The sequence below is a fragment of the Phocoena phocoena genome, chromosome 21 (assembly GCF_963924675.1).
Source record: "Phocoena phocoena chromosome 21, mPhoPho1.1, whole genome shotgun sequence".
In the NCBI taxonomy this organism is placed as follows: domain Eukaryota; kingdom Metazoa; phylum Chordata; class Mammalia; order Artiodactyla; family Phocoenidae; genus Phocoena; species Phocoena phocoena.
In genome coordinates this window covers 19102325-19246503 of record NC_089239.1, presented here as the reverse complement: position 1 = coordinate 19246503, position 144179 = coordinate 19102325, and the positions used below count along the sequence as shown (strand labels likewise).

The window sequence follows — 144179 nt, the reverse complement described above, 5'->3', positions numbered from 1 at the left end:
TTGTTTTTATTTCCATTACTCTAGGAAGTGGATCAAAAAAGGTCTTGCTGCAATTTGTATCAGAGAGTGTTCTGCCTATGTTTTCCTTTAAGAGTTTTATAGTATCCGGTCTTACATTTAGGTCTTTAATCCATTTTGAGTTTATTTTTGTGTATGGTGTTAAAGAATGTTCTAATTTCATTTTTTTTTTTTTACATGTAGCTGCATAAGTAGAGCAGGTTTGATGTCCATGAGATCAGACAAATATGGTAGTGGGCGTAGTCAGCATTCAGGTTTTCAGTTGAGTAGGAAGGATTAGTTGGAAAGTGGATTGTAGAACAAGAACCAGGAAAAACATTTTTATGTTCCAACCTGAATTAATGGATGTGTTCTGGAATACACAGTGCTGTTTATTAGCCATGTGATCTGTGAAAAAAAATTTTTTTAATTGAAGTAAAATTAAGTAACCTGAAATATGCTTAGCTTAAGTACACCATTATGAGTTTGGACAAATATGCACCTGTGTAACCAACACAGTAATCGAGGTAGAGAACGTGTCCATCACTCCCAGAAAGTTCTTTCAACCATGCGAGCAAGTTGCTAGGCTTCGGTCATCAGTAAAGTGAGGATTATAATAACGCTTGCTTTACAAGGTTGTTGCCATTATAACAGTAGCAGCTAACAATCGTGTGTGGGTCAGAAAGTCTCCAAAAATTTCACGTAACTCTTAATCCTATGGGATGGAATGTTACTGTTATATCAGTTTTTACAGATGAGGAAAATGAGGCCAAGATTATTTTTGGCTTGATCAAGGTGGGTACCCCAGTTACCGAGTAAATGTGGGAACTCTCCGTGAGTAATGCCTGCCCTCCGTGTCTAGGCAGCTATGGGTCTGTAGCTGTATAGAGCTACCAAATGTTAGTTGATTTTATTTCTGTGAAAAGGCGAGTTTGGAAAGAGATCAAGAGTACACATTTGAACTGAGTTTAATATCCATTGCTATTTATTAACTGTTTCTTGGGCAAGGTACTGAATGTCTGGAAACATCAGGTTTAACGTCCAGAAGGGGTGGAGGGATGGGAAGGAGGTGATTGTCATGGGACCTGTGTGTCCCACTGGGCTGTCAGCTGAGAGGGTGACTGTGAGAACACTTGGAGGACTTTCATGTGCTACACGCTCCTGCCGTTGTCCTTATCCGTGGAAGAGGTAGCTGCCTGCTCCCCCATACTGGCCCCACACACTGGCTGACTGTGGGCGGACAAGTAGGACTTGACAATGTGTCAGGGAGAGGCAGTTCCCACTTGTCAGTTTCTCGGTGCCATGAATACTGTGTTTACACAGCATTTTCTGTCTCAGGCCTTTCTGACATTCAAAAGCCTCAGACAGTTTTTCAGCTATTAGGTCAGCCTCACTCCACAATACTTGTCATTTTATTTGGAAAGCGTCTTTAAAGAGAATTCTATTTTGATTTTCTTTCTGAAAAGTATACCCTCGGTACAAAACAGTACGCGTTGGTTTGACGTGGGTGAATCCCTAAGTAATCCGAAGAACTGCAGGATGTGTTCTGGCCTGAACAGATTCTCTGGTGCGTGCTTCCATATTCCTGAAGATGAGCCTTTCCCATCCTGTGTTTAAATGCCAGTGATTAAACATAGCCCTTAACTTCAGGATTTAAATTTGGTCAGTTCAAACATCCTCTTCAAGGCTGTTCTCTTGAGGATTGTTTTCCTCCCTCCCCAGTACACCCACTCCTGGGATGGTTCTTAATCCTGGAGGAGCGTTATAGCATCATAACATCACAGCAACGGGTGAGGGTCGTCTGGTCCAGGTGCTTCCTTTCAAGCTCTTGGCCTCTGCAGACGCAGCTCATCATGGTTGGTCTTTAGATGCCTCTGTCCGTGTGTATCCCATGGGGCTTTTTTGTGTGCTGGCTTCTTGGTCTGTGTTTTGGCTTCCAGTGGAGGGGTAGAGCATACACTCACCCTTCCGTGAGCTGTCCGAGGCCTTTCTGATCCATTGGCCGTCTCAGCACTTCCTTTTGTGTGGGTCTTTCTGGTCCTCCCCTTCGATCTTCCTGGAGAGGGGGAAGTAGCTCCCTGTAGCCCAGCCGGCATCCTCCCTACTCTGCCCACCCTCCTCTTCCTCACTGCCCTTTTCACCTGACTCAGAGGTTCCTCGTGAGATGTTATGAACCAGGTGTGCTTGGTGACAAAATGTCTACCATGATATACTGAAGTGGAAAAGAAATGCAATGTACTAAGATTTTCATCAAGCTAATTTATATAATCTAAACTGAAAGAATGTTCTTTACTCTGCAATTATGTACTCCCTTCATTTCTGTGTTAAAATGTCCTTTTATAATGTGTTGGTAGTAGTAAAAAGTTATTTGGTCTGAAGTATCTTTAGTGACAGAATTAAAAGCTGGCTTCCCCAGGTTGTCTCTCTAGGTTTTTGGAGGGGAAATTTTACTTGTCCATAAAATCGGAAAGGCTGAGACACACTCATTGGCCTGTTGCTCATCTCAGCCCAAGCTTCATCTTCTCCAGGGAGCTATGCTTAATCATGCCCTCCAGATCCGCAGCAGTGGGGTCCATCCTTTGGGTTCCCTTAGGCTGTGTCACTTCTACTTTTTAAAAAAAATATTTATTTAATTAATTTATTTTTTTGGTTGCGCCCGGTTTTAATTGTGGCTTGAAGGCTCCTTAGTTGCGGCACGCAACTCTTAGTTGCGGCATGCATGTGGGATCTAGTTCTCTGACCAGGGACCGAACCTGAGCCCTCTGCATTGGGAGCACGAGTCTTAACCATTGTGCCACTAGGGAAGTCCCTGTCACTTCTACTTTTGCAGTTTTTGTAATTATTTATTTGTACTTTCTTGCCTTAACTGAACTACAGGCTCTTTGAAAACAGGGACTGTCTTCACCATTGTGTCCCTAGCAGAGCTGCTGGCACATGGTAGGTGAATAATGAATTTTGTTGAATGAATGACAGCTCTTTTAGTAAAAGGGCGCTTTATAGCAGGGATGAGGAAACAGGCAGGGTGGTGTGTGAAGTAACTGACCCTCACTTAGCTTCTTGGGACTGTTCTAGTGCTCTTGTATGGGTTTTTTTTTTTTAGCTAATTGGAAGCTTTGAATATAATAAAAATCACATAAGGATTATTTCCTGCCTTGAAAGTCTCTAGAATTAGGAGAATAGTTCTAAGGAAATTGGTAAGGTTTAGATGGCTAACTAAAACATCTTACATTTATATGTTGGTGGGGAACAGAGTTATTCTCAGCTGTAAGTATGGATTAAGTGAAACCACACTGCCCTCTTGCTTGTAACAGCTAAGCTAGGAAGTTAGTATCCCAAAAGAATGGTGTTATTTTATATATTCTGATTAAAATATTTTGTACAGGGGTTACAGCCATGCGGAGAAAGGCATGAGTGGATACTGGAATTCTTCACTTAAAAAAATAAAACTGGGCTATTGAATTTCACAGATTATTTTGTGAAGCAGTCCTTTCCTGTTTTTAAGTACAGATCTTCATTGCATCCATCTCTGCTTTTAAACTCCAAGCCGGCCTGTCTTTGCCATCAGGGCCACAAGTCTGTGTAAAGGGAAGCAGTGGTCCTGGCCTCAGTCAGTTTGGAATTTGTTGACCACAACTGGGCTGCAGGTTGGCGTTGGGGCTGGAGTCTTATTATTGAATTATTTCTGCTGAGAATTTATTGCTGAGGGTAATTATTTAGAGGTTTCTGTCTCACTTGACTTTCATGTACCAATGATTTTAAAGGCTGTCACAGTCAGGCTGTCATTCGATTGGGAGCCAGATTTGGACCATTTTCACGGAGCTAAAAACTCGGCATTAAACACGTTCACTTTAGAAATATAAAGCTAAACAGAGCCCAGCTTGTGAATTTCCAAGTTCTTCTATAGCACAGCAATCTGCATATTGAAAGTCTTTTTTTTTTTTTTCTTATTTCACTGTCCATTCCTCCAAGTCTCTGGAGGACAGAGTCTAAGATCCCATAGGCTCATTCTTCCTACACCCCTATTTGAGAAATGTAAAAAGTAGCCAGTTTTGGAGCAATGACCTTTTGTCCTGCTTATGAGGGTAAAGGAGGAGACGTGGCTGGGTTTCTCACTTCCTGAGGTCCATGTTGTATTCCTTTGTTCTCCTGGCACATTTCCATATTTAGCTGTCCTGGAACTCCGGAGTACATGGAGGGGAGGATACCTGACAGAGGGATACTCACCTTCAGGGCTGGAGACCCCAATAAGATGCTAAATGCCACAGCCAGGACCAGTGAGTGAAACTTCTTTATTCCTTGGATCTGCAGCTCTGGGTCAAGCCTACCTGTCTTTTTCTCAAATACTAGAGCCTATGTGTTGTTCTTAACGTTTTCATGAGGTCTCCATTTAATGTTGTCAGTAGAAGTCTGGAGAGCAAATATTTGACACTGTAAACTTGTGGGTTCAGAAAACATGTACAGTTCCTTATAACATCCAAGTTGGGGATGAATGAAAGAGATAAATTTTGATATGGCATGATGTCGTTGAAGGAGAGGTACAAGGTGAAATACATAAACGTATTTTCCCTATTTTTTTGGTATGTTCTCCCTTGAAATTTCAGTTGTTAAAACATTCAAACCTAATTTGAGGTTCTTATGCTTCATTTTAGCAGTGAGAATGGAAAAACTGAACGTTTAACTTGACATTCGTGTTACCATAGCTGTATTTTATAGACGTGTAGCAATAGATGGTGCAGACTTTTTTTTTTTTAACATCTTTATTGGGATATAATTGCTTTACAATGGTGTGTTAGTTTCTGCTTTATAACAAAGTGAATCAGCTATACATATACGTATGTTCCCATATCTCTTCCCGCTTGCGTCTCCCTCCCTCCCACCCTCCCTATCCCACCCCTCCAGGCGGTCACAAAGCACCGAGCTGATCTCCCTGTGCTATGCGGCTGCTTCCCACTAGCTACCCACTACCAAACGTAAGCTTCCCACTAGCTTACGTTTGGTAGTGTACATATGTCCATGCCTCTCTCTCGCTTTGTCACATGGTGCAGACTTTTAACTCCAGATATATTTAGTATTTCTGGTAGGCCTGTTCCAATTACAGAAGTTATAGTATATGGTTATTTTTATAAATAGCGCAAGGGGATATTTAACTTACTATGCCGTCTTGGTATGCTATTCCTTTTTTGAAAGGTGACTAAAATTTTCTTTGACTATTTTTATCAATACCTGCCTCTTCCCAAGGGTGTTATACAAATCTGATATCTCAGGGTTGCTGCTGGACGTGATACTTCAGGGAAAAAACCCTCATCACTGAGTTGTTTAAAATTTCCTGGTACATGGGTTAACATTCTCACAAGAGCAGGAAATCTTTCAGCCTTTCTTTTTTTTTTTTTTTTTTAACCCTGATGAAATCATGGGCACTACTGGTTGCATGTTTGGAATGGGAGCACAGCCTTGGTCAGGCCAACTGAGGGCAGTGTGTGTGTGGTGGGGGGTGGGTACGCTATAAAGGTCATGACCCTGCTATCCTTGGAGGACATTCGCCTTTGCAGCCCTTAAGAGGTTCTTGCTGTGTTAGCAGAGGAGTGTAGCCAATCCTACTGAGACTTGCCTGGCTTCTGAAGAGTTTATCTCGAAGGACGTGATGATCTAAGGCCAAGTTCAGAATCAGAGAGGGGCTGCTGGCCTAAAAATAGTCACAGTTTAGGAGAAGGGCCTGATGGCACAGAGCCACTGCTGCCTTCCTGCTGCCAGAAGATGACCCGGAAAGGAGGCAGTCAAGTGGGGAGGCTGTGTGTCTGAAGACAAGTGTGAAAAGTGTAGGGGAGAGGAGTGTTCTCTTCCTGGCTGGTGTCCGGGGAGGTAACAGTTTCAGTGATTGACTTTTTAAAAACCCCAGAAAAAATAAAAGTAAACATTGGAGGTTATTCTTTTTATGAGCCTGGGCTTGGTGAGATGTATTTCTAGATGTTTCTAATTTGCAAGAAAATATTTTGTATTTAATGTTAGTCATAGTATGTTTGAGGAATGGAAACAGTAACGTGCCTTGTTTCCTATACTGCCTGGGAACACAAAGCGAAGCATTGTTTGAAAGCTTGCAGACAACAGGTCATTTAAACAAAGACCTATACATTTAAAATTGAATTTTCTGGGAGGATTATTTAGCACACTTACTCATAACTCTTTTCGATACATATGGTACACGTTTTATGTTGAAGTCACGTGGGCTTGAAGAAAGTTCAGTCTCCAAGTGAGACACAAAAGAATCTTTTCAGAAAGGTAGCTGTTTTTGTTTGGGTATAACGTATTCAAAACTTCATATTTATTTTAGAGACTTTTTTTGTTGTTGTTATTTAAGGTGAAACCAGATCACTTTAGAACTTAATCAGTGGTCAGAGGCCAAGAACACCCTTTTCCCTCCCAGCCTTCAGGTAATTGTGGAGGTCTGAGTGGTGAAGAGGTGGAAAGTGTTCTGTTTGAACACATACCTATTGATTTAGGAATGGATGGTCGTTTATTTTCAAGGATTCTTCCATTGTATCTTAGAGTTGACTATTAGGTATAAGCAATATCATCGGATTTGGGGGCCACAGCGAGGACCCCCTTGCCTTTGAAGATATTCCTTGTCACCTTTAGCACAAAGGCTAATCTGTTGCTAATTGGTGTTCTAGATCTGTGGGTCTGTTTTTTCTCGTAAGTGTGATGAGAGACCATAGAGGGCTTTGGGAGGGGATTTGCATGAGCTCGCAAATTCAGAAGGATCATTCTGGTCGCTGTGTGGAAAATATATTGTAAGGAGACAAGAGGCTAATGATTTGCTCAATTAGTTCTTCAAGAGAGAGACAGTAGTGACTTGGACCTGGGGTAATGGTGAAGGTGAGAAATGGCCGCGTTTGGGATGTATTTTGAAGGTAGCCCCTATTTAGGAGTGGCTATTGGGGTAAGAGGGAAAGAGAGGAATGAAGGCTGACAACTGGGTTTTCGGCATGATCAACTTGGGTACCTAGTGGTATAGGTATTCTCTTTCAGGGAGAATAAGGAACACTGGGGCAAAAAGGAAGCTGGGGGTGTCTAGAAGCCCAGAGTTCTCTTTTAGATGCAGGAAGTGTGAGATACCTATTAGACAAGCAAATGTACGTGTTGACAGTTAGGCGTTAAAATCTGGAGCTTTAGGGAAAGATCAGGGCTACAGATATGCTCCTGGGAGTTGTTATTCCAACAGAATGTATTTGTAATAAAACCACGCGTTAGGAAGAGAAGAGGTTAAGCGGCTGAGCCCCGCCTTACTCCCAACGTTGGAAGGTTGGTCAGAGAAAAATCCAGCAGAGGCGTTTGCCAAGAAGCAGCCTGCGAGTTTCAGAGGATAAAGATAGAGTAGTGCCATGTGAAGCCATGTGAAGGTGTCTTGGACTTGAACCCTGTAGGGTGGGTGAAGAATTTTGTTTACCAGAGAACACTTTTGTTCACTTTTTGGTAAGTGTGTGTTCACTTTTTGGTAAGTGTGTGTGTTCACTTTTTGGTAAGAGTGTGTGTTCACTTTTTGTTAAGAGTGTGTGTGTGTGTGTGTGTGTGTGTAACTGTCATTTAGAATCTTTGATAAGCTTGAGGAAACCATGGTAGAATTCAGCCAAAGGTAGAAACAAGCACAACAGATTTCTTTAAAACACCAGAATGTGAGATTTAGTTACCCTTAGGCAACCTCATTTCAGAGAAATGTATACATTCTGTTAATCATTTTTGAAATATTGACCGTGGATGGAGGAACCGTAATGCTCTTTGAGGGCCCCTAAGGTCCAAAAACACTTCTTTATATCTGGCCACTGCCCCTGGTGCTGTTTTAAGACCTTGGTTTGTCTGGGCTCTTACTTCAGAGGCCCCATTCCACATCACATTAAAATATAACCACACTTGACATATTTAAACAGTTGAGTTGCTGTTGACTGCTGATAAAACACTACATTTAAAACCTTTCTGTTCCTCGCCTCCTTGCCTGGTACTTACAATACTTTTCAGGTCTCACCTGCACATGTGACTTGTTCAGAGACCCCCCCCCCCTCCACTCCTGTACTAGCAACCAGAATGCCCCTGCCTTTCTTCATTGACTACAATTTCTGTTTGAACAGTTGTGTTATTTATTTTTTTGTCTATTTTGTTCACCCTGTAGTAACACGTAGCAGCATGTTTGGTGTACAGCGGGCACCCAACAAATTGGACGAGTGAATGTCGTCTAGAAAACAGATCTCTTAGAGGTACCTCCATAGCTTTGGTTTCCAAGCTCAGTGTCTTCTTTATTTTAAAGTTAGACTTACAGAGGTATAATTTATATACAGCATACGTTGCCGTTTTTAGTGGGTAGTTCATTGAATTGGGATAAACATAGAGTTGTATAACCACCAACCACAATTTTAAAAAAATAGAAATTTCCATTATCCCGCAAAGTTTCCTTATACCCCTTTCAGTGCTTTCCCCTTACTCTCAGGCAAACACTGACCTCAGTCCTGTCCTCATGGTTTTGCCTTCCAGATAGTATATAAATGGATTTATATACCTTTGAGGTCTGGCATCTTTCCATTTAGCATATGTGTTTGAGATACCTTTCTATTATTTGTTATTTTTTAAATTAATTGATTAACTTATTTTTGTCTGTGTTGGGTCTTCGTTGCTGCACTCAGGCTTTCTCTAGTTGCGGCGAGCCGGGGCTGCTCTTCGTTGCGGTGCACGGGCTTCTCATTGCAGTGGCTTCCCTTGTTGCTTCGGTAGTTGTGGCTCGCAGTCTCTAGAGCGCAGGCTCAGTAGTTGTGGTGCACGGGCTTAGTTGCTCCATGGCATGTGGGATCTTCCCGGACCAGGGTTCGAACCCATGTCCCCTGCATTGGCAGGCGGATTCTTAACCACAGTGCCACCAGGGAAGTCCCCTTTCTATTGTTTGAATCAGTGGTTTACCTTTCTATTGCTGAGTGCTATTTCATTACATTGAATGTACTGCAAATTTTTTATTCATCCACTAGTGATGGACATTTGTGTTTACTTCTAGTTTTGAGAAATTATTAGATTTTTTCTTCCTGGTTTTAATTAGTAACACAGACAGGATATTAAACCAGCATCAACAGCCCATAGCCCTGTATCCCCTTTCACATCTAATGTATTCATTTTCTCATGTTCTTCTACTATATATTTTTCATGATTGTAATCATAAAACACAAACATTTTTCCTAGTTGTTTTGTACGCATAGTTTTATATGGTTGTATTTCATTGTTACTCTACTGTAATCTTCTAATCAGCCCCTTGTTGGTCACATTTAGATAGTTTTCTAAGACAGTTGTAGAAAATACGCCAAAAAGCCTCAAGTCTCTCCTGTGACAAATTCTTGGCCACAGTTTACTTAAGACTCTTAATTTAGAAGTGATAGAAATCAATCCAAGCGAACTGAGGCAAAAACCAGATAGGCCTTATAAGCGTATGGAAAATTGCTCAGAACCCAGGTGTCAAGGAAGTTGTTAGGAACCAAGTCAGGTCAGTCATTTCGCCTCATTGTTTTCACTTCTGCTTCTCTTGGGACATTGGTAGCTGCCTCTTTCTGGAGACACTTGCTGCCTCCACTTCTGGGCGCGTGGAAGAAGGGGGTTACCTCTGCAGGGCTTGGATTGATAGGATTTTCAGTTCTAGGGAATTCCATGGATACACTCTGCCAGACTGTCTCTTTCAAATCCAAGTGCTTGTTTGGAAGAGAGGATCTGACCTCGTTTAATGTAGGTGTCTACACCAGGGCTAGTTCATCTAGTGGAGCCACCTCGGGAGTAAAGGGGCTGTTGGCAGAGAAAGGGGGTTGTTGTGACCTGAGCCCACCCTCGAAGTTTTCCATTTCACATAAGATTACATACAAATCATTTTTATGACTGTTGAAGTTGTTTTCCAAAAGAGCAATAACAATTAGGTCTTAAAAGAGGAGGGGGTTAGTCGGGGGTTATTGTATGTATCTATTGTTTCATATTTGTGTTTAGATATTAAAAATAGTTGTTTACCACTTCTTAGTTTTGATCCATTACCTGTGAGAGATGTGTAATGGATAGCTAACAAAATCTGATTTACAGTCAACCTTTACTGAATGCTTACTTTATGTAAGCCTTGTGCCCGAGACATCTGTAAAATACGGGTAATTTATTGGAAGCGCTTATTCTCTGAACCGTGAAATCAAGTTGAGATTTGTTTAAACCCTGGAGAAGGAGTTTCATATTAAGTGGGCCTTGAATGGGAGTGTTCCACGTAACAGTAGTTGTGTCAGCCTCGGTCTGGAAATGATATCGACAGTGGTGCTGGGAATTCCCTGGTGGTCCAGTGGTTAAGAATCCACGCTTTCACTGCCGTGGGCTCAGGTTCCATCCCTGGTCGGGGAACTAAGATCCTGCAAGCTTCGTGGGGCTGGCAAAACAAAGCCGAAACAAAAACACCCACAAAAAACAGTGGTGCGGAATGGTTTGGAGGCTCAGTAAGAAGCTCAGTACCTCGATAGAACTCTGAAATGCCTGCCTAGAAGCCTGTTCCTAAGCTGTGTGATCAGTGTTGGGTTGTGTGTCTTGTGCTCACTTTTTTTTTTTTTTTTGCAAACAGAGCTCTTTTTTTTTGAAGATGTTGGGGGTAGGAGTTTATTAATTAATTTATTTATTTTTGCTGTGTTGGGTCTTCGTTTCTGTGCGAGGGCTTTCTCTAGTTGTGGCAAGCGGGGGCCACTCTTCATCGCGGTGCGCAGGCCTCTCACTATCGCGGCTTCTCTTGTTGCGGAGCACAGGCTCCAGACGCGCAGGCTCAGTAGTTGTGGCTCACGGGCCCAGCCGCTCCGCGGTATGTGGGATCTTCCCGGACCGGGGCACGAACCCGTTTCCCCTGCATCGGCAGGCAGACTCTCAACCACTGCGCCACCAGGGAAGCCCTTGTGCTCACTTTTTATTTTTTTGCGGTACGCGGACCTCTCACTGTTGTGGCCTCTCCTGTTGCGGAGCACAGGCTCCGGACGCGCAGGCTCAGCGTCCATGGCTGACGGGCCCAGCCGCTCCGCGGCATGTGGGATCTTCCCGGACCGGGGCACGAATCCGTGTCCCCTGCATCGGCAGGCGGACTCCCAACCACTGCGCCACCAGGGAAGCCCCCTCTTGTGCTCACTTTGAGCTTGAGGACCTGGCTGGGTCCCCTAGGCTGGCTGTGCCGCTTCTCCTGGGGTCCCCACCCAAGCTCTCCAGCGACCAGCCCCGTGTATTGGCCGCGGGTCCAGATGCTCATCCTCCTGCCTCCTCATCTCAAGTAACCTCGTCTAAAGATCTTTGTCAGCAAACGTGCCCTGGTTGCTCTCTTAATTTTACTCTTCTCTGAAATCATGTATCCCTTTTATGACTCTTATGTTGATAGAGTGAGAATTTAAATGAAGATTTTAACAACAAAACTTGCACACTTATGGGTGTCTGTTCATATGTACAAACGGATTCTTTCTGTGTGACTGTCTAGCTCAGAAGAGCATCTACCTGGTAGCTGTGTGGTGCCACAGTGGTCCGTATGGTGCTGTAGTGTAGACCCTTTCCATCGTGGATTGAACGTTTGAGATCTCAGTTGTTCATGAGACAACCCAACGTTCTAAGATACGTGGGATAGTATTTTTCTCCTGTTTTGTAGATTGGGAAAGTTGAGATAGCAGTGAAATTAAGCCATCAGTTCTAGTTCTTCTAGTCTGTGGTCTTGTCTCTTTTTTTTTTTTTAATTATTGTGGTAAAATATACGTAACAATTTACCATTTTAACCGTTCTTAAGTATACGATTCGGTGGCACAAAGTCCATTCACAATATTGTATAACCATCACGACTCTCTAGTTCCAGAATTCATTATCCCAAACAGAAACTTTGAAGTCATTAAGGAATAATTTCCCATTCAATTTTTTTCACCAGCCCCTGGTAACCTCTATTCTACCTTCTGTCTCTATGAATTTGCCTATTCTACGTGCCTCATGTAAGAGGAGTCATACATATTTGTCCTTTTCTGTCTGTTTTTTTTTTTCATATAGCATGTTTTCAAGGTCCATCTATTTGTAGCACTATTAAAATTTCATTTCTTTTTACAGCCTGATAATATTCCGTTGTATTTATCTACCACATCTAGTTTATCCATTTATCTATTGATGGATCCTTGGGTTGCTTCTACCTTTTGGTTACTATGAATAATACTGATGTGAACAAGGATGTACAAATCTCTGTTCAAGTCCCTGCTTTTGGTCCTTTTGAGTATATGCCTAGGAGTGGAACGCAAGATAATTCTGTGTTTAACTTTTTGAAGAACCACCAAACTGTTTTCCACAACCGCTGGACCATTTTACATACCCCCCCAAGCAGTACAAGGGGGTTCTAATTTCTTCACATCCTTGCCAACATTTTGATAATGGCCATGCCAGTGGGTATGATGTGATATTTCATGGTTTTGATTTGTGTTTCCCCAAAGACTAATAATGTTAACCATCTTTGCATTGGTTATTTGCATATCTTCTTTGGAGATCTGCCTCTTCCAAGTCCTTTGCTCACATGGCATTACACTTTGAATTAAATTTTCTGCTCCTTAATTAATTAATTTTTGGCTGTGTTGGGTCCTCGTTGCCGTGTGTGGGCTTTCTCTAGTTGCGGTGAGCGGGGGCTACTCTTTGTTGCGTTGCTTGGGCTTCTCGTTGAGGTGGCTTCTCTTGTTGCTGAGCACGGGCTCTAGGCACGTGGGCTTCAGTAGGTGCAGCACACGGGCTCAGTAGTTGCTACTCGCGGGCTCTAGAGCACAGGCTCAGTAGTTGTGACACATGGGGTTAGTTGCTCTGTGGCATGTGGGATCTTCCCGGACCAGGGCTCGAACCCATGTCCCCTGTGTTGGCAGGTGGATTCTTAACCACTGCGCCACCAGGGAAGTCCCACCTGCTGGCTTTTGATACTACATCAAAGTGCAGCATCTTATCCTAAGTCTCCTTTGTGCACAGAGGCCACCCTGGACTTTCTGAATGGCTTGCAGCAAGTCCAGAGCATCTCTGTCTCTACTGACCGTGTGCTGGCATGGCTCTTGCAGACTCTTCCCCACTGCCACACTTGAGTTTAGTGGTCTGAGGCATCACAAAATGTTTTAAAAGTTTGACTCAGAGACATTAATTTCCAGTGATGTTTAATTCATTATTTTTTCCCTTGGGATCTGAGTTCTAGTCTTTCTGTATAATTTGCAAGGAGGAATAAATTTTCTTCTACCCTTCTACATTCTTCTGGCTGTTCTAAGAATTAAATTGACGTGAGACAGATTAACAGGAGAAAATCACACAGAAGTTTAATAACATGTATGAATGGGAGGCACCCAGGAAAACTGAGTAACTCACCAAAATAGCTGAAATCCTCCCCTTAGACACCATCAGCTGAAGACAAAAAAGGATGTTGGGAGTAATGGTTTGGGACCTCAGAGGGGAGGAAGGCAATTGATGTGAAGATGGAAAAGTGAATGTTTGGTAAATAAATGTTTGCTGGGCCCTGCAGAGACAGTGGGACACAGAGAGGAATTTTACAAGCCGACTTTCCTAGGTTCCTCCCTCTCTACACACCTGGTTCATACTAGGTTATCTATGGTGATGCTGCCTTCCTGGAACAGGTCCTCTATCTACATTCTTTAGACAATCGGTGGGGGGGTGGGGGGAAGGTCAAAGTTTCTTCCCGAGTCTTTTGGGCTTTGATTGTTTCAGCTTGAAATAACCTGCATGCCAAAGAGATATTTTGGGGTGGCAAATTTTGTTCCCCTATAACTGCATACCTTTATTCCTCTTGGAGCCTTACTGGTGTCTCAGAAAATAAAAAGAACTAGTTCTCAGCCTAAGTAAATTTTTCAAATCAAGTAGGGGAAAGGAGGGAAAATTATGTGTGCCTGTTTGTTGCACAGGCTTGGAAACTGACAGGATGATTTAGTTCCTAGTAGGTAGTTTTCTCTTTCTTAGGAACATATCTTGGGAGGTTTGATCTCTTTTTGATTGATTCTCTTATATGGATTAAATAATCTTTTATATAATCTTCATGGAATTCCTAAGCCACTACTTTTTCATAGCCTTGTGTCCATTTCATTTCTCCCTACCTCTTATCCCTCTGTTTCTTTGTGATGCATCACAGGTAGTTGTGTAGTTTCAGAAATTGGAAGAACTACTCTGGTCATTCAGTAAATAATGATCTGAAATGTTTTTACTTAGGGCCTAGATCTTCTTTATCATTGAGTGATGCTGGATTACAAAACAGGTTGAATGTACGGTGTTTAGTTTTTGGCTTAGTTTCTCTTTGTAGAAAAATTTAATCTGTTTTGAGAGCAGTACTAAATGAACTGGTTTTCTTATCTTAATTGGCATCAGTGGTTGTAGCGGAAAGTACTTCCTTGTTATGACATCAGTCCAGATGAAGCTGGCCTCTTGTACTAGGAAGCAGGACCAGATAATTTGTTGTAGCAGATGTGCATGACAGTCATAATTAAGACTCTCTATTCATCTCTTTGTAGTCAGTGGGAGACTGAGAATGAGGGATTCAGGTTTGGAGAATACAAGTGAAATATTTACTCTTGCTTTCACCTGTAGCTTTAGGACACAGACTGTTTATTTAATATGTTACACCGGTGTAGACCATCTTTAATACTTTTTAAAAATTGGATGGTGGTGGGCCAAAGGGTCTAGAGATAAGAGTATCTAATCTTTTTTTTAAAATATTATTTATTTGGTTGCACCAGGTCTTAGTTGCAGCAGGAGGGCTCCTTAGTTGTGGCATGCGAACTCTTAGTTGCAGCAGGCATGTGGGATCTAGTTCCCTGACCAGGGATCGAACCCAGCCCCCTGCATTGGGAGCGCAGAGTCTTCACCATTGCGCCACCAGGGAAGTCCCAAGAGTATCTAATCTTGATTTTGTCTCTAAATAGTTGTATGAACTTGGAAGCAGTCAGGGCTGCCTCCTTGCATGATTCTTGCGGCTCCATTACCATCATCTTTAATGTAACTGGTACCCCTAGGGTTTCTTTTTCACAGAACATGGTGTGAATGGTGACTCCTAAAGTCATGCAGTAGAGACACCGCTAGAAGCCATAACTTATTCTCTCTAGACCACAGTCTTCTTACATATAGAATAAGTAGATTGGATTCAGTGAACTCGGATACTTGAGCCAATCATTAGTGTTAGTCAGCCCCTCTTCCGTGAATGGGCCCTGTTTACAGAAGAATAGTAAAATTATCTTTGTTAATAAGAGTAGTGCTTTATTTCAAGAGAAGTTCATCCATTGTAGTGTTTGACTTCATGTGTAGACTGCCTGCTACAGACTTCTTGGAAAGTGTTTCAGTTGTCTGAATTGGACGGTCTGTTGCTGGAATTTGAAAGACATTTATTTAGGGACTACGTTGACTGTTTTGTAAAGTACAGATGTTCCTTGACTTACACTGGTTCTACTTGATGGTGCTATAAAGTGTTATGCTTTCAGTAGAAACCGTATTTTGAATTTTGAACTTTTCCCTGGGATGCGCTCCTCTCTCATGACGCTGGGCAGTGGCAGCCACAGCTCCCATCAGCTACGTGATCACGAGGGTGAACAACCGGTACACTCACAGCCTTTCTGTACCCAGACAACCATTCTGTTTTTCACTTTCAGGACAATATTCGATCATTTACGTGAGACATCACTTTATTATAAGCTAGGTTTTGTGTTAGATGATTTTGCTCAGCTGTAGGCTAACGGAAGTGTTCTGAGCAGTTTAAGGTACACTAGGTAAACTATGATGTTTGGTAGGTTGGGTGTATTAAGTGCATTTTCAACTTATGCTGCTTTCAACTTATGATGGGTCTATTAGGACGTAACTCCATCATAAGTCAAGGAAGATCTATAACAGCTTTAATGACACTAGTTATTCATGTTGCAAAGACCAGATATGCTCTCCCAAGATTCTGAATAAGTGACCTCCAAATCTTTTAATTTAAGTTTCTGTGAAAAAAATGTTGATCAAAGAAGTAGTCTCGGGCTTCCCTGGTGACGCAGAGGTTAAGAATCCACCTGCCAATGCAGGGGACATGGGTTTAATCCCTGGTCTGGGAAGATCCCACATGCCATGGAACAGCTAAGCCCATGTGCCACAACTACTGAGTCTGTGCTCTAGAGCCCGCAGGCCACACTAGTGAGCCCACGTGCCACAATTACTGAAGCCCATGGGCCTAGAGCCCATGGTCCGCAACAAGAGAAGCGACCGCAATGGAGAAGCCCGCTCGCCGCAACTAGAGAAAGACCACGCACAGCAACGAAGACCCAACGCAGTTAAAAATAAATTAATTAATTAAAAAAAAATACAGTCTGTAAAGAATGCGTTTTATTCCATTGGAGCATAAATATGTCTTTAATATTGAATATTTTGGTATTTAAATAAGATTCCAAAAGTAATTATAAATATTTAAATAATAAAAGAAATGTATAACGCAAATGTATAATGTGCAGATCTCTCCTACACCCCCTGTCCCAGCCTAAGGGGATGGTGATGAACTATTGTAATGGTATGGTACTTATCTTTCTAGAACTTTCTCTTACACAAATGTTACTAAGTTGAGAATTTCTGAATATTCACTTTAAGTTTAAAGGATATGAAATGCCTAAGAATTTATTAGTGTAGGAAATGAGAAGTAAAATTGTAGACAGGTTAATAAGGATTATACCTTAAATCTTAGTTTTCCTATTGTGGTATAGATGCTTACTTACCATCTTTCCTTCAAAATTTTTTTTATCCAAGTCACTGGAATATTCTGGTTTCTTTAATCCAGAAGCAGTCACCCAGCAACGGTGAATGCTGATTTAATCTGACAAGTGAAAGTAACTCCTGTTTTCAGAGATGGTCTGGATAGACCAGGAAGTTTCTTACTTTACAGAACATTTCGTTTTTGTTTTGTTTTTAGTCTTACTGTTAGTGATGTACAGTATAACTAAGAAACACACAAGTTTTCCATCTGTAAGACTTAGAAAGACCCTTGATGTTTTGTTGGCAGAGAGTCCAAGGGAAATTCTTTACTTTGGAAAAATATAAAGTCATTACACTTAGCCGTATTATGGCTGCAAGGCCGAGCTGGTCTTTGAATAACCACGGTCTCTTGAGAGGATTCATTGTACGGTCTGGTGTTTGGATTTCTTTTCGTCTGGTTGTGGTTTCTGCATTGCTGTATGAAGAAGACAGTCCCTAAGGCACAACCAAGTATGTTTTTGTTTGTTTGTTTGTTTTTGACAAATAACTTGAATAAGACATCACTTGCTTATAGTGATAGCTGTTGATTTCTGAGAAATGTAGGTAAGTTACCTGGACATAGTTGATTTGGGGCATTAAGTTAAGCAAAAATGCTAGAGTTAACTATGTTTTAGAAGTGGTACTTTTAAAAAGAAGCTGCTTTTTAAGTCGTATACACATTTTCATCTTATATTTGTGATATTTATTGTATTAAAATACTCCTACTTCAGGATAAATTCTAGAATGTGTGAAAATGGAAAGATTATTATGAACAAATGTGAATATACTCTGACCACTTTTTAGAGAGGAAAAGAGATCAACGTGGTGCTGTGTTTTGCTTTTAAGTTGTTAAGTAAAAATTTCACGTGTTGCCTAGTCAGTTTTTTTATATAATGTATATAATTTTATATATTGTAAATTTTCTATATTATCACACATGGTCATTTTATGGTTTTTCTACACCTACAATAGCATAAAGTATGGTAGGAAATGATTCCATATATAAACATTATGATCTGAAGTGCCTAGCTCCTTGGTTATTTAGTCAACTTTGCATTGTGATTCTGGTTATAGCTCTGAGCCCGTGTGTGTGTGTGTGTGTGTGTGTGTGTGTGTGTGTGTGTGTGTGTGTGTGAGTCTGTGTGTGTAAACAAAGAAGGGTGGGAGGGAGGGAGGAAGCAAGGGGTGGAAGAAAGCTAGAACTACTGGAATATTTATGATTTAAAATGCTCTGAGCATGTTTAACCTGGCAATTTGACTTTCACACTATCTTAGTGACAAGATAGGAGAATTGTGGGAACACAACTTTGTTATTTATGCTGTTTTATGATATGTTTAAAGAATATATATATATATATATATAGGATGTCCTGAAACATAGTTATTTGTAAAAGGAAAACATTAAAACATTTTACTTAGTGGAATTACTGACTAAGCTTTCAGGAACGAGGCTTTAAGAGTTTGTGAGCGTGTGGGGTCTTCCACATGCTGGTTTTGAGGTTTTAGGAAACTCTTAAGCCAGAAGGTCTTGGAATAAAAGTATATTTTTGGAATAAAGTCCAGGGATCCGAATTCTTGAAGTTCAGGAGGTTGTTAACGGGCTTTGTGTCGCACCTTCTAGCAGCTTCTTCCTCAGTGGTGGTGTCCTTACTCTAATCAGCCAGGGCTTCACTCTCTCTGCCCCCCTGAAAGGCTTTTAATTGCAAGTGTGATTTTTTGCTAAAGAAGACTAACTATGCCGTGGTCCCTCCGTATCCATGGGGGATTGGTTTCAGGACCCTGCAGATATCAAAATCCATGGATGCTCAGGTCCCTTATATAAAATGGTGTAGTATTTGCATATAACCTATGCACATGCTCCCATATACTTCACATCATCGCTAGATTATGTATAATACCTAGTACAAGGTAAATGCTATGTAAATAGTTGTAAATAGAATATTAGTGCTATGTAAAAAGTTGCTGGTGTGCAGCACATTCAAGTTTTGCTTTTGTGGAACTTTCTGGAATTTTTTCCAATATTTTTTATCTGCTGTTGATTGACTGTGGATTTAGAACCCACAGATATGGAGGGCTGACTGTACTGTTATAATAATAAGTATAGACTAAGTCAGTTTTCAAATGTCAATTCTCATTAAGATGCGACCATAGGTTTAAAATTATTTAACCACGAGGCTCAAACAGAATATCAGTTAATTGTTTAGTCTTTATTTATTAGTGTAAAAATGGTTTTTTCCTTACGATGCGTCTTTTATTTTTCTGGTGTGTTTTACGTCAGTTTTGTGTACTTTGGGATGCCATCTGTTCACCACTGCTGTTACCTACTGATGGTCTTGTAACGGGTTATTTGAGGGGTCTTCTTTTAGGACACTTGGGAATTCTAGATTATTCCTATAAACATATTCTAATCAGTGAAATACAGGGTCTTAAATACAAACCTCATGTGGTTTTGGGCATGGGTGGGGAATAGAGGTGATATATTTTTGTTGAGATCATTTTAATTGTTTTATCATGGCATGAACAAAGTTTCTCTGATAGCATTTATTGTTGAGTAGTATTTTCACTTAAAAACTCTAAAGTTGGGGTGTTTTTTAAAAAAGAAGTGAATTACTTTTCCTTGGGTGATTAAACAGTATGGCTCTATGCTTAATATTATTCATTTTAACTTAGATCTTTTATTCATTCTTTGAATCTCTCCTTTATTTGTTGCTTGGAATGGTTAAAAAGCCTATTAGCACTTATTGCACCCAGAATGAGCATCCTAAACTCATATATTAGTTTATTTAAAGAAAAAAGAAAATATTATAAAACTCTTATACTTTATACTAGAAGCTTAGATCCTTTTTAATAGCTACACAGTATGTGATTATTTGTGCCGCTTTTCTATACTGTTTGCTGTAGCTTCCATCTTAAAGTGTTAATATAAATGAAGTAGCCTTTTAAAATAACGTTTATTTCTAGAGTCACATATTGGGCACTTATTGTGCGCCAAGCTCTCTGTTGCTCGGTGCAGAAAACAGAGAGATGAACTTTTTAAAGCTTCATCTGGCTTTTCATTTCCTTTCCATCTTGACACCGCTGTGTTAGTTCAGATCCATCCTGATAATTTCCTGCTGTCTATCTTTCCTCACTGGGACATCTTCCACACTCCAGCCAAACCAGTATGTTAGTATCCTCTTAACAGCTTTGGCAGACTTGCACTGTTCCCAGAATAGAATCCAAACTCTGAGCGTACCCGGAGGCTGCCCTTTACCCCGTCCGTGGCCACTTTGAGCTTCTTACTCTTTCTAGTCATTCCAGTCCCTTCACACTTTAGAGCCAGTGGGATTCCTTCTGGCTGCATTGCCTGTCTTTCCATTTCTACTTGATATTTTCTCCTGACTTTGCTAGGCAAACGAATCTCTCAACTGTGGTCTGTTCATTACTTCTGTTGTATATTGATCTTTTCTCTAGGAAAGCACTTATCTCATTGTTATGTCTCATATCCTACACAGGCTCCCCTAATCCAGTCTATAATAGAGCCCTGGAACTTAACTGTGCCCAGCACATGGTAGACAGGAAATGCATATTTCAAATAGTATCCCTAATTTTATTCATTTTGTGATTTTAGTAGTCTACAACTTTTTTTTTTTTTTTTTGTGGTACGCGGGCCTCTCACTGCTGTGGCCTCTCCCGCTGCGGAGCACAGGCTCCGGACGCGCAGGCTCAGCGGCCATGGCTCACGGGCCCAGCCGCTCCGCGGCATGTGGGATCTTCCCGGACCGGGGCACGAACCCGCGTCCCCCGCATCGGCAGGTGGACTCTCAACCACTGCGCCACCAGGGAAGCCCAGTAGACTACAACTTTTGATTGAATACAGATTTTAGTCCAAGATCCAAAAGCACAACTGCCATGAATCACAATTAAGAAGTGGACCATTCAAGGGGTTTGATTCATTGAAAAGCAAAACCAGACCGAAAGTTAACTTGATAGAAAAGAAACTAAAATTTTCAGTTATATCAGAATACTTCAAAGTGATCCACAAACTTAAGGTCTACAGGCCCACCTCCATAGTTGTCAGAACTATCACATCTATGTCATAACGGTGAAGAGACCATCTCTCTCCAAGATCTTCTCCCCTGAGTCTAGCAAGGTACTTTCAGAAAGGCCCTGAGTTTAAGGCCTCCTGGCTTCTAGAAAACATGGAGGTCTATGTACAAACCTGTTCTCTTGTTAGTGAAGGGCAGTGCTGTGTGGAGTAGAGCACTGGGTCTGTGGTTAAGTGTGGCAGAGATGGCTCTTTGTCCCTGACTCTCTACTTCTCCCCTCTTCTGTGTTTATAGGATTTTTAGTCAGGTGTGGGTAGCCTGTATTGGTGTCCATGTCCCAGCCTGCCTTGTAGGCAGGTGTGGCCGTGTGATCAGGCATCAGTGTGGTGTGTTATGGAGGTAGCTTCCATCTTTGTTGCCTCTTGACCCTTCTACCCTGTTCAAGGAAACACAGATAATGCCATTTGGGGCCATAGGTTGAGGTCATGCACAGCAAAGGAATGAGAAAGGTGGAGCCCAGGTACCTGACAGCTGGGTCCCTTAATCCTGAACAACCCAGACCTTTGCACGAGACAGAAATAAACTTGTCTTTTGCTACTTATCTGAGGTTTTCTGTCTCCTGTGGCTAGAGTTTGAGTCCCAAATACTGTCATATACTTTATGGCTCTGGACAGGGAGTTTAGAGAGGGGAGGTAGGAACTGCCAAGAACCATTGTACTTTCTCTGGAGGGGCAGGGATTTGGTTGATTACAGTCTGTGAAGATTTAAATGTCAGGTTAGTGTTAAGATTCCATAGATCTCTTTTGAGGTCTCTTCTAACCCTGAGAGTCAGTGACTTTGAAATGTTGAGCTTTGCTTTAATAAATTACGGTATTTCGTCATTTGTAAGACACACGTTTTCACATTTTAATGTTTCTGATACAAGCATGTATTTTACAAGACAGCCTCTTAGCTTTGACATGTAATTAGAGCAGAATTTGACATTTGACCTTGATGGTCCATAGGTATCCTTCACAGTGGCTGGTGTTAGCAGGAAAATGTTGAAGCATGAATACTGGCATAAAGTGAGCAGGGTCGCTACTGGGATAGAGCAGCAGCTGAATAAGTCACTAGTTTTGGGTTCAGAAAAAGGCCCCTTGCAGCTCAAGTTTGTGTTTCTTCGTGAAGCCTGTCTGTAGTCTTACTGGCTTCTCCCAAGGCTCAGCCTCAGAAGAGCTAAGCTGTTGAGGGTTTTAAAAGGAACTAAGACAACAGCCTCATTTGATAAGAGGCTTCTTAATGGAAGGAGAAAACAAGATAAATAGAAAAGTTTCAAAGTAATCCTTTTACATAATTCCTTAATTTTTATCATATGTTCAGAGTTTAAGAAGATAAGTAGCGCTAAAAGGATTATATGAAAGAACAGCCCACTCTGTTCTCAGAGGCAATCACGTTTCTTCCCTCTTCACTATTTCTTTTATTTACTTCCGTCTTTTAAATCAAAATATGACTATGAATAATATCTCTGTGATCCAAGTGGTATGTTATGATGTTTCTTTCTTGTACAACTATTTTTTCTGTTTACTTTTTTTTTTTTTTAATATCTGGCAGAAACAACTCACATCCTTCAAAAGCACTCTCAGATTTCTCTCAGTTCAGTTTTTCAATTGGTTAAAACTTCCCAATATTGATTAGCTCTGTGTGTTTTCCTGGAGACATCCTCGTTGGACTTCTGACTTCCTGCTGCCATCCAGGTGTAGGACACAGCCGTCACCCAGGCATTTCTGGGGATTCCTTTCTCTTTTCTCCTGTTGGATTCTCTGTTTCCTAGATAATAATCCTCCTTGGTTTCTTTCCTCACCTTGGCAGTGTTCATAGATTCCCAAGAAAGCATGTAGGAGAGGTTAAGTGTGACGCTTTCCGTGCGTAAGAACCCCTTTACCCCCACTCATGTTTGATTCATGGTTTGGCAGGATTGGAATTCCAGTTTGAAAATTTCTCTCAGAAGTTTGAAGATATCGCTTCACTTGTCTTCTGGCTCTCAGTATTAATAAAGTCTGTCATTCTGATACTTGATCTTTTGTAAGTCCTTTTTTTAGCGTAGGAGTGAAAAGGTGGGCACGACACCAGACTGCTTAGTGCTGCTACCTTCTAACTACATGACCACAGCAAGTTTAACTCTCTGTGCCTCAGTTTCTTCATGTGTGAAATGAGGATAATAGTACTTTTGCCTCTGAATGCTCGTTTGTGGATTGTACGAGAAGTCATGTACATCGAGACCTCTAGTGTCAGTTTCTGTAGGTCTTGTCTCTGGACTTTGTTTCTGCAAAGAAAGATCCTATCGCCGTTTGCATGGGGCCTCTAAGCCTGGTGATTATAAGCTTCTGTGGAGCTGAGCACAGGAAGTGGGCTGGTGGTCCCACCACTCAATTGGAAGAATTTCACTGTTTGCACCCGCAAGCCTCACCCGCAGCCGATTCTGGGTCTGCTAGCTCGAGATTTGGAGTGTGTCATCAGTTTCTTCTAAGATTATATGGCTGTTTCCAGAGTCGGGATGGTTGTCTGAATGGATAGGGTACAGGTAGGTACCTGGGGGAAGGAGGTGTTTAGTGGATCCTTATAGAGAATTACGAGCCCCCCCACTTCTGTTGTTTGTCTAGTTCCTGGGTCACTCTGGGCTTCTACAGCCTGTCCTGCCCTGCACCCTGCGGTATGTTCTCTGAAACCTTGTTTGACCTCTCTGTGCTCTAGTAAGTCGTTTCTGCCTCCAGGTATTGAGGTTTGTGATTAAAGTGTCACATAATAGTGAATTTTTGTTGTTGTTCTCATTTTCTTCTATGACTGTGTTAGTTCCTGTTACACAACATAGTGATTCAGTTTTCCTATACATTTCAAAATGATCACCACGGTAAGTCTAGTTACCGTGCAAACACAATAAATCCTAAGGACCCAGGTCACCTGTTGATGTTCTTAGATTCCGTGGAAAATCAGGGCCTCTATGACTGCCTTAGACCTGTCAGAATTTGCCCCTGAGCTGGGATGGCATCTTTTCCTAAGTTATGTGGGACAAGGTGGACATCAGTACAAACTGAGGGTTCTGCTGGCAGGGAAGAAGGGCAGGATGAATAGTGGGTAAGCACCTACTTTAACTAGTGGTTACAGACACAGGAGCCCAGGAAAGGCTGGAGCAGCAGGGAGAGACCCAGTGAAGGGATGGGACTAGTATGTGGCCTTTGGGATGGGTGGGATTGATACATTTTCCCATTTTTTCAGAGTCTAATCAAGGATGGTGGTGGTACTCTGTGGACATTTAATTACCAGATTTCTGATCTTGTCCTGAAAATTGCATTGATACTAATAGGATTTGTTTTGGCCAATAGAATGTGCTTTCAGATTTATTGTCTTTGACAGCTATGTCAAACTTGAACTTGTGGACAAAAATTCACTACATGGGCACCCAGTGTCAACTAGTCTTAAAATGTCCCTAAAGTCAAAATTAATTAGATTTTTAATTTTTTTCACAAAGGTAAACTAATGCTAGCATGACGATCTCTTAATTTATGCTATAGGATAACTTTATCATGTGATCATTTATGTGAAAACTGATAAGATTTGTGAAAACCAGGAGGCACTTTTTGGTGATATTTTCTTACGTCTGTCATTAGGTAATTTAGGAGCCCTGTGGTGCCTGCTTTTGTGAATGTTTTTATCAAGATAAATATTAACTGGTTGTACCCAGAGAGTTAAGACTATACTGTCCTTGTGATCGGTAACTTGCTGAGTCAAGAAATAAAAATGAAATCAAAAGCAATAGATTTTTAAATGACGGTATATGGCAAACGACAGCTAGTGCCGAGCATTTGAGAATGGACTAGTTCAGGGTCAGCACAGTGCAGCTTGAAGGCCAAATCTGACCTCTCCCTGTTTCTGTGAGGTTTTTTTATTGGGATGTGGCCACGCTTATTCACTTATATAATGTCTGTGGCTTCTTTTGTTCTACAGCAACTGAGTTGAATAAATGCACCAAAGAGTGTATGGACTGTAATGCCCAACACACTATTTGGCCCTTGACAAAAGTAGTTTGCCAACCCTTGTACTAGATTAACGTCTGAAGACTTCTTGGAAGAAGCAAACGATTTAAGGAAGAAAACAGAACAGGGACGTGCATTATTGTAAACCATTTTTTGATGGGTATAATTTCCTTCCATCAAATGCAAGTACACAGAAATTACCTTTTTTCCTGGCCATCGTTAGATGCTATTAGCTTGGATGTCTGAATATTATCAGTGGGTGAGAAGACAGGGCAAATGGAATCAGCTACCCTGTTTGTGTCCCCAACAATTTGTAGATCATATGGTCTTTTCATATTCAGCAAGTGCTGATTATAACATTTTTTTGTTTTGACAAAAGATGACTAAAACGGTACAGTTCTTCATGATTACTCCCTTCTTTCCAAGTAGTTACAGTATTATTTAAGAATGTAGGGCTTCCCTGGTGGCACAGTGGTTAAGAATCTGCCTGCCAATGCAGGGGACACGGGTTCGATCCCTGGTCTGGGAAGATCCCACATGCCGCGGAGCAACTAAGCCCATGAGCCACAACTACTGAGCCTGCGCGTCTGGAGCCTGTGCTCCATAACGGGAGAGGCCGTGACAGTGAGAGGCCCGCGCACCGTGATGAAGAGTGGCCTCCGCTTGCCGCAACTGGAGAAAGCCCTCGCACAGAAACAAAGACCCAACACAGCCAAAAATAAATAAATACATTTATTAAAAAAAAAAAAATGTAATTTGCTGCCCACACCCCCCTCCCCCAAATAAAACCTGAAAAACAGTCAGGTTCAAATACAATTCTCATTTAATTCTTGCTCTCTTGAAGTCCAGAATGGGTATTTGATTGGGTGGGCAGTGATTTAGGGGTGCAGGCTTCTTCCATCCTGTGGTCCCACCATCTTTAACACATTTCAGGATGTGGCTTCCTTTGTTCATCTGCACAAGCCATGTATGGAAGAGAGCATGAAGGACCACACAGGAGTTTTACAGTCCAGGCTTGGAAGTGGTCCATATCGTGTCTGCTCACATTCTGTTGACTAGGATACATGGCATTTCCCTGCAAGAGCGGTAGGGAAATACTGTCTGACTGTGTGCCAGAAAGAAAAGGGAAATGGGTTTCATGACCAGCCCATCTCTGCCAGTTGCTGGTTATTAAAACCACTGTATGTTTTTGTTTGTTTGTTTCTTTTTTGTGGTATGCGGGCCTCTCACCGTCGTGGCCTCTCCCGTTGCGGAGCACAGGCTCCGGACGCGCAGGCTCAGCAGCCATGGCTCACGGGCCCAGCCGCTCCGCGGCATGTGGGATCCTCCCGGACTGTGACATGAACCCACGTCCCCTGCATCGGCAGGCGGACTCTCAACCACTGCACCGCCAGGGAAGCCCCACTTTATGTTTTGAGAACCATCAGATATTGGTGACAGACAGAGGCCCTCACTTCTCATCTTTTCTTCCTTTGTCTTCCCTGAGAGCTGTGAATCACTCATCTTGGCTGAAATGGAATAATTTGGGTAGAGGAACTCATGGCTGATTTTAATGAAGGTCCTACCTTAATGCTTTGCGCAAGTGTTTCCATTTCTCCCACTCCTGGGCAAGTGGTAAGGTGGTACTTCCCAGCTGTCCTGAGGTTGAGGGTTGTCCTGTGATCTGCTTTGGTGAAATGTGAGCGGGAGGGAGGGCAGGAGCTTTAAGAGTGAGTGGCCGCTTTGTGGTGGTTCTTTCCTAGTGTCTGGTGGTTGTGGAAGTTTTTCCTGAGACGAAGCCTCAGTTAGCCTGGATCCCTGGCTGACGGTGGATATGAGCAGAGCTCCCTTCCAACACCCTGGACATTTGTGTTAAACCACTGACTGACATTCTGGGTTGTTTATTTTTATAGCAAAACTGACCCCGTCAGTTTTGGGGTATAGAGCAGGTCTTTATGCTCCATGGTCTTTACCCCTGTAGTGTTTAAGTTTTCAAGCTACCATCATATTTATAATAAAAAGGTAAATCTCTTTCCACTTTTTTTTTGTTTTTTTTGGCCATCCTACACTGCTTACGGGATCTTAGTCCCCGACCAGGGATTGAACCCTTGCCCCCTGCAGTGGGAGCGCAGAGTCCTAACCACTGGACCGCCAGGGAATTTCCTCTTTCCGTTGTTTCTAATAGTGCCAAGCACTTAACTGTTAGCCGCTACCTGGGTAGGCTTCACCTCAAGGTAAAGATACTTTTGGATTAAAACCAAGATCTTTACCTCAAATAATTGTTTTTTTCTTCACTGCTACTCATCCTTGAAATGAAGGACTGTTTAAACTTTTGCTGCCTTTACAAGTAGGGAGAGAAACCTCTGGAGGGAATCTAATCTTTCTTGTCACTGCCTGTGCGCCTGGGGCGCAGTCATGGGGGAGGACAGCAAGGACAGAGACCCTGACACCATCTGGGCAACAGAGAGCCCGAAATCACTCTCTTTGGATGGGTGAAGAGTCCTTAGCATCTCCACTGCCCGTTAAAGAGAAGAGAGAAGGTATAGTTCTTCTCTATACCCATATCCTGTGGCTATGGCAAAGGGTATGTGTTGCTCATGTTTAGGGCCCCATGTGCAATGCTGGCTGCATTTCCCATAATTCTGGGGGAAACAGCAGAACTATTGGGCAATACTCACGCTCCATTACGGGTTACAATGTCATCGATAGGCTGCCTGGGAACCTAATCATTGTTTATGTGTGTGTTTTTTCTTAATAACGGCAACTGTGTTCTGAATTCCAAACAACCAATCTGTAAAAGGACTTGAACGATGCCCTGATTTTCTAGAAGGGAGTTGTACTAGTCTGTAACAAAGCGACACAAACTGGTTGGCTTAAAACAACAGACATTTATTCTCATGGTTCTGAATGCTAGAAATCCGAATTCAGGGTGTCAGCAGGGCCGTGCTTGCTCTGAAGCTTTTGCGGGAGGAGGCTTCCTTGCCTCTTCCTAGCTCTGGGTAGCCCTGCTTGTTCATTCAGCATGACTGCAGTCTCTGCCTCTGTTTTCACATGGCCACTCACATGTCTGTCTTCTCCCTGGGTCTCCCTGTGTCTCCCAGTGTCTTTCCATGGCGTTTCTCTTTCTCTGCATGTTCCTTCTCTTATAAGGACACTAGTCATGTTGAATTAAGGCCCACCCTAATGACTTTAACCTTAACTTGATTACATTTGTGAAGACCCTATTTCCGAATAAAACCCACTCATAAGTACTGGGCGTGAGGACTTCAGCATATCTTTTTGAGACACACGGTTCATCCTGTAACAAGAGTTTAAAAATGTACCCGCTGCAGCATACTACGTCAGTCATGCTTCCCAGAGAAGTAGAAAATATTCTCCTACATCATATGATTTTAAAAAGTAGACTAACTCAACAGCAGCGATGTCAAAAATACCAATTGAAAAATGGACAAAGGACTTGAATAGACATTTCTCCAAAGAAGGTATACAAATGACCAATATGCGTGTGAAAAGGTGCTCAAAATTACGAGTCATTACGCAAATGCAGTGCAATTCAAAGCCACTACATCACTTCACACCCAACAGGATGGCTATTACATATTTTAAAAAAATGAATACAAGTAACAAGCATTGAAGATGTAAATCGGAAGTCTGTGCATTGCCGATAATGTGAAATGGTACAGATGTTGTGGAAAACGATTTTATAATTCCTCAGAAAAATGAACATAGGGTTACCGTAGGATGCAGCAATTCCACTTCGTGTATACCCAATAGAACTGCAAGCAGGGTCTCAGAGAAGAGATATCTGTACACCATGTTCACAGCAACATTGTCCACAGTAGCCAAAGTGTGGAAGCAACCCAAGTGTCCATCAGTGGATACCTGGATAAATAAAATGTGGCCTATAAGTACAGTGGAATATTATTCAGCCTTAAAAAGGAAGGGAATTTTGACACATGCTGTAACAGGGATGAATCCTGAAGACATTGTGCTAAGTGAAATAAGCCAGACACAGACAAATATCGTGTGATTCCTCTTATATGAGGTCCCCAGAGTAGCCAAATTCATAGAGACAGAGAGTAGAACCGTGGTTGCCAGGGGTGGGAGAGGAGAATGGGGAGTTAGTGTTTAATGGATACAGAGTTTCGGTTGGGAAAGATGAAAAAATTCTGGAGAGGGGTGGTGGTGATGTTTGCACAGTCCTGTGAGTACTTAATGCCGTGTAACTGTACAATTAAGAATGATAAATCTTACACATATTTTACCACAGTTCTAAAAAGTGGACTTCTAGAAGTCAGATTTAAGCTAGGAATTAAAGAAAACTAAAACTATGTAATATTCACTGAAGTGTCCAATAAGTAACACCCCTGTTCTTGATCTGGGTTTTGGACCAACGGAGAAGTATGACAGAGTAAGATAACTGGCCTTTGAGCTATCAAATCATCCCTGTTAAAGGCTCCTGGGAGGCTGCTTTCCAGGGTGGGAGACGAAGAGGGCTCCTAACAGCCCACCCCAGAATTCGCTTCTCCTAGTCATGGCCGGGCTGCTCCTGAAGTGTGGGGTCCTGTGCTCCCCGCAGGCCAACGCACTCTCGGAAGACAGTGGGCAGACGTCAGCCAAGCCTGCCCTGCCTGCTCTTCCTCATTTCCCTAGACGGATATGGTCCTGTACTTCCCCGGGGCAGGATGAAAGTAAAGGGTCAGATTGAAGCCAAGAAGCATAGACTAATGGAGCTCCCACATGAAAGGAGCCATCAGGGACGGCAAGCAGCCTCACCCCCGGCATCCCTGCTTCTGGTTCTCTTAACACATTGAACTTAGAAGTTAGCCCATGGTTAACCAGTGCCTCGCTCATACCTTCAGGGGGCTGCTCCCCAGTGAAAGCACTGTCCCTTGGGGTACTTTCCTAGCACGTCTGGGCAGGTGACAGTTTGCAGGCTCTGACGGGTGCGTTAATTATATCAACTCTGGCCACTCTGTGCCCAGGGCTTAATTTTACTTTCCTCGTTGTGATCTCAGATGATATACAGCCATGTTGTCCCACAAAGTACAGTGAGATCCGATGACAAAGTTAAGTTGCCAATGACATAGGGATGCCGAAATATGAACATAAACCTCTACCACTGTCGTGTTCCCAGGGGAAAACTGTAGGCCTGCCTAACCTGGCAAGTGAAAATCCAGATATGTTAGAGTCCAAAATCAAATTCTCTTGGCCCCTTCATACATTCACTAATTCAGCAACTGTTTATTAAAAAACCACTCTGTGTACTCTTCCAACTGTTGGTGATATTTTGGAAAATAAACCAGATCGGAGAGGGGGGGGGTGCAAAAATCCTGCCCTTCTGGAGCTGACTTTCTGCAGACTTCGAGTGCAAAGGCCAGAATTAAGTTTCAGTAGGCATCCTTACTGGTGTCTTAGTCTGGTCCTGTCAGGCTAGAGTGATCTTGAAACCTAGGCGGAGTTCGTGTGCTCTCGGCCGCTTCCCGGGAAGAGGCGTCATTACTGCAAACGTGTGCTGATTCAGCAGCCAGCGTGTGACGCGCACACCGGCAGGCACAGAACTATCTCGTTCCCTATTTTCCTCGCTCTTCCCAGTCTACCACATTTTGAAAACAGCCCAATCCCCTAACCCTGAAATAGTAATGCAGGGAATGGTATATCTGAGCAGTAGTTTCTAAAACAGTTTTTGGTGTTTCCTAAGGTCATCGAGCTACACCAGGACGCCCGGTCTAGGACACACCTTTCCCTCTCTTACAAGCAGTCATTTTCACGTTTGTGCCATGGAGCTATTTCTACTGTCTCTTTCTCTGGATTTACTTAAATCTAAGAAGCCTGAGTCTTAGGGAAGACTTACCCTTAGTATTTAATTATCCAATCAAGTGCTAATTGGAAACACTTTGTTTTGGAGGTGTGTGACTTGAGACTGTGGAAAAGCCATGTGGATTCCAGCTCACCGCATCCACTTTCCGTACCCCCCCTCCGTCTTTGAATACAGAGTGGAATTTGGGATAATTTGTATTACCTACCAGATCTGTTGTTAACAGCTGAAAGCTGGAAACATTCTAGGAACACAGGAACCCACAGGAACCTTCTGCTTTGCCATTCTAAAGCCGTGAATGTACTCCGTAGACCACCAGTGTCTGAAAGGGCCTGTCGCGACTCTTTTCCCTACGGTTGTAGTTGAGCCTCACCCGAGCTGCTGGTCGGCCCGCTGCTGCCTTGCTGTGCCCTCTGAAGCCTTTGCTTTCTGCACACGCCTGCCAGGGGTGATTCAAGGTGCAGCTGTGCGCCTTGCACAGGAAGGCGGCCTGCTAACAGCCTGCCCTGGTGCCGAGACTCAAGTGGCTTTGCTTCAGATGTGCGTCCCAGGCCTTGTTTTCCTCAGGCCGCAGACCTGGGCAGACCCCTTCCATGGAGACAGCCACTCACCCAAGGACAGTGCTGCTGTGAGCTGGAGTTTCTCACTCAGCTCAAAAGAATGTATGGTCTTAGGCTTAAAGCCTCTCGCCCAGTCTGTGTTATTTTAAAACCAACATCCCAGCTGAAAAAGTGAGCTGGATTACGGGATACAGGCTGCGAGCCACCAGTGTGATAGAACCTCTGGCCGATGGCTTGAACCTAAGCACGTCCACCTTGGCCACAGTAGAAGCCCCAGTTACCCCACGTGTGTTTTGTTCCTGCACACTTTACCCCTTGTTTGTTTCTCGTGGTCTGTTGCCTAGTGTAACATATTGACAGCTTTGAGGGGGCCCAGTAAATACTACCTTGTTGTGGCGACTGCTCTTCACAGTGGCCGAGCTGGCGGTTACAGTGTGCACGTCCTCCGGCAGTGGTGGGTGCAGAGCCGCAGCCCAAAGCCCCACGAGCTTCCTTGGGTTGCCGCAGCAACGCTAGCTCTTCCTGGGGGATTCTGTGGTCCCCCCACTCCCCGATTCAGCAACTGAAGGTAAATGTCTGGCTCTCAGGGACCTGGCCTCCTGGACTTTGTTCCAGAGTGTGGCCGACACGTGGTCAGGATGGGCTGTTGATTCTTGGGTATTATTCTTGACTTCCTCCCCTCTCTGGTTATGAACCATTTGAGAAATAAGAAACAGAGTAAGGTGGATAGATGATTATAGATGAATTATAATTATAGACTATAATTATAGAATTTCATCTGTAATTATAGATCAGTTACAGATGAAAGTGAGTTTGAGGAACAGAACTGCGTTTGAGAGACACTTCCCCATGGGTCACTATGGTGCAGATAACAGGGCAGGCCTCTCCCACCCTCCCTGTCCCCTTTCCACTGTAGGGACAGGGCCTGTTCCTGGTAGGGGTGGGGAACAGAAGAGAGCTTGTGTTCTCTGTGGGCAGCGGGGCTGGGACTAGGGTGAAGAGAGTGAGGCCAGCAAAACCTTAGTGCTTTAAATGTTATTTACCTTGATCACTGTTTTTTTTTTTTTTTTGCGTTACGCGGGCCTCTCACTGCTGTGGCCTCCCCCGTTGCGGAGCACAGGCTCCGGACGTGCAGGCTCAGCGGCCATGGCTCACGGGCCCAGCCGCTCCGCGGCAAGTGGGATCCTCCCGGACCGGGGCACAAACCCGTATACCCTGCATCGGCAGGCGGACTCTCAACCACTGCGCCACCAGGGAAGCCCCGATCACTATTTTTAAAAATCAGAATTCATGTAAAAAAATCCACGATGAATAAAATCTCAAAAATTTAAAGGAGAGACAGGGTCAGTATTACTGACTTTTCCCTTGCCTCAGGCTCTGGGGGGACTGTTACTGAGACTGTCTTATATTTAGTGCCCAAGGCAAATGGTACCCTCACCTTATCCTAGTCCTTGCCCAGCTAGTTCTTCCTGAATTTACAGAATCCATTTAAGTCACTTTCTTGCTTCTGGATGGAGTGAGTAAAAGGACAGAAAAAGGGCAGGAATGTTATACTCACTGAACTCCCTCCACATGGAAGGAATAAACTCAAGTAGGATTTAGAAGCAACATCTTCCATGACTATAAAAATTTTCAGTTATTTTCCATAGAGGGAGTATTAGCTATCTGAGAGGAAAGTGCAAAAGCATAAATTAGGGGTTCAAAAGTAAGGGACGTCTGTTTCCAGTTAGAGAACATATTCTAAAGTTGGATGTGAGGGTAACTAGCTCTGACAGTACAGTTATTGTGTTGATCTGGTTGACTAGGTGGGCAATCTTTTCTCAGAGTTCTCTGCTACATCCTTGCTACTCCAGGGATGGTCCATGGAACCAAAAGCTTCAGCTTGACCAGGGAGCTGGGTAGAAATGCAGAATCTCAGGCCCCACCCATGACCTACTGACTCAATCTGCATTTTTTCAGAAGCAGCCAGTTGATTTGTACTTGTTTTGTAAATGATTTAAAGTTCAACTTTGTTGTGGAACGTCCATAGCCTTCATTTATAAATTCATTAAACCAACTCTAGATTTCCCCCTACTTAAATGGCTTCACTGGAAATCATTATACTCTTAGGAAACCAGTGACTAGGTATGCTTGTACCAGTACTTTGTTCCTAGGTGTAAGATGTACTTTACTAAGCTCAGTGCTTTAGGAAGTTGAGTTTGTCAAAAGGTAGGTTGCAGGAGCTAATTTAGGACTTTAACCCTGAATTGTGAAAAAAGTAATATGATGAGGCTTAAGGGGTAAAATTATTAGCCACCTTGAATGGTTTTAACAGGAGGTAGAGCTTTATGAATATACTAGTAACACATGCCGGTGACTTTTTGTTCAACTGCTTTGTTTTTGACTTTAGAATAAAATTTATAGTTTAGGTATTGTGCGTGTGTCTTTTTGTTTTACAGTACATTGAAGATTAGGTAATATTTTGGGTTTTAAAGCCTCGAGAGCTGAACTACGGTTGTGATTAGTGAGTTCTTAAAAACTTAAGACGACTGACATGATTCTGTGATTTAAAGCTGTAAGTTATAATTGTATTAAAAAACTGGTATGCCATATATTGACATAAATAAGGAGTAAAATTAAAGTTGTTTATGGCTTCAGAGAAATGTGACTTGAAACAAATTCTTTTATTTCATAATTAGCATATGGGATAGCAAGTTTAGCTGTGTTAAGTTCAAATTACTGTGTTAGACATTGCATGTAATAGGAAGATGTAGAAAATACCTACTGATGGTGTAAGCCTCTACTGGGTTTACAGTTCAGTTGACAAATAAGGCACATAACTATTGTATAATCTAACAGTAAGCTGCCATTAGCAGCTAATTTGGTCCAGCCATGGAGTTTATTTCTTAGAAGTGGTTTCGTCATTTGTAAAATGAGGAAATTTGAATTGGATCTCTAAAATGTCTTTCAGTATTAATGACAATGTCAATGTATTCAATTATATGATAATGGATTTTTATCTGTGGGGAACAATCATTCTTCTTAAGCTAAGATTTAGAAACTAACCTTATTTTTGTGCAAAGGTGTTGAAATAGCTCAAATCTTGCACTAGTAGTGCTTTTCATTGACCATTTCTTTTAGTACATATCTATCAGTTTTTAACCTTACAAATCATTATAGAAATACATATTCTGCTAATCTTTTTATTCAAGAGGAGCTACCCTCTCATATTCCCACATCTTAATAAGTAGGGAAATTGTTCTCTCTCGTACAGATTGTTCTCTGAAAAAGATCTCTTTATTTTCCCAAATGGCTCTCTTAAAAAGGAAATTTAATCATTCTGCTTTGTTCTGATAGATAATGCTACTGAACGACAACTTGAGAAATTAACCCTTTGGGTGAGAATGATTTAGTCCAACCTTTTCTCTCTTTCTCTTTTTTAAACATCTTTGATTTTGCTTTAGTAAAAAACGTTCCCAAGATAGTAACTTTGAAAGCTTTACAAATTACATTGTAATCATAGAAATATAAAGACATTGCGTCATGGGTCAGGTGAGATTAAGTCAAAGAATATGAGTCCAGCAAGTGGTAGAAATTTAGGTACTATTCTTATATCAGGAAAGGAGTGAGATTGGCCATAAGACAACAAGGCTAAATTTTAATTTTTTTGACAAAATTCCTGAGGGAAGCCTGGTCATCCCTTTCCTGCCCATGGCTTTGTCTGTAGTGATGAGATGGAGACTTGAAGCTATTTTTTCTCCTTAGTGAATGTTGAGGTTGATCTTCCAACTAATCCTGGAACTGATAAGCTTAACTTCAGAATTTGTTTGGTATCCAAATCTCTGTACCTCTAATTCTTTACTCTTATCTACAGAAGTAGAAAAGACTTCAGTAAATTTATTTCATACCAAAATTCTCCTTAAGTATTTCTTCAGAATACATTTCTTTTGTGGGTTTTTTTTTTTTTTTTGATAGCTTTGCTCACCGAGTTTGGGATTTTCTTTTTCTTGGATGTGTGAATTTTAAAAAATTATAAACACAAGGCTGCTAAGCAGTCATGTGAAGGCTGATGGTTTCTTTTCTTTCCTATTACTCTTTGTAATCTACTGAATTATTTTTTAAAAATTTTTTAATATTTATTTTTATTTACTTGGCTGCATCGGGTCTTAGTTGTGGCACACGGGCTCTTTAGTTGTGGTGCGCGGGCTTAGTTTGCCCCGTGGCCTGTGGGATCTTAGTTCCCCGTCCAGGGGTCGAACCCGCATCCCCTGCATTGGAAGGCGGATTCTTAACTGGACCACCGGGGAAGTCCCAATCTACTGACTTATAAATCTAAAACATTTAACCTTAACTTTAGTGGAATTTTGCAGTTGTTAGAAATGTTTTTGTATTACAGTAGCTTGGGAAAGTTCTTGGGAGACAACGCTGAACAAAATGCACAAGCTTTAAAAGAAAACTCAGTTTATATACGTTTATTAATATATACATTGTTAATAATCCTGCCTTTTTATTCTATTAATGATTTGACAAATTATTTTCAGAGCCTTCAAAAATCATCATTTGACTCAGTAATGCTTTTATTTCCAGGAAGTTTTTCCAAAGGCAACAATCAGAGGTAGTCAAAGATTACAGAGATATTTAGTGCAGTGCTGTTTATAAATAAATAATATTTAATGATAAATCTAGAAACAACCTAAACATAGAAGGACATGGAACTGGTGGTGTAAATTATCCTATTATACATTTATTTAAAAAATAACTTGAGGTGCTTTGACATACGAACCATTTTCTTTACTTTTTTCAGTTTTTTTAAAATCATATTTTGTATACTTTGAAAGAGGGAGCTCAGGAAGTAAAGCTCCATCAATTGAATTTAATGACTCTCTTTATCCAGGCAAATAACTTCTGTGATTTATGTTAAATGCTTCTGTTTGCAGTGCTCCTATCTGTTTATACCAGGATCTCGTAAATGAATATTGGCCTTATGGAAACATAAAGGTGTAGCATATTTCATGCTTTGTGAAATTATACACCCCCCACGTAACTCTAAAAAATGAATAAATGGACTTCCTGATTTAAACATTTAGCTCTAACCTGTTTTATACCTGAGGATTAAAAATATAATTTGTGTTTCATAAAACTTTTATTAAGGTGCTAGCCAAAATCTGTTATTTCAGTGATTTCTTTATTACTTAAAGAGCTATGGTGGGGAAAAAGAGACAAATTTTCTACCAGCATACAATTCCTATAGCACTTATTTTGGGATCAGAATCTCTTGTATGCGTGTGCCTGCGTGCTGCTGACATAAACATTGCAGCCTTTCTTCTTGCCCCTGGTAAAAGCTGGTTTCGGGATGCATGGCTGGAAATCCGGAGCACTGTTAGCAAAGATACTGATCCTTTCAGTTCTTCCATCGTTCCTATTCTCCTCATTGTATTTAGGTCACTGAAGTATGTTTGGATACAGAGAAAAGATTGCAAAATAGAAAAATGAGATCTACTCTTAATTTACAAATTTCTAGGTTTACAGAATGTCATATTTTTCCTCATGGATATTTTATTTCTTCAGAACAGAACCGTGATACCTGGTTGACATTAAATACCAAGATTAGAAAGTCAGTTCAAGCGAATGTATATCTATATGAGGTATTTGCAGTCCTAGCTTGAATATGTGGGCCTTTCTTAAGCACTTCAGTATAATCAAAAGCGTAATAAGATTTTAGTTTTTTGCAAAAATCCTTGGATTTGAAAGCTTTCGTGAGTTTTTTTTTTTTAATATTGACATATGTAGTGAATTTTTAAATTTATTTATTTTTGCTGTGTTGGGTCTTCGTTTCTGTGTGAGGGCTTTCTCCAGTTGCGGCAAGCGGGGGCCACTCTTCATAGCAGTGCGCGGGTCTTTCACTATCGCGGCCTCTCTTGTTGCGGAGCACAGGCTCCAGATGCGCAGGCTCAGTAGTTGTGGCTCACGGACCCAGTTGCTCCGCGGCATGTGGGATCCTCCCAGACCAGGGATCGAACCCGTGTCCCCTGCATTGGCAGGCAGATTCTCAACCACTGCGCCACCAGGGAAGCCCCTCATGGGTTGTTTTTAATGATTTTTTAAAAGTGTACAATTCAATAGTTTTAGTATATTTACAGCTCTGTGCAACCATCACCATAATCATAACCCTTAGAGCATTTTTATTACCCTCAAAATAAACACATTCCAATCAGCAGTCACTCCTCATTCCCTTCCCTCGTGCCCCTTCTCAGCCCTAGAGAACCACCCATCTGCTTTCTATACATTTGCCTATTCTGGACATTTCATGTAAATAGTATCCCATAGTATGTAGTCTTTTGTGGCTGGCTTCTTTTACTTATATATTCTTTTACTTATAATATTCTTTTATTTATATTTTAAGTCATAACATTGTATCCATGTTGTAGCATGCATCAATACTCCATTCGTTTCTCTTGCTGAAAAATATATTCCGTTGTATGGGTACACAACATTTTGTTATCTGTTTACCAGTTAATGGACATTTGGGTTGCTTCCACTTTGGGGCTGTTATGAATAATGCTTCTATTACAAATCATGTACATTTTTTTTTCTTGGTGGCCCGTAGGGGGGACCGAACCATGTACATTGGTGTACAAATTTTTGGATGTATTCCTTTCATTTCAGTAGATACCTAAGTGGAGAATTGCTGTGTCGTACAGGAACTCTGTTCAACATTTTTAGGTACTTTCAATAGAATACCACTTTGAAGAATCAACAGCTTTTCTTTTTTTCAACTTTGAAATGGAGTGTGTTTGAGAAAGGCAGTGAAAATGGGAAAGAGAAACGCTAGGGCCCTAAATCTTTGTTGATCTTTAGCTTATGTGCTCTACCTGCTTAATCTGTCTGGAAATCATTCTTCATGGAAACAATAGGGGACTTTTCTGAAAATGAAAAGGGCATTATTTCTAATTATGTTGGGACAACAGGCATAAATTGGGACCGTCCTAGGTAAATTAGGACCAGTAGTCACTCTGTCAACCAAAAAGAAGGAAAGGCTATTGTCAGATTTAGCCTCCTTCTCTATTATGGTGAGTGAGGGCAGAGGCATCTCAGATGGGAGGGGGCAGTTTTAGCAGCCCATTCTGCCCATTTCCTCAAATGAAAAAGTATGTTTGAAAAGAGGGTGATTCTTTAGCTAATATCTTAATCACCCCTGTCCATAGTTGTAGGTTCTTTAAATGTAAAAAGAAAGCAATTGAAATTAATCGAGTGATGACTTGTTAACTTTCTAATATTCACTTGAGTGAAACATTTTATTTCTTCCAGGGAACAACAAATCATTTCAAGTTCAAGACAGCTTAGACTAAGAAACTTTCAACTGTGCTGAAAAACTTAGGAGATGGACACATTTTGCTTCCCTCTCATTTAAAAGGTTTTAAAGAAGAAGTAAAATGGCAGAGGTTTAAAGTTAATATTTCAGGATGAATGATGATAATTCAGATGACAAGACAGAAGATGAACTGCAGTCCTTATTTATCAGTGATAAAAATGGAAACACATATGCATACAACCAAAAATCACCACGTACCCAAAACTCTTCAACCAATAATGTGAGTTGGAATTCTGCCAACCCAGATGACATGGTGGTTGATTATGAAACCAACTCTGCTGTGGCCTTTGGTGAAAATATTTCTTTAAACCCTCAGTGTGTTGAAGTACTTGAACACCAAAAGTCTTCAAGTGATTTTGTTAGTAAGGAGATGTTAGATATGCACAAGGATTCCACATGTCTGTCTTTTGCACATGTTGTAAATACAGAGGAACCCAAAGATTTGCGTAACAGTTGTCATTCCCTAGAATCATTTCAGGACCAGAGCGTTGAGACATCTCTGCCTTTTGTGTGGAATCCTAACGATGATGATTTGAACTGTACAGAAAACCCTACTGCCTTGGCGCTAAACCAGACATTTGACATGAAAGTGGATAATGTTAACTGTACCTTCATAACACATGACACCACTGGAAAGAGTCAGTCTTTGCCTACCACTGCAAGCCTGCCGCCAACCAGCATGAGAAGTAGAAATACATCTTCATCCTGTTGCGTTCCTCCACCTTCCCATTCTGATAAGATATATGTGAGAGAAATGAGTTATGATAGAGACAGCTTCGAAAACCCTCAAGCTACAGCATCACAGGCCCAAGACACAACTTACACAGCATTTTCTGACATGGTGATGCAGACTGATGTGGTTCTTCCAGATACTGAAAATCACTGTCACTGTTCTTCGGGAAAGGTCACCAGTGAGTACCCAGATGGGGCACAGCAAAGACTAGGCGGAGAAAAGGAGATACAAGCTCTAACACCAGTTTCTGATGGCATGGATGTTCCCAGTGGGTCTGTATTACAAGAGTTCTTTTGTTCATCTAAAGATGAACCAAATAGTGAGAGACATTCACAGAGCTCATATGGGCAAAAGGAAATGGGCCAAAATGTAAGAGAAACAGTGTCCAATTGTCTTATAGATGATGAATGCCCTTTACTGGTGCCAGCTTTTGATAAAAGCAAAACCCAAGTGCTGGACCCAGAACATCAAGTCACTGTGGCTAAAGACACACCAGTTGCCTCTAATGAAAAGGACTTGGGAACCCGAAATCATACCATAGAATTGATACCAAATAGCCCGCCGGGACAAAAGGTGGTTTCATCATTTGAACTGACTTGGGATGCAGATGATATGGTCATTAGTACAAATAACATAGTTTGCATGTCCACGCCAGTCCTAGAACCCACGAATGCAACCTTTTCTCTCTCACCTATTGAAGCGACGGAGAAATGGAGTAAAGTGCAGAAGAGTAATCGAGAGCTTAGACGTTTACCGAACCTGAAGGGGGCACCGATGAACATGTCTAAACCTAACCTAGGAAAATCAACCACCAAAACGAATAGCCCCCTAGGCAGCAAAGTTAGAAAGACTGAAATTATAAGTTACCCAAGACCAAACTTCAAGAATGTCAAAGCAAAAGTTGTATCCAGACCAGTGCTACCGTCCAAGGACCCTGCTCTATCAAAGGCTGCACCCCGACCTCAGTTAACTGGGGCCTCATCACCCTCATCAGTGTCTTCCTCAAGACCATCGACAGCCTTGAGAAAAACACCAACATCTGACTTGAATGCAGACACAAAAGCAGAAATCCTAAATAACAAGACACACAAGCAGCACTTTAATAAGCTCATTACGAGCCAGGCTGTGCGTGTTACAACTCATTCTAAAAACGCTTCACACAGAGTTCTAAGAACAACACCTGCCGTGAAATCGAATCAGGAAGACGTTGACAAAGCAAGTTCTTCCAATTCAGCATGTGAGACTGGGTCCGTGGCTGCAGTTTTTCAGAAGATCAAAGGTGAACTCCCTATTAAAATGGAAAGCACAGAATGTTTGCAAATGTCCTATACTTCCAACATCGATAGGATTAGCCCTGAAAACAAGGGTGAAAAAGAAAATGGGACACCGATGGCAAAACAAGAGCTAAAAAAGGAAATTATGAATGAGACCTTTGACTATGGTTCTCTGTTTTTGGTAAGTGAAATTTCTGCCCGCTTCAGGAAATGGTGATGGAAATGGAGAGATGTATTAGCAATTGCTTATCCACTAATAGTCAATAACATTGCTGAACTAGGTGTGCAGATTTGCCTTCAGGTATTGCTGTGTTATTCAGCAATTCTGTGTCTCGTCAGTACATTTTAGAATGTTAATTGGTTACCTGCATATATAAAAAAAAAAACCAAAAAACCTCAAGTCCAGTATTTTGTATTGAGTATCAACATCCCTTTTAATAGTAAGCTGAAAGAACAGGTTACTTTAATATTTTAGTGTAATTAGTTATTTGAAGTTAGATATCTGATTATATTTTATATTTATGAAAAAATAAACGTTTTGTTTATGAACTTACAAATGTATTGGGCCACATTTGAGAAATGGCTAGGCAGTGCCGGTAAACAGTATCAACATAAAAATAATTCCTGGTCTCCTGTTGAGGAAGCTGCCCCAGGTAGTGGAGCCCTGTCCTGTGAACAGGAGGATTCTGGATTCTGCCTCTGATTAGCTAAGGTGACTCTGGGCAAGTAACCTTTTGAGACGCAGAGGTGGAAGGGTTGGGCTAGTAGATGTCTGAGGTCTCTTGCAGTCCTAATGTATTGATTCCCGGTACTAAAATAAAACCTATTTTATTCATGTATAGTGAAAAGGTAGTATGTTTTATACAGTACCTGGCAGATGTTTGGGGGTTCCATTTAAACAAGAATTCACATGCAGTTCAAAGATTTTTTTTTTTTCCAGCATGGATATAGTTTTGACTCTAGCATGAAGAAACGAGCTTTCTGAGTGTTGGAAGCATTTGGGAGGCTGCTCTGGGCTTTGTGTGTTCATCCTCAGTGCTGTTGCGGCAGTGGGGACTTGCATGCATCTCCAGCCCCACATAGGCTTTTCCTGGGCATCTGTCCTCTGGGCCAGGAGTGGAGGTCGGTGCCAGGGTAGGAAGGCAGATGGGAGTTATCTGTGTGGAGGGCTCATGTCTGAGCGGAACGACACGTGTAGTTTGGTGAAGTGTTAAAGGGCTGTTTTAAGTGTTTTGAGGGTGCATAGGGAATTGTTAGGTCCTTTTAGGAAGATATTCTTGAGCTAGTTCAGTTTAGAGATGCTTTGGCGTTCATAGTAAATCTTCCTTTTAGGAAGAATGGCCCACCGCAATGATGTCTAAGCCACTGAGACTGTCCATTATTTCAAAACTCAGATTTTCTTTCTTTTTTTTTAAATTGAGTATATAAATGGTCTTTCACTGTAACTTTTATTCTGCTCCCTGCTTTTCTTCTCTTTATGCTATACCACTGAGAGCTCTTTAATTAATGTATTTATTTTTGCTGTGTTGGGTCTTCGTTTCTGTGCAAGGGCTTTCTATAGTTGCGCCAAGCGGGGGCCCCTCTTCATCGTGGTGCGTGCGCCTCTCACTATTGCGGCCTCTCCCGTTGCGGAGCGCAGGCTCCAGACGCGCAGGCTCAGTAGTTGTGGCTCATGGGCCTAGTCGCTCCGCGGCATGTGGGATCCTCCCAGACCAGGGCCCGAACCCGCGTCCCCTGCATTGGCAGGCAGACTCCCAACCACTGCGCCACCAGGGAAGCCCAAAACTCAGATTTTTATTTTTAAGTCCTTTTGAAGTCAGACTTAGGAAACTCATTTTGTACAATTTTTCATTAGATACTTTGTTAAATTAAATGACAACCTCTGGTAATTCTAAGCAACATTCTTAGTTTGGTGTTTATAGATACATATACATGAAAACAATACATTTATTCCTCCTTGATTTATGGGAGACTTTTATTGTGCACTGATCTCCAACTGTCAGAAAACCTAGCATAAAGTTTCTTTAAATAACATTTTCCTTGCATATAAATTGGTTGTGTAATTTTGAAATTAAAACTTTTTCTGATATGTGCATTGAGAGTAAGTCTTAGCTTTCTATTTCCCATGCGTGGAATGAAAGCCTGTCTTTCAGGCTTATGGTGTGATGCTGAAGTAAGGTGATAGAATCATCACATTGAAGTGGATCCCAGTACTGGAGAAAGAAGCACTTTTCATCTTAGGAATCTTGCAGTTAGGATTTCCATATTTTCAGTACTGACACTTTTACTTGTTGATGAGTATTAAAAACTCATTTTTCCCCATGATAATGTTTCATGTGCAATTCCCTCTAATATCACTATTCACCTCTTAACACATTTCCGTGTATCATGGGGAAGGGGCCCAGCAAACCGTCACTGGCCACAGGCATTGTATTTATTGTAGAGAGTTGAATGAGTGAGCCTTTGCGTCGTGTTGTAGGCAAATCCCTATGTTTCTTAGTCATTTCAGCAGCACCCAGAGGCTCTGAATCTGCCCTGGTTCTGTGATGAGACAGTGCTGGAGAAATGTGCATTTTCAATGTGCTCTGTTGGTCTTGAGACAAATTAGGCCTTGAGTTCACTGAATCCTTAGATTGCCTGCAACCTCCCAGCTGTTTGGTCGGGGTTTACCTGAAACTTCAGAAAGCTTCTATTGGAAAAGGAATTTGACTTTAATTTGATGCAGGTTGAGTATAGCTCCCCGTTACAGAGGTTATACATTGGTGATAGTATGTTAGATAAAAGGGATGGTGAATTATCTAAATGGAAAGAAGTGGATATTTTTTTCGATGACTGCTCTGGGCCAAACCCTTTGCTTGGGTGCTTTATGTATATTATATCATTTAATTTTCTCAGAAATGTTCAGGTGCTTTATACACTGTCATTTACTCTTGCCAGTAACAACAGGAAATTTGTTAGCTACAGTTTAAAGCTTCCTAAGTGCTTACTTAACACACACACATAGCTGGTAAGTTGTAAAATTGAGATTCAAACTCAGGTCCCCTGACTTGAATCCTAGCCCTTTCTGCTCCACACACGGCAGGCTTTCAAAATTCTATGGAATGTTGGTTCTGAAAGGCAGAACAAATCTAATTTGTTAAAGATTCACTTTGTAAGTTGGTTAAAAGTTTGGTTTACTTTTTAAAAGGTTTTTCTGGGGCATTACCTTAGCCAGTTTTATGGTAGAGGGAGAAGATCTTTGTGTCCATCGCCTGCTTTTTTTGGCCAATTTTATGTTGCTTTCCAGTGTTCTCTTAGGATATGGCCCTATTTAATTTAGTTTTTAATCCACCTAGTGTATGTCATCAACATGGGGCTTTACGTATCTCTAAGGGAAATTATCCACTTATGACTTTTTAATAAATTTATTTATTTATTTTTGGCTACATTGGGTCTTCGTTGCTGCACGTGGGCTTTTCTCTAGTTGCGGAGAGCCGGGGCTACTCTTCGTTGCGGTGCACGGGCTTCTCCTTGCAGTGGCTTCTCTTGTAGAGCACGGGCTCTAAGCACGCGGGCCTCAGTAGTTGTGGCATGTGGGCTCAGTAGTTGTGGCTTGTGGGCTCTAGAGCACAGACTCAGTAGTTGTAGTGCACGGGCTTAGTTGCTCTGAGGCATGTGGAATCTTCCCGGACCAGGGCTGTAACCCGTGTCCCCTGCATTGGCAGGCGGATTCTTAACCACTGTGCCACCAGGGAAGTCCTGCACTTACGACTTATTAAGCAAAGAAAGAATGGTCCTGGTGGGGAATAGTCAACGTATAGGTTAGGAGCATCGATTTTGGAGTTTGATGTGGTTTCACATTGTACCTCCATCCATTCATTGGCAAAATAACCTCAGGCAAGTTACTTAGTCTCTGTGAGGCTCAATTTTTCTTTCATGGGAGAATACAAATTATAGCTTATGGTGTTGAACTTTGTTCTTTGAGCACATCTCAGGCTCTCATTTCCTACACGTAGGATGAGAACCTTTATTAGGTGCCTACTTCGTGCTCTATATGACAGTGATGGTTGGGATTTAGAGAAGGAAAGACACAGCCCCTGGCTGAACCTAGTGCCTAGTACAGTGGGTAGTATTAGGTCCTCAGTTGGGAGTGTGTATAGACTCCCTAGCCTGCTCATGGTAGAGTAGGGTGGTGGCGATGGGGACACTTGTCAAGGAAGGGAAGGCTTCTAGGGGAGAGAGCATGTTGGTCACTAGCTGAAGCTTAAAGATCAAGGATGAATGGAAGGGTATTTTGGGTGGAAGGAATAACGTGTACAAAGATGAAGAAACATTCTCAGTTAGGGGACGCAGGGTAGTGAGTATCATGGGAGCTGGGGGTGCAGAACCGTGAACAGTAAGGAGCAAGCTGAAGAGGGTGGCAGGGTGGCCACATCCAAAAGGCCTTATTTGGAAGAGTCGACTTTATCTGGGAGACGGAGGGAAGCCTCCTTGGACTTGAGAGAGATCGCCTTAGCAGGGGACTGGGAGGTGAATTGGATATGGTTCCAGGCATCCCAGAAATGATGCAACCTGTACTAAGGCTGATGGAGAAGGGTGAGAATGACATCCAGAAGGGCTTAGGAGGTAAGAAAGGAAGCCCCTAGAAATAGCTTTCATTGTGTGAGTTGGGTGCCTGGGCACATGGTGGTGAATATGAGAAGAGCTAAGTTGTGAGATGGATGAGTAAAATTCATCTGAGTTTTAGAAACTGCTTCATGTTCTTCTGCTGTGAAATGCAGTATGATGAAAGTATCAACCTTGTAGGGTTATTAGGATTAAATGAATTGTGCATTTCGAACTTCTTTTTCATTCTGTAAGGTCTGTAGGTTGATCAGTAAAAATAAAAATAATATTATTGTCAACATTGTTAAGTCGAGGTGCCTGATGGATGCTAAGTGAAGCAGAGGAAGAAAGAAACTGAATATATGGGGAACTCGGGAGAGAATGTTGGCTTGGACATGAGGACTTGGGATACAGCGGTGTTTAGGTGGCAGTGGAAAGAGTGGACAAGATCATGTGGGGAGAGTATATGGTGAGAAAGCTTACAGGGCCAAGTTGAGGACCCTTGTGATGACCAGCATTTGAAGGTATAGAAGAGCAGGACCCAGAAATGGAATAACCAGACAGATAGAAGGGAAACCAGGAGAGAGCTCTGTGAGAGAAACCAAAGAAAGATGATGGAATCATCAGCGTTGGAGACCATGTAGAGGGCCCCTACGGAAAGAACTGAAAGCTGTAGCTTGAATTTAATTTGTGGCATCAGTCACCTTGGGAACAGTTTCCCTGATGGGGACAAAAGGCAGATCATGACGAATCAAAGAGTAAACTATGAAGAGTTTAAATTTCTTCATAGTAAAAAGGAAAACTAAATGTCCATCTGGCATATCTGCTTAGACAGAAATTGTGTTTTTCTGCATACCTAACCCCACCAGGAGGTGGTGTGGGGAAGGTATGATCTGGACTGAAACCTTCATTATTTTTTCCACAGGGTTCTGCTTCAAAAACTGCAACCATCTCAGGTAGGAGTCTAGCCAAGCCCAACTGCTCCATTTTGAGGAAAACACCTGGTCCGAAAGCCAAAGTGGGACCTTCTGTTTCATGTTTGAGGCGGAATAGTGACAGTAGAAATCTCAACTCTGATCGAGCCGTATCTCCCCAGAGGATAAGGCGTGTGTCCAGTTCTGGTAAGCATAAAATAATTCAGTTGTGTTTTATAGCAGCTTATGAATGATTTGAATGTAAAATTAGTCCTATCAGGCAGCAGAGAGACTGGTTTTGGTTATAGAGCTGTAATGCATTGTGTAGTAAAGCACTTAGCCTTTTGTGGACCAGCATCTTGCACAGGGAAGACTGAAAAAGAAGTCTAAGACACAGCCCTGATCCTTGAGTAACATAAAGGCTAGTTGGGGAGAGAGAGATGTGCATAAAGCAATGTAAAAGCTATTCAGAAGCATGCGTACACACGCGCACACACACACACACACACACAATTGGGCACTGGTTATATACGAGTCATTTCACTTTTTTCTTTTTTTTTTTTAGCTATTTCTGAGATATACATTTTAAAGTAATAACTAGAATTATGACTTATAACATTATACCAGAACATATAAGATTTTTAGAAATTTCATGTAATGTCTGTCATTTCACTTTGAAATGTTTTACAAATGGTAAACTGCTTAATAATACTGGTATGATATACTAGTTTCATAATGTGCCCTCATCATGTATGAAGAGACTAGTTTTTTTTCTTGAATTTTACGGAAAGATGTATTATAAAATCTTCAGGGATGTGAGGGTGACTAAGAAGTTAAACTTTGCTAATACGAACTTTGATTTATGTTGGTTTGTATATTAGAAGTAGTAAAGTCATGTTCGATTTATAAAATTTGAGAGCTTCCAAAGTAGCTGTTAAGTGTCTTCCTAAATTGGCAGAGGTTTGCATTTCTCTGTGTTAAAATAAGAACCGGAAATGGGAAAGGCAGCCCTTTTCATAGGGACTAAAACAGAAAGCCTGCTGGCCGTTCCAGTTGACCAGAACTCTGCAGGGAATACCCCTCATTTGAGCAGGTACAACACTGAGCAAATGAAAGGCATGTCAGATAGATTTAGAAGTAAGTTCCCTTATAAAAATAGTGACTGCTGTTGAATGGTCTGGGGAAAAAAAAAGTGCCTGAAGACTTAGGTGTTCACACATGTGAGAACATTTTGCAGAAACTAACAAAACCAACTAAATCCTCAGGGGATCTCTTTACCTGTCTACACCTTAGTATTTTTAGGTTTTATTGTCCAATCCTGTTATGAAGCTGTCGTGTGAGAAGCTTATAACATGCAGACGTGTTTTAAGGATGATTTACTTAGGTTCAGGCCTAAATAAATCAGGCCTTGTGCACCAAGGTCTTTGAGGGTCCTGGGGAGCAAACCCAGGAAGAGGTATGGCTGGCGGAAGAGGGATTTGCACACATTTCCATTTCCATCCCCGGAGGAACTGAGTGGGAAGGAGGAATTTGTCAGCTCGAAGTGTTCATCCTTTGGGAGGAAAACAGAAGAGACACTGAAGACACTGGGAGAAGCAACAATCCTCATTTTGGATGTTGCCACAGTTTGGGGAGCTGGGGCATAAGTGAGATCAAAGCTTTGGTTCTTACTGTCGCTGCCATACAAGGCTTATGGATTTTCCAGATGACGGGGAGCCCCTTCCTACTCGGGTGTCAGCAGCACCTGTGGCTTGGCGGCCCAGAGGGCCCTGGCCGCTGGCATCCTGGCCTCTTGTTAGAAGCGCTGTGTTCTAGCACCGCCATGGCCACAGGGAGCTGCATGAGCTAGTCGTTTCCGCTCCCTGGGCTTCTGTGAAGTAGGAGGGTTGGAGAATGTCAGGCTCCGTCAGCTTTTGCAGTCCTTATCTTTCTAGGGACAATTTGGAGCTCACCTAATTTTCTGAGTAGTGGCTGCTACTGGTGTGATTCTCTGGACCACAAGGTGCTCGAATCCCAGAAAACCTGAAGCGCACACTTTTAAGAAATTAGGCCAGTACCCAGGATGTATTGTAAATGATGGGATTCTTTTATGTAGATGATCCCACCAAGGAGTGACACAGTTTTGAAGTCCCTTTACTGTATGCTACATAATGCCATGCCTTAAAGAGGGAAAACTAGGTCTGCTTCGTCTTAATGAAAAGACAGGAAATTTATTGAGCTTTTATTAACCTGTATAAATAAGCTTAATAACTAAGCTGTGCATTCAGAGTTTTTAATCCAAGTTAAAAATTAAATTATCTCTTACCTGGTGATTTTCCATATATAAATGGAAAAAAAAATCAGTGTAAACAGAAATTCTGTGGATTTGCATTTGAGTTTTTTTATTTTAGTGGTTGGAAGACTAACTTGATTATGCTGTGTTATGTTTTTAAAATATTAATAGCAACTAACTTGTTTGGACACTCACAGTAGATTGAGAGGTGTTTTGTCGTGGAGAACAGGAAACTTAATCGTCACAGAGTTAAAAGTAGAACAGAAAATCAAGAAGCAAAAACAATGTGCTTTTGGATCATTGAGCGCATATTGCCATTTACTGTACAATGAAGTGTTTGTGTCTTAGAAAATTGAAACCAAATGGATATCCTCTGTGCTCATACAAAGTTAGTCTCCTGAAAGGTAACCAGCAGAAGTGTTCCAGCCAACTTGGGGTTTTCAATAAATCCTTTCAGAGAACTAAGTAGAAAACCAGACCTGGAGTTGAAATTGCCATTTTCTTGAAGCTTTGAAATGAATATGAGAAAGAATTGTAATTAAACCCAATGGCACTTTTCCATTTCACTTGTTAAAGTCTGGCAGTTCTAGTGTACAGCAGTTACCTCTGCTGTATAATATATAGGAAAGTTGTTAAGAGAGTAGGTCCTAAGAGTAAATCTCATTATGAGGGGAAAAAAAGTTTTCTAATTGCATCTAAATGAGGTGATGGATGTTAACTAAACTTACTGCGGTAATCCACTTCACAATACACGTTAAGTCAAATCATTATGCTGTACACTTTAAACTTACACAGTGATGTATGTCAATCATCTCATTAAAACTGGAAATAAAAAAGTAACTTAACAAGATCTGGAAGTTTGGGGCTTCCCTGGTGGTGTACAGTGGTTGAGAGTCCACTTGCCGATGCAGGGGACACGGGTTCGTGCCCCGGTCCGGGAGGATCCCTCATGCTGCAGAGCGGCTGGGCCCGTGAGCCATGGCCGCTGAGCCTGCGCGTCCTGAGCCTGTGCTCCGCGACGGGAGAGGCCACAACAGTGAGAGGCCTGCGTACAGCAAAAAAAAAAAAAAAAAAAAAATCTGGAAGTTTATCTGAAACCAGATTATAAGTGATTATAACAAACCAGATCTAAACTATCTTTGTTTCTTTGGAGTATGTATGTGTTTCAACCACTTAATTAAATAAGATGAGATAAGTAAGGAAAACTATTTCTAGTAATAATTATAATGCCAGTGATAGAAGCTCACACTTATTAAATGCTTACCAAGTTCCAGGCTTTGTCTTTATCATTTCACCTATAAATTCATTTAATCCTCATAAGAGTTCTGTGAGGCTTATCTGCATTTTATAGAAGAGGAAGCCATCACAGTGAGGTTAAATAATTTGTCAAGGTTATGCAGCTAGAAAGTGGCAGAGGTAGTACATTCAGACCAGGTAACAGGACTCTGGAGTCCATGCTCGTAACCTTCACGGTATTAGTCTTAAGAAACACTTTCAGTCTGACCGTGAGTTTTGGAAAAATTCAAATTCTTATGCTCAGCTGGATACTTGGGAAACTGTGGCATTTCTCTTGTCGAGCTCTCGGCTTAACATTAGATATCGATTTACCATGATGTAAATGACTTTACATGGTCATTGCAGATTAATGCTGCTGAATAACTGCTTAGGAAATACTTTGAGATCCAGTCAGGCACCTTCAGAGAGCGCCTGCCACCCTCTTTCAGAGGTAAGGACAGTTCTTACCAGGTTTTAGATTATAAATATGTGTGTTCCTTCATACACACATGTAATTGACCTGCCAGTGACCAGCCTGAGCCAGGTAGGATTACAGAAATAGAACAAAATATACCCTCCCAACCCCCGCCCTGGGGCTCCTTTAAACTGCCTGGGGAGGGTGAATGCATGTTCCTGCAGCAACGAAGGAGCAGCACAAAGGGATCTGTAAGGGGTGTGGAAAAGGCCCTTAAGCGCTTTAGGATTTGGAGGAAAAGAATGTTCAGGGGCCCATCTGATCATAGCAGAGCCTGAAGAAAGGCCTCATGAAAGAGATGTTTCTCTAGCAGAAAACTGAAGACCATTTCAAAAGGGTAAATCTTCCTGTTAATTCATTTTATTGTGGATTAGTAAAATAAACATCCCAAACCTGTAATGACTTGCCTACCCTTATAGGTTTCTCTTCTTTCCAGCTCAGTTGTTTTTGTAAACTGATTTCTTGTTCATTTAGTGTTAGATTGATTTTAAAATCATTTCAATTTACTCTTGTATCATTTTGGCCTTTCTAGGCAAGAGTTTGAGAGATAGCAAGTAAAATTATGAGAAATGTATTCACGCTTGCAGAAGTTAATGGGGCTTCCCTGGTGGCACAGTGGTTTAGAGTCCGCCTGCCAATGCAGGGGACACAGGTTCGTGCCCCGGTCCGGGAGGATCCCACATGCCGCGGAGCGCCTGGGCCCGTGAGCCATGGCCACTGAGCCTGCGCGTCCGGAGCCTGTGCTCCGCAACAGGAGAGGCCGCAACAGTGAGAGGCCTGCGTACCACAAAAAAAAAAAAAAAAACCTGGAAATGATCATCTAATAACTATTTCTAAAAGCCAACTTTAATGTGTTGCTTATAGATGGTTCTGTATTTGGATGTAGTTAAACCACGTTTTAAAGAACGTATCTCAATGTTTCTTGCTATAAGAAAAGTAATACTAGTAAAGTGTTTTGCATGCTAATGAAAGCTGTTCTAAGCTTTCTGAATGGATAACTCTCACAACTCATGAAGTATACGTACTGTGATTATTCCCACTCTACAAATGAGGATTTTGGGGTTTTGAAAGTTTAAGCAACTTGCCCAAAGTTACAAAGTTAATAATTGGTGGAGACAGGGAACAGGCCCGACAGCCTGGTCCCAGGGTCTACGCTTCTGACCTCTGTCCGTTGCGTACATGCAGTAGTTCTGACACACTCACTTCATCATTTAACAAGGATCTATTGAGTGCCTGCTTGTGCTGGGAACTGTTCTAAGTGCTGGGCATGAAGAGGTGCACAAAAGAGACAAATTCTTGCCCCTGTGGAGCTTAAATTCTGGTTGGAAAATCAAACACGTGGACAAAATGTTTAGTGTGTAAGATAAGTGCTAAGGAGAAAAACAAAGCAGGGAAGGGAGTTAGATCTTTAAACAGGGTGACATTTGAGCCAACACGTGGAGGTGAAGGAGGGCAATATTTGGCTATCGTGGAGGGAACAGCAAGTGCGAAGATCAAGGTGAGGAAGTGGGGGGTGGAGCCTGAGGACCAGTGAGCTGTCGTGTGTGTGTGTGGGGGGGGGCAGCGGGCCAGGGCCTGGGCATGAGGCCAACCAGGGAGGGTCTTAGAGGCACCTGGGAGACGAGCGTCTTCTCTCTTCTTCCTCATTTACATCGTCACTGTGAATTCTTGATCATGTTGCAGGCATTCCACACAATTCTGCTCCAGTAGTTGGCAAGTAATTCTGAGAAGACTGTTCCAGATATGGAATGACTCATAAACTGTGCAGTCTGTCTTATTTGTCCATTCGAGAAATGCTTTGAGCGCCTGCTGTGTGCTGGGCAGCCTACTAGATCCTGAGAACATAAACATGATTTATAGGTCCTTTTAATGCACTCACTAGTTGGAGGGTGAGGTGAAAGGCGGTGGTTTCAGAAAACCATTTGAGGGCAACCTCTTCATTCTTCAAACCCCAGCTGAACTGTCCTGTTCTCTGTGATACTTTGCATTTATTACACTGTGCTATAATTATTTCCTTCCATATCTGGAAGATATCCATAAGGATAGAGCCCAGGTCTTAGTTATTTTTATATTTTCCATCTCTCAGCACAGTGTACCTCTTACACAACAGGTGTAAAATGTTGTCTGGCTTGATTTGAATGGAAACTTGTATGAAGTACTATGTGTCCACAGTAAAGGGAACACCACTAACTCAGCCCAAGGGAAGGCTGGAGAAGGGTGGTGACATTGAACTGGGCTTGGAATGTGCGCATAGGGGTTTGCCAGGCATGGAAGGTTGCTGGCTTTCCCTGGGGTGCAAATGTAGCCTTAGGAAAGACCTGGAGTGTTGGGGGAACATGGTGGAGGGCAGGGTCAACATGCCTTGAGTAGGCTGTGTGTTAGGGTAAGTGATGGGTGAACCCCAAGGAAGGTCGAGGCAGATTAGTTCTAATAGTTTAGGTACAAACTTGTAAGAGTTACACCAGTATTTGGTAATAGAAAGCAGAGTGAGGGACTTCCCTGGTGGCACAGTGGTTAAGACTCCGCGCTCCCAGTGCAGGGGGCCCAGGTTCGATCCCTGGTCTGGGAACTAGATCCCACATGCATGCCGCAACTAAGAGTTAGCATGCCACGACTAAAGAGCTGGCGAGCTGCAACTATGGAGCCCGCCTGCTGCAACTAAGACCCGACGCACCCAAATAAATAAATATTTTTTAAAAAGAAAAAAAGAAAGCAGAGTGAAAATATTAAAAATGTTTTGGAGGACAGGGGTCTGGTCAGCTTCGCTGGTGGTGAACAGTCCCAAGTGTCTCCTCAGCTTTCTTGTCTGGGTGGCTATGGGGTGAAACAGGGACTAGAGCAGCAAGAAGAAATTGTCAGAAAGAGAATCATGATGGGTTAGTTTGGGGCATGTTGAACTTGAAGAGACTAAAGACTTGAGAAAGCACCTCAAAGGCGTGTGTGCATGTTTGAGGCTTAAGACTGTAAAAACATGTGGAGGGTGAGGAAGCCTGTGGGAAAAGAGCTGGTAAAGAGATGAAGGACGGGGATGAGGGACAGCCAGGCGATGGCAGCATCCAGGTGTGTCCAGGGCACAGGCACGGTAGTCTTTGAAATAGAGACGGGGGTGCAGAGGGTGTAGATATAAATCCATTTGGAGATTAAATAGTGGGAGTTAAGAGTGCAGATTCAGACTAGCACCTGTGGAGAATGGACAGCTTCCTCTTTCAGATTTTCTGGCTCATTTTTATGAGGTTAGGTGATTTCTTTCAGGGGAGTTTGTGCAGATTTTATTGATTTATTTTTGTAGCCCTAGAAAGGGAAATAAACTGAAGACAGGGCTCAGTTTTGAGTCACAATGACCTCGTTGTTCAAAGTAGCTCCGCTCATGAATCTTGGCTTCTAATGAGACAGGAGGCTCCCCCAGGTGCCCACCTCGGTTCATATTAGGAGTTTTCAGTGTGAGTGCCAGGTGAGCTCACTCACGACCAGGTCAGTACATTTGCTGATGAACATGTGAAGAACCTTGCTTATCTTCGTGGTACCTGGGAAAGGATGCAACCTGTCTAAGCCTTTGACTTACTACACCCTTAGTTGCGGGACACATGTTCCCAGGCCTGTGATTCAGGAAGTTATTTTTGTTTAATCTCTACCTGAAGCAACAGACACCTTGTGAACATACTTGCAGAAACAGGTACTGACAGTATCACCATGAACGCTATGCTTCTGTGTAATTCGAGTCATCATGAGAACCTTGTTTTGTGGGATGTTCTTTTTTCTCTGTCAAATTACTGCCCTCTTAAGAGAGACTTGCTGTGTTCCTCTTGTGACTCACCTGTACTGCTATGACTTTATCTTTGGAGTTTACTCTCGAATCTAAGCAAACGGTGATGGTTATACAGAGTACAGTTTCTTGTGCCCTACTGATATAATATTGCCTTAGCTAACTCAAGAATGTGACGAAAGTCACATTTTGCAATATATAAATGTGAATACATACTACTGAAATTCTGCATTTTGGAAGGTAATTTGTTTCCTTGGCAGACTGAAAGTGTAAACTGTGCAAGCCATACTCCAGAGCCTGAGGAATCGTGGGATAAGTAAGACATGATTCGTGGCCTCAAGGTACCAGCCAAGATGGGGCAATGGCAAGTTCATCCCTCATCACATCTGTCCTTATAGTACTATAAAAAAAGAGCTGTAGGATTTCAGAAGAGGGTAAGATTACAAATATCAAATTTTGTTGAAATTCTTCCTTGGAATAATAATATAGGTAATTCTGTAATATAATAGAGGTATACCTTTATATTACAGAAGGGCCAGTCTTGGTTTAGTATTGATGCTCTCTGCTGTTTAATTTTTGACACTGAAACCCCAGAATTAAAAATAAGAAGAACACATATGGATTGAGTTGTTTTTCAGGACTTGGCTGGTACACCAGGAAGTAGAAATGAAGGCACAGTTGGGGTTCAGAGTATGGAATATAAAGATTGAAGACAGTCAGTACAGAATGTATGGACATACGGAGGAGGGCAGGTGGGCAATTAGGATGTGATGCATCGGTGTGCAGGCATTCAGCAAAAAGAAGAGGTTCCGACAGAGCCCAGGTCTGTCTGTGTCAAGAAAGGAATGTGGGAGGCATTGTCCCAAGCAAGGTGAACCTTACTCTGCCCCTCTCTTATCTTGAATTTAACCAGTTAATTTGAATGTCACATCAGGTTTCCAATGTCCCCTTCCCAGCAGGCTATTTAAAAAGTATAGCACTTTAGAAGTGGGAAGGGGTGGGCGGGGAGAGAACATCCTTAATCGCATCAATGCCCAATAGTCTCTAACTTCACAATTTATAGCTATTCAATGCCTTTTCTTTTTACATATTCTCATGCACTTATGCTTATGTATTTCTAATGGAGACAAACAGTTCCTACTGTTTTAAAAACCCCATGCCTAACAGTCAATAGGCAATTCCTTAATTGATTGAATTTTCTTTTTCATTTTAAAAGGTGTGGTGCCTATTTTCCTAGATTCTTAAATTTTTAAATATTCTTTAAAAATATGGTTTAAAAGGACTGTAGTCATCATCTCAATGTGCTGTGATTTATTTCTTCAGACTTCTTTGAACATTAGGTTGTTTCCAGTGTTTTTCAGTATGTTAAACAACTCTACCCTGAAGAACTTTGTATATCAGTACTTACGCTGTTCAGGTAAATTACTGAGATACATTCCTTTAGGTGGAATCAGAGGGTGTGAGCATTTTTAAGACTTTTGATACACGTTGCCAAGTTGCTCTTCAAAAATAGCGTGCAAGTCTGTGCTCCCACTCCCGAGTATATAAGCGTGTTTCCCAACACCCTAGCCAATGTGTATTTTTTTTAATTTCTTTTTTTTATTGAAATATAGTTGCTGTACAATATTATATAAATTACAGATGTATAACATAACGATTCACAATTTTTAAAGGTTATACTCCATTTATAGTTTTTATAAAATATTGGCTATATTCCCCGTGTTGACATTTCTAACGCCCTTGCCAAATATTCACTGTTTAGGAAAGTGCAAAATGGTATCTTATTTTAATTGGAATATGCTTGGCATTCAAATACTTGTTGGATAAATGTAGATACAAGGGTCACAGTGCTGAGGTACAGAAGTGAACGCAAGAGGAAAACGTGCCCTCTGTGAAGTTACATTCTGCTGGGAGAGACAGGCTATTCATAAGTAAATCAGGTATAAAGGATGTTTGACAGCGTACAGCACTAAAGAGAGAAAAACTACTAACGCAGAATGGGGGGTGTGAAATGTTGAGGTGTATGGGCATGGGAAAGAGAGAGAGAGAGGTAGCTTTTGAGTAAAGGCCTGCGGGGAGCCAGCTGTATGAACATCTGGAAGAAAAATCACACCAGTCAGAGGAAAGAGCCAGTGGAAAGATCCTGAGGTGGAGCTTAACTGACAGCTCTTAGGAGTAGCAAGGGATGAAGTAAGGAAAAGTGAAATAGGAGATGAGGTGTGACAGGTAGTGGAGAGCCAGATCATGTATAGTCTTGAAAATCATAAGGACTTCGGCTCTTAACCAAAGTGACTTTAATTTTAACAGAATCACTGTTACAGCTGTGTAGAGAATACACTGAGTGGGAGTGAGAGACCCAGCAGAAACATCCATGAGGAAGCATGGCTGTAATCATGGCAGGAGGCTGTGGCTCCATAGGGGTGTGGAAGGGTTGGGTGGGGGGTGAGAGGGGGCCAGGTTTAGCTATACGTGTTGAAAATAAAGACAACAGGGTTTGCTGTTGGAATGAGGGTTGAGAGTAAAGGAGAGGAATCAGAGATAACCCTCAACACTTCGGTGTGAGCTGAGATGGGGAAGGATGATGGAGACACGGATGTTGGGAGGTGGGATCTCGTTGAGAAAAATCACAGGTACATCCATGGAGGTGTAGAGTAGAAAGTTGGATTTACAAGTCTAGAGTGCACAGGAGAAGTCTGGTCGAGGGAGATCAGTTTGGGATTCATCAACAGTTAGCTGGTATGTAAAGCCACTCGACTGGATGAGATTGCCCAGAGAGGAAGTATAGAAAGAAAATAGGTCAAGGGCACGTTTGGGGAATTGCATGGAGTCTCTGAAGTACCTCTGGGGTCCTCTTCAGCTTTAAAGGGCTAGAGAGTGGAGGAGGAATCACAAAGGAGACCAAGAAGGAACAGCCAGGAAGGTAGGAGGGAAGTCAGTGGAGAGTGGTGTCCTGGAGGCCAAGGAAAGAAAGCCTTTTAAGGAGAGAGGACGAGTCAACTGCACCAAATGCTGTGGACAGGAGCATGTGTACGACACAGATCATTTTAAACCAGAAGGCTGTGCGTTTACTTAACAGGAAGCTAGAGGTGGGCAGTTCCTGGGTTGGTGGTTCAATAATGTCATCTTAGGGCTTCCCTGGTGGCGCAGTGGTTGAGGGTCCGCCTGCCGATGCAGGGGACACGGGTTCGTGCCCCGGTCCGCGAGGATCCCACGTGCCACGGAGCGGCTGGGCCCGTGCGCCATGGCCGCTGAGCCTGCGCGTCCGGAGCCTGCGCTGCGCAACGCGAGAGGCCACAACAGTGAGAGGCCCGCGTACCGCAAACAAAACAAAACAAAACAAAAAAAATAATGTCATCTTTCTGTCCTTCCACTCGTCCTGCCTCGGCACTCGTCCTGCTTTTGTCTGTGACTTTTCAGTTTAAAGTATGGTCGCTAAGAGTTCCAAGCGCTAAGTCCCCCAACTGCTATGCGCAAAGGCTGGGAGCGAAGGGCCTTTCTCCCGACATGCCTGCCTAACTTTATCAGGGAGGGCAAGTCTTAACCAGCACCTTGCCTTCTGGCACTCTTATCTTTAAGTCTTATTGGCACAAACCGGATCACACCCCTAATTTGAAGAAAGGTTAGGACCGCAAGTATTTGGCTTTTTAAACCCTTCTATAGAATGTGAGCAAAGGAAATGGAGATTAGGAGTGACAGTCAGGGAGCCAGGGAAGAAGTGAGCCACGATAAGGTTAAATTGAAAAGAAACTGTATTGACTGTTTTAATTTATTCTTGTTTAGAGCTTTTGCTTACTTACACTGTTGGGGTATATGATTCTTCATTATTGATATGATATCTGTTGTCCTTTGTCCTGTGTTTTACTGTATGACTTTTTATTTTGTATACAGTGATTTAAAGATTTTCCATTTTTATAGTCATATACATCTTTTAAGTTTTCCTATATTTTTATGCTTCCCAAAACCTCTACTAAAAGAGAAGATTGATCTGTATTTAATTATCTTAATTTGTATGGTTTTGGTTTCCTTTTTAATCCAATTTTAATATCTTCTTGATGTAGATGAGAGCTAGTAGCTAATATTTATATGTCACTTACTATGTGCCAGGTGCTGTTCTAAGCATTTAAAAATACACTCATTTAACTCTCACACGGACCTATGACATAAGTACCACTATAATCACCCCCATTCTTACATATGAGGACAAAAAAAAAAAAAAGGTCATGAAGAACCTAGGGGCAGGACGGGAATAAAGATGCGGATGTAGAGAATGGACTTGAAGATACAGGGAGGGAGAAGGGGAAGCTGGGACGAAGTGAGAGAGTGGCATGGACATATATACACTACCAAACGTAAAATAGATATCTAGTGGGAAGCAGCCACATAGCACAGGGAGATAGCTCGGTGCTTTGTGACCACCTAGAGGGGTGGGATAGGAAGGGTGGGAGGGAGGGAGACGCAAGAGGGAGGAGATATGGGGATATACGTATATGTATAGGTGATTCACTTTGTTATAAAGCAGAAACTAACACACCATTGTAAAGCAATTATACTCCAATAAAGATGTTAAAAAAAAAAAAAAGAATAGAATCCTTTCAAAAAAAAAAGAAGGCTGCCCCCAGCCTGTGTGTTGGCAGGGCTGGGTTTAAACCTAGGCAGTCTGGCTCTAGATTGTTGACTTTTAACCACTACACCGTGCTGCTTCTCACATTTTAATTTTTTAGAATATTCAAATATCTTATCACAAATAAATGTCTTCACTGATTGGAAATATCTCCACTATCTGATTCTGAATTTTTGTATTTCTGAGATTGATATACCAGTTTATTAATCTGTCAATATAATTTTTTACCATTAATAGACTGTTTTACTATTTTATAATGTACTATAATAACTAGTAGCACAAACTCCTAACTTTTTAAACTTTAAAAAGTTGTAGTAAAATATATATTACATAAAATGTACCCTTTTCACAACTTAAACGTACAGTTCAGTGGTATGAAGTACACTCCCATGGTTGTACAGCCCATACCAGCATCCCGTATCCAGAACTTTTCATCTTCTCCACCTGAAACTGTCCACTGAACACTGACTCCTTACTGCCCCCTTCCCTCAACTCCGGGCAACCACCATTCTATTCTTCTCTTTCTATGAATTTGACCACTGTAGGTAACCTATATAAGAGGAGTCATACAATGTTTGTCCTTTTGTGACCGGCTTACTTCACTTAGCATAATGTCTTTAGGTCCATCTATATTGTAGCCTGTGTCAGAATTCCTTCTTTTTTAAAGGCTGAATAAATATTTCATGGTATGTATATGCCACGTTTTGTTTATCCAGGCATCTACTAATGGGTACTTCAATTGCTTCCACCCTTTGGCTATTATAAATAATGATGCTGTGAACCTGGTATTCGGATATCTCTTGAAGATCCTGCTTTCAGGTTTTTTGGGTGAATACCCAGAAGTTGAATTGCTGGATCATAAGGTAGTTCTATTTTTAATTTTTTTTTTTTGTTATTTTTGCGGTACGCGGGCCTCTCACTGCTGTGGCCTCTCACGTTGTGGAGCAGAGGCTCCGGACGCGCAGGCTCAGCGGCCATGGCTCACAGGCCCAGCCGCTCCGCGGCATATGGGTTCTTCCCGGACCGGGACACGAACTCGTGTCCCCTGCATCGGCAGGCGGACTCTCAACCACTGCACCACCAGGGAAGCCCTATTTTTAATTTTGTGAGGAACCCAACACACCATTTTCCACAGCAGCTACACCATTTTACTATTCTCGCACCAATACACAGTGTTCTAATTTCTTCACGTTCTTGCTGACGCTTATTTTCTGTCTTGTTTTTATAATAGCCATCCTAATAGATGTGAAGTGGTATCTTATTGTGATTTTGATTTGCATTTCCCTAATGACTAATGATGTGGAGCAATTTTTCATGTGCTTCTCAGCCATTGTATATCTTCTTTTGGGGAAAGTTCTATTCAGGTCCTGTGCCCATTTTTTTTTTTAAGTCTTTATTGAATTTGTTACAATATTGCTTCTGTTTTATGTTTTGGCTTTTTGGCCCTGAGGCATGTGGGATCTTAGCTCCCTGACCAGGGATCAAACCTGCACTCCCTGCATTGGAAGGCGAAATCTTAACCACTCGACCGCCAGGGAAGCCCCTTTGCCTATTTTTAAATCATTTTTTGTTGTTGCTCTTGGTGTTGAGTTATAATCCTCATTTTTATGTTCTAAAAAATTTTTGACTCTTCTTACTCATTCTAGACTAGTTTTAATTGTTTTAAAAAAAACTCTCCCAATTTCCCCTTTAAAAATAATCACATATGATTTAAATAGGAATAGTAATCAATTAATATGGTAATTCAGGGAAGAATGAACATGTATGTCCCACTTATTCAAATCTTTTATGCCCCCATTTTTGTAATTTATCATCATACTAGCACTATTTGATACATTTATTCATAGAAATAGTGTGTGTGCAACTACTTTTTTTTTTTTGCGGTACGCGGGCCTCTCACTGCTGTGGCCTCTCCCGTTGCGGAGCACAGGCTCCGGACGCGCAGGCTCAGCGTCCATGCCTCACAGGCCCAGCCGCTCCGCGGCATGTGGGATCCTCCCGGACCGGGGCACGAACCCGTATCCCCTGCATCGGCAGGCGGACTCCCAACCACTGCGCCACCAGGGAAGCCCTGCAACTACTTTTTGTTGCTAAAGCAAAGGATCTTTTTCCTTTTATTTCCTGGTCCATCAGAAAGCTGTCGATTGTTGCACAGTACTTATTTTGTAAGCAGCTTATCAGGTCTGTTTAAATAATTTTTAAACAACAGTACTCTACCATTGAAGCAAAATTTTTAAACATCTACATTAGTGTCAACGAGAGAATTTGGTCCTCCAGGTTGAGAGGGAATCTGCAGCCATAGTTTCACATGTGTATGATTTATTTCTCCCGTAACTTATTGTTGATTTTTTTTTATCCCTTGGGGTAGCTTTACTTTTGTTTCATAATAATAATTCATAGTTACCATAGATACTTACTCCAAAGGTCACTTCCTCTATATAGTTGTATTTAAAGAGTTATAATTATATTGGGTTGGCCAAAAAGTCCCTTTTTGGCTTTTAAGTAAAAATAAAAGACACATTTTTCGTTTTCACCAAGAACTTTATTGAACGATGTATTCACCCTTTTGTTCCACTACCTTCTGCCATTTTTCAGGCAACTTCATAATTCCATCTTCCCCAAACTTTTTTATCTTTTTGGGCAAAGAACTGTCCCAGGTGCCTTTTATGGTCTTCCAGGGAATTGAAATTTTTTTCCATTAAGAGAATTTTGTAAAGACCTAAATAGATGGAAATCCAAAGATGCAATGTCTGATGAATACAGCAAATGAATCGGAACTTTCCAAGTTGTAACAGTTTTCGCCTGGTCATCAAAGAAATATGCAGTCTTGCATTATCCTGATGGAAGATTATGCATTTTCTGTTGACTAATTCTGGATGCTTTTCGTCGAGTGCTGCTTTCAGTTGGTCTAACTGGGAGCAGTAGTTGTTGGAATTAATCATTTGGTTTTCAGAAGGAGCTCATAATAGAGGACTCTCTTCCAATCCCACCGTTTACACAATATCACCTTCTTTGGATGAAGACCGGCCTTTGGTGTGGTTGATGGTGGTTTATTTCACTTGCTCCACGATCTCTTCCGTTCCACATTATTGCACAGTATCCACTTTTCATCACTTGTCACAATTTGTTTTATTTTTAAAATAAATTTATTTAGTTATTTTTAAAATTTATTTATTTATGGCTGCATTGGGTCTTCGTTGCTGTGCACCGGCTTTCTCTAGTTGCAGCGAGCAGGGGCTACTCTTCATTGCAGTGCGCGGACTTCTCATCGCAGTGGCTTCTCTTGTTGCGGAGCCCGGGCTCTAGGCACGTGGGTTTCAGTAGTTGTGGCTCACGGGCTCAGTAGTTGTGGCTCGCGGGCTCTAGAGCGCAGGCTCAGTAGTTGTGGCACACGGGCTTAGTTGTTCTGCAGCATGTGGGATCTTCCCAGACCAGGGATTGAGCCTGTGTCCCCTGCATTGGCAGGTGGATTCTTAACCACTGTGCCACCAGGGAGGCCCCACAATTTGTTTTAAAAACGGAACATTTTTTTACGTTTAAGTAGAGACTCACCTGCAGAAATATAGTCAAGAAGTTTTTTTTCACTTAACTTATGTGGAACCCAAACATCAAAGCAATTAATATAACCAAGTTGGTACAAATGATTTTCAGCACTTGATTTGGACATTTTGAGTATGTTGGCTATCTCCCACATGGTATAACGTTGATTGTTCTCAATTAATGTCTTGATTTGATCACTATCAACTTCAACTGGCCTACCTGACCGTGGAGCATTGTTCAGCGAGAAATCTCCAGCACGAAACTTTGAAAACCACTTTTGACACATTCAGTCAGTCACAGCACCTTCTCCATACACTGCACAAATCTTTTTTTTGTGTTTTGGTTGCATTTTTACCTTTGTTGAAATAATAAAGCATAATATGCTGAAAATGTTGCTTTTTTCTTCAATATTAAAATGGCTACACAAAAATTTACCAATTTTGATTTTTTAAAAATGCATGCTGATATGACAGTTGTCACATACAATCTAATGAAATAGTCTTGAATGAAGTTAAAGACAAGTAAGTGATACTAGAGCCATCTTATGGAAAAAACTGAATGAAACCTTTTGGCCAACCCAGTAGCTTTAAACGTATTCTTATTTTTTGTATTTTAACTATCTATGTCGTTTATTTGGCATTTTCTCTTCCTGGCTCTAGTAGTTAGTGGCACTTGCCTTCTTAAGAATATTTGTTACATTTTATATAATAATTTATATTTTAAATTGCATATATTAATATGTAGCTTATTTATTCAGACTGACCTCAGTAATCTCCTTTTCATTGTCTAGTTAAAAGCCTCATCGCCTCTAGCCCTGGCAGGTGCACTAGCCTCCTAAGTGTTCCCCTGATTATTTTTTTAATAAATTTATTTATTTTACTCATCTATCTTTGACTGCGTTGGGTCCTCATTGCTGCGTGTGGGCTTTCTTTAGTTGCGGCGAGCAGGGCTACTCTTCATTGTGGTGCGTGGGCTTCTCATTGCTGTGTGTTCTCCTGTTGCAGAGCATGGGCTCTAGGTTCGCGGGCTTGTAGTAGTTGTGGCACTTGGGCTCAGTAGTTGGGGCTCACAGACTCTGGAGCTCAGGCTCAGTACTTGTGGCGCACGGGCTTAGTTGCTCCGTGGCACATGGGATCTTCTCAGACCAGGGACTGAACCCATGTCCCCTGCATTGGCAGGTGGATTCTTAACCTCTGCACCACCAGGGAAGTCCTGTTCCCCTGATTTAAAACTCTTCCCTTTGGTCAGCTCTTCCTAGTGTTGCCACATGATCAAGTTCTGATGCAAGTGCTCAGGAAGCTGCAGTGCCCCTCCCTCTCCATCCTCCCACCACACCCCTCCCCCAACAATTAGGGTCTAAAGTTCTTACACTCCATTCCTAGGAAGGCTCTGGGAGCTTTCTCCTGGAGAATGTGTCATTTAATGTAAGAGTCAGAACAAAGGAGGTGCCATTCAGGAGTTCATTCTTTGGCTTTAATTTCCAGTCCAAGGAAACATACCATTATGGTATCATGAAGAATTTTGCAGCAGTAAAGTGACTTTTCATCATGGCCATATAAAAGTATCAATTTAAGGCATTGACTTCTTTTTTCTTTTTCTTAGTAAAATTAAAATCATTAAAGAATACCTAATGCTTACAGATGCATAGGAATAAGAATATTAGAATCTACTTACTTTAATTATTGATCCAGTTTATCTGTTTTTAGTTTTTTAGTCTATTTTGTCTTGAGTATCTTTTATCTGATTAAATGTTTGACCACATTGACTTTAATAATATTTTTTAGTTTTTATTATAAAAAATAGGCTTATCGTTAAAAAAAAATTCACATGGAGTGATATGTAAGTATATAAAGTAAGAAGGGAAAATTCCCCCTTTCTGTCCGTTTCCTTCTCTTTTCCCCCATGTCCCACTGTGCTCTATCCTATAAGGGGCCCATAAAAAATTTGCTGTATCCTTCTGGAATTTTTCAATATATAGATAAGTATAAACTTAAAGAGATAGGGTAATATTAACATTGTCCTTTTTTTTTCACTTAATCTTTCTTATGGATTTTCAGTTTTGTAAGGTGTTCCTTAATGATTTTTTGTTGTTGAATAACAGTGCATTTAATCGGATTTTCCAAGGTGGTTTTCCGAGTAAATTGTTGGGTGAAGGTATGCTTCAAATCCAGTAGAATCTCTGTGTTACTATATAAGGCAAAGTGAAGATGTTATTCTTGCCAGATTTTTCCCTAGACAAAAGATGGTTATAATTATAGAATCAGAACAAATGTGTTGTCTATATGTAGGGTGATGCTAACAGCATGAGCTTAAAATAAACCACTAAGGTCAATACTGTCTCTGCAGGTAGATCTTAAACGGTTATGATTCACATCTGGGATAAGTTACACGGTGTGAAGTAAACTGGTAAATGTCATCTCTTCAGAACTTGTAAGAGCAGTCCTGTATTGATTTCATTGTTGAAGGATGCTGTGTTTAGGTTTCTCAGAGGTGCTCAGTCCAGGGTTGCAATGTCTTACTTTTAATACTGCTTATGATGTGTATGTTTTACTGCTTCTTTATATAAAGTCCAGTCACAGGCACCTTAGGTCAACTCTGCTACTGAGTTAAACATTATGACCATTAGGGAAGCAGCTAAGTACCTTTGTTGTGGTCCCACAGTTTTAGCATTCACTACAGGAGCACCTTCCTAGCAAGAGGGGTTCAGGCTGGCCCCCAAGCCTGGCACGTCTGTCCACGGCACAGTCGAGGGAACAGTGGGCAGGTGGTAAGTTACCTGCATTCTAGGCCCTTCTGTCACTGGTTATAGGTGTGCGACCTAAGTAAGCCGTTTAACCACTTAAGTAGGTTGCTCATCTGTAAACTGGGGATGGTGATAGTAATGCACTGTTAGGATTCGTCTCCGTTTCAAAGGAGTAATCCTTCAGTGAAGTAGGCATCATTCTGTGTCCTCAGTGACTGCTCGTCAAGAGTGATGGAAGAACAGGGAGGACTTTGGCTGGGACACAAATTGCCACTAGATGGAAGGGGTGGGGCTGGATTGGGGTGACAGTGAGACTTGTGAAAATGGGAGGGGCCAGTTCAGGGGAGTGATGATTGGGCTTGGGGTAAGTGCCAGGCTGTGTGTTGGAATCAGAGAGGGTACAGGTGTGTAGTAATTCTGAGGCACACTGAGAAATGTCTGTAAACCTACAATGCTTTCAGAAACAAAGCCATGAGATATCCCTTTCTGAAAAAAAGTTAATTTTCCAAACGTACTGAGCCTTGGCTGCCTTGTGGCTCTGACACAGAAATTTTCATCCGTCCCTTACCCAGCCTTGCTTATTGTTTCCAATAATGATGACTCATCAGAATGTTTTTGCCAAAGGAGCAGCAATTTGGTAAATTTAAATTCTAAAAATCTGTTTATCCCTCCAAGAGCAGGTAAAACCAGTGGCCAAATATAAATTAAAAAATCAAATGGCTACTTGAATATTGGTTATTTGCTAATTATTATAAGGAATGTAAAGAACACTGTCTCCCTTTAATTGATAGACTGAAGAGTCTATTAACAAAGGACAAATAAGCTTTTGTAAAAATTGGTTAAGTGTTGAATGCTTCAATGTAGATGATGAGAGAAAACATTATCAGAATTTGTCCTTCACTCTTGGCCTTTAAAATTTTTTAAAATAGCTCTATTACTGTTATTATAATTCTGTGTATATTTTTTGATTTCATTGAGGTATAATTGACAATTGTAAGATATTTGATTTATTTACATATACATTGTGAAAGGATTTACACCATCTAGTTAATAAACACGTTATCACCTTACATATTTATTGTGTGTATGTAAGAACATTTAAGTTCTACTCTTACAGCAAATTTCAATACAGCGATAACGCTGTGTATCACCTCTAGTTACCGTGTCTTACATTATCCTCAGACCTTATGCATCTGAGGGCTGACGGTCTGTACCCTTTTCCAACCTCTTCTTATCTCCCCCATCCTACTTTTGGCCTCAAAAGAAAAATTCATTCATTCAGCAAACATTAAGTCTTACACCACGCTAGACACTTTGCTGGGTCCTCAGGGAACGGAATTGAATCAGGTTCTTTTCCTGTTCTCAGGGGCTGTGGAGACTAGTCTGAGAGGCGTATTGAAACAGATGCCATGACAGAAGGAAGTATGGGTCTGAGCATAAAAGAAGGTGTGGTCCATGGCACTTAGCAGGGAATGTCCTGGAAGGAAAGGCTTTACAAAGAGGTTGGGATTCTCAGCTGTACTTCTCAGACTTAATGTGTATTTAAATTACCAGGGGATCTTGTTAAAAGGGAGACTGGGATTCAGTAAACCTGGGCTGACGCAGCAAGGATTTAAAAGAGAATCGTCAACTCACTTTGTATTCACTGGGCAGAGTTTGAGGACTGGAGGGAAAGAAGGTCATTGCATTCACAGGGTTGGGCAGAGCAGAAGAATAGAGTAAAACATCCTGGAAAAATAAAAAGAAGGGGTGTGTGTGTGTGTGTATGTACGCACAGCGAGGTAGGGGCATGGTGAAGCATAAGGGGGAAGAATTGGGTAGGAATCAACCAACCCTAGGACTGCCTTTTATGTCTTTAAAATTAAATATTAATTAAGAGGCTTAAAAATAATGTCATCCTGCAGATAATGGGGAATCACAGATTATAGATTGGGTCATGACCTTAGTTTTCACATTCAGGAGATCAACACCATGGAGCTGGAAAGGATCGAAGGAAAGAACTTTGGGGTCTAATACAGTTATTCAGGCAAAGTGTAAGAGAGTAAATAAGGATTTGTAGCATTTGAATTGAGGGGAGGAACACCTCTTTGAAAACAAATGATGTGGGCTTCCCTGGTGGCGCAGTGGTTAGGAATCCGCCTGCCAATGCAGGGGACACGGGTTTGAGCCCTGGTCCGGGAAGATCCACATGCCACGGAGCAACTAAGCCCATGTACCACAACGACTGAGCCTGTGTTCTAGAGCCCGTGAGCCACAACTACTGAGCCCACGTGCCACAACTGCTGAACCCGGGAGCCTAGAGCCCATGCTTCGCAACAAGAGATGCCACCGCAATGAGAAGCCCGCGCACCGCAACGAAGAGTAGCCCTTGCTCACCGCAACTAGAGAAAGCCCGCGCACAGCAACCAAGACCCAATGCAGCCAAAAATAAATTAATTAAATAAATTTTTTTTAAAAAAGAAAGGAAAGGAAAGAAATGATGTGCCTTTTGAATTGGAATAGCACATCCTGGTGTCAGGGAGAAAAAGAGAAAACGGGTGATTGGAGCAGGGCTCACACTGATGTACAAGATTCAGTACAGGGTGAGGCTGCAGACAGGAGAACTTTAGATGCCAGGCCTAAGGCACTTCAGCTCTTTTTCTCTATTAAGATGAGATTTTTATAAGTGAAATAACTGGGACAAAGAAGTGAGCATTACTTTTTGGAAAACCTACTTTACTCCCTTAGGGTGCCATTAGTAATATGTGACACTATCATTTGCAGGTAAGGTCCTTTTCAACTCTTGATATTCTTCAGTTATATGATCCAGGTAGCATTGAGAAACTTAACGTTAGATTAAATGAGACTCTGATGGGGGAAGAAAGATGATTCCAATGTTTTGGGGCTGGGAAAAAGGAAAATTTAATTATGGTTAGCACAAGTAGGTAGGAGGTTGTCTAATTGTCCGAGTTGGAAAGGTTCAACAAGAAATTGAAAATGTGAGTGGCATTGGGATTCAGGAAGACAGAGCTGCAGATGGGAATTTGGGATTCATCCATATAAGGCAATGGTTAGAGTAAAGTCGATAAAATAGACTCTCCTGGAGAGACGGATATGAAGAAAGTAGGAGCAAAGGCACGGACTTGCGAAATGCCCGTGTTCAGGCGTGAGCGTCAGAATGGTGAGGTTTCAAAGATGCCGGGGAAGGGGCAGCGTCCGTACATCTTGCTGTTAAGTGGCAACACTTTTGCTGCAAGCAAGAGTTAGGAGTTTGAGTGAGGACCCTTTAAGTTTGGCAAATAAAGAGTAAAGATGAAAAGGTAAGATGAAAAAGATGCTAATAATATAGCACCACCTGCTGTTAGGCATTTATAGCACCACCTGCTGTTGTTAGGCATTAGACATTTTAAAATTGTTTTTCTCAAGTTGACTTTTTCTTCCTTCCTGTTTTGGTTGTTTTTTAATGTTCACCTATGTTTTATATGGTAGCTTAGTGTGTGAATGCACTAATGTGTTTCCTTTTTAATCAATGATATGGGGGGAAGTCATGTCAGTTTGTTTATTCCTTGATTTCAACTTTGCTAAAAGCTTCTGTCTCCAGTGGCTCTTCTGGTCTCTGTGTCACAGAAGACGTGAGTTAACTACTTCAGGATTACAGGGACCCCTCCTGCGGGATTCTGAATATTCATTTTACGTTTTGACTCACTTGTTCATGTAGGAGTTCAGGTTTACAAGATTAAAGTTTTTGGAGTGAATAGCAGTGGAAACATTTTTTTTTTTTAAACCCCCAAGGAAAACCTGCATCCTTGAAAACTGCACAGCCGTCTTGGGTGAATTCGCCTAGACCACTTCCTAAATCCAAAGCATCTCTGAAAAGTTCTGCGCTGCGGAGGACGGGAAGCACCTCCTCTGTTGCCAGCACCCACACTGATCTGAGCACTTACAGCAATAACTGTAAGTCAGTCTTATTTCAGACTTTGGGGCTTGTTGAAACTGTAGTTTTAAGAGAAATCTTATGCGCTACAAATTATCAGAATTTTTGGTTCTGTGATTTAGGGGAAAATATGCATCTTGCTTCTCCCTTGGAATTGCTCTAAAAGCTTAGCAGGAAAAACAAATTCTTTCAACGACATTCTCTTTTGATGAATGTGCTATGAAACATAGAAATATTTATCTGTTGAAGGCAACTGGTATTTTTTTGCATGAAGGATTCTAAAGTGTATAATTTGAAGAGGGTGGGGTTTTTTTGGCTTGTTTAAGGAAAGAAAGCAATCTAGAGGCTATTGGAACCCAACTGGAAATCAGAAAAAAAGATAACTTCAGTTTCATTTATTTTGTAAGTGGCTATATTTTGTAGATGTGTTTTTTCTAATCTTAAACTTTGGATGCTAGATTCAGTGTATTAAGAGTAGTATATTATAACTCCAAGCCTAGTTTTAAGTAATTTAAACAGAATATATTTTGGGGGTTTTCAGTTAGTATGAATTCAGTTTGCTGTGTATAAAATGAGTGAATTGAATTATCCCTTTCGTTCAAAAGATGTATTTGGCCTTAGTGTTTATTTGCTCATTTCCTTTTTAATTTCTTTCACAGAATTTATGGGTTAACTAATTTGAGCAATTTTGGAGTGCCTGCTGTGTACAGGCACCACTGTAGATGCTGTGAAGGATATGAGATATCAAAGAAATGGTCCCTATTCTCAAAGGTAGCTGAGAAAGAAGATATTTATGTGGATAACTAGAATATCAGATAAAACAAGATATAAGGGAGTGGTGGGGAAGAGGGAAGTTCTCTCCGCTTGAAGGGGAGGATCTGTTTCTTCTTTCCGGTGAGGGGACAGGGACAAAGCGTAGTCATGGTTATGAACCTTCTGGGTGTGGAGCAATGTGTAGGGTTACCATACATTCTTTCTTTCATTTCCTCTCAAATAACTTCTGTTACCCTTTTTCTATATGCAAGGTAATTGAGGCCCAGAGAGGTTGTCGCTGGTCCAAGGGCACTCAGCCAACATGTGACAGAATTGAGAATGTGTTTGTGGAGGGTAAGGCACTGAATTAATGACCAAATTAATGAACACATTTCCGAGAGGGCATTTAGCAGCAGGAGTCGGTCTCCTATGAGAGTCAGTAGCTGTATACTGGACCTTTAGGAACGCTGAAATTTGTTACTTGAAATTAAACGGGACAGTTATCCGCTTATGATTTGAATTTTGAAGTTGTGGCATAAGATCAGAAGGGTTCGCATGTATCCGTTGATTCTTGATGATTTGAAAAGGTAATTCACACGTGTATTCTTTTAAGGTCATTTCACTTGCAGTGCTCCCTGTTTGTAAAGGGAAGTTTTGAAAACATTCTGCCAAGATGGAAGCACCAAGGTGTTCTCGGGGGCTGGAGGGTTGTGTAGCGCTGGCACTCGTGGCCCTGGCAGGAGGCACGTCCCGTGGAGCCCCGCTGCCCAGCACCCCTGCCGACGGCCATGTTGCGGTGGCCCCATTCAGGACCGTGTCTGACACTCCTAAGGAGGGTGTCAAATGCTTTTGTCCATTCCTTTTTGTCTTTTAACAAAGGGGCTTCCCGTGTACCCACAGAGCCTGTCTAGGGGCTGTGTCTCTGTCGCAGATGAAGCATTCAAATCAATGTCTCTTTCTTAGTTGGATTTGCTAGCTGGTTTAATCTGTTCTGTGTAGTGCCTTGGAGCTTACAGATTTTTTTCCTTCTCCATTCTAATTCACTAAGAGCAAGCATGAGGGATAGGGGAGTGAACATGGCTGCAGTTTTTCCTGCCTAAGCTTGCTTTGATCCTTTTAAATGACTATACCAGGAGGATTTCGCAGTTGTACAGAAACGGATACTTCTTCGAAAATATTTATCAATTCTACACTCACCCCACCGACTGGCTCAGAGAGGCACTACGATGCTACCTTATTGACACTGCTGGTTCTGGGATCCTACAGCCTTTGTATAGTTCCTTTGTTAGCCACGTTTACTGGGAAAAGAAGTAGGTCGATGATTTCTGGTTTGATTCTTTCTTTGTAAGCATGTTTAAATTTTATTCAATAAATTGATTTAGCATCTCTTGATTGCTATTTTTATAACTTGTAATTTGTTAATTGTATTTCTTGGGCATGTTTATATTTAAGTTGTGAATGATTCTGTCTACCAGTTTATTGTGTATTTTATGTGTTTTGAGACTCGGACTAAATATAATTCAGCAGCATTGTCGAAGTTCATTGCACATGAAATTATTTTATAAGACTAGTTAATGGTCTCATTTTTGATTAAATAACTGGTTGTTTTTGTGTGTGTACCTAATCGTTGTACGAGGATAGAAGAATGCTTTCCTAGAATTAAAATGAAAACATCACATTTTATTTTACTCATATCTAAAAATATTTAAAATGTGCACTTTTTAAAGATACCTTAATATATGAAAAAAATCATTTTGAGCTGCAGTTTTCCTATTTCTGACAATGATGGGTCATATTAGGAAATAACTTAATCTTTTGATCAGTGTTTTAAATTCATATTGGGTTAAGCCTTTGAACGATTTTAAAGCTTGTTTTCTTGTTTTGTCCATTCCTTTCTTTGTGACGCGATGCTGTCAGTGCAATCACTTTTGAGACTGCAGAGTGCTGTTGTAAAATTAGCATCTGGTTCTCCGTGCTTAGGGCTGTTATAGAAATAACATGACCAAGTTTTAAAGTGACTGAATCAAGATCTATAAGACAATAAATCTTTCTTATTTGCGGGTTTCAGCAGGTTCTTTGTGTGTGTTCTCTTCAGCACAGAAAATTTTAAAGTTACAGTATTGATTTTTTTTAATATTAGCATGAAACATTGCATAGTAGTTTCTATATCAAATATGCTCATTTTTAGAGGTTAATTGTTGTAAGCTCTTCCAGACTCAGATAGCTAAGTTCCAGTTTTTAAGATCATTGGATAAAAATGTTGTATATATATATGTGTGTGTATATATGTGTGTGTGTGTGTGTGTGTGTGTGTATATATGTCTTGAAAAGAGTTGAAGGTTTGAGGACCTTTGTGTGAGTGTAGAAAAAGGTCTCAGGAGAGCTTGTAATTTTGCCGTATTAGCAAATATGAAGTTCAAGCACTTCCTACTCCTACCAGTTTAGCCACAAAATCCTAAGCACATTTATTTTTGAGAGACAGGTGGTGAGGGGAAATAAAAGGATGCACACCAAAGCTCCTTGCACTGTCTGAGAGATAGAACAGGCAGAGGTTAACTGAAGAAACGGAGCTTTCTCTTCCCTCACCTTCACGGCCAGCCCTGGAGTCAACAGTGTGATACAATAGAAAAGGGTGTTCAACTCGGACTCAGTCCTAGTCAGTCTTACTAAGTCACTGAAGTTGGACAATCTTCCACTGTCTTAGCCTCAGTGTTCTCACCTGGTGAACAGGCAGGGAGGCTTAGATCATCTTCAGAATCCAAGCAGCAGCAAAGGTTTCTGACCACCTTTATTTTCTTCGCAACAATAAGTTGGTGCCTCACAGTTTGGAAGGAGGGTGTTTTGGGTCAAAGGGATCAAGGTGATAGAAGGATTCGTCTTATTCACCTTCAGTCCCACCCTCATTGCAGGATGGCAAGTAGGTATTGTGTCGCCTGTCAACACTGGTCAGTTGGTGAGAATCACCTGGAGAACACTGTTGAAAGGTTTTCTGGCTGCTTCCAGGTTCAGAGCAAAAATGTGTGCTTGACTAGTGAGGCCCGCGGGGGTGAGGAACGGGTGAAAGACAGGCGGTACATACTCTGACCCCATATTGCAAAACATGCTCAATCCTTACGCACGTCTGAATGGACTATTTAATAAGAAAATGCTATTATCCAGACTGGTATTAATTTCGTTTTCATTCTTTTAATGCTTTTCTAGGATATATATGCGACATTCTTCTTATTACAAGGTTGGGTAATTTTGCTTTTGGAATTTGAACGCTTAGACTTAAGTAGTGATTTGATCGTAAGCCAGGTGGCAGATGATCTGGCACAGTGGGGGGTGTTAAACTGATTCACGGAAAGTTCAGGAAATGAGCAGAATGTTGGGTCTGTGTGTGTATATACATATTTGTTAAACAAAACAAAAACCAACTAGGTGCTAGAGTGTAGTGTGAAACGTTAGTTTGCAAATAAGAGTCTGGAGCAATGAGAAGCCTTTCTCTAACAGGAAAACCTTTTCTCCTGCTTGGGCTGCTCTGAGCATCTCTCTTCATTTTCTCTGTAGACTCAGTCATCTGTCATTTCACTTGAACCGCATTTTGACCATATGGGGAAATGAAAAAGAAGGGTTCCGGAGCACCTATTATTCTGGCTTAATCGAGGCAGCTAGGACCAAGGACAACAACAGCATGGGGGCAGGTTTAAAACTGTCTGTTAGAATTGGCTGAGACGTGGGCAGCCACTTGTGGGATTTCACATGTTGGTTGTACAAACCAGCCATCATGGAGTGCTTGTACCTCCTGAACCACTGGGTTTAGGAGAATTCTGAGTGTGTGTTCAGCCTCAGTGGGACCAAGCACCATAATCAGTGAGTGGGGACCCTGTGACACCGTATGCACTGTCTGTGTCCACACTTGGTGTTCAAACCCTCTCATACATAGAGGGGTGAGGTGATCCAGCACAGCTAGGCAGTGGCCCAGTCAGGACCAGAACTCACATATTATAGGTTCCATTCCATTCCATTCCTTGAAACTAATGTGCTTCTCTTATTATATTGGAGCTTGTGCCACTGAAGGGTTTATCATTTGCATATAATAACTCTAGACTAGAGAACATTTAGATATCGTCAGGATACCCAACCGGCTGCCCCATTAGGAACTGGAATAGAGGGCAGGAGAAATACTTTAAGGGCATCACGCCTCGTAGCAAAGTACATCCTTCAAGTTAGGGTCAGCCTAGAGGAGAGCCTTTAGAAAACCAAAGGATATGAAAGTATTGGTCATAAAACTGTGTGCTGTTTTGTCTCCACCATAAAACTGTGTGCTGTTTTGTCTCCACACTTTGTCTCCACCATTAGTAAAGTGGGGAAGAGTGAAGGGGGGAGTGTGTATAGTAGATGATCAGAGAGAGAGTGTGTGTGTGTGTGTGTTTATATGAGCGTGTGCACATGTGTGTATATATATGTCACATATAAGTGTAAATGTATGTGTGTGTTTGTACCCTGGGTCAAACTCATTCTATCCTTGAAATACGGATTTTGACCCTCGCGTGTAACAAATTGATGCGAGAAGGGTGGCAGTGAGACAGTTTGTTTCCAGGACAGCACCTCCGTTCTGAGTGTGACAGAGCCAACAAGACAGGAATATTGTGCCTCATGAGAAATGTGTCTTTTGTCTTAGCGAGAAATCCTTTCACCTGAGTCCTTTGGAAACTGAAGGTCTTTGTGTTTAAAGCTTAGAAATGAAAAGCGTGGATTTAGGATCATACAGATTCATAATAGGTCTGTAAATTAAACTCAATTCAGTTTTTCAAAATCTATGTAGGTGACTTATTTGCTGCTGAGTATAATTTTTAAAATATGTCAAGAAAAGTAAGACTCAAATCCAGATTTTTATTTTATTTATAAGTTTTTAAAAATAAGTTTATTTATTATTTATTTTTGGCTGCGTTGTGTCTTAGTTGCTGCGCACGGACTTTCTCTAGTTGCGGCAAGTGGGGGCTACTCTTTGTTGCGGTGCGTGGGCTTCTCATTGCGGTGGCTTCTCTTGTTGCGGAGCCCAGGCTCTAGGCACGCGGGCTCAGTAGTTGTGACTCGCGGGCTCTAGAGCGCAGGCTCAGTAGTTGTGGCGCATGGGCTTAGTTTCTCCGCGGCATGTGGGATCTTCCCAGACCAGGGCTTGAACCCGTGTCCCCTGCATTGGCAGGCGGATTCTTAACCTCTGCGCCACCAGGGAAGTCCCCGGATTGTTATAATACATGGTTGAGACTAATAACATCACTTACTTCCCTTCTTGGATTTTGATTTAGCATAAGTTGAAATGTTGATTGAAACCCACTACCATTTTACATGAACATCTAAAAAAACCTGCTCTATGACTTGGTTCCATTTCTTTAAGACTCTGAAATCATTCCCCATCCATCCTTTGAAAAGTTATGTTGAATTTTATAGTAGTAGTATCTTAAGTATTTATCGTTTACATTAGCTCCCTGTCAACTTGGGAGAAACCAAGTTTCCAGGTTCTGGGGAAAGAGGGAATTGGAATAAAAGGATAGGAAGTTGACAGAAACTTGTTGGAAAAACCAAGTCTCCAGGTTCTGGGGAAAGAGGGAATTGGAAAGAAGAATAGGAGATTAACAGAAACTTGTCAGTAGGAGGGAAGGCTCTGTGTTGATTTGGCCTAATATTGGAAGTGTTATCTGTGCACAGGAAGAACAAATATATGGCTCCTTGTAGGGGGACTTGACGTAGATCAGGGGAGAATGACAGCATGTCTTTACAAGGTTTAAATGTGACATCTGTAAGCACTGTTGTAGGAGTTGGGACAGTTTAGCCTAGAGAAAAATTTCTAGCTGTCTTCAAATTTATAAATATTTGTAAATAATGTTGACAACTCACCCCTTTCTAGAAATGTGAGGTGAAGGAAGGGATCAAGCTTGGTAATAAAGAAATTTGTGATTATAAGTGTTGATTATTAGAATGGAATTGGATGGTTAGAATTGGGTGTTGAAGATTATTTAGAAAATAATTATAAAAAATCCAATCTGGGTCGGTGGAGGGGCAATTAAGCCTGGAAACCAGGTAGTGAATGAATGAACCTCCAGATTTCCCTCTGGCCCAGTAAGTATATGGTGACATAAACATACTAGTGGTTTGTGTGGTTAGCAAGGGGAGACAGATAAAAAGGTTAACTTTTATGGGAATAGAGAACCATAAAACTTTCAAAGTATTTTTGTTAGGATTTTTTCCTCCTGAGTTATGGAGAGAAAAGGGCAAAGTGCTGTGTTTACACTCGAGTGTTGTGTATAACATGGTAATCTCTTAGGAGGAGCCAAGCAGTGCTGTTAAAATTCCTTGTAGGAGCTGAGCTTCTGGACACTGTACTTTTTCAAAGATTACTCAGTTATGGAGAATTAAAAGGAGAAGTTTAGAATGATAAGGAAATACCGATTTTTTTCATCTTTAATTAGATCACTGCTGCTGCTCTCCTCACCCTCCTTTTTTGTTACCACTAAATAAAATTTGAAACAGCTTTGTATGTTGTTATCTTTACACGCGGGTACTGTTTTTGACTTTTCAAGCCTTTCGTTTAAGGTTTATGACCCTTAGGAGATTTTAAAATGTAGATACCCTCAGCCGAAAACAGTGCAATAAGTGATGGTGATGCTGGTTAAATTCCTAATACGGAATCCTCTCAACTGTACCAGAGCCAGGAACGCTATTTCATAGGACCTTGTTATGGACCTGATACACCTTTAGCAAAAATATAATGTGAAAATGCATTCTCATTTTGAATTCAGAGCGCAGGACACAGGCCCTGCTCTTTCTTTTCCCTCTGCCTTTCCCCTGTCCCATACAAATCTTAAGGATACAGTAGAAGAATTGGGTTATTATTATTGTTAAATCCAATGAGAAGCCATAAATGTGAAAAGGAAATTCACAGTTTACAAAGAACCTATATAAACATATATAGGTTTATATAGTCTACATAGTTGTCTTATGCAACTGAAAGATATTGAGTTTTTTGATGCCGAGGGCTTCAGTCATTATTGGACAAAAGAAGAAACAAGAGTAGGCAAGACATCTACTGGAGGCTTTGTCTGAATGTTTCTCCGTGGTTTCAAATTTTCATTCTGGTAGAAAATCAACAAGTTACAAATTATCACTGTTTTTTTAAAGCTGTGTTCTTTATTTCAAAGTGTCACTGTCTTTTGATATGCTAGGATTGTCTTTAGAGTCCCAGTGAAGAAAGCGAAGCAAAATCAGAGACTAGCAAAGTAGCAGATGCCCTTTCCAGGACCCGTTGACATATTATACCTAAAATATAGTATTTGCTCACTTTCACTCTTACCTTTCCCCAGGAAATAATATAGGTCTGCTTCTTTGGGAGCCCCCTTTGCCTAGTTAACTGTCGCGGACTCAGAATTATACCACAGCCTAAGCACAATTGTCTAGTGCCTCAAACTTTCTCCAGAAGTCCTTTCTTCAATTCTTTTAGTGCCTGGAAACTCTCCCCCACCCCCAGAGATGATTCCTGTGTGAGTGAGAGAGGAAAGGTTTACGTGTAATATAAAAGATGGTTTTTATTATTTAGGTGGAATTCTCTTTTACATTTTAGCTTTAGGGCTTAGGTGCCTTTGTTCTAGGGCAGATGTTGGAGTTTCAGCTTCTTGCAGTGGCACAGAAGGATCAGAACCAGATCTCACCTTTGCAGCTACCAAGGAGCTTGTACATTTTAGTCGTCCCTTGGTATCCACAGGGGATTGGTTCCAGGACCCCCAAGGATACCAAAATATCTCCCAACTTTGATCTGGGATGAAAGCTGCCCTGGAAAAGAGGCATAAACTTGGGCTGTGCCAAGATGTAAGGTCACCCTGGTTACCGTTCACCCTGCATCCCTGAGGCTAGGAACTACCTGTTATCCGTCTTTGTATTCCCAACGTAGAGTAATGCCTGACACGTGGTAGGTGCTTAGTGAGCACTTGTTGATTTAAAGAGGAAAGATAGGTCGTGGAAGACTCATACTGTGTTTATCTGTAAAATAAAATGTACTTTTCTGTTTTATTCCAGCTGGTAATAACGCTGTCATCAAATATGAGGAAAAACCTCCAAAACCAGCATTTCAAAATGGCTCCTCAGGATCCTTATATTTGAAGCCTTTGGTACCCCGAGCTCACGTGCACTTACTAAAAACGCCTCCAAAAGGTATGGACCTCACTGTGGAGAGAAGAGGAGGGCAAGGCTTTTTAAGTCCTTGGCTTACAGGAGGTTAAATTTTGGCATTTAGGTTCATGTTATATTGAATATTTATTTACAAAAAGTCTGGTGAATAAAGACATAATACATTTTTACACTGATGGAGCTGTTCTTGTTCTGAGAGTCTGTAGGTTCTATAGCTAAAACTTGATACATATAAATCAGCAGATAGAACAAAGGTATAAGGTGAAAATAAATGAAACTTCTAGAGTTAAATTATGCGAAGGTGGTGATCTAGAATAATGAGATAGAAGTGCATGGTTTACTTCACACTTTTGGTCCAACCATGTCCCCCCGCGCCCCACCCCCATGTTCTTTATCTCTTCTTCTCTGTATCGCTCACTTCGTGATTGCTACAGCTAATGAAGGTTAACTTTCAAGTTTACAACATATGTGGTATATACTTCATATGGAACGTTTTCGTGCAGCTTTATCACAGTGGAGCTGAAGCACATTCGCAGTTGTTGCTTAGTGAATTGAAAGATTGCTTAACTGAAAGAATAATTGTGAATGAGAAGCTTGAGCTGTAACATGTGATGCATATTTGTATTTGAGGGTTTAAAATGCAGAGAAACGTACAGCATCCTCCTTCATCCCGTCAACCATGAGTAACTGTTGCCTTTCCTCCTTTTCTTTCCCTCTGCGTATGTAATAGCTTTGTTTTTGTTTCAAGAAAACTCAGGGCATAATATGGACATTCTCTTGTGTCTTGCTTTTTATTAATTTAATAGTATATCATGAGAGTGTCTTCATTTTAAATGGCTATGAAATAGTCTCCTGTTTTCCAATTCCCTGGTTCCTGGACATTTTCTGTCTTTCACTATGGCACGTCATACTGAGACAAACATCTCTGAATGTGAATACTATTCATTGCTTCAGGTTCTAGTTACTTCTGTGAGATATTCCTAAAAGAGGAACCACTGGGTTAAACTGTGAATCTTTGTGAAATTGTTATCATATTACTAAATAACTTTCCAGAAATATGTTAGTCTCTCAAAGCAGTGTGTGTCTGTTGCTCTGTGTCCTTCTCAATATTTGTGTGTGTGTGTGTGTGTTACATTATGTAAAGGATCACGTGGTAATTTGAGGTTAATTACCTAGTGAATGTTTATTAACACTTTCTTTTCTACTGAATTCAAGAGAGAATAGGCATAGATATTGGCAAAAAGATTCTTCTGGGTACCAGCAGGTTCTCATCTTCCAGGGTTTTAAACTAATTTCTGATGCATCAAATTACCCCTCGGTGGGATGACATCAGTATATGAATCTATGGTTTGTATTGATGATGATAAAGCCCTGTAATCTACACATACACCAGTAACTGGAAAGAAATGTCCAACTTTGATACTAAGATAACTTTCAGAGAGTTAGAACGGCATGATTTCTCTGATAATGTTTGCAGAACAGAGAACCTCAGTATTCTAAAATGTCTTGCCATTGAATTTGTAAGCTTTTGTATCACAGAGGTTTTACTTGACTGGGAATCAACGCTGTCCATTTATAACAACCACATATTTTAAGAGATTGTCATCTCTGTAAAATTCCACAGAATGTGGCAGCTGTTCTAACTAAATAATCTGCAGGTGATTTGCCCTAGAAATGACTCTGTCACATCAGGAAGACGTGCTCATAGTCGTCTAGTGACTTATCTTTGTAGCTCTGTACCTGTTACCACTCCTGGTTGAATTTATTTTTCAGCTTTATTGATGTATAATTGACAGTTAAAATTATATTTGATTTAATACACATATACATTGTGAAAGAATTCCCCTGGTTGTATTTTATATTGTATCAGTTTGGAGGAAGAGCTTAAGTATGTTTTCCTTCATAGCTGAATAGCAAGAGAACTGGATTTAATACTTGGCAATTTTAGAAATCACACCCTAGTAGCTGTATTTTGTAGTCTGGGCCTTTTTGCTCTATCAGCAGTGGAATAGCATCAAGTGTGTAATACATGTATAAATTTAGTACTGTTAAAATTTGAATTTCAGCAGTTCTTGAACTGAAAACATACCGTAGTTTGTCCTAGCATGTTTAATTTTGACAATGAATAATATCACCCTTAAACTACTATTTTGATGTTATTTGGAATATTTTATCCTTAGATATTCTAAGTATAAACTCAATAAAGTTGATTAAATCTCAGTGGAATTTCCCATCAGGAACCTAAAATTTAGGTGTTAATGGATTGTTTTTGGAAAAAAAACTTAGTTTTTAAATGGTTTAGTTTTTTATGATATTTTCTATAAAACATAAATATTTCCATTTTAGGTCCTTCAAGAAAAGGTCTATATACAGCTTTGAATGCGGGTAAGTGACACCTTAAATATGGATGGAAAAAAAGAGTTTTCTTGTAAAGTTATATTATCATTACAAGTATTCAAGTGTATTTGCAGTGATTTTTTCACTAGTATGCTTATAAATATAATTTCAGGTTTGTGGCATAAACATAACTGCTTATGACCTTGATCAGCATAGGGTTAAATCTTGGTGAGCACAATTGCCAAGCCATCTGATGCAGAAGGACGTTTTATTAATCACAGATAATTTGTTTTTTAAATAATGATATTTTTTCAGATGTGGAGCATATTTAATATTTAAAATGTGGAGATGTAGAGAATGTACTCTTTTTTTTTTTTTTTTTTTTACAAGAAATAGGCTATTTTAAAATTGGATAGTCTTAAATTGCTAAATAATCTCAAGATCAGGTTGGGTTTTTTTTGCGGTACGCGGGCCTCTCAGTGTTGTGGCCTCTCCCGTTGCGGAGCACAGGTTCCGGACGCGCAGGCTCAGCGGCCATGGCTCACGGGCCCAGCCGCTCCGCGGCACAATGGGATCTTCCCAGACCGGGGCACGAACCCGTGTCCCCTGCATCGGCAGGCGGACTCTCAACCACTGCGCCACCAGGGAAGCCCTCAAGATCAGGTTTTAACACCTTTAATAGTTCAGCCATTTAACATTTTTCTTTTCTTTTTTATACTTCTATTGAACAAAGTCACATCCATCTCTAAGACAGCCTGCAGCCTCACTCACTGAACCTTTGAACATCAACTGGAAATCAAAAAGCTTTGTCTCTTGAGAAGCCATAGAAGATTCATTAAAATGTAGAAGTTTCTATCTTTTCTCTATAGCTGATTAGGTCCCCATCCACTACTTGAATTCTCTTCTTTAGTATGCGGTTATAGGACAGTTGTATGTCTTCTAAGTCCACTGAGGATTAGAACAGCAAATCAAAGGGGAGAAGGGTATTATTATAACACACTGACTACAGAGCATCGCGACAGTGTTGGCTGCTAAGGATATAAAGGTTTGCCCAAAACGAGCAAGGACCTTGTCTCAGAAAGCTTACAGAAAAGTCAAAGGACTGCACAAAAAAATATAAAATCACAAGGAGGGTTACTTGTTCCAGTGAGAGGCCTGGTTAAAGGCTATGATCTAGTGAGGGAAGCCTGGGCACGAAGTATAAATTTGTGACCCCCTGTATATAGATAGTAATTAAAGAAAATGGGGTGGGTAACCTTAAATATGGAATAACTAATATCTTTGAGGCTCCCAAGACATGTTTGGTTTCCTTAGCTTAATAAGGCAGGGACGTGTGACCTATTATAAGCTCTTAAAGCTAGAGAGGGCCCAGCCATGCAGAGCGATTTAAATTCTAAAGGTTCGCAAGAGCCTGAGTTTGAACATATATGTTTACCAAACTAATTTTAAAAGCCAAAAGAACTATTCTGCACACTGAGATTTTCATTTTCTTTCATTTTAAATTTCCAACGCATCCTAATATTTAGCAGAAAAGGATAGCTAGTATGCTATAAACGACTGTATGTTAGCAAATCAGATAACCTTTATCTGAAAGCTAGATGATATGATAATTCTGTGTTTAACTGAGAAACTTCTAGAGTGTTTTCCAAAGTGGCTGCACCATTTTACATTTCCACCAGCAATGTATGAGGGGTCTAGTTTCTCCACATCCTTGTCAACACTTGCTTTTGTCTGCCTTTTTTATTATAGCCATTCTAATGGGTATGAAGTGGTATCTCATTGTGGTTTCAGTTTACATTTCTCTGATGGCTCATCAGATGTTGAGCACCTTTCAGAAGCTTATTGGCCATTTGTATACCTTCTTTGGGGAAACATTTATTCAAATCCTTTGCCTATTTTAAAATTATTTGTATTATTATTGTTGAATTATAGGAGTTCTTTATATATTCTGAATATTAGGCCCTTATCAGATATGATTTGCAAATAATTTTCTCCCATTCTGTAGGCTGTCTTTTCACTTTTTTATAGTACCCGTTAAGGCATATTTTTAATTTTCATGAGATCCAGTTTATCTGTTTTTTTCTTATGTATCTATTTGGCATTATATCTAAGAAGCCATTGCTTAGATACAAGGTCATAAAGACTTATGCCTATGTTTTCTTCTAAGAGTTTTATACTTTTAGCTCTTACACTTGGGTCTTTGATCCATTTTTGAGTTAATTTTTGCATTTGATGTGAAGTAGGGGATCCAACTTAATTCTTCTGCATGTAGATTTCCTGCTGTCCCAGTACCATTTGTTGAAAACACTATTCTTTCTTCCATTGGAATGTCTTGTCACCTTTGTTAAAAACAGTTGGCTGTAAATGTGAGGCTATGTTTCTGGACTCTTTTCATGGATCTATGTGTCAGTGCCACATTGTTTTGATTACTGTGGTGTAATAAGTTCTAAAATCAGGAAGTGTGAGTCCTCTAACTTGTTCTTCTTTTTCAAGATTGTTTTGGCTATTCTGAGTCCCTTGAATTTCCATATGAACGTTAGGGTCAACTTGTCAATTTCCATAGAAAAGTCAGCTAGGACTTTGATAGAAATTGCATTGAATCTGTAGATGAATTTCTGGAGTATTGCCATCTTTACAATATGAAGTATTTTGATTCATGAGTATAGGATGGCTTCCTTTTTAGTTAGGTCTCCTTCAATTTCTTGTAACAAGTTCTTTGTAGTTTTCAAAATACAAGTTTTGCAGTTTGGGGGGGAAGTATTTGTGTGTGACATTTCTGTGCTTTGGAAGCTGCCATTGATATTGGTCACAGTAAAGGGGCTGGTTAAATAAGTCTGTTTTATGAAACTTGGAAAGGCAGTCTTAATTCATGTCTCAAGTCTATGATTATATGAAATATTGTAAAGGATATTTGTTTTCACAGGCATAGTACAAATAATCTCCAATATATATCTTCTTTCTACACACGGGAAAACTATTAGCATTAGGTATTTTCCTTTGGCACATTGTGGGACTGACATGATATCTTGTTTCCAAAGCCTACCACTGACCCTCAACGTATCAGTGACCCTTGATAGGTCAGGTTACCAGAATGGGAAATTAGCAACTGATTGAGAAAAGAAATGAACAGTGTGAATCACGCTGTGGTTTTGCTTGGCAAAGCCTCTAACCCTGGAGTAGAAATGGGGCATATGACAGAGTTTGAGAATGCCTCCCTTCAATTCACCCTGAGTAATCAATGCTCTAATAATTGCAGTGGAAAAAGATGTATTTTAAGGGGGTCAGCATAGTGATTTAATCTAGATTGCGGGGTATGAACATGTATTTTCCAAAAATCATAAACTTCTAGTTGATGGTTAGTTATCATTACTTAAGACTAACCTAGTATTATGACGAGCCTACTGAGGAAGTCCCAGTGTGTTGCCCTTTGGAGGAACAGCTTGGATGCTAAGAAGTGGTGTCCAAGCAGCCAATGACTTTGTGGGTCATGTAACCTCTTAATATTAGCTTTCTTTCCTGTGTAATTGAAATGATTGATCACTAAGGTTTCTCCCCGCTCTGATAGCCTATGACTGCAAAGCACCTTGGCTTTCTTTATATTCTGCTTGCAACAGTCGTCTTTTAGATCGTACAGAAGACATTGCCTCCACATACAAACATGTTCCTCTGAGCATTACATTTTATGGCTTTCAGATAGATTTTTGTTTGTTTGTTTAAGCAACAAACTGGTGGAGATTAAAGTTGACCAACTTCATACGTTTTCACTAGAGTACAATAATCACTTTTTAGCGATTTGCTAAGTTCTAAAAAGTTTAACATGTAGAGGTTTAGAAATCACCCTTTAGTTTTTTTTTAATTTGTGATTTTAAATAAAATTCAGATAACTTTATATCCTGTGGTCACTTAACATAAGTAATCACTCTTTGATGACTCTTACGTTTGGCATATGCGGCGGCATTTAACTACTCTGTAATATTTGGGGCGCTTCTGTATCACATTCACAAATGACGCTCTGATGAACATCTTCACAGTTATCACCTTCAAAGTTTCGGGAAGTTTTTTTTGTGACAGATTCTTAAGAGTAGTGTAAACAAATCAAAGCATATGCATATTTATAGCCACTTCAGTCAACCAAGTTGCTTTCCAAAAGCTTCATATCCATTTATACAATGACTGACAACATAAAAGAGGGCTGGCATCACCATACTCTGGTCGACGTTGGGTATTATTATTATTTTTTAATTTGGCTAGTTTAGTAGTTGGAAATTCTGTATCGTTATTTTAGTTTTAACCTTTAATCAGTAATTTCAAAGACAGTTCCGTTATCCCATAAGACAATGAAGAGGAACAGAAAGAGAATGAACGTTTCAGGCATTGACTATTGGTTGAAATCTTGGGATTGCCGCTTTCCACTTGTGTCCTGACCTTGGGCTAGTTGCTAAGCCTCTCCAAAGCCTCAAATTTCTCATTTGGAAACGTGAGACTATTTTGGGAAAAACTCCCAGTATAGAAGTAATTTTGACGTCACAGAGTTGTTATATAAAAAACTCTCAGATGATAGCTGCCTCTGCTACTAGGGACAGTGACGAGGATAATCCTTTTCATTGTTCTTGTGGTTCTAGTGGCTGTACTTTTAGAGCTCTTTTCCAGGAGGTTGAATTATTTTAAATCCTTCAAGCAGGAAAAACCGGTGAAAGTCAAGAACCATCCTCATGGGGTCTAGCTGTTGTAATTTATTTAAAGATTATGGTGCTGTAAGAGTCTAGCCAACATTGGCTCTAAATAAAACTTGGCTTACTGTTTATAAGGAAGATGCTACACACACCATTACTATTGTTACCATGGTTCTACCACACATGAAAGCTCTTAGGAATACCAGAGCACCAGCGTTGTATTTATCCTGCCCCTTGGTTCTTTTACACAAGATCGTCAGTCTCAGGTGCCGTGGTGTCTGCCCTGGAAAGTAGGAAATGCACTGCGCCTTCCATCCCCACCACTAAACCCAGCACAGGAGGATAGGGTTGCTTTCTGTACCCCTTCTTCCAAGTGTTGGGAGATGGTTGAGAGTTGCACACCTGCTCTGAAGAGGTAATACCGGTGTGACCAGCGCTTTCTCCGGTGAGAGTAGGGATGAGGCTGTCTTTTTTTTTTTTTTGCGGTACACGGGCCTCTCACTGTTGTGGCCTCTCCCATTGCGGAGCACAGGCTCCGGACACGCAGGCTCAGCGGCCATGGCTCACGGGCCCAGCCGCTCCGCGGCATGTGGGATCCTCCCGGACCGGGGCATGAACCCGTGTCCCCTGCATCGGCAGGCGGACTCTCAACCACTGCGCCACCAGGGAAGCCCGAGGCTGTCTTTCTGTGTTGGTTTATGATTATAACTCTCCTCTCACACTTAAAGAGCAAATGCTGTTTTGGCATGTGTTAAATTTAGTGTTCAAATCAGGGAAAAGTATGGATTGTTCAGTAAATCTTGTTGGAACAAGGACTATCATTTTATCAGGAGCTAGAGCCCTACTTCATATACTACATGTAAATATATTCCAGACTGAAGTTTTAAACAAAAATTAGAATGATAAGAGCACTGAGAGTATACACTTGTATAGAAAAGGCCTTTCCACGAATGTCACAATGAAAGAATGGGTAACTAGTTATGACAACAAAAGTTTTAGACCTCCCGTTTGTCAAAAATATTTCAAGCATGGTGATGGATGTTAATTAACTATAACTAGACTTGTGATCATTTCACAATATAGACAAATATAGGCATACGTCAGAGATACTGTGGGTTCAGTTCCAGACCACGACAGTAAAGCGAGTCACATGAATTTTTGACTTCCCAGTACCTATAAAAGTTACGTTTACACTATAGTGTAGTCTGTTAACTGTGCAATACTAGCACTATGTCTAAAAAAGGTACATATCTTAATTTAAAAATACAAAACAAAAAACAATTACAGTAGTAACAGCAAAGATCACCAGTCACCATAACAAATATAATAATAATGAAAACGTTTGAAATATTGCAAGAATTACCAAAATGTAACATAGACACATGAAGTGACCAAATGCTGTTGGAAAAATGGTGCCATAGACTTGCTCAACGCAAGGTTGCCACAACCTTCAATTTGTAAAAATACAATATCTATGAAGCGCAGTAAAACGAGGTTATGCTTGTATCGAATCCAAAAAAGACAAATACTGTGGAATCTAAAAGATAGAATGAATGAATGTAACAAAACAGAAACAGACTCACAGATAACAAACTAGTGGTTACCAGTGGGGAGAGGACAGGGAAGAGGGACAATATCGTAGAAGGGGAGTAAGAGGTACAAACTATTAGGTATAAAATAAGATACAAGGATGTAATTAATGTACAGCACAGGGAGTATAGCCAATATTTTATAGTAATTTAAAATGGAGTTTATAAAATATGAAATCATATTTTGTACACTTGAAACTAACATAACATTGCAAATCAACTATACTTCATTAAAAGGTGGGAAAAGAAAAAAATTAGACACAAAAAAAGAAATATGAGGGACTAAGAAACATGAAAAAAGTTTACGAACATCAATTAATGCGCTGTCAGTTCTTGTCTATTTTTAAGAGTAATACCCACTATTGGTGAATGCGTGAGGACCAGGTGCCTCGTACATGCCACTGAAGGGGTATAAATTACTACAGCCTTTCTGGACAGAGACACTTTGGTGACATATAACAAAAGCCTTCTACCCTGGAATTCCATTTATCAGAATTGATTCTAGGAAAATAGTTGATTGACTTATTTATTGCTTTTCAGAAATGTTTAGAAGGGAAAAAATTGGAAGCAGTATGAATGGTTTAAACAGCAGGTGTTGTTTATGTTCACCGACATTTTAATGATATTTTTGAAGGCATTAAAATAACATAGAGGAGTATTTAATGTCATGGAAAGATAAATGTGAAATTTTTAAGTTTAAGAAAACTGGTTACAGAGCACTGTGATGTACAGGTAATTTAACTTTTTTTTTTTAATAATTTAAAAAATTTTTTTTTATTTTTGGCTGCGTTGGGCCCTTGTTGCTATGTGTGGGCTTTCTCTAGTTGGGGCGAGCAGGGGCTACTCTTCGTTGCGCTGCGCGGGCTTCTCGTTGTGGTGGCTTCTCTTGTTGTGGAGCACGGGCTCTAGGCACGTGGGTTTCAGTAGTTGTGGCACACGGGCTCAGTAGTTGTGGCTTGCGGGCTCTAGAGCGCAGGCTCAGTAGTTGTGGCACACGGGCTTAGTTGCTCTGTGATATGTGGGATCTTCCAGGCCAGGGGTCGAACCCATGTCCCCTGCATTGGCAGGCGGATTCTTAACCACTGTACCACCAAGGAAGCCCCTAATTTAACTTTTATTTTTTAAAAAATTATACATTGAACATGTTTTTTTTCTTAGTTTTTAAAAACAAACATTGTACATGGATGATAAAACATTACTGCTCTTATTTTGGGAGACCAAAGAAATAAAAGGCAGTGCCACTGATCTTGAAAAACTTATCATCTTAAGGGTGGGTGGAGGTTGAAATTTTTTCTAATTGCTTTATGTGAATTTTTGGACAGTTATTCACGATATACCTTAGACATTCTTTTCCCTACTAAGGAAGAGGACATTATGGAAATATTGGACTCTTTTTTTGCGGTACGCGGGCCTCTCCCTGTCGTGGCCTCTCCCGTTGCGGATCACAGGCTCCGGACGTGCAGGCTCAGCGGCCATGGCTCATGGGCCCAGCCGCTCCGCGGCATGTGGGATCTTCCCAGACCGGGGCACGAACCCGCGTCCCCTGCATCGGCAGGCGGACTCTCAACCACTGCGCCACCAGGGAAGCCCGGAAAAATTGGACTCTTGAGTTGAAGTTTCTACCATTGGAATAGAGATTTGAACTTAAAAATTATGATGCATAAAAATGAAGAAAATATGGCAATTAGTGTTGTGTTAGGCAGAGGAAGGAGGTAAACGTTAAGACTGATACTCCATGTTGGAGTTCTGGGGAAGATTGGTTGGATAGAGGTGCTTGAATCCCTGGTTTAAATATTAATCTCCAGATTCTTAATGATCATTAACAGCAACAAATAAATCTGTCCTAGTTGGATGTATTTCCTAGCATCTAAGCAACCTTGCACAGCATATGCTAGAATCATAACATCATTGTTTTCTAAAGTCCAGTCACTAATGAAATGCACGCATTCATACACAGACTAAAATGGGATCTGTGATTCTTGTTTGAACCTACTGTGATATTATTATAACACATTGACCTGCCAAACACTTATATCATCCATAAGATACCTTCTTTAGTTTTTTAAGCCTTACCAAAGACCTTATACAATTATTTATTCATTGTTTTTGTCATTAATAGAAACTCAGTTCATATCATGTGCTTTTAAGAAAGGTATTCTGTCACTTAAACTTTTTAAAAACTTTATTTTTATGACTCTGATCTCTGTTTAAAAAAAATTGGTAAAGGGCTTCCCTGGTGGCGCAGTGGTTGGGAGTCCGCCTGCCGATGTAGGGGACACGGGTTCGTGCCCCGGTCCGGGAAGATCCCACATGCCGCGGAGCGGCTGGGCCGGTGAGCCATGGCCGCTGAGCCTGCGCGTCCGGAGCCTGTGTTCCGCAATGGAAGAGGCCACAACAGTGAGAGGCCCGCGTACCGCAAAAAAAAAAAAATTGGTAAAATACAGAAACCTAAAGCAAGGGAATTAAACATCATGCCTACCCCAACTCCCAGAGTGTTGCTGATATTTTGGGATATTTGCTCCAGTATTTGTTATTCTTTTTGTTTAAAGTTGACATCCTAATACAGATACAAATTTAAATCATGGTTTTGTTTTCCCACTTGACATCCTAACACAGGCTTTGCTGTATTTCATAAAAATTCATCTTATTCCTAATTTTTAATAACTGTAATTACATTTTTCTATCTTAGGTACCAAAAGTTCCTTAAATTTTTCCTTACTGTCCTTGGTGATCCTTATGTTCTCTTAATTCAAATTAAGACTTTGTATAATAACAAAGATGAACACTTTCTTAAATTTGGGTACTTCTTTTTTTTTTTTTTTTTTTTTTTGCGGTACGCGGGCCCCTCACTGCTGTGGCCTCTCCCGTTGTGGAGCACAGGCTCCGTGGCCGTGGCTCACGGGCCCAGCCGCTCCGCGGCATGTGGGATATTCCCGGACCGGGCACGAACACATGTCCCCTGCATCGGCAGGTGGACTCTCAACCACTGCGCCACCAGGGAAGCCCTGGGTACTTCTATATTTCGTATAACTAAAGAAACCACAGTTACAAGTGCTGATCAAATAAGTAATCAAGGAAACGTTTTGAGCCAGTTTTAAACTCTGTGCTTCCCCAAGCCCCTGAAGTATGTATATTATAAAAGTAATTGGAACTCTACAATAATTGCTTATTCGATTATTTAAAAGAGTGCACACATATAAAGTGTTTAGGAGTGTGCTTGGTGTGTAGTGTATTGTATGAGTTGGCTGTTAAGGCCCCTTTTGCTTTGGTGCACTTGTGCTCAACTGCCACCAGGGGGCAGACTGTGTTTGGGAAAGAATGGAAACCCAGCTTGAGCTGTTCTTAGTCATTCATCTCAAACATCTTTTTCCGTGTGTGTGTGTGTGTACACGCGCGTGTGTGTGTACACCTTGCTGTACAAACAAGAACTACTCCTCAGAATTTTGACTTTTCCTTCTGACTGGCACTGCTTCTCTTTATTCTTGTAGTTCCTTGCTGTGCTGTTTTTTGTTTTGGTTTTTTTTCTTTGTTTTTTGCCTTTGAAGGAAGAGTTCCCAGCGGATGGGAGACACTGCAGGCCACAGCCACACAGGGCCACGTAGGGTCACTCACAGGGGAGAAGCAGGGAGCCTTGCTGTGCTGTTTACAAAGATCGTTAGCAACATTACTGTTAACTCGGTGTGGTGTAGCTTAGGGTAGTTCAAGTAGACTTTCTAATGAGTAAGAAAAATTGGTGGCATGTTGCTAATTTCTTCTTTTGGGTAGTCTAGGCTAAAGGATTTCCCCTTTAACCAGGATACATTAGAGTTTACTGTTACTTAACTAACAAAACTAAACAAACAAAAAACTTATAAACAAAACAGAAAACATCCTATAGGGGGTGGTGTCCTATCTTTAATAGTATCAGTGTTCAGTCTTCTGTTTATAATTTTAATGCTGATTTTTTTTTTTTTTTTTTTTTTTGCGGTACGCGGGCCTCTCACTGTTGTGGCCCCTCCCGTTGCAGAGCACAGGCTCCGGACGCGCAGGCTCAGCAGCCATGACTCACGGGCCCAGCCGCTCTGCGGCATGTGGGATCTTCCCAGACCGGGGCACGAACCAGTGTCCCCTGCGTCAGCAGGCGGACTCTCAACCACTGCGCCACCAGAGAAGCCCTTTAATGCTGATTTTTATCTTAGTTTTTTAAAAACTTTTTATGGGGGTATAGTTGTTTTACAGTGTTGTGTTTATCTTAGTTTTTACAAGCTTTTTTTCTTTTCTTGGTGCGTGGGGGGAGGAGAGGTGCTTTATGGCAAATTAATTTGCGGAATCCAGGAAAAAGGTTGCGGTTTAATAATAACAAATTGTGATAGAGTGAAAAGGCACCACCTAAATGTAGCTTTTCTAGACTTCAATTCCTTGATTATTTGTGCTTGCATGGCCGTGGGTGCAATGTTTACAAGACGCCGTGTCTGTGCAGGAACAGGTTGTAATTTTCCCGCAGCTAACCCCCGGCAGGTTGTTGGGTTGGTCTCTCGACAACCTCTCAAGTGGCAGGCTGTGGGGCGAGTGAAAAGGGAGAAGGAATTACTCAAAATTTCCTTTCCTGCCTGTCTCCTTCCCTCTTCACACCCTAAATGCTCTACAGAATTTCTTGAAGAGTAACTGCTTCCTGTGCATTCTCATAGCATTTAATAGTCATTTATGGTTAACAGTTAACTACATTCATTTCTGTTATGGAGTCTTGGAAACACACATCGATCATTTTTCACACATTGTTTTCTTGTGCTTTTTAAAATTAAAAGAGTTGGACTCTTCCTGGTTTAATAATATTAGCTTAAGTGACCATTTTGCAGGTGCAGTTTTCTTATGTCCATGCCTTTATCTTTTCAACCTCTTCTGGTTTTTTTGCCACCATATTTTAATGTGCTTTAACAAAGGACTCTACTCAAACATTTACCAGATCTCAGTCCTTACTGATAAACAATAATCACACCTTCCTGATGTTCCTAGTCTCAAAACATTACTATCTTGAGAGGTCACCTGATTTTGTATAAATGCAATTAGTCAAGCAATAATTGGAGTCCTTAGAATACTCACTAATTTCTATTCCTCTGCAACTATTGTTACTTCGGGTAGAGAAATTGCATTAACCCTTTATTGCCGACTCTTAGTGAAGTCCTCAGAATATGAGTGTTAGAGTTGAATTTTAACCTTTTATCAATCCGTCATTAGTATATTATAGTAAAAACATTTTTTTGAAGTATAATTGACCTATAACACTATGTTAGTTCCAGGTGTTATAGTAGGAATTTTATTTAAAATTGTAATTGAGAACATTTATTGCTTGAAGCCATTAAAAATTTTTTTGTCCAGGGTATCAGGTTTATATATAGGTTTACGTGTAAAATATCTGAAAAAAATGCCCCACATTCACACCAGTAGTGTGAATATAATTACAATTAAAAAAATCAGAACACAGATTACTTTAATGAAGTCTTAATTTTTTATAATTACTAAATAAATATTAGGCACTCCTCGAAGTAGTTATTTCCCCTTAAGGATCCTCCAACTCATTACAGAACCTGTGACATTATTGGTGGTTATATAAAGTGCCTAAGACCACCCACTTTCTCCTCCCCTTCACCATCTCTGATGAAAACCATAATAAGCCCATAAGCATGTTTGGTGTGATGTCATTCAGAGGCTGCTGACTGCTGGGTCTGCTAGGAGGAGATTTTATTCAGAGGAAGAGCGTTGTTTTGGCAACATCTGGGAGTAGAAACGGAAGCCAGAAGCACTTGGATAGCTCTGGGGTTTTTCTTTTGTGCATGTACGGTGGAGTGACGTCTGGCATGTAGGCATGTTTCCTCTCGCTGTATTTCTTGGCCTCGAAGAAGGGTGCTGAGTTTAAAAAGACAGTATGTGAGAATCCACGGAGCTGGTTCTTCTGTGAAATCTTTCCACCTGCTCTGAAGACATGTTGTTGTCTCCCAAGTTCTCCCTGTCCACCATTCACGTTCGACTCACTGCCAAAGGATTGCTTCGAAATCTTCGACTCCCTTCAGGGTTTAGGAAAAGTACTGTCATTTTCCACACAGGTTTGTGTTGCGCAGATCTCTCTTTACCGTTACACGGGGGGCATCTTGATTAACTTGCAGGTGTTTATCAGAAATTTTCTAGGGGGATAGATAACTGGCGAAAGAAAGCTCTAATGAGAGAACGAGGCGTAATTTGTAAAAATAAGCGGTTTTCTCTTATGTTTCAACACGTGTATGGTACTTTTACTGTCTGCAAGCTGATGTGTGCTCGATTTGTTTGTTGAAAGCAGAACTGTTGCCTGGGTGCGCCCAGCTCTTTGCTCTGACACCAGCCGAATCTGGAAAAATCAACACCTGTTCAATTACATTTTACTTCACATGATTTTGGAAATAGGACACAGGTAAATTAAGACAAACAGTTCTCTTTCCTTTAAAGAAGGAGATGAAATGAGAGGGTTTCTGGAGGTTTTCATTACGTAGTTCCTCATTGAGATTGGACTAGGCTGGTTTGGTATGCTAAAAGATTTCCACGTTCTAAACATTTCTGAAATAAAACATCGTAATGGCCATGGAGAGGTAGGAAATGAACCACAAATTAAGTTTTCCAAGCTTCATGGTGGAAACGTTTGCAGTCACAGAAGACTGCCTCTGATCTTTATGCTTGTATCTGCTTTTTATTTTCTGTGCCTGAGATGGAAATAAATGTAGGGTATATTTTAGGCACGTGTAAACCTGTGTGTCCACTTTTAGAGGATTCATTTGCCTACTGTGGCTACCTCTTGTTTAGATATAATTGCAACTGTGGGAAATTAAGTTGATTTTATGCTATAAAAACTGGAGTGCTATTATATTGAATTCGGGCTGGCTAGTGGTATCTGTGTTAGAATCCTGAGTATGTAAATAGATGATTTGTTGTTTCCTGTGAGTGCCAGCCCTTCTGGGTCTTGTTTTCCATCTCTGTCCCCAGTGATTTTTTTCAGCTGACTGCTTTCAGTTTTCCCAGGGGCATCTCCCTGCTCTGTGGGATGACTCTTCCTCATGTTTCGTAACTCCCCTTGACCTGTCACTGGAGTCTGCCAGCCTTTCCCTCTCCATCTGAGCTGACAGCTGAAGGTAAATGGATAAGTCAGGAGGGAAACAGTGGCTCTATCTCTCCCAGCCTAAATGCCACTGTCACTTTTTCAACCTTAAAGAATAAAAAGGTGAAAAATAAAAATAAAAGGGTGCCCTATATTTGCAATAATTTGTGTAATCTAAAATAGCTCCAAATGGCTTTTAACTTTTTTTGACTTTAAAAATTATATTTCTATGTTTTAATCAAAACCAGTAACACATTCAGTTAGATTTTATATTCATATATTTGTTTTCCATTAACAAGAATTTAAAAAATCTTGCAAGACACATAAGTTTTGTTTAAATGGAATAATGGAGAAGCCTCTGGTGGTTCTTGACCCACGGCACTTTAAAATATTCATACAAAGTTATCCAGCATTTAGTCATGGCTTTTAATTGTAACTTAAGAAAAAAAATCAATCCACACTCCAAGTTAAAAAGAGAATCAAACAGTACAGAAGGTTGTACAATTCCAAGTGAGCCTCTTTCTTACCCAGGCCCTGCACCCTTCCACTCTCATGGGTGCTTGTTTATCCTTCCAGTAATTTTCTAGTCATATATAAGCCTATGCAGGTTCTTTTATATCCCTTTTTGTTTTACAGAAATGGAAGCTTACCATACATACTCTTCTATAGCTTACTTTTAAACATTAATATATCTTCGATTTTCAGGTTAACACACTTATCTACCACATTCTTTTTAGTAGTCTTGTAACATCCCGTTGTTGGATGAGCCATGGGTTATTTAACCAGTCTTCCATTAGTGAACGTTTTAGGTTGTTTGTACCATTTTTGTGGAGCAGATAGCTTTCCAAGGCAACTTAAGCAAAAGGCACAAGGCTTTTATTACCAGAGTTTGACTAACGAATAGTGATATTTTAGGTACTCTTTATTTTTTTAAATTTACATAAAAATATTTTGAAACATTCATTTGATTGCAGTTGTAATTTTTAGAGCTAGAGTGTACTTAGTGGTGCTCTAGTTTACCTGATTTTACACCAGGAAGTCGGAGGCCCAGAGAAGTGAATTAACTTGCCCAAGGGCACACAGTCAGTGGCAGGGATGGGACTAAAACCTGGGACCTCTGTTAAGAATTTTTGGTTTCTTTAGATTTTTCCAGCTGTAAATTTTGCTGTAATTCTGTTAGATCTAGTGAATAGCAGTGATGGAAAAAAGAGTTTTGTGTGTGGGAAGCATTTTAAAATTATGTGAAGAATATAATTCTACTTACCCCAGTAAGAATCTTACGTGAGTTTATCCATATTACATAACTTGAGGGTCTGAGAAATCTTCCAATAAAATAGATATTGAAGTCATCGCATTTCTTCTTATCCACATGGGCTGTGAGCAGTAGCTTGTGTTTGTATTCTTTTTTTTGGTTTTTATTTTATTTTATTTTATTTTTGCGGTATGTGGGCCTCTCACTGCTGTGGCCTCTCCCGTTGCGGAGCACAGGCTCTGGACGCACAGACTCAGCGGCCATGGCTCACGGGCCCAGCCGCTCCGCGGCATGTGGGATCTTCCCGGACCGGGGCACGAACCCCTGTCCCCTGCATCGGCAGGCGGACTCTCAACCACTGCGCCACCAGGGAAGCCCTTGTGTTTGTATTCTTAATAAAAGAAGTGGTGTTGGTGGCTGCAGTGGCAGTGGAGTTGGCCTGGATACCAAGAGCCTGGGGCTGTAGCCTTGGTTCTGCTAGTAACCAAGTCATTGACCTTGATCACATAACCAAACAAGGCAACAAAATGAAGGAATCAGATGAGATGATTTCCGAGGTCTCTTCAACCTCAAATTCTGTGAATTTTCTGGCTACAGATTAAAAAACCCTGGATGTGTTACTGAAAATTCTTCTTATCTAAACTAATTCTCTCCTTATTTCCCAAACTCAGCGAATACTCCTGACTTTTTCTCTTCACGACACCACTGTTTGCCCCCTATTCTGTCCTCACATCTCAGTACCCTTTGAATTATTGTTCTTCCTCATTTATCCACAATTAATTGGTTGCAAGAATCTAAGACTCTATCCTTTGAAATCACTGTTGTTTTTACCCTCTGCCTGCTGTAGTTCAGGCTTTATTTTTAGATTGAAGAATTTGAAAATGCTCTTCTTAGAGGTAGAAAATGGTCAAATGTTGACAGTTGCACATCACCCAATCTAATACTTTGGGACTTTTTGAAGGATTTTATATTTTTGGTCTTTGCCACCAACCAGTCTTTCTCTTGCTTCCAAACTGACTTTCACATTGCAGGATCAAGTCATTCGTCTCATAAACAAATATGTATTAGACGTGTACTGTGTGGCAGGTGCCGTGCTAGATGCTGACAATGTAGCCAGGACTGAGCCACACGTGGCCTCCTGCCTTCATACAGCCCACAATTTTTAAATTTTGGCCGTACCACATGGCTGGTGGGGTCTTAGTTCCCCAACCAGGGATTGAACCTGGGCCACAACAATGATAGTGCCTAATCCTAGCCCAAGACCACCAGGGAACTCCCCTACGCAGCCCACAGTTTACCAGGGAGACAGGCAGAGAACGTGAGGCCGTCGCGGTAGGGCATGGACTAGGTGCTCAGGCAGCGCCCAGCAGGTGAGGCCGACTTTATCCAGGTCCTCCAGAAGCGCCATTTAAGCTGGGACCCCGGGATAGGAGGGAGTAGCCAAGAAACAAAAAGTGTTCCAGGCAGAGAAAACAGCATGTGAAAGCCTGGAGGTGAGGGAGAGTTTGGCTCCTTTAAGGAAATGAAAGAATTTTAATATGTCCGAGCATAGAATGTGGAGAGGTGCCAGCAATAGGACGGTGGTTATGTGGAGCCGGACAGAACAGGCCCTTTGACCGGCCCTTGCACAGGACACTGTGTGCTGTAGTATATTGACAAAGTGTGTTGTCCTGTCCAGGATGTGATTTCCTCTGTAAATAGGGGCAAGGAAAGAGAGCGAATTCGTCAGGGTTTTGGGTAACGTAGCAGGATGTCAGGCGTGAACGAGGATCTCAGCATCAGAAGAGTGCTACATCTTCTAAGAAGTCCAGAAGTGATCTCACTGACTTACCAGAGCTTTCAGTTCGGTCTAGTTCAGAATTCTGCCTCATATTTTGAAACTTATTAGTTTCAATTTTATGAGTCAGTGGAGGGAAAAGAATCTTCCACGTAGAACTATTCCTTGCCTCCAGGTTTATTGGAAATCAGGTTTTCTATGAAGCTGGAGATGAGATACTTGTATTAATTATTATGAAAAGTGCCATTTTGAGCCTCAGAGTTAAATATTCTCATTGATTCAAGTGAAGGCAATTCCCTGCACTAAGAGAGCATTCTTTTTGCTGAGCTAGTAAGATTAAAAGCAATTACTCTAGCAAAGGAGAGGGGTGTATGTACATATATTTTGAGGAAAGGCAGGAGAAGTATTATTAATAGAACAAAATATTTTCATTTACTTGAAGCTGCACTAAAGAGAACCATTTTGCCTAGATATTTGTAAGAATGAGGCAGAATGCAAATAAGTTTGTTTAATTAGAATGAAAGTCAAGTTACGTGCTTGGGTTTGGTATTCATTTTTCAGACTGTCAAGTAGAACTGAACTGCTTTTAGCTGCAGTTTAAGCTACTTTAACTAAGGAGGAGCTTGTCTCTCTTAGAAAGCAGCAGCTCTGATGTTCAGAGGCTCAGTGATGTCACACCTGTGCTCTTTTCTTGGCCTTTTCCTCATGACTGTGGCCTCATGATGTCACAATGCCTGCTGCAGGCAGGAAAAACAAGACCCAGGGAAGGGGTGGTGCTTACATCTCATTGGCTAAATCTCAGTCACATGGCTGTTTCTACCTTCAAGGGAAGCTGGGAAATTGAGTCTTGGACTTCTCCAGTCGCTGTAGTACATGCAGGTATAAGAGGGATTAGAGCCCTATTATAGAGACTGCCAGAGAAGGCAAAACGGTTATTTCTCAAAAGCTAATACTGGCAGCTTATAAATAAGGGAAGTATATCAGTTAACAAGTTGAATCTTGCAAGAGACCTCATTGTTTCTTCTCTTTTATGATATGAATGTTTTTTGGTAATGATTACCTATTTTATAAATGTGTCAAACACTTTCAAGTCATTTTGTTGTTTGGACATAGAGGTTAATATTTGATTTTGATCTCTTGAATTAATTTTTAGTTACAAAATAATGCTTATATTGAGAAAGAATGTTCTCAACCTTATGTGATTTTTATATATTTAAAATGTGTTAACAAAAGATAAATATTAGCAGTGCATTTATGGTGGGGATCCTAGTCATGCATTAAGGTGATGCTAAATAAACCTTAATTTCTCTTGTGTTTCTCACATTTCAAAATATAAAAGCCAGTGAAAGCATTTTAGAAAGCTTTCATAAAAAACTATATATATATTAGAATATTTTTGTAAAAAGTTTTAAAATATTCACTCATTCGTACAATGCAAAAGACATCAAAAGGACCAAATTCAAGAACACCAGATGAGAGATGTGGCCTTCCACCACCCGTTTGTTATCTCACTGTGAATCCACATTCTTCTTTTTAGCTTACTTGAAAGCAGTCTTGAAAGTTTCTCTGGTCTCTTGCCACATTGATAAACGTTTACTAAGAACTGGTGTTGTGAATGGTATTATGCTAAAAATGATGATTCTGAGCTCATGTAGCTATGGCAGTCTTACAGCTTCAGCTTTGCTATGTCATTAAAATGTGCCCTTTCGGGCTTCCCTGGTGGCGCAGTGGTTGGGAGTCCGCCTGCCGATGCAGGGGACACGGGTTCGTGCCCCGGTCCAGGAAGATCCCACATGCCGCGGAGCGGCTGGGCCCGTGAGCCATGGCTGCTGAGCCTGTGCGTCTGGAGCCTGTGCTCCGCAACGGGAGAGGCCACAACAGTGAGAGGCCCGCGTACTGCAAAAAAAAAAAGTGCCCTTTCATAGTTATAGCAGTCTATTTAAGAGAACAGTTATGTGTTAAATGAATTTTCACTCATAACGGACAATATTTTTGATAAGTCTTTAAAAGTTAGGTGTTGAAAGAGAAAGTTAGTATATCTTAATCTCACAAGTTTCAGATAGCTAGTCTTACTGTGCTAAATTGTGTTTTAATGTAGTGTCTATTTTGACACAAACATGGTAAATAAACCATACATTATAGCCTGGAGTTGGATTCAGGATGGTAAGTATAGCAGTGTTTTTCATGAAGAGAAAATGGAGGAATAAGGCAAGTAAAACATATATAGTAAATGCTTATTTAATTAGAACCACTGAAATATTTGGGTTAACTGAGTTTTGGATAGTAGAGAATCACCCTATACATGAAATAATATAGATTACGATACTTTTTATTAGCTCTAAAGCATGTTTTAGAGCTAAAAGAAGTATTTTATTAATAGTATATGCATATTACTGTTATCTTAGGTAAAAAGATGACAGATGTGGTTTTAAATGTATGTAAAATTGAACATCACTTTTCTGTATTTGGCTTAGGTGATACAATAATACTTTGGATTATTTTAGTACATGAGGGTCCTTTATAAAAGGCATCAATTATATAGCTCTGGGGAAAATTAAGACTCATAGAGCCTTCTTTGGGGTGAGAGACTAGGCTTTTTCCTATTGTTCCCTGGTGGCCTGAGTTTTAGGCATCTCTCACTCAAATTGCTTTTCCTTAACTGGTTAATGTTTTGAGAATGACATTCTCTTTTTATTTATTGTTTGTGTTATGGAAATTCCTAATGTTGAATGTTTTAATTGGCTATTCTCATTTTTGTTTCTACTGTCTATTAAGGATAGTCTATTGTCTTAAATTTACAATAAGGACACTTTTGACCCGCTTTGGTGCATTTTGGGGACTCCCCGCTCCCCCAGGTCTTTTGTCTCCACATGCCTTGTTTCAGCCATGCTGCTCTGCTTAACAAAGAGCATGTGATTGCACATGGCTGCGATGGTGAGGGACACCACCTGTGGCCCACAGGGCCTGGCCTCGCTGACACAATGGTGACACCCCCTGAGCTGGCTAGCTCATGGTGGAAAAGTCCAGAAGAAACAGCTTTTCAAATTCTAAAATGGTACATGTGCTTGAAGTAGATATGCAAGAAGGGCCTTGTAGACTTTTTGTTTTTGTTTTGGAATTGGTTCCTAGTGGTGACAGAATGTTATTCTTGGTACTGTGTTCTTCCACGTGGTAAATTAAAAGGGATGTCTTGGTGTATGTCATCATCACTGAAATCAAAAACACTGCTTGGCTTTGTGATGCCAGGCATCTTTTTAGGTACCTATTAAATTGGTTAACTCAAAATGATTGTTAAGACAAAAACAAAAATATGAAAGTCCACATGAAGGCCAGCATTTAATATTTTAGGTAACTTGCTTAATAACAAAGGGGAAAAAGCCAGTTCCAGGGCTGCTGTCTTGTGAAACAGCACCTCAGTCACATCAGTGAACTTGGTGGGCATGTGTGTGTATATATATTTTTTTTTTTTTTTTTTTTTTTTTTTAATTTTTGGCTGCATTGGGTCTTCGTTGCTGCGCACGGGCTTTCTCTAGTTGCGGCAAGCGGGAGCTACCCTTCGTTGAAGTGCGCGGGCTTCTCACTGTGGTGGCTTCTCTTGTTGCAGAGCATGGGCTCTAGGCGCGAGGGCTTCAGTAGTTGTGGCGCACGGACTCAGTAGTTGTGGCTCTTGGGCTCTAGAGCGCAGGCTCAGCAGTTGTGGCGCACGGGCTTAGTTGTGGACCGCAGCATGCGGCATCTTCCTGGACCAGGGCTCGAACCCATGTCCCCTGCATTGGCAGGTGGATTCTTAACCATTGTGCCACCAGGGAAGTCCCACAGATCCATAAACTTTTAGCACATTAAGGTGGACTTGTAGATTATTTAGAAAGCCAACAGACTGGTGGCTATTTTACCTTCTTAAAAGTATTTCTGAATGTAATGAATGTCTATTAACTTTTCTTTATAGTTAGTAGTCCATTTTAAGAACATAAGAGATCTGCTTTATTCCCTGCCAGCCACATGGAAAACGTCTATGGTCAATTTTGGATTGTTTTGCAGGAAAAATTGTCTAAGCAATAGTTATCCTGAAATAAGTGTGTTTAATATGAATATGCCTTCTATTCTGTAATCTGCTTTTGAAATTAAGAAAGTAAAACCACTTTATATATAATACACATCATTGCAGCACTTCCAAAAATACAATACTGTAAAAATTTTAATAGGTGTCCTACAGTACCCCTCCCCAGCCACCTGCAAAAGAATTAGCTTGGGTAATGTTAACAGTCTAAACACTGTGCTTTGCTGAGCTTGAAATGTTCCGTAGTCAGCAAATGCCATACCTACCCAGAAAAAAGAAAAATATTAGGGCTTCCCTGGTGGCGCAGTGGTTGAGAGTCCGCCTGCCAATGCAGGGGACACGGGTTTGTGCCCCAGTGTGGTAAGATCCCACATGCCATGGAGCGGCTGGGCCCGTGAGCCATGGCAGCTGAGCCTGCGCGTCCGGAGCCTGTGCTCCGCAACGGGAGAGGCCACAACAGTGAGAGACCTGCGTACTGCAAAAAAAAAAAAAAAAAAAAAGTTATATATGGCTCCTAATTATGACTATTAACTTTTCTAGAGCAAACACATAATGAAAGGAACCCTGGAAAGGTTTATATAAATTTAAGCTAATAATTGATAACACGAACATGTTCGTTTGTTTGTTTAAAATGATGGTTGGATGCCACAAAGTAGTTCTCAGTGCCTTAACTGTGTGCCTGTTGTCAGGCCTGAGGGCCTCTTCCATCCTTGTCAAGGGGAGTGCTTTCTCCTTTCATACAACACTGAATAATAATTCAGAAAAAGATCTTGGTAAGCTTGTCTAGATTTCCGTGGGGATGCAGTTCAATTGGTCAAGCTGGGAAAGTGTGTTAATAGGCTTGTGTGAGGGGCTGCATTCAGGACAATGGGAAATCAAGAGCTGATTTGCTCCCCAGGAAAATGCCCCTGCAGACGATTCAGTTTGGAAAGCGTGATGGAGCAGGTGAGGCTAGAATAGAGTCTCTTTGGAGAATAAGGAGCAGAGTGTTAGAGAATGTCAGTGCACTTCGCCACCGGGTCCCACGCCACACGCCCCCTCCCTCTGCCCTCTCTCGCATTCCCACACGCTCATCTGCTATCTCTGAGCTGGAAACGGTGACTTATCCTGGGTTCCTCTTGATCCAACTGGTCCAGAAGTCTTCCTGTTCTGCCTCATAAACACATTCATCATTTCCTGCCTGTTCTCACTGCTCTGACCGCCAGTTCCCCTCCCTGGGCCTCCCTCCTGGCCACTCTCCTCACCAGCTCAGATCTTCTTTCACTGTGTCTCCAGACCCCTGCTTGGCACCATTCTGTGTCTCCTACGAGAGAGAGAAAACCTTGTACAGCACACATGTCTCGCCCCTGTTTATGCTTCCAGCCACGTCATCTTACTTTAATTTCAGGAGAGCTTTGCTGTCGGCACTGAATACCAGGACCTCCAGGGCCTCCCATACCTCTATGCCTTGGTGTTTTCTGGCCTTTGCTGTTCATCTGTCTGCCAAACATGCAAATGTCCATCCAAACTCTGTCTCTAGAACCCTTTCTTGACAGCCCCAGATCTAGGTGTTTCTCCACCTGTACTCTCACCACACTGTGTACATAATTCTGTTACCTAATTATCAAATCATACGGCCGTTGGTGATGGCCTCTTTCTGTCTCTGCTGCATAAAAAAAGTTCCTTGAGAACAAGAACCAATGTGTTAGAAGCACATCCAACAGACATTTACTGAGTGTACAGTGGTCATGTGGGTGATGATTTCATAACTGGGTGCTCCCTCTTATCGGAACACATATTTCCTAGTAGTTCACGTTTAAGGCTTTGTTGTCATGGAATATCCCAGGGTAAACACCCATAAATACCCATCAAATCCTGAGGAAACACTGACGGAAAGAACTTGTGTAAAGATAGGTGTCCCTAGGAAGGGTTTTAGATGTGTAGGTTCAGATTAAGGCAGAAAGACGGGAATCAGTTGTCTGTCCAGGCTGCTGGTTGAGCCCATTAGCTCATTACTTACATTTTATTAACCCACAAGCATTAGTTTTCAATGCAGTATGTAGTAGAAAGCATATAACAGCCAATGACTGTCACCTTCACAGATAGGTGAATATGTGAGAGTCGAACAGGAAGAGATTAATACCGTAGAAACAAGGTGTCTTTATGCATCCTTGTAGAGCTCCACCTTCTTCTACGTGCCTCCTCCTTTTGATAAGTATTTGGCGAGGGAATGAATAATGAGTCAATAGGCACATAGAACAGTAGGCAAACATTAGTTACTGAATGCTCTGTATGGTTCTGTGTTTCATTCAGGTTAAGGCAAGCTCTCCTAGTAAGTCTTGTCTCTTACTTGATTTTAATATTCGGAAAGCCAGCGGATTTCCGAATATTAAAGTGGCTTGTTTTGCCTTCGGATGGATGTGTCCTCAGCAGCTAGTAGGTTAGTCCCTGTCTGAATTGTTAAGTCTCTGCCACAGAAATTGTGTTTAGCCTTGAAGTGGGGATCTGTATGCCTGAGTGACTTGAGCCTGAAACATGGGCTTGTTCTTCTTTCCCCAACTATTTTCTTTAAGAGGATGATAAATAACTTTGTTAGGCGAGTTTTAAATTTTATTAAATTGAGGTTTCTGAGTAGAAAGAACAAAGACAGTAAACAGTGTTAACCAGCTATTTTTCAAGTGAGCAAATGTCTTGGATTCAGGACTTTTATTTTCCTGATGGAGGTTTCAGTTTCATTGGAATGAACCTCAGGAAGGTCAGACCAGACATGGCAGTGGTAATTATCTTGTCAACACGCATCCGAGTCTGTGTAGAAGTTAACATGTAATTTTAAGGTTTCTGAGTAAGTTGATTCTTTGAAATTAGACAGCCTGTTAATAGGTATAATAAACAAAATATTTTATAGGGGTTTTTTTTGTTCTTTTTTTGCTGTACGTGGGCCTCTCACTGTTGTGGCCTCTCCCGTTGCGGAGCGCAGGCTCCGGACTCGCAGGGTCAGTGGCCATGGCTCACGGGCCCAGCCGCTCCGCGGCACGTGGGATCTTCCCGGAACGGGACACGAACCCGTGTCCCCTGCATCGGCAGGCGGACTCCCAACCACTGCGCCACCAGGGAAGCCCCTATTTTATAGTTTTAAATACAGCTGAATTATCAGAACAGTAACATGTTAATAAATGGAACACAAGGGCAAAGTTTGGTTCATATTAAGCTAATTTCCTATAAATAATGAATTTTGTAGAATTTAAGGGAAACTTGTTTTTTTGGCATTATGAGGTACTCTGTTTATGAGCATTAGGGCTTTGAACATCACTGCAGATTTTTGCATCATCTCTGTTCTTCCGTTGGGCCAGGAGTGAGGAGGAAGGGAAAGATGCTCAAACTGGGTCATCAGCTACCATGTGGTCATCAGCTACGATGTGGTACAATTTTGTCCTCAGGGAGCACAGTATGTGGAGCAGAAGATTGAGGTCACAGTGTGCTTTTCTAGCTCTAGGTAGAGTGCAGTCTGTTTGCTTATTTGCTCTTAGGTTGAAATTTGAAGACATCTAAATCTATCTAATCTATCTAAATCTATTTTAAGAATTCACATTCAACAGAAGCTGTGTTATTTAGACTTCTGTCCAGATTCCCCATGGAAGAAACATGGATTGACGTATGTTTGCTTGATGGTTAAGTGTTAAAGATTGAAACTCAGAATTCATTGTAACCATCTTTAAAAAACTGTTATGTTTTAATTTTGAATAGGTAATGTATTTACCCTGTGGTTAAAAAATATTTAAAAATGCATTAGAACACCTATATCTATCTGGTTCTTATTTCCTTCTCTGAAAAGGTAAACATTGTTAGTACTTTCATATGTATTATACAATAGTTTTGTTATGAATTTATAAGCAAAAAAAATGTGTTTATATTCCCATCATCTTGACACAGTGGGACACATCATCTACATTGTTCTTCACTATGTTTTTTATTTACCACAGAGAGCTTCCTAGTTCTGTTACAGCTGTGACATTTCACTATATAAATGTACCATACATTTATTTAACCAGACCTCTACTTATGGACGTTTGGGTTGTTTTTTTTTATCTTTTCTTTGCAAGTAAGTTTGCAATGAAACCCCTTCTATAGGTGTTATTGTACTCCTGTGTAGGACTCATGATAGAATAAATTCTTGCTTACCAGCTGTGAGTCCAACAGTTTGTGTGAGGGTGTGTTAGAGAAGGCTTATCACCAAATTTTATGTTCTTAAACATCAATTTGGGTATATGTCACTATGCGGACAGACATCATCAGAATTGTTTTAAATGTTTGAATGAGGTTCTCCGTGGGTAGCATTGAAAACTGCATCGTGATGTACGTGATGATTTCTGCTGATTTCTGTTACTTCCTGAGGCAAAGCGGTGTTTGAGTTCTAGGTGTGGTGTTTGGGGTTTCCATGGCTGGACACTTAGGAACTGATGTTGATGCGTGAGGTTCCCCACTCTTGAAATTCCAGTTCTCCAGCTATTAAGAAAGCCTGAGAGACAAAGAAGGTGGTACCGTCTTGAGTCTTCTTGACAACTTGAGTTTTCCTGAAGCGATAGCTTTTTCTCCCCTACTTCTCTAGTTAGATGGAGTTCACACCCTAACACTTAACTGCAAATGATGGTGAAACAGTAACAAGTCAAAGCACAAATGAGAAAGCAGCTAAGAACCAGGAGACATGCATGATTGGAATGCAATCAGACTTGGACAGTTGATGTTTTCCAGGGTGTACCTTAGCAAAAAACTGCTTAAGTTCATTCTTGAGTGATCTTAGCAGCGTTCGTAATATAGTATTAGGTCCTAGAGAATTTTCTAAACTTTCAAAAAATAGATATGCCTTGACACAGTTAACAGTTACAAAATGTGGAGAATAGGACTTTTATAAGCACAAATGCCATTTTGTTACCAAAAGCTAAAGCAACCAAAATGTAATAAAGGAAATGTATAGATACTAACTCACTTGTGGATCTAAGCCATCTGAATTCTCAGCAGCAAACTGGGGAGTAGCTTACACTGTTGCACGGACAGATTTGAAAAAACTAAGTGTTGGTTGGGCCTGGGGGACAAGGCATGAAATGGGGGAAGGGGGTCAAAAGCTACAAACTTCTAGTTATAAAATAAATAAGTCATGGGGATGTAATGTACAGCATGGTGATTAAAGCTGATAATTCTGTACAGCATATTTCAAAGTAGCTAAGAGAGTATATCTTGTTCTCATCACAAGAATAAAATTTTGTAACTGTTATGGTGGCAGATGTTAACTAGACTTACTGTGCTCATTTCTCAGTATATACAAATAGTGGATCATGTTGCACACCTGAAGCTGTTACAATGTTATATGTCAGTTATACCGCAGTAAAAACATGTCAAATTACATTTCGGATGGTAAAAAAAAAAAGTTTGTCTCGGGAATTTGAAGCCACAATTGCATAAAAAGAGCCTTTAACTAAATTTATTGAAGTAAAATAAAAACCATCATAATGGTTTCAGAGGACTAATTCAACGCTTATTTTTTACAATTTTTTATACACTTTTTCAAAAAGTATTGACAGATTCTTAACATTATGTAAATATATTATTTTAAAATCGACTTTATGTCCATGGAGAAACACTAGAGTTAATCTCTTTAAACCAAGAAAAGATAGACATCTTTAAAATAACATTAGAGGTGGAATTAACCATTCAATAAGAAAAACAGATAAAGAAAGATATATTATATACATATAATCAAGGAGTTTAGCCAAACAATATTACTAAGCAAATAATTTCCGTAGGCTTGTAAATCCAAAAAGTCTTGATAATCCAGTGAAAACATTTTAGTTTATAAAGGAACCAAACATAAATACTTAGCTGCTGCCCAACTTTGGCATAAGAGATAATTTGAAGGAAAAAAATTTTGGTGTTACCAAAAGAATACCTGTATTCTGAATGTGAGTGTAAAAAACAATGCTTAATGAGTTAATTTACATTTAAGTTAATATATATTTCCTTAGAAATAACTTATTAGAACATGACTAGTTAATACTGAAATTCATCTGAGAGACTAAGTGGGCAAGAAACTTAAAGAATGTCTTCTCCAAAAATGTTAATATAAAAGATTCATTTCTCAGATTTTGTAAATAATTATAACCTAACAGTTTAAAAACTGATATTGTGGTAAATAATAAAATTGATTAACAGAAATTCTAGGAAGAGAATGGAAAGTTGTTAAGGATTCAAGAAATGGTAACTTCAGAGCAATGACTAATAAATGAATACATATTTCAATAAGTATTGGTAGGACATATATAGCAGTGACATCGGTCAGGAAAGTGAACCTGTATCTACACATGTTGCAGGAAATTCTAGATGGTCAAAGAGTTAAAAGATGTTTTTTGCTCTTCTGTTTGTATAAAATCATATAAAACACTATATAAAAGGTAGGTATTTATCCGTAAATATTGGTAGGTATCCGTAAAAATTTATCTGTAAATATCCAATAATATTCATTATTGAAATGAATAGTTAGCAGATAATGGGCTTGGATGAATTAAAGTAACATTTTGTTAAGATTATTGCATAAATGTTTCTTTTTAATTATGTAATATATTACATCCCCACCCCATCTCCACTTTCCAGAATGGGTGGGAACAGAAGCCTAGGTTCTGACTTGGAGTCTGTCCTGTAGAAGCTGTCTATGCCCGGGCTAGGCCCTTCGCATCCTTGAATTTCACCTTCCTTATGGAGGGTTACTGGGAGGACCACAGAGAGGGAAAGTGAGAAAACACTAAAAACAGTAAAACAGTATAATTATTATATGTTATATGACAAATATAATACCTGGGAACATTTTATTTGTTTATTTATTTTATTTTTTGGCCGCGCTGTGCGGCATGTGGGATCTTAATTCCCTGATCAGAGATCGAACCCGCGCCCTCTGCAGGGGAAGCGCAGAGTCTTGACCACTGGCCCACCAGGGAAGCCCTTGGGAACATTTTAAATTTTAGAAAATGACATAGAGGAATACTAATCTCAGATATTTGGATAAATTGTAAGCTAGTTAGATTATTTTTCATCAGTATGTGACTATAAAGTTCTCCTTTCAGGACTTTTATGTTACGACTGAGAAGTTGGTTACTGTCTCTGCCTGCTTTGGAAGTGGCAATTATTGCTAGGCAGTGAATAACAGTTACTAACAAAGACTAATGCATACTTTCCCTTCTCTTTAAGTATTTTTTAAAACACAATAAATATTTTAGTCATTTTAGAACTGAGAATTATCAAGTATTAACACAAATGTTGAGTTGTTTAACCATGGAACGCTACCATAGAAAATGAGAGCCCTTTTCCTGTTTTGTTTGTTTGTTTTTGTTTGTGTTTTTAACTTAAAGAAGATATTGAGTGTATTTTGCCATTGCTTCTTGGAACATGAATACTGAGGTTTCGTTTTCCTTCAAGAAATCGCTGTTTTCTTCCCTCTAAAAAATTAGAGAAAATTAATTACTGTCTTAGGTTTGTTTGTCACCATAGAATGTGGATGCCACAGGGAATGACTTTGAGAATAAGGAAACATTTATTTTTTTAGTTTCTTGTCTTTTTTCCCCTAGATTTAGATTTGTTTTGGTTATTCAGCCTACTTATTTTAAGAAGCTAAGCAACGTGTCTCCTGTTTTTCCAATTCTGTTTGACATTTAAAGTGACTGAGACATTTGGAATGGTTCCAAAATGGAACAGTTTTTTCATGTAAAATAGAGTAGAGTAATTCCCAGGGCACCATGACAGAAAGTGAGAAATCACTTAGCATGGCGTCTTGAATGGATTTGGAGTACTAGCGTGTGCTTTAAAATAAAAATTTTTAAGCCGTATTACCGCTTGAAGGGGGAAAAGAAACAACAAAGCTTGTATTTGACAGAAAACGGAAGCATGTAGTCAAGAGTATAATACTTTTTTTTTTTTTTTTTTTTTGCGGTACGTGGGCCTCTCACTGTTGTGGCCTCTCCCGTTGCGGAGCACAGTCTCCGGACGCGCAGGCTCAGAGGCCATGGCTCACGGGCCCAGCCGCTCTGCGGCATATGGGATCTTCCCGGACCGGGGCACGAACCCCTGTCCCCTGCATCGGCAGGCGGACTCTCAACCACTGCGCCACCAGGGAAGCCTCCAGGAGTATAATACTCTTACTGAATCACTTTGCTGTACACCTGAAACTGACACAACATTGTAAATTAACTCTAGTCTAATATAAAATAAAAAAATTTTAAAAAGAATATAATACTCTTAGCAATGAATTTAAAGATCAGGGGTTAAATATGAGTAGATTTTCAGTGTATATGTGGTGATTTATCAGGAATTAGGAAGTGATTCATTTAGAGTATAAATCTTTGTAAGGACCAGGCCATCAGCAGGGAGAGGACGGGAAGTTGGTAAGAAACGTATAAGAAGAGGGAAAGGCATTTAAAGTCCAATCATTCGTGTGTTGTTTCTCAGCCTGTGTGATCAGAATGGACAGTCAGGGTTCTCGTCACAGACAAATTTCTGTACCAATTTACCTGGAAAATTAGAAACTATGAAATCAACGTTATTTTGCACGCCATTTTCATGTTTCTGGATTGGTACATCTGTTTGTTTCATGCCCCTAATTCTCTGCCCCATATATGACTTATGTCAGAATTAAAGCCATCGTCTGTGTTTCTGAGTTCCAGAAATCCTGATATTTGATTAATCCCTGTTCTCATCCATATGCTTTCCTTATGTAAACATAACTTAAGTGCATTTCTGTGGCTTCTCTAGTTGTTTGTGAAGCCAGATGGTGGTAGTTATAAAAAATTAAAGTCACATATTTTCCTACCTATATTCATTCCTTTTGCAGTTGAAAAGGGCAGACAGAAGAGTCCCAGAAGTTTATGTATCCAGACCCAGACATCTCCAGATGTGCTCTCCTCAGAAAAAACACTTGAGTTGGCTCAGTATAAAACAAAATGTGAAAACCAAAGTGGATTTATCCTGCAGCTCAAGCAGCTTCTTTCCCGTGGTAATACCAAGTTTGAAGCATTAACAGTTGTGATTCAACACCTCCTGTCTGAGGTAAGGATGTGTACCCTCTAAACAGCACTAAGGTCGGGGCAGGCGGGGGGATGGGCAACGCTCATGCTCCTGTCTTGTGAATATCTTTAAGTTAATGATTGGTAAGATCACATATAATTCACCCAGTTATGCTTTTGTCAACTCATTTGATACCTGAGTCACTCTCTAGAAATCTGGGATTGAAAGGTTTCTTAGTACTCCTCTTTCTCCTGTGGGGTCTGTTAGACCAACGACAGTGAAAACGTAATTGCCTGTTAAACCTCTATATACCTCTAGACTATATTAGCATTGCCAATTTAAAAAAGTTAATCAGTCGATCTAAAAAAGAAATGCAAAATTTTATTTGAGCCTAATTGAGGATTTTAACCTGGGAACAGCACCTCAGAAAGCTCTGAGAATTGCTCCACCCCTTAGAAGTCAAGGCACAGTTATGTATAAGGTTTTTGAGACAGAGGGCGACACATTATTGACAGTTTACACAATCCAGATCTGCGAGTACAAAGTGGTTGGTCATGTGACCCCTTACAAGATCTAGAGGGAATGTCATCTTTAAGGAGTTGGCTTGGTGCTGGAAGAGTATTGCTCTTTATGGTTGAGTAGGTATTTCTCCTGATGGGGGAGGTCTGGTCAATGTGTAATGCAGATACACAATGTACGATAAAAGGGAGAGAGGATGCCAAAGGGCAGAGAAAATTTCTTTATGTTTAAATTTTTCTTGCCATAAAATATGAATTTTATTTCACAGCATTACCTTTTTTTTCACTTAATTTTTTATCTAGCTATATGTAGTTTTCCATATCACACTGAACTTAATGCTTTGAAAAATGAGGTTGATTATTTATGGGTCAAAGAACACCTTTTTTTTTTTTTTTTGCGGTACGCGGGCCTCTCACCGTTGCGGAGCACAGGCTCCGGACGCGCAGGCTCCGGACGCGCAGGCTCAGCGGCCATGGCTCACGGGCCCAGCCGCTCGGCGGCACGCGGGATCTTCCCGGACCGGGGCATGAACCCGCGTCTCCTGCATTGGCAGGCGGCCTCTCAACCACTGCGCCACCAGGGAAGCCCTAAGAGCACTTTTGAGGTAACTCCCAGTAGTGGTCTAGAGAGTCTTCAGAATTTCCATCCATTCCTAAAATAGTTTGTGGTACAACAAACATGAAACAGATTTTCTTTGCTTACTTACTCTTCCCTGATATTCTACAAGGATGTTAATTCAGGAATTAGTTAAAATTCATTGAGAAAACCAAGTTTCTATGAACGTATGCTACTGGCATAGCAACAAAAAGTATAATTATTTAAGGGGAAATACTGGGTTGAGAATGTAGCTTGAGCTCGCTAGATATTTTTAAATCACTGTTTTAAAGATGAGGATACCTGACATCTCAAGAAGAATACTGTTCAATCTGCTTGTTCTCTAGTTCAGTTCAAGCCAACAAACCTATACTCACTTCTTACAGAGGCTACTCTGATGTGGTTGCCATCTGGGGCAAAGGGAGATACAGGTGAATGAGACTTGGTCTGTGCCTTTGACGAGCTGCTAAGCTAGCAGACAGTTTAAATCAGTATTTGGTGAACAATTTACAGCTTTGTTCAAATGAACTTTTTTGAGGGGGAGATGCAGACATTTACCTAGTTTTTAAATTACAGTAGCATACAGTATTTTTGTTTTTCTTTATTATATGAGAGGAATTTTGAGAGTTGGTTTATGTAACCAAGTAAGCTAAATTGGAAACTACATAACGTCAAATGTAGGGAACAGTTAGTTTGTCTATTTAGTGATAAACCAATTATTTATTTTACTGTATCTAGCCTAACAACCCCATGGTCAATTCTTTTCTCTCCTTTATCTCCCACATGAAAGCAATCAAGTATGGTGAATTCTCATCCCACAGTGTTTCTCCCCTTCCTTCATCTCCTCTTTTCTCTCTCTACCGATGCCAACCTTGTTCAAGCCCTGGATAACTGTCTCCTGGATTATTTTAATAACTTCTTAACCAGTCTTGAGGCTTGCACTCTCTTCTCTGTAATCCATCCCAATCACTGCATCCCAAAGCATTCCACTCTACTGATTACCTTCAGTGGTTCTCCATTGTCTACAGCCAGTTTTCCCAGTATGGTAGCCACTAGCCTTATGAAGCTATTGAGCATATGAAGTATAGCTAGGCTGAACTGAGATGTGCGGTAAGTGTAGAATACACACAGATTTCAAAGACGATATGAAAAAGGGATGTGAAATATCTCATTAATAACTTTTCTGTTGACTGTATGTTGAAATGATAATTTGGACATACTGGGTTAAATAAAATATATTGTCAGGTTAATTTAATCTTTAAAAAATGTGGCTACTTGGAAATTAAAATTACATACAGGGCTCACATTATATTTCTCTTGGATGACTCTGGTGTGTAACTTGGAATATAAGACTCTGTAACCTGCCACCAACTGCCCCTTTTCACCTTCCCCTCACTGCCGCTATGCTCCAGCTGTATAATCAGGAAGGTAAAGGAGAAGCGAGAGGGGTTTAACATTTGTTGAATATTTACTAAGTACCAGACGTTCTTACTTAATAAAATCCTCTCCAAAATGCAAGTTGGAGTTCACAAATAAGAAAATTGAAGGCTTCCCTGGTGGCGCAGTGGTTGAGAGTCCGCCTGCCGATGCAGGGGACACAGGTTCGTGCCCTGGTCCAGGAAGATCCCACATGCCACGGAGCGGCTGAGCCCGTGAGCCATGGCCGCTGAGCCTGCGCGTCCGGAGCCTGTGCTCCACAACAGGAGAGGCCACAACAGTGAGAGGCCCGCGTACCGCAAAAACAGAAACAAAAACAAAAAAACTACAACTTTACCACTTTAGTGGTAGACATCATTCATTACAGAGCAGAAGTCCTAATGCATGTCTCTTGAATCTGGAAACCAATACCACACTTTCTATTTCTCAGAGGACACACTCTTGTTAGTTTTAGTTCTGATTCTTGGTTTATCCTTGAATAGTTGTACAGTGTTCTGTGCAGGCAGACCGAGTGCCAGACAGTGTTGATGGTAGTGATCCCAATTTCTTCATGAAAGTTTCTGGGTACCTCAACCCAACATCTGACCAGTTATTCAGTGTGCCTCCAATTCTGTTTTTGCTAGTGGAATCTAACCTAAAGTAGCACCTGAACAAAGATGAATTTTGAATGACACTAGCAGTCTATAAATAAAAATGTCTCAGACCGAAAAATTGGACACGATTCATCATGTGGTAGTGGGGATGGAGGAGGTCAGAGAGAGCATACATCTGAGCCATCCGACGTGGCTCTTTCCTGCAAAATCCCCTGTGCTTTTGACACTCTCCCAAGCTAGCAAATTGAGGCTCAGTGATGGGATGACAGCCGGAGACTAAGTGCCTGTGTCCCAGGGACTCCTAATTAAATTATGGTGAGTCCATTTTTTTCTTGGAGCACTTCATATATTTAATGTATGAGTATAAAAGCATTTTTTCCAACCAGATTCCCACCTCCCTCTTTTTTTTTTTTTCCTTCGCATTGTGTAGAACTCTGCATGTTACAATACGAAGAAAATTAAATAAACTTGTTATCTGGGCCATAAAGAGTTTATCATCTAAGACAGAAACACTGATACAGGAGCAGCTAAACAAAAAGAAACAGGCAGTCAGTATCTAAGTGACAAATGCATTTTGTCATCTACAAAGAAAGGGTAAAGGTCTTAAAGGGCAAGCTACCAGGAGAGTCAGGTAGAAAGTAACACTGAGTATGTACCTATTATGATATGGGCACTGTGGTCGGCATTTCACATAGGATCATATTTAAAGCCCTCGGTTTTTCCATTGTCCTGTACTGCTTCCCCTCAGATGAGGTCATCTGCCTTGAGTTATTGGGCCTGGATGTCTTAGTTCTACCTAGGTCTCAAGCTTCTTGAAGCAGGAGCCATGTCTTAATTTTTTTCCATATTTTCCCCAGCATCTGGAATGGTACTTGGTAAGTTGGTACTGAGTACTAAATTGCCAACCAATTCAGAAGGATAAATGTCCTGTCTAGGTGTGTGGGGGAAGGGAGTAGTATCTATGATTGACAGTTAGTATTCCCTGAAGGCTTATAGAATGGGTCAGGTACAGAAGACCAAGCCTTCCAGCTTGTGGAGGTGGGACATGCATGGCAAGCATGACTTGGACAGAAGAGGAGCAGGGTGTCTAAACAGGAGCTGGGTGATTGAGGTTCATGGAAGTTTATTTTTTATGCACTCAATGGAAGACTCTTGTCGAGCAAGGGCATTTATTTGTACCCAGAATATGGGATAAAAATCTACCAGTCCTCTGCAAAATAGTGTGGAGGGAGGCTTCCCATAGTTCAGGAGTGGGGTTGGTGAGGATGAGGGCTAGGGTGGAGGCATCACTAATAGAAAAAGTGCAGTGGATTCAAGACACCTTAGGAGGGAAGAACTGACCGACTGTGGCACAACCCATCAGACAAGGAAGAGTCCAAAACGATCCCATGGTTTTCCTGTTGCTGCCACTGGGATTGACAGAGGTTGGAAGACATCGATGGCTTCTGGGCACTGAGGAAGGCTGAGTGCAGTGGAGCTGGGGGCAGTGTCCCCATGCGTGCAGTCGGCCCTTGGTACCTGTGGGGACTGATTCCAGGACGCCCCCCGCCCCAACAGCAGGTACCAGAATCCGTGGATGCTCAAGGCCCTCATATAAAGTGACGGAGTATGGTTGGTCCTCCACGCCTGCATCCCAGGTTCCACATCAGGGATTCAACCAACCTTGGATTTCAACTCTACTGAAATTGCTTGTCCACAAAGTCCCTTTAATAAGCAAAAAGACTGCCTTGTAGATACTTGTGATAGGATGTAAAAGTTCACAGAATCACTCCTGGAAACTTTACACCAACTTAAGTTTTCAATTTTCCATATTTAAGGATTTCTGTAAATTTGAAAAGTGATTTAACTTCTGGCCAGCTTTTCCTTCTATTAAGGATTTAGCTCTTAGAAAAGAGTGAATTTTAAGCAAGGTCACCGAATGTGTTACAGGGCTGCTTGCGTGTATCTAGCAAAACAGTCTTCTGGGTCTCTTGTCACTCGAGTGATAAAACTTGCTGATACTTGAACTAGAGTTAAAAGGCTTAAAGGCTTTGAATCACAAAGGCTTAAATTTGAGATTAAGAGAAATATATAGTATATATATTTTTATTCGCTGTTTTTGCCAATTTTATCTGGGCTGGTTTTCCTCAAACTTTAATTTTTACATTAGAAAACTCATTGCTTGTTCACTTAAAAAAAAATGGACTTACTGATTTGTGATTTCAGAACAACCTAATACTACGTTTTAAAAATCAAGCATTTAGAATATCATTAGGGCCAAAATGTACTCATTGAGAAAGTAAGTGTTCCTTAAATTCCAGTCACTGTTAAATGTCCAGGACAGTGCTAGTGTATCGTTAACTTCCCTAGCTCTTTCGTGAGAGACTTACAAAGTAAAAGGGGAAAACCATAACATATATCTGATCTCCAACTCTCAATTCAGCAGCTCACACTTCTTAAAATGCCAGGGAACCACGTTGTAAGCATTTAAATGAATTTTTCCGGAAAACATCATTCATTTTATAATGTCATGTTAAATTCTCCGTCACAACACACACTTTCACCGTTCCTCACCTCGTCCATAACTCACTTAGCACACAGGTTTTGGAGAATAAATTTCCTTTTTCTATTAGCAAGTATGCTCATCTAATGACCCCTAATTAGAGAGGGGAATAAAAAGGTTCACAAGTCTAAAAATAACTCCATTATCCACGCGGAGGCGGCCGGCTTTTCTTTCCCCTGTACCGGCTGATATTTGAAAGTAAGTGGCAATCGATCAGTCTAAGCGCTGGCTCTCGTTTTTCATAAATGAAGGGCTGTGGCTTTAAGCAGTCGCAGGCAGCCTGTGCCAAAGGCAGAAGCTGCAGCCTCAGCTCCTGTGAGGAGAGAGGCGTCCCAGGCGCACGCTAACCTGCAGGATGCGAAGTAAGGCCAACCGAAGACCAATGGCGCTCCTCCTGGTGGAGCTTTGAGTGTAGACCGACCGGACTGGTGGGTGGCTTGGCCACCTGCGCGGGGCCGGGAGGGGGGACTTGGAGAGACAGAAGCTGGAAAATGGGCTGCTCCCGTAGCAAATTGTGCCACTATTCTCCATGTGCAGCAACGAGGGTAATTAGTATTTGTTTATAGTGCTTTTCTGGAAGAATGCCAGGGGCGAAGGCAGAGGTGGTCTGGCGTGAGGGGGAAACGCTTTGAGTGACAAGCAACTCTCGCCGTCAAAGGCGGGTCTCATGATCTCCGTCCGCAATGCTGCGACCCAGCTGCGGTGGGAGCTCTGTCTGGGGCGATCCCGGGGAGGGCATTTCCAGAGAGCTTTGAATTCTGCCTTTTCCTTCCTTACACACGCTGGTGGGAGGGAAACTGCCTCGTAAGAAACTGTATCTAATTGCTGTGTTTGTACAAGCATGTGTGTCTGTGCGCTTGCGGATGAGTTGCTGGTAACTTAGAAATGGTTCTCCTTGGCAAGATTGATAATTGCTTTTTTGATTCTGAAACAGCTGCCTGGTTTTCTTTGATTCATTTCTCTTAACATCTCCTCAGAATGATCGCTGATCCAACATATTATCATCCTTAGAAAATAACGCATAGCTGAGTAAAATTAATTTCATTTTGTTTGTAAAGGATTAGTTTTTTCGCCGTGGCTTTATAAGAGACTTTTGCGTCTTCCTTTTAGAAGTAAAGGATTGTCCTCCTAAGGAAACTTTTCTATTTGCAAATGTAGGATAAAGTTCATATAAGTGCATGTGTTTAGAACATTAAACGTTTATCTTAGACTGATTAGACCTTTATTGCCCTTGGAGGAGGAGAATGCATTACGTCTTAAGTATGCCTCAGCTGAAAGGTTCTGGGATCAGCAGTGAAGCATGGCTCAAAGTAAATATTTTTAAACGGGCCATTCAGTGCCTCAAATGAATGTTTCACGAAGACCTGAGAAAATACAGATTTTTGAAATGTGCATTTCCTTAACAACTAAGGGACATCTGTGTTTTTTAACAACACAAACTGTTAGCCTAAATGATTCATATCTTGGCTTCTCAGTTCTGAGTCTCATTTTCCTGGTGATAACAAATGTGTGCTTTACTGAAAGGGACCCTCTTGAAAACATGAGTAACTTGATGTGTGTTTTCCACAGCGGGAGGAAGCATTGAAACAACACAAAACCCTATCTCAAGAACTTGTTAACCTCCGGGGAGAGCTAGGTAAGAGCTTTTTTTTTTTTTTTTTTCCTTCTTCCAGGTTTTCGGGTGGAGGGGAAAATTGTCCCAGTTGGTTTTCCTGTCTGCGTGGTGTCTGCCGTGTCAGCCCCTCACTCCAGCATCTGTGCAAACACTGACCGTCGACGTTTCTGTTGAATCTTGGCAGTTTGACCTCAAGTTCATGGAATTCTGGGCACTGATCTGACTAAGCCTAGCAGAGTTTCTGATAACCAAAACATTTCTTTTCCTGGAGAGAGGGACGGAATGCTTTTTGTAAGTGTGTGGATTACAGTTAGATAATTTCGTCAGGTTTTTTTCTTTCTGGAACCATCTTTCACATGAAAGAGTGGTGAGGAAATTCCCTCTCCAGTAGCAGCAATGATATTGCACTTCCTTGGGTGCTCTGTGAGTAGTGGGTATGGCATTAGAAGGCGTACTCTGTGCTAATCTTCCAGCTGGACTGGCAGTGAGAAGGACCCAGCTCCACAGGAAGCCAGGTGTCTCTCCTGCCTGTGGCACTCACCCCCCAGGGCTGCTGTTTCCAGGCCGAACTCTCTTCTAGTTCTTGTCTTTCCTGGAAGAGCCCTGGGTTCGTGCAGCAGGGACAGTGCTGCCTTTCCTACCTCAGCCTGCGTGTTAGAGCGAGCTGACTGCCTCGGGAGCCCCATGCGCTGTAGGCACCACGGCCCTAGACAGTCAGCTTCCTGCTGTAGCTTCAGCCAGGTCTGGAGCAGTTCATTGAAAGGCTGCCTTCCTTGCCCTTTGCGGTTTTCTGTGTGTGCTGAAAGCGTGTGTAGGTACGTGTATAAATAATGCAAAGGCCACAGCCGGAGTTGAAAATTATGTTCATCTAGTTCCAGGAGAAACTGCTCGTTTTTCTTTGGACAACACCAGAGTTGAAATACTGTCAATATAATTTGCTGGACTTGAACCCTCTTAAGTGCCCCTCCCCTACCATGCCCGGGCAAAGATCAAGTAGCCATGAACGTGGGGCGAAGACTTCCGTCTATATTCCTCTTCTCTCTTCACCCCCCGATGCAGGGCAATGCCAGACTCCTGACTCGCCCGAATACCTCGTCCTGGTCACCGTTTTCTCCTGATCTTAGGAAGGACTCTTTTGGGAAGAGTAATTGTGAGACAGATGGAACTTCAGGACCCCAAAGACTTGAGAGTTCTAGGAAAACAGTTCAAGGAAACCACAGATAAGAAACAGCCTGGCTCCCGGGGACGTTTAAGGCTCTCTGCCAGGTTACTGAACGTGACTGGTGTCCTTTTGATTACCCGGATGACCAACTTAACTTGCTTTTGTCTGCGCCTTAAGTAATGTAATGGATATAGGGTTAGCAGATCAGGAGAGAGGTCTTTTTGTGTGTGTTTCAGGGTTCGCTCTAACCCGGGAGAGGTGGAGAGGAGCCTCGCTGGGGGTTCACGTTTCAGCCTCCCCCCAAGACGAGGCAGATGTGCCAAGGGAACACTGTTCTCATTCAGTCAGTTTGAATGGGGGAATCCTCTTTCCACCTTTCAGTGGAGAGCGCGATTCAGTGACCTCAATGGGACCCAGGGACTCATTACCTCCCGTTAGTTACTTAGCCCGACAGGAAATAGCTGTAGCCATTTGCACCCACTCTCACCTTCCCTGTGATAAGGAGCCGGTGCCCCGGTGTGGCTTTACTGCTGCTCTCGGAGTGTCAGGATGCAGTGTTTGGCCCGTCCATATCATCCAGTCACCCAAGGCTACGCTCTCAGGAAGTGTGGCATTACTGCTGGTGAATCAGATTGAATTGTTCACGTAACAGCGTAGAGCATTTGGGGGAAGATTTTTGGTTCCATGAGGGGAAGGGAGAGAAGCCTTCTTCTGATGGAACAGTCCAGGAAGAATGTTCTCAAAGCTGCCGGTTTGATTGATTGAGCTGCAATAGGAATAAGTTCACACCACAAAGTTTACAGCTCAGTTTTAAAATGTGAGACAGTGGTACAAAGCTGTTAGACTGTGTGGTCATACTGTCCAGGTTCAGATCTTTGGTAGCTGGGTGACCTCGGGCAGGCGAGACAGAGCACACGCCTCCTGTCCCAACTTCGTTCTTTGTAAAACGGCGGTAGTGTCTGCCTCAAGGGTGGCCACGAGAATTACATGGGGTAACTGTTGCAGAGCGTCTACCACCAAGTATTAACTGCTATCAAATAGAAGTTGTTCAGATGCATGCAGTGGACAGACGTGTAGTAACTGCATTTGCTATTCTGCGAGGGCAGAGACTCTGGTGCAGAAAGGAATAGTAATTCGACTAAATATTATTAGAAACGCCTTAGGACAGGTTAATTTTGCTCTTCACGTACAAATGGAAAGGTGAGATGTGATGGATCCCTTCCTGATATGTTAGAGGCGCTTGGGGCGCGGAGTCCACCGTCTGGGTTTTTGTCCATCCACTCCTGGTTAGAAGTTACCTGACTTCTTTGAGCACAGTTTCCTCACTGGTGATAGGAAGTTAATATGCATTTTGCTGGATTGTTTTGGAGTTTGAATAGGATGGTAGTACATGTGAAGTGACTGGCATAGTGACTGGTCCATCACAGGCAACTCAAGAAAAGAGAGCCGCCACCATCAATGCCATCAAAGTACCCACCTTTCCCCTCTGACATAATGGGGCATCGTTGGTGTCACTTTCCCATTGAGTAGTTTTTCTTTACCTCCTCTATGAAAATTGAGGCAAGGTTCCCAAACTGCTAAGAACTGCAAAGAATAAAGGACAACTCATAAGCTCAGGGGCACTGAAACCCAAGTAAAGTCTGCACTTTTGATCTTCAGACCTCACTGCCTCTGATGATCTCCTCCCCTGACTGACTTGCCCACTGTGGCCTCACTTGTTTCCTGACAGGTGCCCCCTGCTCCCAGGTTAACCCAGCTTATTACCTCCAGCACAGCCTGTGTATATCTGCATCTGAGCCATGCCTGCTTTGTGGAACAACATAACATTTGCTTCTGCTAAAAAACTCTTTGAAAACCCCCTCACAGTCTCCTCAGAACCAAAGCGTGAGGCTGCCTTTGCTCCAGAGAGCCCTTGATATTTTGCATTTGTGTATATAGTATATCTTGTGTTTTCCTATTGTCTTCAGACAGTAAACTCTTTTTTGCGGGGGTGGGGGGGTCCTTGTTGCTGAGCACAGGCCTTCGCTAATTGCGGCGAGCAGGGGCTACTCTTCGTTGCGGTGCGCGGGCTTCTCATTGCGGTGGCTTCTCTGGTTGTGGAGCACGGGCTCTAGGCACACAGGCTTCAGTAGCTGTGGCACGTGGGCTCAGTAGTTGTGGCTCACAGGCTCTAGAGTGCAGGCTCAGTAGTTGTGGCTCACGGGCTTAGTTGCTCCGCGGCATGTGGGATCTTCCCGGACCAGGGCTCGAACCCGTGTCCCCTGCATTGGCAGGCAGATTCTTAACCACTGCACCACCAGAGAAGTCCCCAGACAGTAAACTCTTTAATTGCAGAGATCCATTCCTGCTTCCTATGAAAAAATATATGTGTGCTTTCCATTTTCATGGGTAATTGATAAATATTTATGGGCATTTTAGGTTTTAAAGTTTTTTTTCTCTCTTTTTTTTGGCTGCGCCACGTGGCTTGTGGGATCTTAGTTCCCCCACCAGGAATCGAACCTGGGCCCCTGGCAGTGAAAGCATGGGGTCCTAACCACTGGACCGCCAGGGAATTCCCTAAAGTTTCTTTTTATTTAAGAACAATGTGTGAAAATTAACGAAAATTGTGGAGTGAGGGGTAAATAGCCCATAGCTCCATATTTTGGCATATTCCTTTGTTTATATGAATATATACCACTTTGCACTCTTTTATTATTATTATTATTAAGGTATAATTTACATGCAGCGGGATGCTTATTGTTGCATCAGTTTGACAAACATACACACTCATGTAACCTACACCTTTAGGTTACGTTTCCAGTAGACCCTCTTCCCCTAGAAGCAAACACTGACCTTACTTTTATCACTCGAGGTTCGTTTTGTCCATTCTGCAATAGAGTTTCATGTAAATGGAAACACACAATAAATTCTCTTTGTGTCTGGCTTCTTTCACACCTAATGTTTTTGAGATCCTTCCATGTTATCGTAGATACTCTGATGTTTAAACTTATGTCGAGCACTTTCCCATTTTGCCTCTTGGTCTTCATACGCTCGTGGTTAATGATCACGGTGATGCCTTTTGAGTGGATGTAGCATAATTTCACTTACCCCTTCAATAACGTCATCGTAAGGCTTTCATCGTCGGCTGTTTTTCTTACCCATTCCCATGGTTTCAACTACAACCTATAGGGTGATGACTCACAGATTTATTTTTCTAGTCCCCTCCTTCCCCAAGCTGTAAATACTTTTTTCCCAGTGAAGAGCTGCCTCTAGATGAGCCAATCCAGCGTAATCAGACCTTCCTGACTACCCAGCCCCTTGCTTCTGGGAATACTCTGCAGTGTCTCCTCATTCAGACCTATGCCTCAAAGTCTGTTCATCACCTTCTGCCCTGGATTATTATTCACTTACCACCCAGGCTGCCAACTAAGGTCATAACCCTCTTCCTCCACCCTGCACATGATACCAGGCTGTGTTCTAAATGTCGCCCAGATCCATCTCTCTTCAGCATTCTGGCTGCTTCTGTCCTAATTTAAGTCCTGTAATTTCTCACCTGCAGTATATCCCAGTGGTCACCTGGCCCCCAGGCCTGCTTCTCTCTTCTCCAAGTGCTACCAGGACTATACTTGTAATAAATCTCATGTGTGTCCTCTATTGGACATCTTTAACAGACATAAGTGACTCCATTTTGGCTTTGGGAAGAAGTCCAAGCATACTAAAGTCACCGTGTATGATGTGTCTGTAACCTTCCGGTGTAGCTTCATGGTGTCTGACCCTCGTTCTCCTCTCTGCACACCTCCTTTTCCCTCCCAAGGTCCCAGGCAGAGAGGCTCATTCATGCCTCGTTTGTGCCTCCTCTCTGTTTGAAAGGCTCTCTCCTCTTCCCACTATCTTTCTATTTTTGCCTGTCAAACTCCTCCTCCTTCTCATTGCTTATTTTTAAAGTCTTAGCTAAAAATACCTTGTCGTCAATTCAGTTCCACCCGAATCCTTCAGACAAGTGAACTGTACCTTCTACTATACCCTTCAAGTACCTTGCTCCTATGGTATTTGTTTATAGACCTCTTTTCACAGTGCAGAGCTCTGAGCACTTCAAGGGCTAGGCCAGTACGTCCTGCATCTTTGTAGCTCTACCAGCTAGTACCTTGGGCCTGGCAGCTAGCACTTCTGATGCTTAGTACTTCAGAGAATGAATGAATGATTTTACTGCTGAGGATGGTAGCTAGGGAAAGTTGGTTTTATCCTTATAATATGCTTATACTTGATGGTTTCTGTACACAGATATTTTCCTATAAACTGTTAAAGCTAAGTAATAAAGTAAGATGAGCTATAGTTCTCTTGAAGACATTTTCCGTTATGCCTGACATTCCCTGTTAATCCGGTCACTTTGAAAATGTCAGCCCTCAAAATAAATTACAGTTCAATTTAATGTTCTACATAATCCACAGCAAACATGTTACCTCTGAGATATGGAATAAATGTGTCATTCTGATCTTATGGTCATGTTGGTGTAATGGAGCGCCATAATTATGATCTTTTAGGGTTCCTACTGTATTTTTGTATTGATCTTAATCATTGGAATCACATTTTTTCATCTAAATTAATGAAGAAAAAGGTAGTTTGTATTTCACAATTATTTTCTAGCCGTCAGAATTAATAGCTAACTCACATCTTTTTATACATTTGTCCTGATTGTTCCTATGTCATGATACAAATGAGATTTTAACCCTTTATTCACTAAAAATTCCTGGAATTCCCATAATAATGGTTCAGAAGACTAGTCGATTTTGCCCTCTGTATGTAAGGATGATGGGTATGGCAGCAACATTTATTGAGTGCTTACTTTTTCCTAACATCAGTGTTCATCTCTAAGTCTACTGGTTTGCATTGTGTAGGAAGTGAGGGAGGGACGGAGGGAAGAATTGAGGCTTAAACGTTATGTAACTTTCTTAAGGTCAATAGGCCAGAAAAGCAAAGCACCTGGATAAAAACCTAGGATGGCTAGACCACCAAACTCCCGTTAATTACAAAGAAAGAAACCATGGTGAAACTGTTGCAAAGATGGGGAAATCATTTGATATAAACACTAGTTTGCATTGATAACTACTTTTGGGATCTTTTTATTCAAGTCAAGAAGTATTAGATTAAAATATCTTGTTATGATGTACTAGGAAAAAGTGACTTGGCTCTGCCTAAAGCAGTGTACACATTGTCTGATCAACACTTGACTGTGTCTGTGAACTAACCTCCCTTCACACCTTTATGGAACGTGTTCATTCTTTCACTAGTTTTGTGTACAGTTATGGTGTAACAAGGTTGTATATTTAGAGTAATTTTAAAACTCTTTACAGTTAAGCCACTTTTGAGTTGCAGAATTCCAGAAGTGATTTTTGAAGTGGGCTTTAATGAAAAATCTATTAATATGTAATGAAAACCAACCGTATGCCAAAACAATTCTTTATCTCACTGAGTCGATTGAAGAGGGAGTTGATTCCGTCTTAAACTTGGCTTGTTCTTTTTCTATCCTTGTCTGTCTCTTCTAAATTTAGACTTTGGCTGGCTGTCTCTATAAGTGAAAGGTTAGGTTCTTTCACCTGTACAGATGCACCACATTACCAAGCGTGTCTGTTCTTTTTGCTCCGGACGCGCAGGCTCAGCGGCCATGGCTCATGGGCGCAGCCGGTCCGCAGCATGTGGGATCCTCCCTGACCGGGGCACGAACCTGGGTCCCCTGCATCGGCAGGCGGACTCTCAACCACTGCGCCACCGGGGAAGCCCAAGCATGTCTATTCTGAAAGCCTGTTGAGTCTTCTTCCTTGTCCTGGTCTTTTCCCTCACTTGTCCTTGTCCAGTTTTGATATGTTCAGTATTTCCTGATTTAATATAATCTGTCGGTGGTTCTCAAACTTCACTGTGTAATAAAATAGGCCAGATTAAAACTGCAGATTCCCGGTTCTGACTCGGGTGGCTTGGGATGGAGGAGTCCACTTGTAATGATCATCCAGGTGACTGATGCAGGTGCTCCCTGGGCCACACTTTGACAGCACACTAGCTGTCCAGAATGTTATTCACTTAATGTAAAAAATATATGTATGTAAGACTTAAGTGAGCAGAGTAAGAGAATAATACCAAATAGCTCTAACTGAACTGAATCCATTCTTGTACATAGGCTTCCAAATCATATGCATACCAGTAACTTTGGGGTTTTTTTGTTGTTTGTTTTGTTTTGTTTTAATTCTAGGTGGCTTTTTTTTTTTTTTTTTTTTTTTTTTTGTGGTACGCGGGCCTCTCACTGATGTGGCCTCTCCCGTTGAGGAGCACAGGCTCCGGACGCGCAGGCCCAGCGGCCATGGCTCACGGGCCCAGCCGCTCCACGGTATGTGGGATCTTCCCAGACCGGGGAATGAACCTGGGTCCCCTGCATCGGCAGGCGGACTCTCAACCACTGCGCCACCAGGGAAGCCCTAGGTGGCTTTTTTAAATTAATTAATTAATTTGGTTGCATCAGGTCTTAGTTGTGGCTCTAGGGCTCCTTAGTTGTGGCTCACCGGCTCCTTAGTTGCAGCTCGCCGGCTCCTTAGTTGTGGCATGCAAACTCTTGCGGCATGCATGTGGGATCTAGTTCCTGGATGGATCAAACCGGGGCCCCCTACGTTGGGAGTGCGGAGTCTTATCCACTGCACCACCAGGGAAGTCTCTGCCTACCGGTAACTTTGACCTGCCCTTTTGAACCTTGCCCCCTAAACATGAATCATCAGGGAGGAGACACAGGATAGTATCAGACTCACCTGTTCATTAATATTAAATTTATTCTCTTGATTGAAATGTGATTTCCTTAAAGTGTTAACTCACTTTCCTCAGGCCTGAAGCTTAGAACATTTATGCCGGTTATTCAGCCAGGCTTTTGACTCAGATCCACTTTCCAGCCTAAGTGTTTTGATTGGTCCGTGGAACGTTTGCTGTCGTGACTATGAGAGCATCTGTTTTGCAGCATGTTGTTGGCCAGTGACTAAGCTGAAAAACAGCAAAGCCTTTGCAGACTTCTATTGGCGGGGAGAGCCCGGGGCTCTGTGGAGGTCCGGCTGGCACCTCTGTACTAAGATCTGTGACTGGGCCAGACCGCCATCCCGCATGTGAATGAGATTTCATCAGGACTAATCAGTGTAGGGAGAAAAAAGATCGCTTTTTTACCTGCCTTACTTTGCAGTCTCTCTAGCTTACACAAGATAATTAAGCCCTGTTATTCTGAGGTGTCCATTGTATGAATGCGTGAACTTCTCTCTTAATGCATCTCAAGTTGAGAAAACAGCCACTTGGGTCAGGTTGTTCCGTGTTCCGTGCTATAGAACCTGCACTGAGAAGGGCTGAGCGGACTGAGTTCTAGACCCGGTTCTGCCACGTCCGTTCCCCCTACAGTCTAGTAAAGTGAGATTTAAGATAATACCTATGTTATTAACTCAAGACATGACTATGTTCTATTACATGGAATAATAAATATGAGAGCACTTTGTAAAGTATGAACTGAGCTTTAAAGGGAAGGTGGTATTATTTATGGGAGGATGGATTTGACGTTGCGGGAGGTTTGTGAAAGTAAATTCCCAGTAAGATGTGATTAGTGGAAGGCTTTTGAAATCAGTTCTCGTCAATTCATATAATGCCCAAGAGCAATCTGAAAGCTATTTGTAGCTAATTTCGAAATTCAGAAAGAGACCTTTGTCTCTCTCACATGTCTGCCAAATTTCTTGGTCTTGTGAAAAAGCAGTACCTTTGGGGAGCAAAACCTGGGGCTTTTATGAGTAGATGATCATGCCACAGACGGTCTGTGAAGACTCACTCTACAAAATAGAGCACTCTTTCACTTTATCCTCACCAAACTGTAAGGTTAGCAGAGCAGGTGATATTTAGTCCTACCTGGCGTATCAGGAAACTGATCTGCAGAGTTGGAAATGCTTGTTGTTGATAGTCTAGGTCCCTGCCCTTCTGTTGTTCTTTGGGCACCAGCCTCTCCACAAAGTAGCATTTTACTTTTTAAAAAGGGCTTCTTGGTTGCTTTGTTCAGGTATATTATCTCCAGTTTGAAGCAGATTAGACCCCAGTTTAAGAGAGTAACCAACACGGTCACTTGCCCTGGAAGTGTGTCACGAGCAGATTTCCCTTCAGAGAATAATACCATGAAACAATCGTGCTGCTATGATAGAAGGTTATGTCGCCATTTATGGTTCTGGGGCTGGGGTACAGGAGAAGTAAGGTAGGTATTTGTTTCCCCTTCCTTTTATACACAGGTGGCAGAGCATTATACATGCTGTTCTGCACCTTGCTTTCTGCTTAGCATTTCTTAAAGATCAGCACACAGAGAACTTCCTCAATATGTTTTTAAACAGCTGTAAAATTACTTTTTGGAAACGATTCCATTATATAGGTATACCATAATTAATTTAACCAGTTTCTTCACGGTGGACATTCGGTTGTTTGTAATGTTTTGCTCTTACAAAAAATGCTCTAGTGAATAGCTTCGTATGTCCCTCATTTTGTATGTGTGGGAGTATGTCCCACACATATATTCTTAATAGTGGAATTCCTGGGTCAGAAGAGTATGCAGAGAAAATGTCAGACAAACCCAAATTGAGGGACATTCTGTAAAATGCCTGGCTTCAACATTGCCAAGATGATGAAAAGCAAGGAAAGACACATTCACAGATTAGAGAAGATGAGAGAGATGTGATGAGTAAATGCAGGTCGCTGTCTTGGGTTGGAGCCTAGAACAGAAAGCAAGGACAAAGCTTGGAGTTTAGTTAATAGTAATGTGCCAGTAAAATTATTTCTTAGTTTCGACAAATGTCCTGTCATAATATATGATATCAGCATTAGGGGAAACTGGGAGAGAGGTATCCGGGAACTATTCTATCCTTATGAGTTTTATGAAAATCTAAAATTATTCTAAAAAAGTTGATTCTTAAAAAAGCGGGGGGGGACATTAGTAGAAAAACTGGTGAAATTGGAATAAAGTCTGTAGTAGAGCTAATAGTATTGCTTCAATGTTAAAACCTTCGTATTGACAAATGTCCTGGCTTTACATAAGATGGTAACATCTGGGGAACCTAGGTGAAGGGTATACGGGAGCTCTTGGTACTGTCTCTTTGTACCTTTTCTATCAATCTAATAAAATTATTCCACAATTATAAGTTGTTTTTTTTAAAAAAGCATGCCTGCCCTGAGAAGTGTGTGCTGTTAAAGAAAGGAGTGGAGGGGTGCCCAGAAATAAAAGCAGGCGAGGTGGCCAGAGAGAGAGACTGAGGGAGACCCAGAGGAGGCAGGAGAGGCTGGACCAGACACCCACCTCATTGCCCTCCTGGATGGTGCGGAGAAGGGAACCGTGCTCAAGGAAGGGCTGGCACTCACAGCAGGCCTGCTGGAAGCGTCTAGGGAGAGTGTGGGTGTACAGCTGGGGAATGAAGTCATCTTGCTTTCCTGTTTGTCTCTTCTTTCGGTCACGAACTCTTGTATGGCATCGTGAAACTTTGCATGAGCTTCTGAGGGACCTTACCTCCCTAGTTTTCGTTTTCTTTTTTCTCTCCCATATTTTATGTCTAATTTAGATCAAATTACCTAAAAGTTGGAGAAATTCTATTGCATATAACGCCAAGAACAGTAGTATTAGAAAGTGAAGCTTTGGGGTGGATGTGTACCCTGTCCTCGTGTGTGTGTGTGTGTGTGTGTGTGTGTGTGTGTGTGTGTGTGTTTGCCTTCTCTGAATACTAGACGAGCAGTGCATCTTTGTAACTGTCACACTGTGTCACGGACACCCCTCCCCGCCAAGCATGTCTTTGAGGACTCTTCAGACACATTTGAATCAGTGGACTTTGGCAAAGCTAGCAATAATAACAGTAACATTTGTTGCATACTTAACTCTGGTCAGGCACCGGCCAAGCGCTTCACATATATTTAATCCTGCAGTGGAAGGCACTAATATTAGCGCCACTTTAAAAGTAAGGAAGTTCAGGCTTAGAAAGCTTAAGTCATTTGCTCAAATCACATAGCAGGTAAGTGGTGTGGCTGAGACTTGAACCTAAGTGTTTAGCTCTATTCTGTTAAGACATTTATTTATGTTCCTGAGAATTAAAGTATTTCTAGTTATCTCATGACGAAAACTGCGACTCAGATATAAAAATTAAGAAAGCCGTGTATCATTTCAAAAGAATACTAACAATTTAGGGCCGTGGTTGTATAATGTTTTTCACTGTAAACAGTACATTTATCAGTCACCAAAGGGAAATTGGTCTCCATGAGATGGAAATAATAAAAATCTGACCCTTCCTCTTAGGAAAGGCCACCAGAACCAATGAGGTAATGGCTGTACTTCACTCCTGGGGAAAACTCCTAAAGGACCCAGGACGAAGCCAGTTCCCTTCTCAAGGTTATATTTGATTCAGGCATTGGACCTTCTGTAGATGTCATCCAAATAATCGAAAATGAAAAATTTCAAGCATTTCACCACTTGTGAAATATTTTTTCCTTGCTTAGTTATCCATGTTTTAAACTGTCAGAGGAGTGTCTCTCTGTTTTTCCTGTTCTGTCCTTGGCCTCGAATTCTTCTAAGGCCTGGTTCATCTCAGGTTGAAATGTCAACTTCCAGCTTGTAATGTGGCCTTATGTTTTAGGGCTGATCTTTTTTTGTGTGTGTGTGGTACACGGGCCTCTCACCGTTGTGGCCTCTCCCGCTGCAGAGCGCAGGCTCCGGACGCGCAGGCTCAGCGGCCATGGCTTACGGGCCCAGCCGCCCCGCGGCACGCGGGATCTTCCCGGACCGGGGCACGAACCCGTGTCCCCTGCATCGGCAGGAGGACTCTCAACCACTGCGCCACCAGGGAAGCCCAGGGCTGATCTTGTAAATGAGTTGGTTTCTTTCTTTCGCTTCTTAATTCTGAAAACTCTGTTTCTCATTTTAATTAATAGATTGCTGGAGAGGGCTTCTGCATTTTCCCAATATGGGCACAAAAATGATAATCCATCAATTTTTCTGCAGGCAGTGGTCTCTTTGGTCTGCTTTATCACAGACATGCTTTTAAAAATTGTCTAATAGAATGATTAAAACAGTAAGGACAAAAGGACTACTTTGTAGTCTGTGGATTTTGCATCCGTGCACTAACTTCATGAAAACAGTATCGCCTAACACTGTGAGAAAACTCCTTGCTTAGTCCGAATTGTGAAAGAGTCATGTTTGATTTTGGCTGTCTTGGGTGTTTGATTAATTGACTGAGAGTGAGTGGAATTCTGGAGAAGAAGCAAGGAAGAGACAAAACTGAGAACAGCAGTAAGAGCCCAGCTGCATAGAAATCGCTCCTAAATTGAAATAAGTACAAGGAAAAGTCCAGGACTGAAGCCCCAGGCTGGCGTCCCCGACTCTCCCGACGAGTGTGTCCAGCCATCAGGGGTCCTGAGAACCCTTGATACAGCGTTGACATGTGTGTCCTTTAGAAAAGTATTTCACGAGTCTTTATGCCAGATAAGTGCTTCCCCAGGAGCCCAGGCCCGTTAACTCAAAGTAGAGCCATTTGTGTGAGGGATCACTTCAGCCCAGCTGTCCCTGCACAGCTGCAGGCTGATGTCACCACCTGGGGCCGGGCCTGCCTTGGGACTGTTGTCCTGACAGCAGTAACCACCGCTCCCCCATCCGACCCATTTTTTTTTCCCTGCACCCTTCCTTCCCTCCTGTCCTCCCTTTACCTCTCTGCACAGTGGCCAACAAAATCAAACACTAGTTAAGCTTCTTTAAAAAAAAAAAAAAAAAGAGGAAACACCCTGTCCGGCCGCCAGTGTGAGAGGACTTCCATCTATCCTTTTTGATTTTAAAGTTATACAGTTATACCTTCAGACTGACAGTCTTTGATTACAAGCAGATGTGTTGAAATCCGGCAGGTGTAGCATACTGCTAACTTCTACACGGAAGCTCTTCTAGTTTTTGGTTCACTTAGACATTTTATCTCAGATATGAGCCTTCAGATGAGCTAGAATTTTTTGTTTGTTTTGTTTTTTACTTTGCTGTTATCTGAAATCCTGAGGCAATTAAGTCAGAAGGCTGTGTGAAATCAAGATTTCTCTGACTAGAAAAGCTATTTTGGTGCCTTTATTGACTGCTCGCAAATAGTTCTCTACTGCCTTCTTTCATATAGAGCTGTAACATGGAATTCACACACGGAGGCTTGTGGCCCTATCATTTTATTTGTACTATTTTGGAAAGGCAGTGGAAGCGAATACGTTTACCTGTTTGGCTAACATTTGCCTTCGTGAATCACTTTTTCCTCCTTTGATAAATAAGTAGTGATATGAGGGGCATATTCTGTAGCAATCAGTGTGGCCATCATCTTTTAATAAATTCTTTTAAGGAAAAAAAATCACTTCCCAAACAGAGTCCCAAAGGCCTGAGTTGTTGGTGATGTTGATGATCTCTGTAATCTGGCCTACACCTGCCTTGTTGAGTCTTCCCTCCAACTTTTCTGCCTTGGGAATGTTCTAGCTCCCAAGGTGCACTGTGCAGGCTCCCCATTGCTCATCGTGGAATACAGTTTTTACCCTCGATATCAGGGTAGTAGTTCTTGCTTTGTTTTTGCCTTTACTGTTCAGTAAACATTTGTGGGTTTATTTGAATTTTAAGGGTGCTCTTTAGCAGACACTATGCTTGTCATTATTTCAATATGACTTATTTTATTTCTGAAGGAATACTGATATGGGACAAGTATGGGCTGGTATTTCTACTGCCATGTGGCATATTCCCAAGAAAACAAGTCTACATCATTGCCCGAAATCCATCCCGGGAGCCAGCCAATTTCCCACTACTTAGGTCAGAATAATCATTGATCTAAACTATCCTCTTCTCCTCCCTTAAACAACCTTTTTCCTTCCACTACTCCACAAATACATATTCCTTACCAAAAGAGACATAAGGATTACTTTATAATAAACAGACTTACCAGTACCCATTTTGCATGAATCCATGGGCACTCTGGGGTGTTGAGAACATGCATCCTCCTTACAGAGTAGCACTCCTTTCCCCCATATCTAACATAAGTACAGGAAGGCTGCCAAAGTCCAAAGTCAGGCTTCCCAAGAAATGATAGAGCTCTTTCAGGATTTAAAAAAAATTTTTATTGGCATATAGTTGATTTACAATGTTGTGTTAGTTTCCGGTGTACAGCAAAGTGAATCAGTTATACATATATCCACTCTTCTTTAGATTCTTTTCCCATGTAGGCCATTCCAGAGTATTGAGTAGAGTCCCCTGTGCTATACAGCAGGTTCTTATTAGTTACCTATTTTATATATAGTAGTGTGTATATGTCAGTCCCAATCTCCCAATTTATCCCTCCCCCACCATCCCCTGATGACCATAGATTTGTTTTCTACGTCTGTGACTCTACTTCTATTTTGTAAGTTCATTTGTACCCATTTGTTTTTACATTCCACATATAAGCGATATCATATGATATTTATCTTTCTGTGTCTGACTTACTTCACTCAGTATGACAGTCTCTAGGTCCATCCATGTTGCTGCAGACGGCATTATGTCATCCTCTTTTACTGCTGAGTAATATTCCATTGTATATATGTGCCACATCTTCTTTATCCATTCATCTGTCGATGGACACTTAGGTTGCTTCCATGTCTTGGCTATTGTAAATAGTGCCGCAATGAACATTGGGGTGCATGTATCTTTTTGAATGGTGGTTTTCTCCAGGTATATGCCCAGGAGTGGGATTACTGGGTCATATGGTAGTTCTATATTTAGTTGTTTTTTTTTTAACTTATTTATTTATTTTATTTTTGGCTGCCTTGGGTCTTCGTTGCTGCGCATGGGCTTTCTTCAGTTGCTGTGAGTGGGGGCTACTCTTTGTCGCGTTGCACGTGCTTCTCATTGCAGTGGCTTCTCTTGTTGCAGAGCCTGGGCTCTAGGCACATGGGCTTCAGTAGCTGCAGCACACAGGCTCAGTAGTTGTGGCTCACGGGCTTAGTTGCTCCAAGGCATGTGGGATCTTCCCGGACCAGGGCTCAAACCCGTGTCCCCTGCATTGGTAGGCAGATTCTTAACCACTGCACCACTAGGGAAGTCCCCTTCCACCCATTTTTTGATTGGGTTATTTGGGTACTTTTGATATTGAGCTGCATGAGCTGTTTGTATATTTTAGAGATTAATCCCTTGTCGGTTGCTTCATTTGCATATATATTCTCCCATTTCTTTCAGGATTTATTACAGTCTGTGTGGGTATGTGTTTATGTGCAAGTTCTGCAAGGTATTGTTAGTACTTCTGTTTTTGGTAGTGGTAGTGAAGAGTTAGGATGCTCTGATTTTATGTTTATCAAATTACTTTGCCTTTTAAAAATGTTAACCTTTCAATATATTTACATTGTATTGTAGCTTCTCAACGTATTTTTCCTAAAGTTTTTATGTTCTGGTGATCTGTGTTCAATATATTCTAGTATTTTGTTTTAATTACTGTATTTTTGAAGTAACGAGTTTCAGTTGGCTCCAACTGCATACAAGCTTAAAGTCTATTGCTTCTCTCTGGTCTTACCTGCTCCTTCTACATCTCGGCTGCCTCCTCTAGTGGTTGGCCTGCCTTAGAGACACCTCGGCCAATCAGAGCCTCCTCTCATTACAGCCCCTGCACTGATTGGTCACCATGTGAAAGGGTGCTCTTCACTTGGGAACCTGGCTCTGCTCAAGGACTTCTCCTACTGCTTGATAGACAGTTGGCTTTTTGCTGCCAGAGACCATTTCCTCTCATTCCCTTTTATCATTCATTTTTATTCTATTATGTTTGAAAATCTGGTCCTGAGAGAATCGAGTACTCTGAGAGCCCTGTGTTTGTACTTCCAGAGTCATCACATCTGTGTGTGAATGTTAGGAATTTAGGACATTTAGCAGGTTAAGTGTCATTTTCCCTTTTCTTTTCCATCTCTTTTCAGTCACTGCTTCAACCACCTGTGAGAAGTTAGAAAAAGCCAGGAATGAGTTGCAAATAGCTTATGAAGGATTTGTCCAGAAGCTAAACCAGCAGCACCAGACTGATCTAACAGAGCTGGAGAATCGGCTTAAAGAATTTTACACTGGGGAGTGTGAAAAGCTTCAGAATATCTACATCGAAGAAGCAGAGAAGTACAAAACTCAGTTACAGGAGCAGGTCAGTGCTTTTAGAACCTGCGCATGTGCTTGGCCATGGCTATTAATTTGAATTCTAACTGTTGTCTGATGGTGGCCTTGCTTTGATGACCTTCTCTTTGTTGGACATCCCTTAATGAACTTCTTTAAATTTTAAATAAATGAAAAGTTTTTTAAATTAAATTTTTTATGATCAAAGCAATGTACATACGTTGAGCGAAAGATCAGAAGAAAAAAAGACAAAATTTAAAACAACCCTTTAAAAAAATTTTTTTAATTGAAGTATAGCTGTACAAGATTATATGTTACAGGTGTACCATATAGTGATTCACAATTTTTAAAGATTATAACTCTATTTATAGTTATTATAAACTATTGGCTGTGCTCCCCATGTTGTACAATATCCTTCTAGCTTGTTTTATACCTAATAGTTTGCACCTCTTACTCCTCTACCCCTATCTTGCCCCTCCCCCTTCCCTCTCCACACTGGTAACCACTAGTTTGTTCTCTATATCTGTGAGTCTGCTTCTTTTTTGTTATGTTCACTAGTTTGTTGTATTTTTTAAATTCCACGTATAAGTGATATCATACAGTATTTGTCTTTCTCTGTCTTATTTCACTTAGCATCATGGCTCTCCACTTTGCTGCAAATGGAAAATGTTATTCTTTTTTATGGCTGAGTAGTGGTCCATATATATATATACACACACACACATACCTATATATGTGTGTGTGTGTATATACATATATAGTGTATCACATTTTCTTTATCCATTCATCTGTTGATGGACATTTAGGTTGGTCCCATATGTTGACAATTATAAATAATGCTATGAACATTGGGGTGCATGTATCTTCAAATTAGCATTTTTGTTTCTTTTTGGATATATTTTTTAAAATAAAATAAAACATCCCTTTATCCTACTGCCTAGAAATAATCCCTTTGCAAACATTCTGGTGCTGCTAAAACATAGGCTTGCATTTCTTCTTCTTTTTTAAAATGGCTCTTGTTTAATAACTCATATTTTTCCCTTAATGGTATATCCTAAACCTCTCTTTAATTTCCTTGTTCCCATTTAAAATCAGTTTTTCATTTAGCTGATATTTACACAGTGCCAACTATATGCCAGGCATGTGCTAGGGACCGAGAATATAGAGGCCAACATGATAGATGTAGAGCTTATATGGTCCTGTCACCATGGAAGGTATCCTCGTTCCGTATGGTGGACTCAGCCCTTTGCATCCATGAACCCTGGAGAGCTGCGTGTTGTGTTCCTGAGGCACGGTGGACTGGAGCATAGGGACTGGCAAACCCCAGTTGGGTTGTTCTTTCCATGTGTCTGGTAGGCCTTAGACTTGAATGCGAGCTCAGGTGTCAGATTTCCTAACGCTGCTGCTTATTATTCACCTTAGGACTTTTTATTGATAAACTATTGTTTTGTTTTGGTTTTCTTCTTATAGTTTGACAACTTAAGTGCTGCCCATGAAACCTCAAAGTTGGAAATTGAAGCAAGCCACTCAGAGAAAATAGACTTGCTAAAGAAGGCCTATGAAACCTCCCTTTCAGGCAAGAATGCTTTTTTCTATTGAAATAGAATAAAAGCTAGTGGAACAGCGTGATATGTTTTAAAACGGAAATGATTCATAACTTGCCCCTCTAGAGAATACCCTGTGGTATTCCGTTTGGAGTGTTTTTTGGTTTCTTTTTGCACTGTTCATCTCCCCTTTCCCCTAAGGATGCAAATAATAGTTTGTTATAAATGCCAGCCTTTTAGGAAATATAGTTTTGGGTTTTTTTTTTAATTTATTTTTTGGCTTTGTTGGGTCTTCATTGCTGCTGGGCCTTCTCTAGTTGCGGCGAGCAGGGGCTACTCTTTGTTGCAGTGTGTGGGCTTTTCACTGCAGTGGCCTCTCTTGTTGCGGAGCACGGGCTCTAGGTGCATGGGCTCAGTAGTTGTGGCACACGGGCCCAGTAGTTGTGGCTCACGGGCTCTAGAGCACAGGTTCAGTAGTTGTGGCGCACGGGCTCAGTTGCTCCGTAGCATGTGGGATCTTCCCGGACCAGGGCTTGAACCTGTGTCCCCTGCATTGGCAGGCAGATTCTTAACCATTGTGCCATCAGGGAAGTCCCGCTTTTAGGAAATAGAATGAACTTTTTTTTTTTTTTGCGGTATGCGGGCCTCTCGCTGTTGTGGCCTCTCCCGTTGTGGAGCACAGGCTCCGGACATGCAGGCTCAGCAGCCATGGCTCACGGGTCCAGCCGCTCCGCGGCATGTGGGATCTTCCCGGGCCGGGGCACGAACCCTTGTCCCCTGCATCGGCAGGCAGACTCTCAACCACTGCGCCACCAAGGAAGCCCAGAATGAACTTTTAAGGAACTTTAAGGTCCTTTTGGTAATAGTCGTGCTTGACCACTTCAGATCCTGGGAAGTTGAACGTGTCAGATTATATCCTGACCATGGTGAAGGATCCATGCCAGGCACTTCACACCAGCACTGCTGTGAAATGTAGATGGCATTTGTTGAATAAAAAGATGTGTTTTATTATTTCATCATGATTGGAAGTGTTGAAATAAAAGGAAAAGAATAAGAAGCCATTTTTTACAGAAGTGCCCATGTAGCTGAAGTTATTACACCGAACCCATTGCATCTACAGAGAAACATATGGACACGTGGTGAGAACTGACCCTGTGAACTTTGTCTGGGGCCGTCTCATCAGAAAAAGACTTGTTGTGTGAGGTCAGAGATGAGAACATGTAAAAGTGACTGGCCCAGGGTAGATGTTGGGTAAACATTGTTTTTCTTCCTTCCTGCTGGAGATGGGTTTAATTTGAGACTTCTGTTTGGTTCGTGAAGGGCAACTGGAACAGAGCACAGGGCCTCCTGACCAGGAGTCTGAAGGCCAGTGTTTGACCGCCCCCATCCCCATTGCCCCCAGGCGTGCTCTTTGTTCCCTGAGGTCTTTTGGCCTCTCTGGGCCTCTGTGTTCTCATTCATAAAATGGGAATTATCTGCCCTACTCACCTCATGGGCTAATTTGAGAACAAGTCGTTTAATTTCTACAAAAGTGCCATACAAATATGAAGTAATGTAGGCGCAGCGCCTCATAATCAACTGTTGCATCCATGTGCTATGATGACTGTAGAATACAGTGACCTCGTAGGATGTTATTGACTCAAAACAATATCACTCCCAGAGATCAAGAAAAGCCATGAAATGGAAAAGAAATCACTTGAGGATTTGCTTTACGAGAAGCAGGAGTCACTAGAGGTAGGTAAATCTCAATCACCACCACCGCTCCTGCCCACCTTCCCATCATCCTTCTTGACGCTTGTATGGTTTGGGTACGTTTCTGTGCCCATTTGCAGTGTTTCTGGTGCCCGCTTGTTTACTTACGTTCCACATTTCACTGTGTTTTAGAAACAAATCAATGGTTTGAAGAGTGAAAATGACACTTTAAATGAAAAGTTGAAATCAGAAGAACAAAAGAGAATATCAAGAGAGAAAGCAAATTTAGTAAGTTGCGTGTGCTCCCCCGTCACTATTGAATTTGTCTTCTGCTTAGCTGTCTTTTAGAGTCAGTTAAGTCAGCAGCTAGAGAAGCACTATGGGTTTGGAATCTTTTTCATATCTTGCCGTATGATTTTTAAACTGTATAAAGTGGCTGCTTTGGTTACTGGTGTCTTTAATTCTAAAAACTGACATAACAGCTGAAATCCAATATATTGCAAGTGATCTAAGCTAATACCTATAGGAAGACAGGGAAACTATCAGGGTTTTATGTAAAGACTTCATTTTTTAATTAACTTGCTATATTGTGATATAATTTACATACCACGATATCCACCCTTCTAAAATATACAGTTCAGTTCACAAGTTATACCTTGGTCACCAGGATCTAATTACAGAACACTTTTATCACCCGCCCCCAAAAGACACCCTGCACCCTTTAGCAGTCATTCCCCATTTCCCCCCCAAGCTCCCTAGCCCTGCGGGATCACCAGTCTCCTTTCTGTTTCTATCCATGTACCTGTTCTAGAGATTTCATTGACATGAGATTGTGCTATATGAAGCTTTTTGTGTCAGCTTCTTTCCCTCAGCTTAAGTTCTCAAGGTTCGTGCATATTGTAGCAGGTACAGACATTTCATTCCTTTTTATGGCTGAACAATATTTCATTGTATGGATAATCCTCACTTTTTTATTTATTTATGGATGGCTGTGTTGGGTCTTAGTTGCTGTGTGCGGGCTTTCTCTAGTTGCAGCGAGCGGGAGCTACTCTTCCTTGCCTTGCGCGGCCTTCTCATTGCGGTAGCGTCTCTTGTTGTGGAGCATGGGCTCTAGGCGCACAGGCTTCAGTAGTTGTGGCATGCGGGCTCAGTAGTTGTGGGCTAAGCGCACGGGCTTAGTTGCTCCGTGGCATGTGGGATCTTCCTGGACCAGGGATCGAACCCGTGTCCCCTGCATTGGAAGGTGGATTCTTATCCACTGCACCATCAGGGAAGTCCAGTCCTCACTTCTGAAAACTACAAATTTCTCTGGTAAACTCAACTTTCTCTTGCAGCTTGTATCCTTACTCCTCTGTATCCCCCCAACTTTTTTGCGGGGGGGCGGGTGCTACTTCTGTCTTTTCATTCCATGTATTTGTGTCTGGGGCTGTAGAAGCAGAGCTTTTGTGCCACTTAAGACCTGTCGCAACTCTCGAAGTACCTGGCTCCATCAGTGAGCTCTTCTGCTATGTCATTGAGAGACCCTCTAGACATTTGAATGCAAGTGAATGAGGTCCTATTCAGTGAAATTTCAAAGCTATTTATTCTGGAAGGTTCTTAGAAAAATTCGATTGCAAAAGAAATGTGTAGACTTCACACGCAGGGTGTAAATCTTATGAGTGGTTCAGGGAACGCTTTTAAAGAGCTTCCTGATCCTGCAGCAGCTCCTGAAAAAGTTCAGAAGGGAAACAGGTTGAGGAAAGCAGGACTATCTCATGCCTTACCCCACCTAAGCCTGCTCAGGTTGTGGGAAAAGAGCGTGTATGAGAGTGGTGGCAGAGAAGTAGGGAAAGGTGCAGTGGGAACGAGGCTGCCTACACTCTGACTTTAAAAATCAGCAAGATGGGATTTGCTCTCTTTATGGTTTAAAAAAAATCATATGTAAAAGGATAACAGTATATGAAATGTAGGAAGTTTCTGGAAGAGCCCTGGAGTTGAGGATCGGGGGTTGGTCCCCACCCCAGCACTTTTGGGGCCTGAGCAGGTAGGTCGCTTGAGCTGTGCAATTCTGTCTCCTTCTGCGAAGTGAGGGGTTTAAGTGATTTTCCAAGGGCACCTTCCCTGATTCTCCCTAAGGGTTGCTCCAGAGCGTTAACCACTGTCCAGGAGGATAGGTTTGATGATCGACACCACTGACTCTTGTCTGAGAAGTTCCCTCGCTGAACACCAGATCAATAGATTTTGTGCCTTTAACTTGTGTCGTGCATTTTGGAAGGTTCACTTGAATTTCAATAATTAAAGCAAGGAGTTGGGGAATCCACCCTGGTCTCGTGCTCTCAGAGGATGATCTCCCCTTACATAGTGTTTATCTTGCACAGAATTTTCACAGTGCACGTGCTCTATGCCATGTAGGTGTTCGGGTGTCACAAAATGATGGGGTGTTAATCCTGCCCTAGAAGTACGGCCAGGCTAACCGAGTCCCGTCATAGCGAGCGTCCAAAAGACTCAGCACGTGATTGCCTCTTGTTTTCCAGAGAGCCCAATAAACACACTGCCTGTTCATTCCTCATGAGTTACTGACTTTGGATAGAGAGAACTATTGTTCCCTTTCTCCCCCCAAACACCTGGCCAGGACTTGGAATTGCGTACTCTCTAGCCACTAGAGTTCTGTTTTGTGTTGTAAGCTGTGGTTTTTAGCTTACTTCCAGTAAAATATTTGGTGCTACCAATGTTTTTTCCATGTTAAGTTACTGATACGTGAGTGAAGTGTTTGTTTTCAAATGTGAAATGTTTTATTTCATTCTTAAGACCAAAAACTTTGAAGTTAAAGATGTCTTAACCCTTCTTTTCACCTTTCTTTGAAACTGCCGTGAGAAGGTTGCTGTCTCTTGCTACTTGTTTAATTTCTAAATCTAATCAAATGTCTTTATATTAAGAGTTTGAACCATGTGATTGTGTTAAATCATCAGTCACAGCCATATCCTGCTGTGTGTTTTCCAGAAAAACCCTCAGATCATGTATCTGGAACAAGAGTTAGAAAGCCTGAAGGCTGTTTTAGACATCAAGAATGAGAAGCTGCACCAACAGGACATCAAGTTAATGAAAATGGAGAAACTGGTACATTTCATTCAGAACCTTAAACGGGGTAATACCTGAGGCACAGGAACTGGCCTCTGAACTAGACCTGTGGAATTGTCTTAATTGCTATTTAAAGATAGGAAACATAGGACAGGTAGAAGAGGTTAAATTTTCTTTTCCATGTCAGCTTAAGGCTTATTCATTGCTACCTTCTAGAACATTTTTTTCAAGGAACGTATAAAAGGTAGCATTCAGTGTTTGGAAAAATGACAACTCGCGAGTGTCTCCCATTTCAGTGGTCTGGGAATATCCACCTGCATAAGAAGAATTTTTAAATAATGTAAAAGCTGTCCTTTAATACACTACCACCTCTGGGTGGGTTTCTTTTGCTCAAAACTGTTGAGTACATAAATTAATTCCATCAGAGCAATTGAATCTTGCTATCTAAATTCTTCATCTTGCTTCATGTGAATTAGACTGTGATAAAAGAATTGCCCTTTTATAAAATTAATCTGGTTGTACAAGTAGCCAGCACTATGCAAAATATGAATAAAGTTTAGTTTACGGCCTCTAGGGCAGAACGGATGTTAGCATGTGACGAGGCCATCCAGGACTGCGTGTGTGAGCAGTGAGCCCAGCGCCGTGTGAGCCTTGGTCCAGCCCTGGAACACGACTGTTAAGAGCCAGGAGTCTAGCCAAGCCTGCAGGGCTTGCCGCGGCAGCAAAGGTGTTCCCAGCCAGTGCTGTACTTTGTACACCACTTTTGACTGTGCCAGGCCCCTCGCACTGCTTTCTCCCCCTAATTATGGGCAACTCAGTGTTGAGTAAGTACCTCAATTCAAACCCAAACCAGCCCTGGACAGTCGGGAGCATGGAAGTCACTCAGCATTAGTTTGTTTGGTTTTCTTCTAGAGACTATTACCTATCAAGGGAAGTAAGAGCTAAGCCCCCATGTGGATAGACGGGCACTTTGAATGACCAGGAAGTTTTGTTTCTGTAAAGGAAGGAAAGAACTCATGGTCTATTAATGGGCCCAACCTTGTACATACACCAGTTCCTGCCAAAGGTCATGCTGTTGATGTGGCCATCAACAACGACTCAGATAATCCGGTTAATAATTGGTTGCCCTATATGCCATGCACACATCAAAACTCTTCAAACCATCATGTGCAGTAAGAACAGACTCTGCTGTAAAATTACTCATAGGTCTTGATCTTTGTTGATCCACAAGTATTTCTGTCCCTTGCCATGCCCAAGAGATGAGTCAGTATGGCATGGTGTATATGCAGAAGAAGGGGTTAATACAAGGACAGACAGGTAAACCCACTGTTACCTTGTTTATTTGTAAGCTCCAGGCCTTTATTGAAAATAAGCCACTTAGAAAGCAAGGAGGCTTTCTCCGTGTAAAAACTAGCTCTGCTGATAATTAGCTCTAAGAGCGAAATTCCAGGGCTAGTTTCCTCTCCAGTAAAATGAGGAATTAAGGCTAATTCCTACCCACAGTCTTTAATTCCAGATTTTCCCACCTCATGTTTTTATCTTGAATTCCTTTATACTTCCTGGAAATTCCAATGCCCCCTTTTTCTTACACGCTAGTCACATTTGTTTTGGATATTTCACTTGGTTGGCTTGTCCTAAGCTTTTTCTGGATAATAAGATGTTAAGAACAGTAGGACTGCAAACTAAGAGCCAGAGTGACAGTCGCTTAGTCACGGGCAGCAGTGACAGGGACTTAGAGCTGTGATGTCGCCTCCGAGCACGTAATCAAATCTTACCTTTAGAAACTAAGCAGGGGTGTAACTGGCAGTTCATCGTGTTAACTGATTCAACGTCTTCTGGGCTTTTATCCTTCAATCTCTCAACTGATCAGTTTGTTTTCCTTGAAAGTTTAGCCTGGGCAAGCCCTAGGCAAACAAACGTACCTTTAGTTCAACCAAGGAGGATTGCTTTCTGTAGTGTCACTTGTTTATTTTAAGGCTCTATAGAGCTTTGTGGATTGCCTTATGTGACCACTCCGGAGGTAAATGCTGAAGAGTAACCGGGAGACCGTAATTAAAGTCATATTAAACATTGCCACGAACTGAATTTTCATCAAATGTGGGATTTTTTTTTTCTTTCAGAATTTACCATAAAGAAGCTGTGGTGCCTCTGTGGCAGCCAATGTTTATCACCTTGAACCTGAAAGAGGCACAGCCCCCAAGGGTTGCCGAAGGCAGGGCACCAATTCTTGGGAATTCTGAAACAATGTGAACTTGAACAAATCACTAACGCCCTGGGTTTGTCCGTTTTCAAGTGGCCTGGCATACCTTTAAAAAGTACTATCCACGTGCTCTGTTTTGCTGCAGTAGATTCTTTTTGCAGTGCGTCAGTGTAGAGACAGTCAACATACCATTAAACTTCCCCGAATGAAATCTCTCCAGTGTGTGCTGGTGTCAGGAGGGTACCTTAGGGAAATAAGGGGCTTTATGTAATTTTTAATGTATAAATGTTGGTACTCTTGTTGACACCAAGGTGGACAACAACACAGCACTGGTGGACAAACTGAAGCGATTCCAGCAGGAGAATGAAGAATTAAAAGCTCGGATGGACAAGCACATGGCAATTTCAAGGTAAAAATAAAACTGTCCTATCCGCCCCCCCCCCCACCCCGAGCTCCTCCCTTCCTGAAACATCGAGAGTGTTACTTTCTCACCACATTCCACCCATGCCCCTCCTGGAAATGCAACAGAGGCGGGTAGTTAATGAGGTTCTGATTTCTATCCAGAAAAATACAATTGTAGCGTTTAGTGCCTTTACCACAGTGGCCTGGACCAAAGGCTGAGTCCTCAGCAGGCAAGCCTTCCCTTCCCTTTCAGAGAAGGACCACCACAAGACCAAACACGAAACAGCCCCACACATACGAGGGTCTTAAGACATGCAGTATAGCTGTGGGAGCGTCACTCACCGTACTATGAAATTGCCCCAAAGTGCAGCTTTTTCTTTGGCTCTAGGTCACACTTCCCGGGTTTCTCTGCCAGCCCAGTACCCATGCACGGTAGCTTCTTTTATTCCAAAGAGATCATTTGGGGCTCTTAAATTTAAAATAGTAAGATTTTTTTTCAACCTTTAAAAAAAAGAAAGAAGCAATTCAGAATCACAGGATTTCTGGCTTTTTTTTTTTTTGTCTTCCAGGCAACTTTCCACGGAGCAGGCTGTCTTGCAGGAGTCGCTGGAGAAGGAGTCCAAAGTCAACAAGCGCCTCTCCATGGAGAACGAGGAGCTGCTGTGGAAGCTGCACAACGGGGACCTGTGCAGCCCCAAGAGGTCCCCCACGTCACCTGCCATCCCCTTCCAGTCGCCGCGGAACTCCGGCTCCTTCCCCAGCCCCAGCATCTCGCCCAGATGACCTTCCTGGGAGCTGGAGACAGACTGCGTTTCTGCAGTACTGACCCACCCACAATCGTGGGGGGCGGGGGGGGCGGGGCTGGAGCCACCTTCACTGACATGCACAGCCTGTCCTAGAACTGGAAAGTCATGGGCCGAACCGGCCCCTTCCAGACAAGACCAGAACTCTGGAGGAAGATGTCCGACTCGTCCAGGAGACTCCTCCCCAAACGATGCTGTTGGAATGGATCTACATGGACGCTGTTGCACAAAGCACTTACAGAACGAGAAGATCTTGTTCGTTGCCTTTTTCACCTACGCATAAAGGGGAAAACTCTCAGGGGCCTGTTAAGATAAAGATTTATATAACCTTTGTAACGTTCTTCACCACAGACACCTTCTTGTGATTTACATTTTGGTCTGACTGGGGATGTGTGAATGAAGTGGATGTAACCGAGTGTCACGTGTCTGATGCTGCCTCCTTTGCTGAGTCTGTCTGGAGATGTGCTAATCAAATAGTCAGTGTATGCATCTCTGCAAAAGCCATAGAAGAAAGAGCAGTAGTTGCTAGAACTAGAATTCTTTACCACCAACCCCGCTCAGCCCTTTGCCATGGTGGGGGAGAGGGAGAGACAGAAAGAGCTCTGACTTGCCCACGTCTGTTCATGCTTTGCATCCTTTCGGAGTAACTTCTTGGCAGCCTTTCAGTGTTCAGCCATGTCAGTTGAAACTAGCTAGATTTTTTAAACTTACCCATGTGGACGTAAAATACTACAATCCATTTTCTTAGGCTATGAGCAAATGTAGAACCCTAATTTTACTTTCTAAAAAACGTGTATAAAGAAAGGGCAGTACCCATGGATTGCTTTCTGCCTTATTTTTATCTTGATCTGAGCTATCCTCAGTGATTTCAACTGGATGCTTCTCTCCCACTATCCCCATTCCCCCCTCTCCTTTCTCCCCCATCCAGAGCCACAAAAGCAAACCTTCTACCTCCTTCCTACTTTTTCTCTGGGACAAGGAATATGCTTTTCCAGAGCCAGCTCATCTTCAAGGTGCTGAACCACTTTCCAAATAAACCAAGGCCTGGATCCGACAGTATAAATTTGGGGAAATCCTAGAGAGATTAAAGAATGAAAAGGAGTCATTGGCTCGCAGAACTAAGAAAGATAGGACTCAGTGCTTACGGATGAAACATGAGCACCTTGATGATAGAACAAAACAGTCTCTGGAGATAATGCTAAACTTCCACGTACCTTTGAGGAGTCCTTCTGTCCTTGGGAAGGTAGCAGAATGACCAGCTGATGAGAGAAGAATGTGGCTTGTACAGTTCTTCTCCAATCTGCATTTCAATTTCTTTTCAAAACTTCACTTATTACCTCCCCCACTTCTGAGACTTTGGGGGAGGTGGAAGGAAGAACTGTGGCTTTTTTTCTTTCTCCCTGCATGTGTCAAGCTTGTGCTGTATTTACTAATCAGCATTACTGATGTTCGATGGCTGTACAGATAAGCGCTATAGTAAGAACAGATTCAGGCTACTAGAGGTGGACGTTTGAGTTGACATTTACATATACATTACAAAGCAGATTGATATTCATG

General features: G+C 41.4%; 1 protein-coding gene and 1 non-coding gene across 6 annotated transcripts; one reads left to right on the top strand and one right to left on the bottom strand.

The window, feature by feature from the left end:
• Positions 1-38601: 38601 nt before the first annotated feature.
• Positions 38602-143037, top strand: MTUS1 (microtubule associated scaffold protein 1). 5 transcript variants are annotated; one of them, XM_065899783.1, is made up of 14 exons: positions 38602-40698; positions 46027-46222; positions 68476-68637; positions 77423-77557; positions 79880-79918; positions 109166-109380; positions 116593-116659; positions 132741-132955; positions 134395-134500; positions 136129-136202; positions 136353-136448; positions 139140-139256; positions 141729-141826; positions 142389-143037. In XM_065899783.1, the coding sequence occupies exons 1-14, from the start codon at positions 38602-38604 to the stop codon at positions 142600-142602; spliced, it is 3831 nt and encodes a 1276-aa protein (XP_065755855.1). In that variant the 3' UTR covers positions 142603-143037. The 5 variants fall into 5 exon arrangements, with proteins under 5 accessions (XP_065755855.1, XP_065755856.1, XP_065755857.1 ...); XM_065899784.1 differs by lacking the exon at positions 68476-68637; XM_065899785.1 differs by lacking the exons at positions 38602-40698; positions 46027-46222; positions 68476-68637 and adding an exon at positions 70491-70680.
• On the bottom strand, positions 100944-101063 carry LOC136141956 (U6atac minor spliceosomal RNA). The gene has a single exon (XR_010657810.1). It is a non-coding gene; the product is annotated as a U6atac minor spliceosomal RNA (small nuclear RNA).
• Positions 143038-144179: the final 1142 nt, after the last annotated feature.

Excerpts from the sequence above, each read along its gene's own strand:
- MTUS1 (XM_065899783.1), top strand. The coding sequence starts at position 38,602 with ATGAATGATGATAATTCAGATGACAAGACAGAAGATGAACTGCAGTCC. Across the intron at positions 40,699-46,026 it reads ACTATGGTTCTCTGTTTTTG|GGTTCTGCTTCAAAAACTGC; the intron begins GTAAGTGAAATT and ends TTTTTTCCACAG. Across the intron at positions 77,558-79,879 it reads ACTAAAAACGCCTCCAAAAG|GTCCTTCAAGAAAAGGTCTA; the intron begins GTATGGACCTCA and ends TTTCCATTTTAG.